Genomic DNA, 127929 nt, shown 5'->3' on the forward strand with positions numbered 1-127929 from the left:
AATGTTGTAATTACAAAAAATATATTTAACACAACTATTTCTAAGTTCTGTTAATCGCAGAGCTAAAATAAACTATGTTCATACAGCAAAGTTTTCCAAGAGATAGCATTCATTTTAATATTTGCAAAAAGACAATAATATAATATGTACTTATAACACACGTAGAATCCCAATTTCTTTCCTGAGTCTGGAATAGTCATAGCTGTGGCACCAATCATTTTGTTATTTTTCATTTTCTCAGCTTTTGTTCCCTTTCTTCTGTCCATACCCCAACCTTGAGGCTATTGGGGTTTAGAAAGTGATACAATGTTATGGGTAGAACAGAGAACTCTCCATTCAGGTCCTGCAGTTTCCTATTAATGCTCAGAATTCTTGCACCTCCTTTTCAGTCCTGGATGACTTCTGAGACTCCCCTGACCCCCTCTAGTTCAAGATACCACAAACTTTCAGAAAAAATATCTCACAAATATTTAACTCTTTTCTCTAGCATTTGCTCTTTTTTTTTTTCAAATACTGAAAGATTATTTTTAGGCTGAACATTCAGCCATTTCACAGAGGCTTCTTCTGCCACTTCTTGTCCTCCTGACTGCAGCAAGTCATCCACATCCTGCATTAACCCAATCCCTGGGTGTGGGGTAAATTCTTGTGATATTTTCTGCAAGGCTTGTCCCAATAAGGCTGGTGCTTCCGTGCATCCCTGCAGAAGGACCGTCCATGTCTTTTCCATTTTCCCTTCTACCTCTTGTTCCCACTCAAAGGCAAAATCCAGTTTACCATCCTGTGTGAGTGGGCATCCCCAGAAAGCATCTTTGCCATCAAGGACTGAATGGTGTCAGTGTGAGGAGGGCACCTGGTTGAAGATGGTGTAAGGATGTGAGAGCCCCTGGGTGCTGGGGCCCCCTTGGGCCCTGGGGTTCATCCCTCAGGGGCTGTAGAAACTCTGCCATGGCCTTTGCCTTCCCCTTGGCCTTTTCCTCCTCCCTTCTTGCATTCCCCTGCTCTGCCTTTGTGACCAAATGCTCCAGGGGCTTCTTCTGCCCCTCCTGCAGCCCCCTCAGTGCCTGGGGGTGCTCATCCTCTGACAGCTGCTGAGCTTTCTGCTAAATCATTCCTTTCTGCAGAGACCCAAAGAAAATGCTTAAAAGCTAATCTGGATGCTTGCACGTCCAATCGCCATTTCCCAGCTGTTCCTTTGTCCTGCTGCTCCTTGTGCTGTGGCTGCCGTGGCCAGCCCGTATCCCAGAGCCGGTGCCTGTCCTGCCGCAGTGTCCAAACGCGGCCCCCCCGGCGGGCAGGGCCGGCAGCTCCACGGGGCCGGGCAGCGGCCGGGGCGTCCCGCAGCCTCCTGGGGGCCGGGGGCCACTGCCGGGCCTGCAATTGCCGGGGGGTGCTGGGCTCAGGCAGCGCCCGGCGCTGAGCCCCGGCTGCCCCACAGCCCCGGCCCGGCCCCGCAGCTCCCCACAGGCCCCCAGCCCGTGCTCCCGGTGCCGCCCCTCTGCGCCCGCTCCTGCCGCTGCCCAGCACAGAGAAACCCCCTGCAATCCTGACCTCCTTGTGTGCCTGTCCTGGCAACCGGGGATACAAAGGATCGGCATCAGCTGGCAACTTGTGAGGATGAGAGCCTGCTGAAAAACATCCCCATCCTCAGTATTTTTGTCTTTCTCCTCTGTTCTATCATCCTGTTTCTTCCCACATAGATTCCTCCTTCCGCTTCTTGCCTGAACCATATTCCTGCTAACGATGTTTATGGCTTTGTCAAGTCTTCGTTTTAATTCTGGAAATTCATGAATTGAGCAGGACCTTGGCTGAGCAGCAGTCTGTGTGGTCAATTAATAACATTTTCTGACCCCGATGGCTTCTGCTGTCACTTCCTTATGTCCACGTCCCTGGCCCTGTGTCCAAGCGGATTCGCAGCATGTGTTTGTAGAGACCCTTTGCTGTTGTTCCTTGCATGGGGGTCCCCCGTTTTGGGGCCATCCCCCCTGGAGCAGGGTGTCCCGGCTTGGTGCAGCCCCGCCCCTCGGGCAGCGCTGAGCCAATGAGAGCGCGCGGCGGTGATGACGCAGCAGTGTCCAGGCAGAGCCGCAGCTCCCAGCGTTGCCCACCTGGAGCCACCTGCGCCCGGCCCGGGCCCCAGCGCCCCCCGGCAGGGGAATTTGGGGAGGTGGGAGGGGGGGGAGCGCCAAGGCCGGGCCCCCCCGCGCTGTGGTGGCGGCAGCGGCTGCAGTGGGGAGCAGAGTGCGGGCGGGAGCGGCCGAGAGCCCAGCGCTGCCCCAGCCCGAGCTGCCCCAGCTCCATCGCTGCCCCTGCGCTGGGATGCTGTGGGTTTGGGGGGAAGAGGGAGCCGGCAGTGGGTGCTCGGCCTGGGGGCAGCAGGAGAAGGGAAGGAGAAGCAGGGCTGAAAAACAAAAGGATCAAACGATGCACATGGGAGGAGAAGGTGGGATTGTGCAGGAGAAAGAGGAATAATGGGAGGAAGAGGAGTGTGAGGAAGAGTAGGGACACCAGAGGAGGAGCAGAAATGGGAAGCAGCACAATGTTCCACTCCTCCCTGTATCTGCAGCCTCTGCCCCAGCCCCGGGAGCCTTGCTCCCGCCACATGCAGCAGGTGACTGAAGAGGGGGATCCATGATTTTCACAGGGGTGAATCTTGGTGTTTGTGAGCTTTATTGGGCTAAATGTTGGTGCTTTGATTTTTTGCTGGGGCTGAATCTTTATATTTTGTAAGGGATTTGGGCTGAAACTTGCTTTTTGGGGAGATTTTGATCTGTGTCTTGATGTTTGGATAATTTTTGTGCTGAATCGTTGTGCTTTGGAGGTTCTTATAGACACAAGATGCCAAATGACCTCCTGAGTTGCACTTGGGAAGGAGGAACCCTCAGCCCAAGGTGCTCTCTTGTGTTTTCCTCCAAACCAGGATTTGTCATTCCCAAGGCATAGATGGATGGAGGAGGAGGAAAAGTCCCAGGGATCCCACAGGAAGCGGGGCTACAAATCCAGCGCAGGGAGCTGCGAGGAGGAAAGACCCTCCCTGAGCCGGGAAGGCAGCCAGAGATCCAGGCAGAGCTCAGAGCTGGTGGAGAAGCCTCCTGGAGGGGAGAAGCCCCACAAGTGCTTGGAATGTGGGAAGGGTTTCAGCTACAGGTTCCAGCTGATTCAGCACCAGATGATCCACACAGGGGAACGGCCCTACACCTGCTTGGAATGTGGGAGGAGCTTCGGGTGGATCTCTGCCCTGAGATGCCACCAGCGCATCCACACCGGGGAGAGGCCCTACGAGTGTCCCAAGTGTGGGAAGAGGTTTCACACCAGCTCCAATCTCCTCCTACATGAGCGGATTCACACAGAGGAGAGGCCCTTCCGCTGCCCCGACTGCGGGAAGGGATTCAGGCACAACTCCACCCTCACTGTCCACCGGCGCATCCACACTGGGGAGAGGCCCTACGAGTGTCCTGAGTGTGGGAAGAGCTTCTCCAGGAGCTCTCACTTGACCCAACACCAACGGAGTCACCAATAAGGGAAGCCCTGTGAGTGCCCCGAGTGTGGGAAGATCTTCGTGCTCTGCTCCAGCTCCATCCCCCGTTGGGCAGAGCCCTGGTGGTCCGTGGTCCTGATGATCCCCATTGTGTGAGGGGAAGTTGTTGGAGAGATTTCTCTCTCTTTTCCTTCTGTTGCTATGATTTGATTGGGAATAAATTCCCTCGCTGTGCCCACGCTGTGTCTGTGTTGCCCATTTTGCTCTTTGGTGTCTTTGCTTGTCCTGTCTTAATCTGATCCTGGAGCTCCTGGTTAAACTCTATCTTCCTTTGCAGCTGGAGGGGCAGGGTCAGAGTGGCTTTGGTGGGTGCCTGACATCGGGCCAGCATCACTCAGGCCATGGGCACCCCTGAGATCCCAGTGTGGTGATGCATTCCCCCACTCCTAGAGAAAGTGCCGACCCAAACTGAGGCCAGGATGAAACATGGTTATGACTGGAGCCCACTCTCTTGTGACCCTGTCAGCAGAAATCCAAAAGGAGACCTTTGAGCTCTCCTGGGCCACCGTGGGCTGTGACCAGCAGTCTCCCTCTGAGGGGCCTCTCAGAGCCAGCAAACCCTCGGCTTTGCTGTGCCTGGAGGATCGCTGAAACACGACGTGTCCTGGGCCCATACCCTCACTGCTCAAGGCCCATCCTTCGGCCAGTGGGAGATGCAAAAACATCTGAAAGGAGGATTTCACTGAGCTCTGAGGGGAATTGCCTGCACTGACTGTTCCTGTCTGTGTGTGTGCCCCTGCACATTTGCTATAGCAAATCTGGGAGAAATACAGCTTTCCTAGATGTGGAAGTACTGTGGATATCTAAGTTAGGCCTGTAAGCAAGGTTTAGTTATAGTTATGAACTTACTTTAATGCTGTAAGTGTTAAATGTTTTGCTAAATTTTTAAATGTAAGTCATAAGCTAAGTGTTGTTCTTCCATTAAATTACTAAGTACAACATGGAAGTTATAGCTATAAGTTAGGTTAAATGCTGTTAAGTGTTAGTGCTTTGTTGAATTGTTAATGTTAAGTTATAAGCTAAGTCAGGTATTAGTTCATTGTTGTACCTCTGTTGGATTGCTGGGGCTAAGGTATAAGTTAAGTGACAAATTAAGAGAGAAGTTAAAGTGCTGCTTAGTGTAGATTAGTTTTTAGGCTGTTCCTTTTAATCCTTCTGTTATGAATGGTTTTCTTTTTTTTTTTTTTTTTTTCCAATTAAACAAACAACAAAGATTAAAAGTAACAACAAATTTTTAATAGTAACAATTATAAATGAATACAATCAGAAGTATTAAAGGTGATTACAAAAATTATTGAAACTAAATACCATCCAAGTAAAGTATTACAATTGTATAATTTGGAATGGATAAAATTTGAGAGTAAGTGTTTTAGTATAATCGAGGTTCGTATAAAGCATAAGCAAAACCGACCGGGGGTACGGGGAGGGGCCTGCCCTTCCTCTCGTACCAAAGCATTTGGGCTAACAATCCCACTTATATACTATAGACTACAAAAGTTTCTAGGAAGCTCCTCCTAGTTTCTATTCCTAAGATCTACGTAACTATACTGCACGGCGCTTGCTCTACTAATGGGTTGGGGGTCTCTTATCCTTTTGAGGGTCTTATTTCCGGTGAAGGCCCATCATCACCTTCAGTGACCGAGGTGTGACCTGCAGGTAGCGCAGGCGCCCTGTGTGACTGAGCAGATGTTTTCCATAACATGACTTTGATTAAGTCCCATGCTTGTGATCATTCCATTTTTGACAGCTTCAAGGTTGAAGCTCTATTTCTAGATGCCGCTTATCAGACCTTCGTCCTTCGACTCTTCTTATCTGATTTTCTTCTAACCTCCTTCTTCGACTCCCAACATCTGGAAGATGTCTTTTATCCTGTCTCACCCATCTCCTCCCCTTTCACTCGGTAACAATGCTCTTCTATTGATCTAAATACAATTTTGTTAATATAGTTACAATTTAATTAGCACGAATCACATTTATCACAATTCCCCCATTTCTTTTTTTTTTAAATCATTTTGATTCGTGCTTTAGAAGGTTGTTACTTGGTATTGTCTATGTTCCTTCATACTAGCCTCCATTTTTTCTAACATTTTTCGTGCGGTTTCCAGCTTTTCACACTCCTTCTCAAATTTGATTAACATTTCTCATGCCAGGGTATTCTCTTTGCATTCAGTCACTACTTTTTCGACCTCTTTCCCTTGAGTGCGATTAGATTGCGCTTTCAGTACCATTAAGGAGTTTATTTTTCCTTTTGCTGTTAATTCTGGATCTATGGGCATGGCTGTAAGTTGCATTCCTTGAATTACTGAGTGTATTAGTTTGATTAGACATGGTATCATGCAAGGCAGAAACAATAGACCTAAAACAGAACACAATAGCATGAATCCTAATTTTTTCCACCACACACCCCCAAAAAGATTATCCCACCAGTCAGCTTTCAGGATAGAATTCCATTTTTGAACTGGCACATGTGCCACTCTTTTAATTTCGTCAGCAAGTCTGGTGATGGCTTCCCCGTGGTCATCTATTTCCACACAACACTCAGATTCATTAAACCTCCCACAAACTCCTCCTTCTTCTGCCAACAGATAGTCTAGGGCAATTCTGTTTTGATATACAAATGCTCGCATTTGTGAATGCTGTTTGGCCAACAACTTTAAAGCGTCTGCTGTGTGGTTTGAGACGACTTCTACTACGGCCTGGAGCCTTTATCAACCGGTTTAATAGGTAAATTGGAGTTCTATATCCCTAAGACCCATCCTGAGTCCAAGTAGCAGGTTCATAGTATGCTATAATTTTTTCTGCAGGCCATTCTTCATCTTTCCATTTTTGGTTTCCTCCTGCCATCGGAAAGTCGAGATTTAATTTTCTTTTTTTTTTCTTTCTAAGGTTTCATAAAGTGGTGTTCCTAGTATATTGCTCTTAGACCTTGGTATGACAAAGAAGGAGGGTCGTATAATCCCTAAGGTACAAGTTGTCTCCCATTTTCAGGGTAGTTCACTGTATGCTCGTTGCCCACAAATCCAATATATTCCATCAGGGGCTTTCCATCTTTCTTTTGTATTTTCTGGTTGTTCCCAATAAGATTTCAAGTCTTTTATGGATTGGTAGGGGTTAGCTCCAGAACTGTTATGCCAGCACAAATTAGTTTGATTATTCCACTCGCAATTCATTTCTTTTGCTATTCCCCAATATCCAGTAGGACTCTTGGGTCGCCAGGTCTTTGTGTTATTGTCTGAATTTACTACTAAAGTAGATAGGCAAGGAGTATATCCTACCACTTCAGTGTATTTTCTCCCTTCCCGAGTTATACAAACTGTTCCAATGACTTGATGACTCAGGACCCAGCCTTCAGGCCGTCTTAGGGTCTTAGAAATTTGTGTATGATTCCATTTTAAAAATTGTTCTGGAGCCAAACCCTCACCTCTCCATGGCCATCTTTCAGCCATCCTAAGTCCTCCACAAACAAAACATTTAGATAATCCTAATTCGGTGGCAATTTCTTGCATCAGATCTACAAACAAATTTTTGTTTGAAGTTGGCAAATCCCAGTCGCTATAGTGCTGTTTTAGTTGTTTATACAGCTCATCCAGTTCTTCTAATTCTTTCCTTTTGATTATTTCCCTATCCTTCATTGTTTCTTTTTGTTTTCCAATTAGTTTTTTCTTTGGCCCTTTTCCTTTTTCATCCTTTTCAAAACACAAAAAATGTTCGTATCTAGGACCGAGTTGATTATCATTAGGGTAAGGAGCTCGTCCCCTGAATCCCAAATTTTTTCTTACCCAATACAATTTTGAACTTTTTACACAAATTTCTAAGAAGCTGTTATGATCATAACAAGCTGCACTAATATATGGGTGTGCCACAAATACTGATTCCATCTTATTCTTGACCCACATGGATTGATTGCATTTGTCACAGGGATCAGGAAGGGTTCGTGTCTTTATTTCTGCTTCTTGAGTGGTTTGTCGTCTTGTAATTTGTTCCTGCATGGCCTGTTCTTTTCCATTCCATGCAGTCTTACGGTTCTGGCCAGCTGCTAGGGGTATTATTGTAAGCACCATGAAAAGAATCCTCAGGAATTTTAACTTTCTACCTGTCTCAAGGCCCCTTGGGTTGCAGCCAAGGGCCGAGATATCCATCTTCTCGGTAGCAAAGTTTTCATCCTGGGATTTCTTTTTCTTTGGTACCCTTGGCCTCATAAGGTTCGCACGATCTATTTTAACTTTTTCTGTTCCAAAGATGGCACAAAATATTTATAGTTCTGCAGCACTGCCTTATCTCTTTCCCTAGATTGATTAGCTAATAATTTTTTTTTTTTTTCTCCAATTTAGTAAAGCTCCGGAGATATGCCAACCACAACAAAATTACACTATTTCAATTAAATAATTCTTCTTTTTGGTTTTCTAAACCTTCTTTTCCACCAATAGATATACTCGCGATGCCAATTTGCTGGTGAGATGTATTTACTACGTGGCACATAGACTTCTTCTCCACAGCAATTGCCAGTTATGATACTCTGATTTATAATATTTTGGATTGCTTGTTCTTTAGCCTGCACAGAAGTTAATATGGCAAGGAGTAGTTGGTCCTGATTCTCTATTAGTTGAATTGCGGCATAAAAGGTCCCGTTTTCATGTCTTAATGGTTTCCCATAGAAGTCACTAATAAATCTTTCTGTTGTTAGCTGATCATGCATACGCCCTGAACAACTGAAACAAAGCAATTGTCTCTCTTTTTCTTTTGCCCTAGTTACTCTCCACCATGAATTAAAACAGCAAGTGCAAAGAATACAAATCCATGGGCGGCATTCTAAGCCATGAGTACGACATTGCCAATGTTCTAATTGTTTTTGGGCCTCCTCAATAATAGGTGTTACCAGTCTCTTTCTCTTGAGTGGTAGTTCTTCAAATAAATCAGTTAATGTTGACTGTTGGAGGCTTTTGGAGAAATTTTTCAATCCTCCTGGGCTGTTTTCATTGATCAACTAAGTGTCTGATTCTTTCTCATCAGCGCTGTTCTGCCTTCAGGTTCAATGAGGTTGCAGCAGGCAGGTAATTCAGGATGTCCAGACTTTGATAATGCACTTTTTAAAACAACTTTAAACTGGTATTTCAAACAGCAGTAAAATAATATTTTTTTTCACTGCACATACAAAAATCACATTCTCCCTTGGTCCCAAAGTACAGTGGTTCTATGTTAACTCTATATGGACTGTAGCTTTTGGCACCCAGTACTCTCCTTAGTTTCATTTGATTTATTACAATTTTTTTTCAGTAATTTGGGTTTTTTTTGTTTTTTTTTTAATAAAATTTTACAAAAATGGTCACAAAGTGCTCTCGTGCCCCAGTGAATCCCCCCATGTGAGCTGTCTGGGATCTGTTGGGCCAAAAGTCCTGGCACCGCTCTTTTACTATTGGGCAGAAAAATTCATCCTTTTTTCAGGGTTACCCCCAGCTTTTTCACAGCCTCTACTTCTGCCAAGGAAAAGCATGTTGCCCCACCCTGTGCTTTTGCTTCCTGAAAAGCCACACTCACACTGCCGTTTTTTCCTAGGGCTCCCCCCTGCTTTATTATCAGCTAAATTGTTTCTTTTTATTTTATGATGCTTGTATCTTTAAATAGTCTGTTCAGTTGGTGTTGAATATTGAATTCTGCAGCTTTAAGACTGATTCCAGGAGTGAAAGAGGAGAGAAAAAGTGCAGAATTAGTTATCAGAAACTACACTGACTCCCCCGCATTCCTGCTCACAGACCTAGTTGTCTGCAGTGGACAGCGGGAGAGAACTCTCTTTTGCTTTTTGGTTAGGTGTTTTTTTGTTGTTTTTTTTTTTTTTTCCTTAACCAATTAAAGTAAAAAATTCCCTGGAGTGTGTTTTTCTTCTTTTTTTTTCTTGAATTATTTAATTTTGCTCTGGACTGAAAACCCAAGAAAGCACTGGAAGCTCACACCGTAGCCCACCTAGCCTGGCCTGGGCCAAGGCATTTCCCAGCACTGAAGGAACTGATACCAGACTAAGTAAGTTAAGCTGCAACTTACAAAAAACCCTTCTTTTGAATCTGTCATCTTTTTGAAACAATAAGAAGTTTTGTTGTTTAATATTGTTCATTTTTATACTGAAAAGTGTTTTGCCTGTTAAATAAATAGTTATTTTTTCCACTTCTCTCTGAGGAAATATTTTTTTTCTTTAACTAATTAAAAAAAGATTACTTAAATTTGTTTCTCAGAAAAATTCTATTCAAAAGTTTCTTTCTAAATTTACCTTAAACTAAAACAAAGTCCTTGTGTCTACTAAAAATATGATTTCTTCATTTTGAGAATCTACTTTCAGCTTTATCAAGGGGTCTTCTGGTATTTTGGTTCATATTAAATAAATGAGCTCCTGACCCCCCCTTAGTTTTCTTGAATTAATATTTTTTTCCTGATAAATTCTTTGTGTTTGTGGCTGTTTGTATTTCTTGGATTGCTGTTATTAGAATCCTGGCTTTAATTTTCTTTTCCTCATCTCTCCGAACATACGCTTCTTGTGCTTCCTTTAACAACTCCTGAAGCTCTTATCCTGCTAATCTTCCAATTTTTCTAATTTTTTTTCCTGATGTCCCCCCCTAAGACTTAGCTACAAATTGTGTTTTCAAAAGGACCTGCCCTGCTGGTGTATCGGGGTCTATGCTTGAGTATAACTGCAAATCCTTTTCTTTTTAGTCTCTTTAACCATTCTGCCAGGCATTCATCTTTCTCTTGGTGCTCACTCAGACATTTCCCTATATTTTGTCCTCTGGGCATTGCTTCCTGAATACCTTGGATAATCATTTACCTGAAATCTCTCATATTTTGCCTATGTTCTACCTCCTGATTATTACAATTTGGATCTGCCATAGGCCATTTCTGATCTCTTTGGTTTGGCTTCTAATGATCTCTATTCTAAGCCTGTATTCCTGACTATCTAATCATTTCTCTCTTCCACTGTAAACAAGATTTCTAAAATAGACTGCAATTCCACTCAGGTGTAAATATTCAGTCCTAATAACTGATCTAGTTTTTTTGCTACCTCAATATGATCTTCTGGCATCCTGCCCATCTCTTTCTTAAATTTCTTAAAGTTCCTAGTATTCAGGGGAACACTCATGTAACCAATAGGTCCCTGTCCTGGGGCCAGATTTGCCATTGGAACCTCTCTAAGAGGGTATAATCTATCTTCCCTTCCTGCTTCCTCGCCCTCTTTGTCACTTTCTTCCTCTTGTTCCCTTCTGCCTCTAGTTCTGTGTGCTACTGGCTCGACTTGAATAAGGGGTGCATCGGGGACCAAGGGCTGGACAGGCTGGACAGGCTGGCCAGGCTGTCTGTATGGGGGTGGGAGGTGATTTAACGAGTCCCATGGCTTTAGCCAGTCCCTTCTTGCTGCCCGTCCTTTAGTTTGCAAAGGGTATAACGAATAACCTTCTTTTTCTTGCCTTTGAACTATAAATTTACCCCCCACACACTTTTTGGAAGCCACAAAGCAGCATATTCACTTTTTTTCCTAATTAAAACGTTGTTTTGAACTCATATATAGATTTAAAACCTGACAAATCTAATCTTCAAATGATTTAAACTCTGGCCAGTACAAATTATTTGCACAAATTTTTTCTTTTCTCCACTCAAACATACAGTACTGTATAATTTTCTGCTTACTTTTTCTCTTTGGGATTCCCTTGTACTTTAGTATTGTAACACTATCCTCAGGGGGCTGTCCTGAGGAATCTCGCTCCCCTTCTGGGAAACCCCCTCTCGGTTCCCAGGCACACCGGGTTCTCGTGAACTATTCTCATAATTCACAACCCCTGGGTCAGAGATTTTACTTTTCCTCTGACCCATCTCTGGCGGCAACATTTCCCTTGCTCTCTCTCATTTGTTCTGCGGTTCAACTCCTTCGCTTAATATACCAATCTCACTTCTTTTGCCAACCACTTGTTTCACACCTAATTCCTTCTTTTCCTTTTATTCTCTCCCCAACCTCTCTTTCTGACTATTTTCCACAATCCTTTCTTAATCACGTACCAAAACTTCCATCTATTATCCTCCCAACAGATAGTTGAACCTGACTCATTCACTCCCTTCTTACATCACTTCTCCGAGCATCAGCTCCCTTCTCAAAGACTTTTCCCGTGAGTTCTCGGGCTGGGACTTTCCCTCCCAGTCCCTCCCGGGGTATTCACTCGCTCTCCCCTTTCAGACATTCCTCACTCACACACAAGCACACAGCCGCCCCCTTTACCCAACCCCATGGTACTCACACAGCCCATTTTCGCACAGGGTTCTTGTGCACAAGACGTTTTACGGGCACCTTTCCCTTTCTGCCGGCGTTCCCACGGGAGGCTTCTTCTTCTGGCATGCCTCCTTGTAGCTAGCTTCTTTTGCTTATGCTTTATTTTAATTTGGAACTCCTTTTCCAAGAGAGCCTGGTCTAGCCTTGGGACCACCTTAACAATTGGTGGGGAGCTCCTTCCCAAAACTAGCCATTCTTCACTTGGACTGGAGTTCCTGGGTTTCGGCACCAAGTTGTTATGAATGATGTTCTATTTTTTCCAATTTATCAAGCAACAAGATTAAATTTAATAGTAAGTTTTTTATAGTAACAAAATGAATACAATCAAAGTATTGGAGATGACAATTAAAGTATTGGAGATGAAACAATCAAAGTGCATATATTTAAGAATATACAAAATTTGGCAGTAAGTAATTTAGTATAATTGAGGTTCGTATAAGCATAAGCAAAACCAACCGGGGAGGGGCCCCCCTCCGACTGGGGATACGGGGAGTGGCTCCCATTCCTCACGTATCAAAGCATCCAGGCTAACAATCCCACTTATATACTGTAGGCTACAGAAGTTTCTAGAAAGCTCCTCCTAGTTTCTATTCCTAAAAACTACGTAACTATACTGCACGGCGCATGCTCTACTAATGGGTTAGGGGGTCTCTCCTCCTTTTAAGGGTCTTATTTCCGATGAAGGCTCATCGTCTTCATCAGTGACCGAGGTGTGACCTGCAGGTAGCGCAGGCGCCCTGTGTGACTGAGCAGATGTTTTCCATACATGACTTTAATTAAGTCCCATGCTTGGAATCATTCCATTTTTGACAGCTTCAAGGTTGAAGCTGTATTTCTAGATGCCGCTTATCAGACCTCCGTCCTTCTACTATTCTTATCTGGCTTTCTTCTAACCTCCTTCTTCGACTCCCAACATCTGGGAGATGTCTTTTATCCTGTATCACCCATCTCCCCCTTCTCACTCTGTAACAATTGTCTTCTATTGATCTAAATACAATTTTGTTAATATAGTTACAACTTAATTAGCACGAATCACATTTATCACAATCCTGCTCTGAGTTTTTGGAGGTTTCTGCCAGAAATCTCTCCCCTCTCCCACTCATCCACAGGGGTTGTGGGACAGTTTTCCCTTTTTGGGGGAAATTAAAGACAAGCACAGACGCTCCTAATTAGGGGTAGCAGCAGTGAGGCTCCAGGGCTGCGCGCTGAGCCGGAGGCAGTGAACACGCAGGGCTGGGAAAGGCGTGCCGGGAGCTGCGGAGAACTTTGTTTGTGTTTCCAGGCCAATGGCGGCTCGGGCCCGGGCCCATTCCAGGGCTGTTCCTCATCTCCGCCTTTGCCCTCACACAGCCCGGGGGGCCGTGAGAGCGCGGGCCGAGGCTGGGCCGTGTGCAGAGCCCGGCCCTCGCTGCCATTGGCTGATTGTGGCAATGTCACTCCTGGTTGTCGCGCGCTGATTGGGCAGAGCAGCAAAGGCGCCATTGTGGCAGCGTCTGTGCGGGCCCGGCAGCGGCGGCAGCGGCCGGAGCCCGGGGAGGCGGCGGCGGAGCTCGGAGGCGGCCCCAGCGCAGGTGGGAGCCGCGCTCGGTTGTGCGGGGGCTCGGGGCTCGCTGCGGGCCGAGGGGGCGGCAGGGGGCTCTGGCGGGTTGGTTGTGCCGGTGCCGGCCCGTGTTGGCGCTGGGCTGAGGGCGCTGCGGGAGCGGCTGCCCGCGGTCTCCTTCCCGCTGGGGCCTCGGCAGGAGCCGGTGCCGGAGCAGCGCTGGCTCGTCCCGGTTGCTGTGGGTGGCACAGAGGTGTCTGCCCTGTGCCCGGGGCTGTGCGGGAAAATTCACATGGCCAGAGGTTTGTGTGCCCGCAGGAGACAGAGGAGTCCTGTAAAAGTGACTTTATTCCTGAACAAAGGGCGACGCCATGTGGCATTTGCCATGCGGTCTCTAAAGCGCCGCCTCCTTTTTATCCTCATTTTCCCGGCTGCATCTCCCTCTCCCATTCCCCTCTCGCTGAGGAACTTGGAAGGTTCAGACTTCCCGATCCGCCTACTGCATGTCCTCGTTAATATGCACCCACACTACGATATTAATCGTACTGCTTTCAATCCTTCCTTTTCTCATTTTCTCAAGAATAGCGCTTACAAACTTTTAATTTCCATTGACTCAATCTCTTTTCCTGCATCCTCTTTGGCGCAAGGTTTCGTGCATGGTAAAAAGCTGAGAGTTGCTGCAGCACGTCAGAGGAGGAGCAGCATTTGTTTAAGCCGTGGTCTGCCAGGGAACCACGAAAACTTGTCCCATTCCCATCCCTTCCCTGTTTGGACTGGTACATGAGCTACTTTCTTATTTCCTTTGTTATCTGTTTCACCACTTTTCGGTTATCATGTGTTCGCTAACAGCAATTTGAGTAATTAATTTTCCACAAAGTCCGGCTCCCTCTTTTAATAGATAATCTGATCCCATCCCATGGTGAAATGTCTCGTTCCTAATGTCAGTGGTTTGGTCGGCAGGAAGGTCAGGAGCTGGAGCTGTCGGGTTTGTTATTATTTTGAGGACACTTTTTAACCTAATTATGCGACTCAAATTATGGATGGATTCTCTATATCGTGATATGAATTCGTTAGGGTTTCCAAGGGCTGCTCCATGATATTGTAGGATTTGTTCTGGTGTCTCTTCATCTTTTTCCTATTTTTGGGTGCTCCCTCCAGCCGGGGAAGAATCAATTGACCACTTTTTTCTAATTAAATCATCAAATACTTGGATACCAAACTGATTTCTCTGGGCAAGAAAATACAGTTCTGATATACCCTATATAGCCTGGACAGTGGCAGCACATGTTGGAGTGAGGAGAGGGATGATTTTCCCCCCGCTTTTTTTCATGAAGTTTTCCCAACATTCTCCGTTTGCTTTTTCCTTTTGCAGCTTAACCAATTTCTGTTGCAGTCAGATATCCTCACTATGGGCTCTGCCTTTAGTTGTGCAAATTCCATCTGTGCAAGCAGGCAGAGCTTGGGGTGAGGGGCAGATGGAATCAGCCCAATTCCTCCCCCTGGCAAGAAGATCCTGGGGCATTGTCCACACTTTGCTTCAGGTAATTTGCATTTCTAAAGCTCCCCTCCCGGCTGCCAGGAACCGATTCTTCTCTTCCAGAGCTGCCGTTTGCTGATTCACATGTGCACCCCCACAACCTGCTTGTTTTGTTTTGTTTTGCTTTGCTTTTTTTCTAAACGATTTTGTATTAACTGGTTATGCATTAAAGTCTCACCATTAATACTTTTCTAGTTTTGCCAAATGCAACCTAAAGATGCGCATCCAAAAATCCATTCCGACATTCTGCCATCATTAAGAGCCTCCTGCAAATATGTACAAAAATATTCCAATGCAATCAAGTTTTTTCTGCTTTTCCTGGGAGTAAAAATTGTCACAACCCTGGCCCAATCCTAACTGATAATATAAATGTAGGATTATTATGAAATGTTTTTCTAATGGAGTAATCTTGTCAGTTAAACTGCAGGAAAAACAAAACTCTCCAATAATATCTTTAGTGTTAGAGAGTCAAGGTTTTACTTGATTCTAGTCGGGGTGTGCAACAGAAATCATTTCATCCACACATAGCCCGGATGTGCCAAGAAAATCATTCCATGACACGTGAGTTTTACTAGATTTTCATAAAGTTTTTACAGCCTGAACCCATAGAAATCCACTCGTCTTTTCCTCATTGCTTCAAAGTTGTGTGGTTCTTAGTATTTTGTTTCTTAGCAGGCCCGGATTTCTCCTCTTGTGATGTTAATTAGGTCCGAACTCCTGGATTTCCTTCTCAGCCTTTTCCAGACCAGGTGTCTCCATCTGTGCTCTATGCCGGGGGCAGTGTCTGGGGTGGGTGTTCTTTGATATTTGCTGATGTTTCGTTGAGGTTTTGTTGATGGGCATTCTCTTTGTGGGTATCTTTTGGGCTCTTCCCAGTCTGTTGACATGTTAAACTCATCCCTATTGACTGGTGTAACACCCCTTAAAAAGTTCTTTAAAATTTCTTTCCCCAGTGCAAAGGCAAAACAAGCCTGAGTTGAGAAATAACTTTTAAAAATTTAAACAAGGTATATTTTCCAACAGTGGAATCCCGGGCAGGCCAGTGTGTGAGTGTAACTGAGAGGCAGAGTGGAATTCTGCCATTGTCTTCCCCAGCAGCTGTGGGAGTGCAGGCACTCTTTTGGTTATCAAAACTTTATTTTGATGCAAGACTTGACCAACAGGAGATCCTCCTTCCAGCAGTTTTTGGGCCTCAGGTCCCATTAAAGCTGTGGCTGCACAATTCTGCAGACAATGAGGCCACTCTGGCCACTGGGTTAAATATTTTAGCATGAGAATTCCTTTGGCATGGCCCTGTTTAGCATTCTCATACAATTCAAATTCTTTTTCCCTTTGTGGTAGGGCCAGGGCAGGAGGCTCAGTTAATCTGCTTTTTAACACTTGAAAACTCTGCTTTCCTCCTGGTGTCCATCCCTCCAGTTTCTTGACTGGCAAGATAGGAATGTCTTAGGAAGAAATCCCTGGCTCCAAAAGCCCTGCCTTTAGCAGGGACTCAATAAGAGGCTCTAAGCCCTTCCTTCCCTCCCTTGGAATAGGGTATTGCTTTCAGACTCCACTTGTCCTGGTTACTTCAAAGAGCTTTGGAGAGGCTCCATATCTAATTTCCCTATTTTCCTGGAGCTGCCCACACTTCTGGTTTCACTTCAGCATAGGCCTAGCCAGACATTTGACACAAAGGCAAAACAGAACTGGCCTCTGTATCACCTTTTACAATATCAATTTGCATTCCCAATTTAGCCATCAATCCCTTCCCAGCAAATTACAATCACAATTAGGAGGAAATAAAAATTCCTAAATTACAAACCCATCCCCCACAGCTGCTAACAGCGGTTGAATAAAACACACCAGCTCACCTTTCCCATTTATCCCCTGAGTAATTTTTGGCGATTTGTCGCCTTAAATCTAAGATTGGGAGTGGATGGAGAGGTCTCTGTGTCCATCAGGAAAGGCCTCCTCTCGATCCAGATCCACCCTGAATGTTCTCAAGGGCCCCAATGCTCTGTGTCCCTGGTGTAATGGGAGCTGTGACACCCCTGACAATGTATGTCCATCAAGGGCTGCACTTGCTCCTCCTGAGGGTGCTCCTGTATCTGCTTCCAGTGTCCTTCTGCCCTGCACATGGAACCCGGATTCCTTCCCAGGGACTGTTTGGGTTGGCTCTCCCCTGCCGAGGAGGGCAATGCCTCTGCCAGGTCCTTGTGGCCGACCCCGTCCCCTGGGTGCTGGGGCCCCCTTGGGCCCTGGGGTTTATCCCTCAGGGGCTGTAGAAACTCTGCCATGGCCTTTGCCTTCCCCTTGGCCTTTTCCTCCTCCCTTCTTGCATTCCCCTGCTGTGCCTTTGTGACCAAGTGCTCCAGGGGCTTCTTCTGCCCCTCCTGCAGCCCCCTCAGAGCCTGGGGGTGCTCATCCTCTGACAGCTGCTGAGCTTTCTGCTAAATCATTCCTTTCTGCAGTGACCCAAGGAAAATGCTTAAAAGCTCATCTGGATGCTTGCACGTCCAATGCCCATTTCCCAGCTGTTCCTTCGTGCTGCTCCTTGTGCTGTGGCTGCCGTGGCCAGCCCGTATCCCAGAGCCGGTGCCTGTCCTGCCGCAGTGTCCAAACGCGGCCCCCCCGGCGGGCAGGGCCGGCAGCTCCACGGGGCCGGGCAGCGGCCGGGGCGTCCCGCAGCCTCCTGGGGGCCGGGGGCCACTGCCGGGCCTGCAATTGCCGGGGGGTGCTGGGCTCAGGCAGCGCCCGGCGCTGAGCCCCGGCTGCCCCACAGCCCCGGCCCGGCCCCGCAGCTCCCCACAGGCCCCCAGCCCGTGCTCCCGGTGCCGCCCCTCTGCGCCCGCTCCTGCCGCTGCCCAGCACAGAGAAACCCCCTGCAATCCTGACCTCCTTGTGTGCCTGTCCTGGCAACCGGGGATGGAAAGGATCTGCATCAGCTGGCAACTTCTGAGGATAAGAGCCTGCTGGAAAACATCCCCATCCTCAGTATTTTTCTCTTCGTCGTCTTTGTCATCATCCTTTTTCTTCCCACATAGATTCCTGCTGCTTCTTCTTTCCTGAACCATATTCCTGCACACTGCCCTTCACCCAGTCTCTTCCCAGCACACCAACACCATCCATCCTTTGCTGTCTAAATCCCTTCTGGACTTCCCTTATTGCCCCCCTGGGTGTCCATGTCCTTGATTACCTCTGGGGGAATGTGCAAACTCCCTCAACATGCTCCCAAGGAACCCTTCAGAGATATTGTGGGATCGTCATCTCTTTTGCCAGGATCCCTTCCTGGCTTTCCATTTGTCCCCGAAGATCCCACTGTAGTCACTGCTGAGATTTTCAGTGCTCTCTGGCTGCCGACTCTTCCCAGCCCCCCTGATCTGTCACTCGTCTGTCTCTTGGTCACTCTCGGGTACCCAATCCATGCCCGGTGCCGCAGCCACCCAAGGGAGCCGATCACCCAAACTGGGTGAGGCACCTTCAGCTCCACTCACTGTCCCCGCCCTGGATGGGGGAAGGAATTCGGGCCGAGCCCCAAGGTGTGTGGAAAAATTCGCATCACCAGAGGATTCTGTGCACAAAGAAGACAGAGGACTCCTGTAAAAGTAATTTCATTCACAAATAAAGGAAGAGGCCGTGGGCCATTTCCCATGGGGTCTCTGCAATTGTTAGTAGACACAGCATCCTTTTCATCCTAATTTTCCCAGCTGCATCTCCCTCTCCCTTTTCCCATTGGCTGAAGTACTTGAGAGGTACCGACATGCCAATGCACCTGCTGAATTTCCGCCCCCCCCCCCCCCCCGTTAATATTCATCCACTTTTGTATAGCTAACGATATTCATTGCTCTGTTAAGTCCTTCTTCTTTTTCTGGGAGTTCATGAATTGAGCAGGACCTTGGCTGAGCAGCAGTCTGTGTGGTCAATTAATAACATTTTCTGACCCTGATGGCTTCCGCTGCCACTTCCTTATGTCCCCGTCCCCGGCCCTGTGTCCAAGCGGATTCGCAGCATGTGTTTGTAGAGACCCTTTGCTGTTGTTCCTTGCATGGGGGTCCCCCGTTTTGGGGCCATCCCCCCTGGAGCAGGGTGTCCCGGCTTGGTGCAGCCCCGCCCCTCGGGCAGCGCTGAGCCAATGAGAGCGCGCGGCGGTGATGACGCAGCAGTGTCCAGGCAGAGCCGCAGCTCCCAGCGTTGCCCACCTGGAGCCACCTGCGCCCGGCCCGGGCCCCAGCGCCCCCCGGCAGGGGAATTTGGGGAGGTGGGAGGGGGGGAGCGCCAAGGCCGGGCCCTCCCGCGCTGTGGTGGCGTTTTGGAGGTTTTTCCAGGCACAAGATGCCCAGTGACTTCTTGAGATGAACCTGGGCAAGGAGAAACCCCCAGCCTAAGGCCCTCTTCTCTTTTGTTTTCCTCCAAACCAGGATTTGTCATTCCCAAGTCGTGGATGGATGGAGGAGGAGGACAAGTCCCAGGGATCCCACAGGAAGAGGGGCTGCAAACCCAGCCCAGGGAGCTGCGAGGAGGAAAGACCCTCCCTGAGCCGGGAAGGCGGCCGGAGATCCAGGGAGAGCTCAGAGCTGATGGAGAAGCCTCGTGGAGGGGAGAAGCCCCACAAGTGCTTGGAATGTGGGAAGGGTTTCAGCTACAGGTCCCATCTGACCCAGCACCAGAGGATCCACACTGGGGAAAAGCCCTACAAGTGTGGGGAATGTGGGAAGGGTTTCAACTACAGTTCCAGCCTGATGCATCACCAGGTGGTCCACACAGGGGAACGGCCCTACACCTGCTTGGAATGTGGGAAGAGCTTTCAGTGCAGCACCAACCTGAGATACCACCAGCGCATCCACACTGGGGAGAGGCCCTACGAGTGTCCCAAGTGTGGGAAGAGGTTTCAGAGAAGCTCCGATTGCCTCAAACATGAGCGGATTCACACAGAAGAGAGGCCCTTCCGCTGCCCCGACTGCGGGAAGGGATTCAAACGCAACTCCCATCTCACTGTCCACCGGCGCATCCACACTGGGGAGAGGCCCCACGAGTGTCCTGAGTGTGGGAAGAGCTTCTCCAGGAGCTCTCACTTGACCCGACACCAACAGAGGCGCCACTAAGGGAAGCCCTGTGAGTGCCCCGAGTGTGGGAAGAGCTTCGTGCTCTGCTCCAGCTCCATCCCCCATGGGAGGATCGGTGTTGGATGATCCCCAGTGACCCCCGTTGGGCAGAGCCCTGGTGATCCGTGGTCCCGGTGATCCGTGTTGGGTGGAGGGAAGGGGTTGGAGAGATTTCTTTCCCTTCTCCTCGTGTTGCTGTGATTTGGTTGATAATAAATTCCCTCGCTGTGCCCAGGCTGGCTCTGTTGTTCCCGTGCCGGTGCTCGGGGCGGGATCTCTCCTGTTCCTTCTCTCAACTCCCGGGCCTCTCCTCAGCCAATCAGAGAATGCGATGAAGAAGATTCAGCCAATCAGAGAGAGCAGCTGTGATGACTCACCGGTTGCCGGGCAGACCCGCAGCACCCAGTGTTCCCCACCTGGACCCCACCCTCCCCCCCAGCCACGATCCCCCCGCGGGGTTCCCCCAAGTCCTTTCCCAGTCCCTCCCCCCAGTAAACGGAACTGGGTCTAATTGGGAAGCTTTATTGGGGAGGGGGGACATGACCCCTGGGACCCCCCCCCACCTTCTTGTACAGGTAGAAGCCGAGCCCCAGCTCCAGGAAGACGAAGCCCAACACGGAGCCTCCGATCCCCATCAGCACCTTGCTGCAGGCGGCGTCTGGCAGCATCTCTGGGGATCCACAGGGGTCAGGACCCTCCAGACCTTCCGCAGCCCCTCTAAGCACCTTCCTAGTCAACTCCTGCCCACCCAGGACACCCTGTAACCTCCTCCCAATCTCTTCCCAGCCTCCTCAGGACCCACCAAAGCCCCTCTATTTCCACTCAGGATCCCATAACTCCCTCCTAGTTAACCTCCCCACTGCTCCAGGATCCCCAAACCCTCTCCCATTCCTTTCCAGGACCTGTCAGAACTCACCAAGGCCTTCCCAGTCTCTTCCCATCACAACCAACCTCATTCCAACCCTTGCTTTCCAATCCCTGATCTTGTTCCAGCCCCTCCAGGCTCACTCAGATCCTTCCCAGTTCCCCCCAGCTGATCCCAGTGTGTCCCCACTGTCTCCTAATGTCCCCTAGTTTGTCCATCTCACTGGGGCCTTCGAGCTCCCAGCCCAGCCCCAGCTGCCTGCTCTGCTCCGTGATGGATTTCTACGCTGCCAAGATCCAGGTGAGGTTTTTTCCAGGGCCAGCAGGAGCTCTCGGGCCACGTGGTGGCCACCGACCTCAGATGGCCTAGACCTGCTCCCCAACAGCCCAGACTGCTCAAGTTATATCATTACGGTAGTTATAGAATTATTTACATTATAAAATTACAATTGGGATTAGTTATAACTGGAAGGCCTCCAGGCCAGCTGTTAGCTACTACAGGTTTAGTGCTGGCCAAATCTTCCACTAGAATTATTTACTCATTTCCTGCTGTGAGATAAGATTAGGAGGAAGACAAAGCAGGCTCCAGTCTTAAAGGGTATAAAGAAAGGACTGTACTAACAGAACTAAAAGAATTATAAGAATCAGAATAAAACCTTCACAACACTTCTCCTCCCCCCCATACCTTCTTTTCTTTCCCACTGACAATGTGCAGGAACAATTCAGCCAGTTTACCATCTCTAAAATAGTCTTTTTCCAGTTCACTTAGGGAGAGGAGTCTCTCTTGTCATGCTATGGAGACTTCTCCACAAGAGACAATTCTCTCGTGGCTTCAAAGTCACAGTGCATCAGCTGCCCAGGAGAATGGAAATCTCATGACGGTGTAAAAGTTCCTCCCCTCGACCTACAGCTTTCCCCACAATTGTTTTTGAGGGCTCAATCTTTGGCTAATAGGGTACACTTTTAAGGATGAACTGTTCAGAAGCAAAAGTTCTCTTCATCTGTCTCTGAGATCATCTTCATCTCTGGGAACAGAGGTTCTCTTCTTCTTCCCTGGGGTAAAGGGTCTTCATCACTCTCATCTCTCTCTGTTCAAGCTACTTCAATATCTGCTTGTTCAGCATGGATGCTTTTGCTCATGTCTGCAATTTGAACACTTCATCCTCCACGTGCTTTTCAACAAGTTACAGGGAAATGGAGTCTGACATATCAACTTTATCTTTCCCATAGACTTACAAGAGGATTTCAGCCCAAGAGTGGGGCATCTCCTCAATCCCTCCCATCTAGGACCTGAATTCTACTTCTCTAACCTTGGGGTCCACATGTTGTTCCTCTACGTGTCTTCACTCTGTCCTGTTCTCTCACTCGAGAGAGAATTGAAGGTCTGCAAGTCTCATCTGTACAGTGAAAGAGATAATATCTTGTTCCAAGGCCTGCAGATAATCATATGATCCCTGCTAGGTGGTGGCCAGAGCTGTTTACAGTGGAGAATTCTGAGGGGCTGTGCCAGGATTTTTAAGGGGCCCAGCCAGGACAGTGTGGCTGCTCTGGCTGCACAGCTTTTTCAGTGGTTTAACAGGTTGTCAGTTCTCAAAACTAATCACTGATTAGATTTTGTCAGACATGGAGGAAGCTCTTAGCAGCTTCTGTCAAAAAAAATCATTTCTGCGGTGACTTCTTCCCTCCTCACAAAATGTCAAATGTGCAAAACCAGCACAGAGGGACCCCCTTTCTGTTGTGAGGTCTCATGTTGTCACCCTTGGCTCCATGAGGCCCTGTAAAGTCAAAATGGATCCTTCATTCCAGGAGACCCCAAAATGTCACGATGATCTGTGGACACCATAAGGCCCTGAGGCATCACAATGGCCCCTTGGTTCCAAAAATCCCTGCAGAACCATAGGGGCCTCTGGATTCCACAAGACTCCAAAGTGTCACAGAGTCCCCAAATCCTGAAAGTGTCACAATGGATTCTTGGATTCAAGAGACTCCACAGTGTCACAGTGTCCCCTCAGTTCCATGAAGTCGCAGAGAACGACAAGGCCTTGTGGGATCACAATGGATCCTTGGTTCCATGAGGCCCCACAGAATCACAGGGGCCTCTGGATTCCACAAGACACTGGAGTGTCACAGTGTCCACACAGTTCCATGTGTCTCCTGAGTGTCACAATGGCTCGAGGGTTCCATGTGTCCCCTCAATGTCCCAATGTCCACACGGTTCCATGTGTCCCTTAAGTGTCACAGTGGCCTCAGGGATCCATAAGTCCCCTCAATGTCACAATTGCCTCATTGTCCCATGTGTCTCCTCAGTGGCACAATGGTCCCACACTTCCAAAAGGCCCTGAGGTATCACAATATCTCACAGTTCCATGTGTACCCTGTATATCATAATGGCCCCATGGTTCCATGTCTCCCCTCAGCGTCACAAGGGCCCCACAGTTCCATGTGTCCCCTCAAAGTTACAATATCCCCAAAGTTCCACGTGTCCCATTAGTGTCACAATGGCCCAGGGTTCCATGTATCCACTCAGTATCACCATGGTCCCACGGTTCAAAGAGACCCTGCCATGTCACAATGGCCCAATGGTTCCATGTGTCCCTTCCTGTCACAATGGCCTCAGGGTTCCATTTGTTTTCTCAGTATGACACTGGCCTCAGGATTCCATGTTCCCCCTCAGTGACACAATGGTCCCAGGCTTTCATGTGTCCACCAGTGTCACAATGGCCCCACAGATCTGGGAGGTGCTGCAGTTTCTCAATGGCCCCACGGTTCCATGTGTCCCCTCAGTGTCATCATGGTCCAACAGTTCCAAGAGCCCCTCCTGTATCACAATGGTCAAATGGTTGTATGTGTCCCCTCATGTCACAATGGCCTCAGGGTTCCATGTTTCCCCTCAGTGACACAATGGCCCCAGGCTTTCATGTGTCCCCTCAGTGTCACAATATCCGCACGGTTTCATGTGTCCCCTGAGTGTCAAATTGGCCCCAGGGTTCCATGTGTGCCCTCAATGTCACAATAGCCCCACGGTTCCATGTGTCTCCTAAGTGTCCCAATGGCCCCACAGTTCCAAGAGTCTCTGCAGTGTCACAATGGCCCCACGGTTCCAGGAGGCCCTGAGGTGTCGCAGTGACCCCACGGTTCCATATGTCCCCTCTGTGTCACAATGGCCCCAGAGTTCCCTGTGTCCCCCCAATGTCACAATGTCCCTACAGTTCCATGTATCTCCTCAATGTCACAATGGCCCCAGGGTTCCATGAATCCCCTCAGAATTACAGTGTCCCCACAGTTCCATGTGTCCTCTCAGTGTCACCATGGTCCCATGGCTCCAAGAGACCCTGCCATGTCACAATGGCCCAACGGTTCCATGTTTCCCCTCATGTCACAATGGCCTCAGGTTTTCATGTGTCAAAATGGCATCATGGTTCCATGTTTCCCCTCAGTGTCACAATGGCCCCAGGCTTTCATGTGTACCCACAGTGACACAATATCCGCACAGTTCCACGTGTCCCCTCAGTGTTGCAATGGCCCCACTCTTCCAGGAGGCTCTGCAGTGGCACAATGGCCCCAGTGTTCCATGTGTCCCCTCAGTGAGACAATGGCCTCAGGGTTCCATATGTCCCCTCAATGTCACAATAGCCCCAAAGTGTCATGTGTGCCCTCAGTGACACAATGGCCCCACAGTTCCACCTGTCCCCTCATTGTCACAGACGAGCAGCACTGGAGTGGGAGCAGCACCACTGGAGGGGTTGCAGCTGCACTGGAACAGGAGCAGTGGCTGTGGAACAACAGGGGAGAAGCTGTGGAACACAAGTCTTGTGAGGAGCAGCTGAGGGAGCTGGGAATGTTTATCCTGGGGAAGAGGAGGCTCAGGGGAGACCTCATCACTCTCTACAACTCCCTGACAGGAGGGTGCAGCCTGGTGGGGGTCAGGCTCTTCTCTTAGGGAACAGGGACAGGACAAGAGGAAACAGCCTTAACTGCACCAAAGGAAGGTTTATCCTGAACATTTGAAAAAATTTATTCACAGAAAAGGTGATTGGGCATTGGAATGGGCTGCCCAGGGAAGTGATGGAGTCACTTGTAATTGGGTAACTGCACCACCTAATTGGTGGTTTGTCTTCATTTTCTTTTGTTTTTAGTCAAAGTCAGGATTAAAACCACGAAGGAGTTGAATTTCCTCGAGTTTGGGTTTGGTCGTTTAAAAAAATCTTATCTAAAGTACAGAGAGTTCGGCAACACTTCTCGCTAACAGCTAAAAGTGAGCAAAATGGAGGCGAGTTGAGCTAGGTACAAGGTCTTCCAAAGCTAAACAGTTCAATTAAGAACTAAAACCTATATTATTTATACTTTTGACTCAATAACCAACCTCCTCTGACCCAGAGTGCAGCACTAACTGTCCAGCCAGAAACGACTACCTGAAACCATGAAGAAGAAGGAAGAAGACAGAAAGGAGACGACACCCCAAATCCTCCATCTTGTCTCATATCTATTACTATATTATAAAACCTTCACATTCCAAACCCTTCACCATGTGAAATCACACACTTCTATTCCAATTGCACACCTGTGACCTTAACTCCATCACTCAAATTTGGAAGCCTTCTCCAAGGCCTCCAGTCAAAAGCAGGGTTCTCCTGGGGTCAGTGCCAGAAAGCACAGAAAGTCCAAAACTCCCAGGTTTCTGTGACCAACAGATCTGGAACATTCCTGACCCCATGGAAGCTCCCGGAGCAGTTCCTGACCCCATGGAAGGACCTGGAGCAGGTCCGTACCCCATGGAAGGATCTGGAACATTCCTGATCCCATGGAAGCTCCTGAAACAGTTCTTGACCCCATGGAAGGTCTTGGAGCATTTGCTGACCCCATGGGAGCTCCAAGAACCTTCCTTACCCCATGGAAGCTCCCAGAGCAGCTCCTGACCCCATGGAAGCTCCCGGAGCAGTTCCTGACCCCATGGGATTTCCTGGAATGCTTCCTGACCCCATGGAAGCTCCTGGAACATTCCTGACCCCATGGAAGCTCCTGGAACATTCCTGACCCCATGGGATTTCCTGGAATGCTTCCTGACCCCATGGAAGCTCCTGGAACATTCCTGACCCCACGGAATCTCCCAGAGCCATTCCTGCAGTTCCTGACCCCATGCCAAGGGAATCTCTCCCCGGGGAGCTGTGGCACAAATGAACCCAAGCCTGGACCCCTCACTCTGCTCAGGGTTTATTGATCATTGCAGGGACATTCCCGGGGTTCCCAGGGCTCGGGGCTCCTCCAGGGATGGGATCTCCTCGTGCCGCTGGAGGGGGCAGCACTCGGGGTCACCATCGGCTCCATCCTAAAAGCCAGAGGCCAAAGCGTGACCCCCCCGTGCCCCCGGGGACAGCAGAGGGGCCTTGTCCCCTCCCCTCCCCGGCAGGAGCAGGGAATTGGGGCCTGGCTCACCTGGAACAGGACTCGGCTCCTCGGATCCAGGTGAGCCCCAGATCTCCTCCCCCCGGGATGCCCCAAACCCTCCCCGAGCCCCTCCCGGCCCCCCAGAGCCCCCCAGGCACAAAGACAGCCCTGGGGACATCTCTGGCCATTGTCCCCTGCACACGGAGCAGGGACAGCCCCCTCGGTGTCCCTCTGCTGGCCCCGGGCTCTGCCCACCCCAGGGGGCTGCAGGGTCCCCCCAAAGCCCCCCAGGAGCCTTTGGGGGGCTGCAGACCCCCTGAGATTGCTCACCACAGCATCCCGAGGGGCAGCCACCACGGGCTGGGGACAAAGGTGGGGTTAGGGCGGTGCTGGGGGACACTGGGAGGCACTGGGGCACCCTGGGGTGACCCCAAGGGCCGTGGACGTGCCAGGGGAGGGTCTGGGCCCCACAGAGCTCCGGGTCCTCACCTCAGACCTCTTCACTGGAAAGGCTCTCACTGTTCCCTGCAGAGAGCCCAAGGGACGTCATTGGGGTGTCACCTGAGCCAGTGACGTGTCCCCAATGACAGTGAGCTGTCCCCAAACCCAGCGAGGTGTCCCCAGTCCCAGTGAGGTGGCCCCAGTCCCAGCGAGGTGTCCCCAGTCCCAGTGAGGTGGCCCCAATCCCAGTGAGGTGTTCCCAGTCCCATTGAAGTGTTCCCAGCGCCAGTGAGGTGTCCCCAATCCCAGTGAGGTGTTCCCAGTCCCAGCGAGGTGTCCCCAATCCCAGTGAGGTGTTCCCAGTCCCATTGAGGTGTTGCCAGTGCCAGTGAGGTGTCCCCACCCCAGTGACCTGTTCCCAGAACCCAGTGAGATGTCCCCAGTCCCAGTCAGGGATGGGAGGGTCGGGGTGAAGGGGGGCCCACAGTGATGGTGAAATGGGGGAATTGGGAACCCCATGGGATTGGGACAGAGGCTGGGCTGGGGCTGGAGGTGTTGGGGGGTGGGGGAGAAGGAGGAGGACGAGGAAGAAGAAAGAAGAAGGAATTTAAATGGGAGGGACACAGCCTGAAACATGGGGTGGGGGAGTGGCAGGAGAAAATGGGACAGGGGACAAAACCTGAGGGATTTGGGCGGGGCATTGGGAGAGAAGGGATGAGAAAGTGATTTGGGGACATCCCATACGTGGGAATGGGAAAGGCCAAGGGGGAAAGAGGGTGGGAAATGGACGGGGAATGAGGCACTGTGGGGTTACTGGGGTAACTGGGATGACGGGGATTGCAATGGTTCCCTCTCTGGGAACAACTGGGGTGCACTGGGGTGGGTGGGAATAAAATGGGGTGCCTCTCAGGGAAGCACTGGGATTTACTGGGGAGCACTGGGGGGCAATGGAGGGAGACCTGAGGGAGGAGGTCTGGGCCCAGAATTCCCAGTACTCACCTTGCTCCTCCTGGCTGTGGCTTCCCCCTGCGGAGAGACAGGGACACATCAGCGGGGTGTGCCCAGCCCCAGTAAGGGATGGTGTGCACAAACTGGTTCCCCGTTCCCACAGTGAGGTGTCCCCAGTCCCAGTGCTGTGTCCCCAGAACCCATTGAAGTGTCCTCAATCACAGTCAGGTGTCCCCAGAACTCAGTGAGGTGTCCTCAGTGCCCGTGAGGTGTCTCCAGTCTCAGTCAGGTGTCCCCAGTCCCAATGCGGTGTCTGCAATTCCAGTGACCTGTTCCCAGAACCCAGTGAGATGTCCCCAGTCCCAGTCAGGGATGGGAGGGTTGGGGGGAAATGGGGCCCTCAGTGATGGTGAAATGGGGGAACTGGGGACCCCACGGGATTGGGACAGGGGTGGGGAAAGGCCAGAGGTGTTGGGGGGTGTGGGGGGAAGGAGGAGGACGAGGAAGAAGAAAGAAGAAGGAATTCCAATGAGAGGGACACGGAGCCTCAAGCATGGGGTGGGGGGGTGGCAGGAGAAAGTGGGACAGGGACAAAACCTGAGGGATTTGGGCGGGGCTTTGGGAGCGAGAGGACAAGAAGGGGATTTGGGGACATCCCATACGTGGGAATGGGAAAGGGCAAGGGGGAAAGAGGGTGGGAAATGGACGGGGAATGAGACACTGTGGGGTTACTGGGGTAACTGGGATAACGGGGATTGCAATGGGGCCCTCTTTGGGTTCTACTGGGGTGCACTGGGATTGCAATGGTTCCCTCTCTGAGAACAACTGGGGTGCACTGGGGTGGGTGGGAATACAATGGGGTGCCTCTCAGGGAAGCACTGGGATTTACTGGGGAGCACTGGGGTGCAATGGAGGGAGCCCTGAGGGAGGAGGTCTGGGCCCAGAATTCCCAGTACTCACCTTGCTCTTCCTGGCTGTGGCTTCCCCCTGTGGAGAGACAGGGACACATCAGTGGGGTGTGCCCAGCCCCAGTAAGGGATGGTGTGCACAAACTGGTTCCCAGTTCCCACAGTGAAGTGTCCTCAATCCCAGTGAGGTGTCCCCAGTGCCAGTGAGGTGTCCCCTGTCCCAGTCAGGGATGGGAGGGTTGGGGTGAAATGGGGCTCTCAGTGATGGTGAAAAGGGGGAATTGGGGACCCCACGGGATTGGAACAAGAGTGGGGAAAGGCTGGAGGTGGGGGTGGGGGGAAGGAGGAGGAAGAAGAAAGAAGAAGGAATTCCAATGAGAGGGACATGGAGCCTCAAGCATGGGGTGGGGGGGGTGGCAGGAGAAAATGGGACAGGAGCAAAACCTGAGGGATTTGGGCTTGGCTTTGGGAGTGAGGGGATGAGAAGGGGATTTGGGGATATCCCATACATGGGAATTGGAAAGGGCAAGGGGGAAAGAGGGTGGGAAATGGACGGGGAATGAGGCACTGCGGGGTTACTGGGGTATCTGGGATAACTCGGATTGCAGTGGGGACCTCTCTGGGAACAACTGGGGTGCACTGGGGTGGGTGGGAATACAATTGGGTGCCTCTCAGGGAAGCACTGGGATTTACTGGGGAGCACTGGGGTGCAATGGTGGGAACCCTGAAGGAGGAGGTCTGGGCCCAGAATTCCCAGTACTCACCTTGCTCTTCCTGGCTGTGGCTTCCCCCTGTGGAGAGACAGGGACACATCAGTGGGGTGTGCCCAGCCCCAGTAAGGGATGGTGTGCACAAACTGGTTCCCAGTTCCCACACTGAGGTGTCCCCAGAACCCAGTGAGATGTCCCCAATCCCAGTGAGGTGTCCCCACCCCAGTAAGGATTAGGGTGCACAAACTGGTTCCCAGTTTCCCCAGTGAGTGCCCTTCCATTTCCAGAACTCACCACGATGATGGAACCACCCCCTGTGTCCACGTCCCGGGGGGCCGTGACAAGGGGAGCTCAGGACTGGGCCTTATGGGGCAGGAGGGAGACAAGGGGGTCCCCAAATCCCCCAGCCCACCGCTGCCCCCGAACCAAGGAGGAAAATCCCAGAGATCCAAACCCAAAGGATCTCCTGCTCACCAAGAGGAGGGAATCCTGCCCCGGAGCCGGGGTCGTGCTGACAAATCAAACTCCGTCCGACATACAGAGAGCATCGTCTGCCAGGCCAAGCGTCTGCCCGGGGGCACAGCAGGATGGAGAAGAGCAGGGCCACGCTGAGCACAGCCACCTTCATCTTCCTCTCGCACTGGGCAGCGCTGGCTGAGGCTGCAGCAGGGCAGGAGCACCTTTATCCCTGCCGGGACTCCTCCCTGCGCCCTCCCTGACAGCCCCCAGGCCAAAGCCCGGCTTGGCACAGCCCCCAGCCCTGGCCACAAGCCCAGCCCTGGCACAGAGTCCATCCCGCCTGTGGCACGGATCCAGCCCCGCTCCCCGCATCCCTGCAGCTTCCTGCACGGGGCAGCTGCCCCTGGAGGGGACCGGGCACCCGGGGGGCCGAGGGGGGCAGGCAGGGATCCAAAGGCAGCTGGGGACCCTGTGGGGACACCCCCACTCCAACACAATCCATCCTCCAACAGCCCCCAGCCCCACACCCCCCATCTCCCGGGACCCCTCCCCTCCCAGAGCGTTCCTTGCAGGACACCCCGGAGCTGAGCCCAGCCCCAAACCTGGAGTGTCAGAGCAGGATTGTCCCTGTTCCCACTGCAGCCCCTGGGCTCATTGGGGCTGCACTGACCCCTCTTCCTGGGGCAGCAGCACCCCGGGATCAGGGAGAAGGGGCAGGGGGAGCACAGCGGGGTCAGGGGCCATGGCAGCAGCTGGGGGACCGGGATCTCCAGTCCCTGCAGGTGCCCTGGGGAGCACTGGGCAATGGTGGCACTGGGACACCGGGGCTGGCCTTGTGGCAGTGCTGGGCTGGTGGCAGTGCCCGGCTCCAGCCCATTCCTGTCCCTGCAGCCCCAGACTGCTCCAGGCCCCCAGGGGAAGATCCCCGGGCAGAGCCCCTGGCACAGCCACGGCCACCGTGTCCTGCTGGATCAGCCCAACCCCGCTGTGCTGAGCTGGCCCAGCCATCGGCTCCCAGGGGCTCTGTGCCCAGCAGGGCTGTGGCTCCAGACCGGGCTGGCACTGGGACACAGCTCCCGCAGCTCCCCTGGCCCCAGGGATGGCCCTGCCCTGTCCTGCCCTGCTCCCAGCGCTGGCCCTGAGCTGGGGCTGACCTTCCCAGCCCAGGGTCCTGCACTGCTGTCCCAGCTCAGAGGCCCCTGTCAGGGTCACCCCGAGGACACAGATCAGTGACAGTCCCTGCCAGGGCTGCCACGAGCTGCCAGTGCCTCCATTCTCCACTGACATTCCGTGGCATTTCCAGGACATGTTCCCTCCTCACGGGACACTGACCTCACAGAAGGGACCTGTTGTGGCACAGGTCAGAAAATCCTTCAGGCACCTGACTTGACTGTTTGTGTTGGATTTTCCTGCAGAGCCAGCAGTGACCTGGAAGATTTTCCTTTTGCCTCTTGGTGCTTTGTGCCTCCTTTGTTGGAGAACTGAGGAGCATTGATCCTGGAGGGGCCCAGGGACATTTCCAGCCCCTGGACACCTAAGGGGCCATTCCAGATGTTCCCAGCTGTGGGTTCATGAACTCTGCACCTACTTGTTCCTGTTTCCGAATCAGCAGCTCACTAGAACATGGAAAATTCCCAAATTCCCAGTTTGGTGTATGATGGAGAGATGGGTTAGAGAAATGATCAGGGGGGTCTGAGGTTTAGTTGATCTGTCCTCGAGTGGTTCCTTCCTCTCCCTGGGCAGGACTGTGAGCAACCTTGGAAATTTCTGATTTTTCTGTCATCCTGTCCTTGGGATTTCTTCCACAGTCAGGTTCCAAATCAGTTTCTGGCCTGCCCATTCTCCCCAGGCTGGGACCACAGGGAGGTGTTGTGGTGGTCACAGGGGATAAAAGAAGAGCCTGTTCTCCCCATATTTACATCTCCCTTCCAAATTTCCCAGAGCCCTCCACTTGCCAGACTCCCTCAGTAGCTGTGGTGTGGGGGAGAGGCGGGGACACAGGACAGGAACAGGGGGTCTCAGTGCTGTTGTACTGGTTTGGCTGGGATAACTGGCTGGTGAGCAGTTGCTGGCCATAGCAATGCCTTTCCAGGTCTCCCCATCAGTTTCCCAGCTGTGCCATGCTCCTGTCCCTGCTGGAATCCTGACAGGTGGGTTTGGGCTGCAGTCACTGTGCTCTGTGGGGGCTTTCTGGGTAGTGCTGTAAAATCCTGGCCTTGATCTTTGTCAGGCATTGGAGCTCTGTGCTGGGCCATCCCTCTGCTTTGGGGATGGAGACAATTCCCAATTTCACTTTTTTTGCCTTTTGTCCTCCAAGATGTTTTCAGCAGAGGACACACAAGAATAGCACCTGCCCCACCTGTGCCTCTGTCATAGGTGTGCTCTCCCTGATTCCAACAATTCCTCAGTGTCCTGAACATCCTTGTGAAGCTACAATCCTCCTGGTGGTGCTTCCCAAGAAGAGTTTCCCAGGTTTTCCTAAGGCTCACCGACTCTTTAGGGAGACCCCCAGGGATTTGCCCCGTCCCAAAGCAGTGCAGTCGTGGCTGACAAGGTGGGCAAACACAGGCAGGTCCCTCTGAAGGTTGTCACCTCCAACAGTCTGAGACTTCAACCTGAGCGAGTTCAGGAGGGAGGGAGTGTCCTGAGGTTCAAACCAAGGGAAGGAACCCCAGCACCAACTCTGTGTGACACAGCTGGGCCCATCCTGCCCCTGCTCCACATCCAGGGAGGGGAACAGGGCAGCCCTGGATCTCCAGACACACAAACACCAGACCATGGCCCTTGGCTGCACTGGCTGCCCTTGGAGCCAGGAAGGATCCATGGAAACAGAGGCTGACTTGGGAGAGATGCAAAAAGATTTCAGCCACTCTCTGGGAGAGCAAACCATCAGCTGGTTACTCCAATGCCAGATACCGGGGCCAAGAGTTAGGAATTCGAGGGGATTCCTTGCTGGGGATATGGGCATTGACAGTGGGGTTGGGAATGGGGCAGCAGTCCTCAGCCTCCAGAAGCAGCTCCTGCTCACTGGGAAGGACAGGAATCTCTTTGAGCAAGATCTTGTGAGCCCCTGATGAGGGAGGTACCCAGGATCTGAGGGAATCACCTGTGGGGGAGGCAATTTACAGGAACCTGGAGAACAAGCAGCCATCCCAACACCTGGATGGAATCCTGTACGTGCTGTCCATGCAGAGAGAGTTTGTGCAAAGTGCACTGACTGATGGTGTTCACCAAGAGCGTGGGGACAATGAGCTGGACAGGCCACCCAGCTCCAGGAACTGGGCATGTCCAGCTGTGGAGAAAATGACCCAACATTTATTCCAGCTTTTAAGGAAGGATGTTTTTCCTGCTCCTACTGTCTCAGCTATGAAGAATTTCTGCTCAAGGGAGTGGTGCTGGTGCCACAGCCCGTGGGTCACCCCATGGTTCTGTCTGTGGATCAGGGGGTTGGACACAAGGAAGTGAGATGGGGAACCTCCCTGGAGACTGGAAGCTCGAGTAGAGAACTTGGAATGGGAAAAAAGCCAAAAAGCATTTCTCCAGGACAATCCCAGAATCCTAGGATCACTGTGGCTGGAAGAGCCCTCCAAGACCACCAAAGCCACCCTGTGACCAATCCCCACCAGAGCCCTGAGTGCCACTTGCAGGCTTTCCTTGGACACCTCTGGGATGGGGACTCCATCACCTCCCCTGGCAGCCCCTTTCAAGGCCTGACCACCCTTTCCATGAAGGAATTCCTCCTGATGTCCAGCTGGCACAGCTGCAGGCTGTTTCCTCCCACCCTGTCCCTGTTCCCTGGGAGCAGAGCCCGACCCTCACCTGGCAGTCCCCTCCTGTCAGGGAGTTGTGCAGAGTGAGAAGGTTCCCTCTGAGCCTCCTTTTCTCCAGGCTGAGCCCCCCCGGCTCCATCAGACACTTCTGGTGCTCCAGCACCTTCCACAGCTCCGTTCCCTCCCCTGGACACGCTCCAGCCCCTCAATGTCTCTGTGGCCATGAGGAGCCAGCCCTGGACCCAGCCCTCAAGGGTCCCCAGCAGTGCCAGCACAGGGATTGTCACTGCCCTGGTCCTGCTGCTGCCCCATGGCTGGGACAGCGCAGGTGCCCTTTGCCTCTGCCCACCTGGGCACACCTGTGCTCATGTTCACACACTGCCACCAGCACTCCCAGGACCTTTTCCAGTTTTCCAGCCTGTCTGCCCCAGCCTGGAGCATTCCATGGGGTTGTTGCGACCCCAGTGTGGGACCCCACACTTGGCCTTACTGACCCTCACACTTTTGGCCTCAGCCCATCGATCCAGCCTGCCCAGATCCTTCTGCAGAGCCTTCCTGCCCAGCAGCAGATCCACAGTGCCACACAGCTTGGTGTTTTCCATGAATTTGGTACTGGTAGACACAGTCAGCCCTGAGCCCTGAAGTGCTGATCTGGAAAAAGGAGCCCATCAATCCAATGCTGGGGTCATCTGGAATGGCCCCTTAGGTGTCCAGGGGCTGGAAATTCATCTCCTGAGCAGCTTCACCTCCATTGTGCCCCTCCAGGATCAACGCTCCTCAGTTCTCCAACAAAGGAGGCACAAAGCAGCAACAGGCAAAAGGAAAATCTTCCAGGTCACTGCTGGCTCTGCAGGAAAATCCAATGCAAACAGTCAAGTCAGGTGCCTGAAGGATTTTCTGACCTGTGCCACAACAGGTCCCTTCTGTGAGGTCAGTGTCCCGTGAGGAGGGAACATGTCCTGGAAATGTCACGGAATGTCAGTGGAGAATGGAGGCACTGGCAGCTCGTGGCAGCCCTGGCAGGGACTGTCACTGATCTGTGTCCTCGGGGTGACCCTGACAGGGGCCTCTGAGCTGGGACAGCAGCGCAGGACCCTGGGCTGGGAAGGTCAGCCCCAGCTCAGGGCCAGCGCTGGGAGCAGGGCAGGACAGGGCAGGGCCATCCCTGGGGCCAGGGGAGCTGCGGGAGCTGTGTCCCAGTGCCAGCCCGGTCTGGAGCCACAGCCCTGCTGGGCACAGAGCCCCTGGGAGCCGATGGCTGGGCCAGCTCAGCACAGCGGGCTTGGGCTGATCCAGCAGGACACGGTGGCCGTGGCTGTGCCAGGGGCTCTGCCCGGGGATCTTCCCCTGGGGGCCTGGAGCAGTCTGGGGCTGCAGGGACAGGAATGGGCTGGAGCCGGGCACTGCCACCACCCCAGCACTGCCACAAGGCCAGCCCCGGTGTCCCAGTGCCACCATTGCCCGGTGCTCCCCAGGGCACCTGCAGGGACTGGAGATCCCGGTCCCCCAGCTGCTGCCATGGCCCCTGATCCCGCTGTGCTCCCCCCTGCCCCTTCTCCCTGATCCCGGGGTGCTGCTGCCCCAGGAAGAGGGGTCAGTGCAGCCCAATGAGCCCAGGGGCTGCAGTGGGAACAGGGACAATCCTGCTCTGACACTCCAGGTTTGGGGCTGGGCTTAGCTCCGGGGTGTCCTGCAAGGAACGCTCTGGGAGGGGAGGGGTCCCGGGAGATGGGGGGTGTGGGGCTGGGGGCTGTTGGAGGATGGATTGTGTTGGAGTGGGGGTGTCCCCACAGGGTCCCCAGCTGCCTTTGGATCCCTGCCTGCCCCCCTCGGCCCCCCGGGTGCCCGGTCCCCTCCAGGGGCAGCTGCCCCGTGCAGGAAGCTGCAGGGATGCGGGGAGCGGGGCTGGATCCGTGCCACAGGCGGGATGGACTCTGTGCCAGGGTTGGGCTTGTGGCCAGGGCTGGGGGCTGTGCCAAGCCGGGCTTTGGCCTGGGGGCTGTCAGGGAGGGCGCAGGGAGGAGTCCCGGCAGGGATAAAGGTGCTCCTGCCCTGCTGCAGCCTCAGCCAGCGCTGCCCAGTGCGAGAGGAAGATGAAGGTGGCTGTGCTCAGCGTGGCCCTGCTCTTCTCCATCCTGCTGTGCCTGCCGGCACAGAGCGAGGTGAGGCTCCAAAGGCACGGGCTGGGCTCAGGTCTGAGGGCTCTTCCCAATGCAGGGGCTCCGCCGGGCTCCCCGGCCCCGGGCCGTGCCGCTTTCTCCTCGCCACCATTGCCTCTGTCCTTCCCCTTGCCGCAATTCAACTCCCGCTGCCAGAGCCCGGCTTCCCCACGGATGCTCGGACCCGGCTCCTCCCTGCGAGGGCCCCAGAGCTTTCCTGTGCTGCTATCCCCAAATCCCGTCCTTTTGGGCCTCCCCATCCCATCCCATCCCATCCCATCCCATCCCATCCCATCCCATCCCATCCCATCCCATCCCATCCCATCCCATCCCATCCCATCCTCTTGATCCCCTCGGGCATCTCCCCAGCATCTCCTCTGTTGCCCACACAAGAACAAAGGCCAGTCCCAAACTAGGCTGAAGTGGGACCAAGAGGTCCAAACTCATTTAAGTACAGACTAGGCTGAACTCGGCCAAACTGGGATGAACTGTTCCAGTCCCAAACCAGGCTGAGCTGGCACAAACTGGGAAATGCCTCCCCCTCTGCCCCTGGTCCCCTCAAGCCCCCAGATGATTCCCAGGGTCTTCTTTCCAGTCTTTGCCCTCAGTTCATTGCCTTTCACCCTGCAGTGATGTTCCCAAATCCCCCGGCACCCCCTGCTCAGAGCAGAGGACAGCCATGGGTGGGAGGTGGGGGGCTGGGGACTCCTGTGTCCCCCCAGCCCCTCAAGGGCCAATCCTGACCAACCTTTGCTCTCTTTGCCCAGGCCACCTTTGATGGCAGTGGTGGAGCTATATGTGCTGGGGTAAGTCCTGGAGCTGGGTTCACCAGTGTGGGAACTGGGGGGAAGTTTGGTCACCCCCAATCTTTACTAGGACTGGGGACACCCCAGTGACATCTCATGCTCTCTCCACAGCGAGTTGGTGGCATTGCTGTTGGCGATGTGAGTATCCTGAATTTTTCTGCTGAACCAGAGCCTCCCCTCTCATGGCCATGACCCTCCAGGCCATCCCAGTGCACCCCAGTGCGTGCCTGTACATCCCAGAGCTTCCCAAGGCTGCCCCTTCCCCAGGGTCCCCATTGTATTCCCACCCATCTCAGTGCACCCCAGTCACCCCAAAGATCCCCATGCCCAGTCCACTTCCTCTCCTCTTTCCCTCCACTCCCTTCCCTTTCTCATTCTCCATGACAGTATCCCCAAATCCCCCTCCTGGACTCCCAAAGCCCCTCCCAAACCCAACAGTTTTGGTCCTCTGCCCCTGCTTTCCCCTGTCCCCACCCACCTCCCACTTCAGCCCCCATGTCCCCCCACTGGAATTCCTGCCTCCCCACCTGCATTCCCCCATTCCCATCCCTTCAACACCCCAGCCCCATCCCCTGGGTCCCCAAACTCCCCCCAGTTCAGTGTCTTTGGGGCCCTCACATCCCACTCCATCCCCTCCTCCTTGGAGGGCCCAAGTTCCCCTCGCTCTCCTCGTCTCCATCCCCACCGTGGTCCCTGCAGGAACAGGGATCAGGTGAAACTGCCTGGAGTGGGACTGGGGGAGCAGAAGGGATTTTCCCCCTCAGACTGGGGACAGCCACGGGGCGTGGGGACACCTGTGACCCGCTGAGTCCCACAGGGGCCATTCCAGACTAAACCTTTGCTCTCCATCTGCAGACAGTCATAGGAGGAGCTGCAGGTGGATGCATTGTGGTAAGTCCTGGAATTGGGGCACCAGTGTGGGAACTGGGGCCCAGTTGGGTCCCCCCGTGCCTTGCTGGGACTGGGGACACCCCAGTGACCAGTGACATCTCCCCATCTCTCTGCAGAAGAAGAATGGCGTCCAACGAGTGAAGAGGTCTGAGGTGGGTACCCGCAGTTCTGCTGTGCCCAGAGCTTCCCCTGTCCTGGTCATCACCCCCAGTGCACCCCAGCACACCCCACTGTGCCCCAGTACACCCCAGCCTACCCCAGTATCTCCCAACCAGCCCCAGTATCCCCCAGTGTGGCTCTAACCCCCCCTTTCTCCCCAGCCCCTCGTGGCTGAGCAGGTGGAGCTTCTGCGGGAGTGATGCCCGGCTGCCCCTCTGGATGCCCTGGTGAGAAATCTTGGGGGTTCTCCAGCCCCACAAAAGATCCTCGGGGACCAGGGCAGATCCCTGAGCCCTGTGGGGTGGGCAGAGCTTGGGAAAGTCAGAGGGACATGGAGGAGGCCGTCCCTGATCCATGTGCTGGGGTTAGGTGGACAGAGCTGTCCCCAAGGCTTTCCTTGCACTGGGGGGCTCTGGGGACACCCAGTGTCCCTGTGGAGCTGCAAGGGCTCTGGGAGGTTTTGGGATATTCCAGGGTGAGAGGCTCTGGGAGCCCCATGGATGTCAGGAGCCAAGTCCAGTCCCAGGTGTATCCGGGGCTCCAAATCCCTTCTCCTGCTGCAGGTCCCTGCAAAGAGAGGGGTGGGAACAAGGTTCCTCTCGTGTCCCAGTGGACACGGGTGTCACGACTTGGGTCTTTGCCTTTCAGGTCTGGAACTGGTGATGACACCCAGGGCCTGTCCCCCTCCAGCAGCATGAAGAGATGATCACCTCTGGATAATCCCCCTGATCCCCTGGGAGCCCTGGGAATGTCCCTGGAATAATCAATAAACCCCTTCAGCAAAACAACTCTGTGTATGCACGTGTGCCTGTTCTCATGTCTCTGTCTGTGTTCCCCTGTCCATGTGTGTCTTCCCACATCCATGTGTGTTCCATGTCTATGTGTATCCATGTGTGCTCCGTGTCCCTGTGTGTTCCCACATCCCTGAGTGTTCCTGTGTCTCTGTGTGTTCGTATCTCCATGTGTGTTCCCATGTCCGTGTTCCGTGTCCCTGTGTGTTCTGTGGCCCTTGCTCAACCCTGCGAGTCTCCAGTCCCTCCCCCACCATGACCAGAGTGACTCCAGGGGCTCCCAGGGGTCTCTCTCTCCCCTCCCACCACTGTGTGCCCTGGGCAGGGCAAGCTGGGACACCCTGGAATGTCCCCCTGGAGCTGGGAGGGACGAGGGGCACCCAGAGCAGCCTCTGGAGCCCCCAGGGTTTGGGGCACAGAGGGAAACAGGTTCTGCCCAGGGCTCTGGGAGCCCCATCCCCAGGGAGCACAGGTTGGGCTCGGGGCAGGAGAGGATCATGGCCAGGAGCCTGGAGCCCTGGCTCCTCTGCTCCGTCTGGGAGTGACAGAGCTTCCCTGGCCAAGGATCAGCACTCGTGACTTCATGGCTGTTGGCAGTGAGGGGGTTAAGGTCACTTGAAGAATCTTGGGCTGTTCAGATCCCATCCTTGAGGTGCCTCTGCCCAAATTCAGGGGCAAATGGGACCAAAGTCAATAGTCTGGAATTTACTGAACAATAGAATGCCAGGGAGAGAAAGGAGGAAGGGCAGGAAGAGAGGGAGAAGGGAGGGTGAGAGATCAATCAGAAGGTCAGCACCACCCATGGATCCAGCAGTGTCCTGTTGGTCCTTCTTCCCCTGGAGCTTCTGGGTGGTGGGGGGTCCTGAGGTAATTCTGAACTTCTCCCTGTTTATCCATTTTAGCAAACTCAGGAATCAGTGCTCATGGGCTACACCCCTCTCTAATGCCATTGGTTTAACGATTCCCTGGCCTTGGGTGCTGATTATTCCAGGCTCAGGCTGACTCTTCTGTTCAGCTGGAGGTTTCTGGGCTTGGTGGTGGCCATGGATCAGTGGTCACCATCTGCCCCTCTGGAATTCCCTTTGACCCAGTCACAGCTGATTCCAGCACCAGTGCTGGGTTGGATTTCCTTGTCCACCACCAGGGTCCATTCTGATCCCCCAGCTTTGTTTACCTCCCCCAAGGTCCAAGATGGTCTGAGGACAATTGTCCCACCTTGATCTTACCTTAGGGTGCTCCATTCTGTGCTTGTCTCTTGGCAAAATCCCCCTGTGGGGACAATGTTTGGGATGGGCAACTGCTGCTCCTTAGTCCCAACACCAGTGGAGCCTCCCCAGCCCCCAGGAGTCCTGCCTGGGTGTCCCCAAGGTGTCCCCTAAGTGTTCCAGCCCAGTGACCCCCTGGTGACCCCCTCCAGCCCCACTTCATGCAGCTCCCAGAGCACAGCGAGGTCTTTGAGGCTCTGGACTGTGACATCTTTGAGGCTCCAGAGCCGATGGCGCTGCCAGTGCTGGTCCCCATCGAGATGTGAAATGCCCTCAATAAGGAGCAGGGGTGGCCTTCATCATCACCATCATCTTCATCACCACAACCACCCACATCATCAGCCTTATCCTCTGCAACATCATCATCTTCATCTTCATCACCCACACCGCCATCATCATCTTCCAATACCATCAACCTCCATCATCATCACCACAACACCAACAGCACCATCTTCATCATCACCTTCATCTTCATCACCCACACCCTTGACACCATCACCCTGACACTGCTCACACCATGTCCCCACAGCCCCCTGTCCCAGCATTCCCAATCCCCCTGTTCCCATGGGCCCATGTCCCACCTGAACCCTGCCCTCTGCTCATGGGTCACCTCCATGGTCACCTTCACGGTCCAAGGTCACCTCCAGCTCTTCCCTGTCCCCACTCTCTCACTTCCTGTGTCCCTTCGACCATCTCCAGGTGCTCTTGACCATCTCCATGCCCCCACTACCATCTCCCTGTCCCCTCCTCATGTCCCACCACCACATCCTGTTCACCTTGAACATCTCCATATCCCCCCTCATGTCCTCCCCATGTCCCCACCACCTCTCCACATTTCACTGCCCATTTCTGCATCTCAAATTCTGTCTTCCTGTCTCCTCCACCTCCTCCCTGTCCCCTCCACATGTGCCACCACCATGTCCAGGTCACCTCCACGATCTCCAGGTCTCCTTGACCATCTCCTCCTGGCTACCATCCCCATCCCCATGACCCCACCACCATGTCCATGTCCTCTCCAGGTCCCCAACTCCATGTCTGGGTCCTCTCTTGTCCCTGCCCCCACTGTCATCTCCATGTCCCCTCTGCTGTCCCCTCCACCATGGCTCAGCCACCCAAATCTCTTCCCTGTCTCCCCCTCGCAATGTCCCTCTGTTCCCCTCTTCTCCCATCTCCATCTTCTGTCCTCAGCCCAACCTTGTCCAACCCCTCAGCCCCAGCCCCGCCCAGAGGAACACCCCTGGTACTGTCACCACACCCCTGGCACTGTCACCACACCCCTAGCACTGTCACCACACCCCTGGCACTGCCACCCCACACCCCTGACATTGTCACCATCACACCCCTGGCACTGTCATCACACCCCTGGCACTGTCACCACCCCCTCTCCCCCCCACGCCTTGTTTTCCCTTTCACATCCCAGTGTTCCTATCACAGCTACTGCGGGAACACCCCTGTCACTGTCACCTCCTGTCACCCCCATGTGTCCATCACCCTCGATGTCTCTGTAACCCCTCCACGTGACACTGATGGGATGTGGCAGGGTCTGAATTAGGCGGGACAGGTTGGGGCAATCACCTGATGTCATCTGGTGTCACCCCAAGTGTCCCCCCCGTCCGTGGGGCGCCACCCAAGTGTCCCCAATGCCCTCGCCACGCTCATTTGCTGTCAATAAAGGGAATTTCCCCTCCCCCATCCCAAACCGCCTGCGGGTTTTTTGGGGGGTGGGGACCCCCAGGGCAGCCAATCACAGCCCAGGGTCGGGCATTGGGGCGAGGCGGGCCACGCCCCCCCAGGTAAGAACCCCCGAGCCCCAATTCGGGCTTCAGTCGCCTCCAACCCTGGACAGGTCAGTGGGGCGCCCCTCCCCCACCTGGGAGTCTCGGGAAGGGGAGGGGGGAGGGGTGGGTGATGTGGCCACTCCGGACCGGACTTTGGACGCCCCTGAGCTGGGGGGAAGGGGCAGGAGGGGGGAGAGGGACCCACATTTTGGGTGCCCATGGAGGGGCGGGACCCACATTTGATCTCCTTCCTGGACTCCCAGATCCATCCCAGGACCCCAATAACTCCCAACATACCCCCTGCACCCAAAAATATTTTCCAAAATCCCCTTAGGACCCCAATATCCCCTCCAAGACCCTCCTAGGACCCTCAACCTCCCCCCAGGAGCCGCCCAAAATCCCCTTCCCAGGACGCAATAACCTCCCGACAAGCCCTTCCCAGCACCCCAATATCTCTTCAAGGACCCTCCTGGGACCCTCAACCCCTGCAGCAACCCCTCAAAATTCCCCAAATCCTGCAAAGACCAACCCAAATTTCCCCCTCAACGCCTCAAAACCCCTCCAAACCCCCTCAACGCCCAAATATCTCCCTGAAAATCCTTCCTGCATCCCAATACCCTCTCACGGACCTTCTTAGGACGCCAACAACCCATCCCCAAGACCCCAAATCCTTCCCCACGACCCCAAATCCCTCTCCATGACCCCAAATCCCTCCCCAAGATCCTAAATCCCTCCCCACGACCCCAAATCCCAGTCCCGCAGCCCCCAAGCAGCGCCTCTGTCTCTCTGCCCAGGCTCCCCCGGACCATGTCCCGCTCGCCCCCGGCCCGCTCGCCGCCCCCCGCCCGGGGCTGGGCCCCCCCGCCCCCCCCGCACCGCCTGCGCTCCCTGGCGCGCTCCTGGCTGGACGAGGACGCGCCCTGGCCGGACGCGGCGGTGGCGACCGTGGGGGACAGCGCGACCCGAGCGCAGCTGCTCAGCAAGGCCGGGGGGCACTCGGGGGGTGTCCTGGCCGGGGCCCCCTTGGCCGAGGCCGTTTTCGGGGTGTCGGGGTGCCGGGTCACCTGGAGGGTGCCCGAGGGGGCGGCGCTGCCCCCCGGGCGGGTGTTGGTGGCCGAGGTGGAGGGTCCGGCCGCGGGGGTGCTGGCAGCGGAGAGGGTCGCCCTCAATATTTTGGGGCGCTGCAGCGGGGTGGCCTCGATGGCCGCGAGGGCTGTGGGGGTGGCCCGGGCCCAGGGCTGGGCGGGGGTCGTGGGGGGCACCCGAAAAACCACGCCCGGGTTCCGCTTGGCGGAGAAATACGCGCTGGGGGTGGGGGGCGCTGACCCCCACCGGGCAGGTTTGGGGGGACTCCTCCTCCTCAAGGACAATCACCGAGCGCTGGCGGCGGCAGCGGGGGGGCTCGAGCAGGTGGGGACGCCAAACTTTGTGGGGACAATTGGGGGGGCTTGAATTGGGGGCTTCTGGGTGTGGGGGGACTCCAGAATTTGGGCGGTAATGGCGGCAGGATCCCTGGATTTTGGGGAAACCCGGAGACTGGAGGAGCAGCACCCCAGTTTGGGGGGGAAAATTGGAGGGGGACCCTTGAATTGGTGGGTTCTGGGTGGTCGGTGTGACAACCCCAATTCTGGGGGTGTGGGGAATGTGAGGTCTGGAGATAATGGGGGGTTTGGTGGAGGGGGCTCGACTTTGGGGGGAGTGATAGCTTGGGGTACCCCGAATTTCGAGGGTGGTGGGGAAGCACCAATATTTAAAGGGGGTACCAATTTTGGGACAGACTCTTGGACTGGGGTATTGTGGGTGTGGACTAATGTGGGAGGACCCCTGAATTGGGGGGGGGATGGGTGCGGGGGTCCCAATTTGGGTGGGAAACTGGGGGGTCAAAACCTGGGGGAAGATCATGCTTTGAGTAACTCTAAATTTTGGTGTTTGTAGTTGGGAGAAGGCCAACTTTGGTGGCAGCAGACAACCTTGAATTGGGGAACTCTGGGGGAGAGGACCCAAATTTGGGGATCAATGTGGGGGGGAGGGCAGTGGGGGGGGGGCAATTTTAAGCGAATGACTGTGGGGGAGCCCCCATTTTACCCTGCCCCACACTGGGGCGTCCCTCTGGGGTTCTCCCTGACCCCCCTCTTCCCCAGATGATTTTGGGGGTGCGCCGGGCCGGGGGCTTCACCCGCCGGTTGGGGGTCGAGTGCTCGAGTGCGGACGAGGCGCTGGCGGCTGCTGGGGCTGGGGCTGACATCGTCCTGCTGGACAACCTGAGCCCCCAGGTGAGCCCCCAAATCGGAGGGGGCCAATAGAGGTGGGACCCCAAGTGTGGGCTGGACCCCAAAAATGGGGGTTTGGATTCCAAAAATGGGGATAAACCCCACAAATGGGCACAGATCTCCCAAAAAAAGGTGGGTAATGCCATAGGTTTGACCTCTGCCCCCACCAGGTGAGCTTCCAAAATCTGGCAAGGGCCCCCAAGAATGGGAGGACCCTCCAGGTGTGAGCCTGGACCCCAAAAAATGGGGGTCAAGACCTTTTAAAAAGAGAGGCAGACCAGTGAAATGAGTTGAACCCAAAAAAGTGGGGATTAACCACATAGATCCTGGCTCTGTTATCCCCAGCTGAGCCCCCAAAATCGAGGGGAGTGGCAAAAATGGGGGACATCCCGGGGTGAGGCTACACCAGTAAAATGGGAATCTGCTGTAAATGTGGGGTAGTCCCAAAGATACGAGGGGGAATCCCAATTTCGGGGGAGTCAGAGGGTTGGATAATCCCAGTTTGTGAGGTTTTGGGTGAAGGGACCCTTGACTTGGGGAGTTTAGGTGGGGGGATTGTAATTTGGGGGTCAGGGGTGGGCAAATGCCTGGATTGGAGGCGTTGGATAGGAGGCCACAATTCTGGGGGGTTCTGGGTGGGGGGACAGCTATTTGGATTGGAGAGCCCAAATTTGGGGTTGTTCTGGAGGTCAGTGGTGGGTGGTACCCCCAGTTGGGCAGATGTTGGGTGGGAATCTATTTTTATTGAGTTTTTATTGGGTTTAATCAGGATAACCCTTGATTTGGAGGGGTTGGGGGTGGACACCCCAGTTTTGGAGCTCAGTGGGTGGAGTAATCCCTGAATTGGGGGTTTCCTGTGGGGGAGGCCCAAATTGGGCAGATTTGGGGCAATTTGGGGGGGGATTCTGCACTATGTAGCATCCAGTATACATCCATATGTCCAGTGTACCCCCAAATTTTGGGGAGGGGGTGCTCCCTGCTAACAGGGTGTCCCCCCAGGAGCTGCACTCGGCTGCGGCGCAGGTCAAGGCTGCACATCCCGGAGTGACGGTGGAGGCCAGCGGGGGCATCGTTTTGGGGACCCTCCCCCAGTTTTTGGGGCCCCACATCGACGTGGTGTCCATGGGGTGTCTGACCCACAGTGCCCCCGCCCTGGACTTTGTGCTGCGGGTGCTGGAACCCTAAAATCCATCCCCCTGACCCTGAAAACCCTGCCTAGGACCCCAAAAATCCATCCTAGGACCCTAAAAACCTACTCTGGAACCCCAAAACCCAACCTGAGATGCCCAAATCCATCCTGGGGAGGGTGAAACTCACTGTGAAACTCCAAAATCCACCCTGGGAATCCTCAAACCCCAAAGGCCTTCCACTAAGGGGTCTGTGAAAACTGGCGCTGGGACCCACAAAATCTATCTTGGAACTGCCTAAATCAACTCTGGGACCCCAAAGTTCCACCCTGAGACCCTCCAGAACCCACTCTGGGACCTCCAAATCCCCCCTGAGACCCCACAAAGCCCACCCTGAGGATCCCAAATCTCCATCCTGGGCTACTCCCACTCACCTCCCCCCTCTAAGGTGGACCCAAAATTCCACTCTGAGGTCTCCCCATCCCCCTTTAATCTTTGTACCCCCAAATAAACCCCTACCTCACCTCCCCCACTTGTCCCCCCAGTTTTCTCAGGGGTCCAAACTCCAGGTGGGGGGAGGGTCCAGACCCACTTTGCGGATTCCAGACCCCAGTTTGAGAGGCCCAGGTCCCAGGGTGGAGAGCTGAGACCTCAGTGTGAGGATCCCAGATCACGCTGGAGGGCTGCAGATCCCAGTTTGGGGGTACCAGATCTCAGTTTAAGACTCCCAGACCCAGTTTAAAGAACCCAGATTACAGTTTGAGGGTCCCTGACCCCAGTTTAGGAGTCCAGGACCTGAACCCCCCATCTGAGGGACCCAAACCCCAGTTTAGGGGTATCAGATCTCATTGTGAGGGTCCCAGACCCACCAGCAGCACACCTGGCAGCACCATAACACTGGGAATTAGGATCAGAGGAGAAGTCCTGCTGTAAATCACAAAATCAGGGTCTAATTCCTGGCCTGATCCCACCCACCCCATCACACCTGTGTGCTCACCTGCCCGCAGGTACCTTTGGGATGTCTTAAAAGAAATTTGAAAAGCAATTACTTAAAACTTAAAAAAACTAACTTTATTTACAAAACTATAGTTGGCTTGCCAGCCATAATCCTTAGGAGAAAGTGATCTCCAGGCTCAAGGACGCCTGTGTGACCCTTCAGACTTAAAGTGCTGCCCCAGTCTGGGGCTGGGGTTGGATCCAGCCACACCCAGAGCCTTCTCTGAGAAGAACCCTGGGAAGTCAAGGAGTCCTTTCTGCACCTTGTGAATCAGCAGGAGGGTGTCCCTGATCAGTCGAGCCTGAATGTCCCACTCTGGGCACAACAGGCCCCCAGCTCAGCAGTGCCAGCACCACAGAGCTCGCAGGGACTGTCCCGGTGTCTGCTGCTCCTTCGGCTCCTCAGGATCGAGCTGCTCTGAGCTGCCAGACAACGCGTGAGTTCACACCCATCTTTCTGCAAGGCCTGAAGTTCTGTGACCAAAACAGAGCCGAGATGAGTTCCCGTGTTTGTAGAGACCCCCCACTCTCCCAGCCCTCACTCCCCACTCCCCACTGAAATCCAGAGCAGGCAGCTCCTCGCTCTGGTCCTGGGGATGTCACACGATGGTCCCTGGGCACAGAGCTCTGTCAGCCCCTGCTGTTCCCCAGCACGATCCCAAACAAACAGGGACCACCAGCAGCCTGGATGTGGCACTGGGCAGGGGCTGGGGGGGACAGGGGCTGCCCAAAGAGGGACCCCGGGCTGGGGCTCATGAACCTGATGGTCCAGTCTTGCACACATTGCTGAGGGTCCCTCAGGTACTGCAGGCTCTGATGAAGGTGCTGCTCAGCCCTGCTGCTGTCCTTTTCCATCTGGAGCGACCAGAAAGATGTGGGTATTGTCACACATCTTCCAGGTGGCTGGAGCAGCCCCTCCTGGCAGCAGCCCCATTACCAAGAGCCCTCCTCCCTCCCACTGGGTGCAGGAAGGGGAGATGGGACTGGAGGAGAGCCCCTGGGGCTCTGTTCTTGAGCCAGGAACAAGGATGCAGCTCCAGGCTGTGGGGTCTCTTCCCCAGGCCCAGCTGCAGAGCCCACGGCCCAGCACAGTCCCTGGGGCACATCCTCACCAAGCAGTCAGCCATCCTCCAGGTCTGCCCTGTCTTTACCACGTGCTTCAGCTCCTTCCACTTGAGGAGCTCTGCGATAGCAAGGACGGCATTCCTGGAGGCCTGTGGAACAGCAGGAACTGGGAGATGGCTCCAGGGCCTGGGAAAGTTGACCTGGGGTAACTCTGCCTTTAGGGAGCTGCCAAAACATCTGGGAATGGCCCCCAGGTACAGGGATTGAGGCCCAAATGCCTGCTCTCCAACACCTTTGGGGACACACCTGTCCACACCTCGGTGTCCTGGCCTGGTGCTGAGCCCTGCTGGAGTGGGCAGGGCAGGTGCTGGCAATGCCAACTTGGCTCTGCAGGGACCCTTCCCTGGGCTGTGCTTGGGGAATGCTGCCCAAGGCCTGGAGCCCCAGGGGGGCTCAGCCACCCCTCTCCGTGTCAGTGCTCAGCCTTGGCAGCAGTGCCTGGCCCACCCTGGGGGCCTCGTCATTCATGGGGAGGATGAGCAGGGCCAGGACACTGCACGCAGTTCTTCATCCACTTCTTCCCCTTCCCCAGCCCTGCCCTCAGCAGCCTCTGAAGGAGCGCATGCAGCGCTCCCACACCCAGCTTTCCTCCTGGAAGGAACGAGGAAAGGGGAGCTTCAGGAGCAGCAGCTCCCTGCCCATAGTGATGTGAAAAACGAGGTTCACTTTCCTGGTAAATTTTACAAGGTTTAATAAAAAAGTAAACAAATAAGAGATTAAGACAATAAAGCAAAGAGTTAATGTGGCTGGGTGCTGGGCATTCAGCCAAGGCCACACACTCAGAAAACACTTCCTTAAATGCATCAACGTGTTGTACATTCATAGACCTTCTTGCATTATTCAAAATCACCCCCCCAACCTGTAAACCAACTTTTTTTTGTAGCCATCCTGTCCTACTCCCCATCAATAAATTCCTTCCCTGTAGTTCTGGTTATCTTCATCCAGACAGGATAATCTAATGTCTTGGTTTAATTTTAATTTTTGAATTTCCCAGCAAACGCACCAAATAATGTTATAGTTTTGAGTTGCCAATTTAAATATACTCATTTTCTGTTGTGAGACAGAACGAGGAGCAAAAGAGCAAGTCAGGCCTAAAACTTAAAAGGGTATAAAAATCTTCATGAACTACACGAAGAAAGAGAAAGAAAAGCAAATTCAGAATAAGATCTTCAGACCACTCTTTCCTCCTGTTTGGTGTTGAATTGTTCCCGTTTCTCTCTGAGGAATTTTTCCCATTGTTCTGCTAAGTATTTGTGGCTACACCTTAGTAGCAACAGTTTTCTCTTGCAGGGGGGTGGGGAGATGGGGGGAGACCAAGAAGGAAAAGGTGGGAGAGGGGTCTGGGGGGGGGACTCTTGGTCTCTCACTTCACCCATGGAGTGAGAGGAGGACGCCCCGTGCTCGGATCTGGCATCTCCCCTGCCATCCCAGCACTGAGATCCACGCTCCCTGCCTTTGGACATCGCTCTGCTGCTCTCCCACCTCACCCTGCTACCTCCGGACACTCTGCTGAGCACCACGACCGACACCGTGAGGGGGGAGTCACTCCCCCATCCCTCTCACCCCTGGGCCGCTGCCGCCATCACTCCAGCCCCTCTTCAACTGCGCGGGACCTGCCCTGCCCCCAGCACCGGTAACTGAGCACAGGGAGAGAGGGCTTTGGCCAAAGGGACTGGAACTGAGTTACACTGTTCCATTCTGTTGTCAGTTTTTATAGCTGTTGTTTCTGCTATTTTGCCTTGTTAGATCTCAGTAAAGAACTGTTATTCCTATCCCCATATCTTCTGCCTGACAGGCTCTGATTTGAAACTAAAATAATTAGAAGGGAGGGGTTGCACTCTGCATCTCAGGAAAGGGGTTCTTGCCTTTCCTTAGAAAATACCTGTCTTTCAAACCAAGACAAGGTGACACTGGCCTGATGCCAGGCACTCACCAGAACCACTCTGACCCTACCCCTCGAGCTGCAAGGGAAGAGAAAGTTTAACCAGTAGCTCCAGGATCAGATTAAGACAGGACGAGCAAACACACCAAACAGCAAAACGGATGTCACAGACACAGACTGGGCTCAGCAAGGGAATTTATTACCAATCAAATCATAGCAATAGAAGGAAAAGAGACAGAAATCTCTCAAACCCCTTCCCCATCACCCAACGGGGATAACCAGGAACACAGATCACCAGGGCTCTGCCCAACGGGGGTCACTGGGGATCATCCAACACCGATCCTCCCATGGGGGATGGACCTGGAGCAGAGCACGAAGCTCTTCCCACACTCAGGGCACTCACAGGGCTTCCCTCAGTGGTGACTCCGTTGGTGTTGGGTCAAGTGAGAGCTCTGTGAGAAGCTCTTCCCACACTCAGGACACTCGTAGGGCCTCTCCCCAGTGTGGATGCGCCCGTGCCTGATGAGGGTGGAGTTGTGCTTGAATCCCTTCCCGCAGTCGGGGCAGCGGAAGGGCCTCTCCTCTGTGTGAATCCGCTCATGTAGGAGGAGATTGGAGCTGGTCTGAAACCTCTTCCCACACTTGGGACACTCGTAGGGCCTCTCCCCAGTGTGGATGCGCTGGTGTTTTCTAACGTCAGAGCTCCATCCAAAGCTCTTCCCACATTCCAAGCAGGTGTAGGGCCGTTCCCCTGTGTGGATCACCTGGTGCTGGATCAGGTTGGAGCTGTAGTTGAAACACTTCCCACATTCCCCACACTCATAGGGCTTTTCCCCAGTGTGGATCCTCTGGTGCCGGGTCAGCTGGGACCTGTAGTTGAAACCCTTCCCACATTCCAAGCACTTGTGGGGCTTCTCCCCTCCAGGAGGCTTCTCCACCAGCTCTGAGCTCTGCCTGGATCTCCGGCCGCCTTCCCGGCTCAGGGAGGGTCTTTCCTCCTCGCAGCTCCCTGGGCTGGGTTTGCAGCCCCTCCTCGCGAGAGATCTCCGGGGCTTTTCTGCCTCCTCCATCCCCGCACACCTGGGGAATGAAAATTCCTGATTTAGGGGGAAATAAGAAGAAGACAACTCCATAAACTGGGTGTTCCTCCTTGCCCAAGTTCATCTCTGGAAGTCAATGAGCATCATGTGTCTGTAATAACCTCCCAAACACCAAGATTCCCACCCAAAATCCTCCAAACTTTAAGACACGGATCAAAAACACCCCAAATATATAGATTCAGCCAAAATCCCCTCCAAAATTGTGCTAGTTTGAAAGCAAAACCAGTGAGAGACTCCAAGTCATAAATACAATTTGATAGGAAAAAAGATAAGAGAAAAATAATACATGAAATAGTACAAAAGAAAACAACTGACAGAATCAGAATACAACCTGACACCCCGCTAGTTTTGATGGTGGTAGCAGTCCAGATGAAGTGGTCTTGTTGTAGTAGTGATGCTGTAGAAAGGTCTGGTAGCTCTTGTCCTCTGGAAACCAGTGGGTAAGGGCTGTCTTGGTGTTCCCAATCTCAGATTTTACCTAGGTAGGAAAGGCTTGGCTCCTCCCCCTGGCTGGAGCATCTCCCAATGGGATGATGGAATTTTATCAGTCATGCAGTGGCACTCAATGGCCCATTAACAGAAGATATCTTCCTGGAGGAAGGATGGGTTGTGGAAAAGATAAAGAACACTGCCCCACCTGGTTTTAACAGATGGCCCATTAGCAGAGGATATCTCCCACACAGAGATAAGGATCATTGCTCCACCTGTTTTTTTCCACCACTCTTTGTTCTTTTGTTTCTTCCTGGGACCTCTGACTGGTTACTTCATGTTTGCTGCTGATTTCTTCTTCCTTTCGAAGATGAAAATGGTAAAAGTGTCTTTGACCTGCCTTGCTGGATATTGTGAAGAGGAACAGTCATCTACTGCAAGTGGAAGTGTCCCAGGTGGAGCAGAGTTCTGTGAGTGCTGTATCAAACCAGACCTCGTCAGACCTGCCAGAACAACTGGTCCATGCTGCCCTTCACTGCTCTGCCTGTTCCCCACTGTTTCATGCCAGAGTAATTTAACTGCTGTTAATTGGGTGTGTGTTTCACTCGAGCCAGTCCAGCAGAACCAGCAGAAAGCAGCCCCAGAATGAATGGGGCTCTGCAGAGGAGCCCCAGACTATTCATCAGCCTGCCCGCAGAACTGGCTCCAACTCTGAACCCTTGTGACCACACTCTGAAGAAGACACACTTCTGATATTTCTGAGGCACTTATGACTGAGGCACTGCACGTGCTTGTGCAGGTGAGAATCCCCAAGTTCTTTCTGTCAGGAAAATTAATCCACAAACACCAGAGGTTTATGTCCAAAAAGGAGACAGAGGAGTCCTTTTTGCTTTATTCAAATAAAGGGAGAGGCCATGGGACTCCCTTGGGATCTCTCAAATTTTTGGAGGACGCAGCCTCCTTTTTATCCTATTTTCCCGGCCGCATTTCCCTCTCTCTTTCCCCATTGGCTTAGGTACTTGAGAGGCACAGACTTCCCAGTACGCCTGATACCTGAAATTCCCCTCTAATGTATAACCCTCCCTTTTAATTTTTAATTCTTATAGAATTCATAGTTTTCCCCCCGTTGCTTCTTTCATCTTTCAATATCCAATTTCATTTATCAGCAGCCCTACAGTTTGTTTGTAAAGGCAAATATCTCTTTCCATTCATCAATCAGTGGAATCCATCCCATTGTTTCTTTTATCTCTCAGTGCTAGCCTTATCTACAGGCAGATCCAGAGTTCATTTTTAAAGACAAATTCAACATTCCTCTCAGCCAGAGGAGAATCTAGCACAAAATATTCTCCCTGTGTACTGCACGACAAGAAATATTCAGGGGAAAATACTGTGGCAGCTGAGGCTTGTGGAACTCCCAGAATACTGAGCCTGCAGAGGCGGCAAACAGCCCTGGCAGTGCCTGAGGGGACTTCTCCTCACAGACTCCTCTCAAAGTGTGTCACTTCAGCAGGGGAAGGCTTTCAAACCTTTGCCTTTCCTTCCTCCTGTGCTGAAATTTAAGGCTCCTCCTGAGAAAATAATGAGCTACAAATAGTTCTCCATTCCTCAACAAAGCTACTCAGGTGCTCAACCGAAGAAAGAGCAAAACTGAAGGTGGTCAGAAATTTCCCATCAAGGCCTATTTGCAGAGAAACCCCATCATATGGGAGCAAATATTTATTATCATCAGTTCACCCAAAAGAAACCCAACCCTATATTAAGCAGCGTTTTAAACGAACTTGAATTCTTTTTCCTCACATATCAGCTGGACTGGTTTGCTCCTTTTTTGTCCTAGAGAGAATATTAGAACGATTTGCTCTTGACAGGACTTCTTGGGTGGCCCCCAGCCCTGGCTCCTCACCACGCCTTGCCTGGGCTGTTAACGCAGCCTGTCAGCACCGCCTGACTTTGGCAGCCTGTTCAGACCTTGGGAACGGCTGGTGCCACGGTCCCCTCTGGTGCCACGGTCCCCTCTGGCTCCTGGCGTGTCCCTGCTGCTGGAGGAGCCCTGCTTGTGCTGCTGCCTGCGTTCAACAACGCCGGTCCTGCTCCCCAGGCAAAAAGAGAGACCAAAATTACTGCTTTGGGCAGCTCGTTTGAATGAGTTGAACACTTACTCATCTCTAACACAGACCTCTTAACATCCACACACCAACACCAGGAAGTCACCTCATCTACAGAGGTCAGGAGCCTGAGCGAACAGAAGGTCGACATTCAAGCACATCGAGTTTTTTAATTAGTGGAAGCACTCACACGTTCACAAGCCTTACTTGTCAAACTGGATTGTGAGATGCTATCATCTTGCTTGTGTCAGAGAGAAAGCAGGGACAAATTAGCTAAGGAATAAACCCACACTTGGGGCTCGGGCTTGGCAGACAAAGGGAGCAGGACGGCACCTGCCCGCTTTGCCCGAGTCCCTGCTCCTGCCGGACAAAGGCGGACGCGGCTCCGTGCGGGGCGAGCCGGGCGCTCCGTGCCGGGGCCGGGGCCGAGCGCTCGGGCGGGCGGCGCTCAGGATGCTCGGGCAGCGCCGCGGGCCGGGCGGGCGCGATGGAGCCGCCTGAGGGCTGGGACCCCTCCGGGCGGCCGGCCCGGCGCACGCAGTGGCTGCTCAGCGCCCTCGCCCACCGCTACGGGCTGGAGCGCGGCGTGGAGAACGAGATGGTCGTGCTGGCCAGGGGCCCGGAGCAGTCCCTGCAGGAGATCTTCCAGCAGCGGGACTGCGCCGGGCCGGGCCGCATCCCCGGCGAGGAGTCCCGCACGCTGTGCCGGGCGCTGGGGCCGGAGGAGGCGGCGGAGCCCGAGGAGTGCGCGGGGCTGTGGGACGGGCTCTGGGCCGAGCTCACCTTCCGCCAGCTCCACGCGCGGCTCTGCGGCCACTTCAGCACCCGCGCGGGGCCGCGGCTGCTGCGAGCACATCGAGAGCCACATCCGCCCGCGCAGCCCCCGCCGAGCCCGAGCGGCGGCCGCCGGGGCCCTGCTCCCGAGAGCGCTGCGAGGAGATGGTGGCGCTGGAGCGGGCCGAGGAGCGCATGGCCGAGCTGCAGCAGGAGAAGGGCAGCCTGCGGCAGCTGCTGGAGGACGTGCGGGCCGCCCTGCAGAGCAGCGATGCGCGGTGCCCGGCGCTGCGGCTGAGTCCGGGCCGGCTTCTGCACCGCGCTCCCGGCGGCGCCTCGGGTGGCCCCGAGCGCTTCAGGAGAGATGCTGCTCTCGCAAAGTCAGTGTTTAGAACCCCTCCACCTCCGCACTGAGACCGAAGTTGCTCGTTCATCCTCGGCATTAACTTTCCAGCAAAGTTTAGTTACAAGGGAGGCTTTTAGGAGAAATGTATGGCACCGGTGTGTCATTAAATATGTTTGTGATGAGCACTGTTCAAAGTGTAGGGGAGTTCAGCTTAACAAACCCACGTGTACAATGCTGCTGCTGCTTCTCCTGCACGTGCAGCCAGGATGTGCTGATAGCAGATGCTGGGTATGCACTGCTGCAGGGTTTTACCTGAAGTATGAAAGAACTTAGGGACTCTTACCTGCACAAGCACGTGCAGTGCCTCAGTCATAAGTGCCTCAGAAATATCAGAAGTGTGTCTTCTTCAGAGTGTGGTCACAAGGGTTCAGAGTTGGAGCCAGTTCTGCGGGCAAGCTGATGAATAGTCTGGGGCTCCTCTGCAGAGCCCCATTCATTCTGGGGCTGCTTTCTGCTGGTTCTGCTGGACTGGCTCGAGTGAAACACACACCCAATTAACAGCAGTTAAATTACTCTGGCATGAAACAGTGGGGAACAGGCAGAGCAGTGAAGGGCAGCATGGACCAGTTGTTCTGGCAGGTCTGACGAGGTCTGGTTTGATACAGCACTCACAGAACTCTGCTCCACCTGTGACACTTCCACTTGCAGTAGATGACTGTTCCTCTTCACAATATCCAGCAAGGCAGGTCAAAGACACTTTTACCATTTTCATCTTCAAAAGGAAGAAGAAATCAGCAGCAAACATGAAGTAACCAGTCAGAAGTCCTGGGAAGAAACAAAAGAACAAAGAGTGGTGGAAAAAATCAGGTGGAGCAGTGATCCTTATCTCTGTGGGAGATATCCTCTGCTAATGGGCCATCTGTTAAAACCAGGTGGGGCAGTGTTCTTTATCTTTTCCACAACCCATCCTTCCTCCAGGAAGATATCTTCTGTTAATGGGCCATTGAGTGCCACTGCATGACTGATAAAATTCCATCATCCCACTGGGAGATGCTCCAGCCAGGGGGAGGAGCCAAGCCTTTCCTACCTAGATAAAATCTGAGATTTGGAACACCAAGGCAGCCCTTAGCCACTGGTTTCTAGAGGACAAGAGCTACCAGACCTTTCTACAGCATCACTACTACAACAAGACCACTTCATCGGGACTGCTACCATCACCCTAACTAGCGGGGAGTCAGGTTGTATTCTGATTCTGTCAGTTGTTTTCTTTTGTACTATTGCATGGATTTTTTTTCTATTATATTTTTCTTATGAAATTCTATTTCTGACTTGGAGTCTTTCACTGGTTTTGCTTTCAAACCAGCATAATTTTGGAGGGGATTTTGGCTGAAGCTTGATATTTGGGGAGTTTTTGATCCCTGTCTTAAAGTTTGGGGGATTTTGGTTGGGAATCTTGTTGTTTGGGAGGTTATTAGAGACACAAGATGCTCAATGACTTCCAGAGATGGACTTGGGCAAGGAGGAACACCCAGTTTATGGAGTTGTCTTCTTCTTATTTCCCCCTAAACCAGGAATTTTCATTCCCCAGGTGTGCAGGGATGGAGGAGGCAGAAAAGCCCCGGAGATCTCTCGCGAGGAGGGGCTGCAAACCCAGCCCAGGGAGCTGCGAGGAGGAAAGACCCTCCCTGAGCCGGGAAGGCAGCCGGAGATCCAGGCAGAGCTCAGAGCTGGTGGAGAAGCCTCCTGGAGGGGAGAAGCCCCACGAGTGCTTGGAATGTGGGAAGGGTTTCAGCTACAGGTCCAAACTGATCCTACACCAGAGGATCCACACTGGGGAAAAGCCCTACGAGTGTGGGGAATGTGGGAAGGGCTTCAGCAACAGCTCCAGCCTGATCCGGCACCAGGTGATCCACACTGGGGAACGGCCCTACACCTGCTTGCAATGTGGGAAGAACTTCGCATGGACCTCTGACCTGAGAAAACACCAGCGCATCCACACAGGGGAGAGGCCCTACAAATGTCCCAAGTGTGGGAAGAGGTTTCAGACCAGCTCCAATCTCCTCCTACATGAGCGGATTCACACAGAGGAGAGGCCCTTCCGCTGCCCCGACTGCCGGAAGAGATTCAACCGCAACGACAACCTCATCAGGCACCGGCGCATCCACACTAGGGAGAGGCCCTACGAGTGTCCTGAGTGTGGGAAGAGCTTCTCACAGAGCTCTAACTTGATCCAACACCAACGGAGTCACCACTAAGGGAAGCCCTGTGAGTGCCCCGAGTGTGGGAAGAGCTTCGTGCTCTGCTCCAGCTCCATCCCCCATGGGAGGATCGGTGTTGGATGATCCCCAGTGACCCCCATTGGGCAGAGCCCTGGTGATCCGTGATCCTGGTTATCCCCGTTGCGTGGGGGGAATTGGTTGGAGAGATTTCTCTCCCTTCTCCTTGTCCCTCTGTGATTTGGTTGGTAATAAATTCCCTCGCTGTGCCCAGGCTGGCTCTGTTGTTCCCGTGCCGGTGCTCGGGCCGGGATCTCTCCTGTTCCTTCTCTCACTCCCGCGCCTCCCCTCAGCCAATCAGAGAATGCGATGGAGAAGATTCAGCCAATCAGAGAGGGCAGCTGTGATGACTCACCGGTTGCCGGGCAGACCCGCAGCACCCAGTGTTCCCCACCTGGACCCCACCCTCCCCGCCCAGTCACGATCCCCCCGCGGGGTCCCCCCAAGTCCTTTCCCAGTCCCGCCCCACAATAAACGGGACTGGGTCTAACTGAGAAGCTTTACTGGGAGCAGCCAGGCGGGGTCAGAGTGACAGCGGGGCTGGGGAGGACACACGACCCTCCCCCAATATCAGTGTGGGGACAAAGCAGGGTGTCCTGGCTGGGCTCGAGGCAATGGGCAGGGTCTGCCGCCACTGCTGGGTCAGGAGTTCTGTGGGTGGAGAAAAGGGGGATGTCACAGGACTGGGAGCCTCAGGGGGAGCACATGCGCGCTGGTGGAGGGAGCACACGACTCCCTAGGACCCCTCCCTCTTGCACAAGTAGAATCCGAGCCCCAGTGCTAGGAAGATTGAAGCCCAGCTCGAAGCCCCCAATTCCCATCAGCACCTTGCTCTGGACGGTGTCTGGCAACATCTCTGGGGGATCACAAGGGTCAGGACCCTCCCAAAACCTGTCACAGATACTCCAAATCCCTCTAAGTACCCTCCCAATTTCCTCCAGCCTACCCAGGACCCCTTAAAATCTCCTCCCAGCCTCTTCCCAGCCTCCCCAGCTCCCACCAAAGCCCCTCTTGTCCCTCTCCGGATCCCGTAACTCCCCTCTCAGTTTCCCCCCACTAGCACAGGACTCCCAACCCTCTCACAGTCACTTCCAAGCCCCACCAGGACACACCAAGACGCGTCTCAGTTTCTCTCCAGCACAACCAACCTCATTCCAACCCCTGCTTTTCCCTCCCTGATCTTCTTCCATCCCCTCCAGGCTCACTCAAATCCCTTCCAGTTACACCCAGTACCCCCAAACTCCCTCCCAGTGCCCAGAAGGACACCCGGAACCCCATCCCACCCTCCCCAACATCCTTCAGACTCCTTCTTAGCCATTCTAGACCCCCGAGCCTTACTCCCAGTTTAAGACAGACTATCTCAAACTCCCTCACAGTTACTCCCAGCACACCTCAATTCACCCACCAGCCCCCCAGTACTTCCCCCACTACCCCCTGCTGTGGGGTCCGGGCCGTGCCCCAGTGCCGGCTCAGGGGGTGCTCCAGGCTGACGTGCTCCACCTGGAGCTGGAGCTGACCCCGTGCCAGGGGGGTTTCCAGCAGCACCGGGAGCTGGTACAAATCCAGTCCCCGTTGAGGAACAGGTCGGTGGCCATCACGTGTCCCGAGGGCTCCTGCTGGCCCTGGAACCAGCTCAGCTGGATGTCGGCAGGGTAGAAATCCATCACGGAGCAGAACAGGCAGCCGGGGCCGGGCTGGGAGCTCGAGGGCCACAGTGAGATGGATACACTGGGGGTCACTGGGAGAGAGTGAGGACACTTTGGGATCAGCGGCGGGGAGATGGGAGAGGACTGGTGTGGCACTGAGAGGGACTGGGAGTGAAGCTGGAGAGAATGGGGAAACATCGAGAGAGAGTGGAACGGATTGGGGCAATGGGTGATAGGGTGGTGGTCTGGAACTGGACTGAAAAAGGACTTGGAAAGGACAGGGAATGGACTTGGAATGGAATGGCTGTGGACTGAGAGGAATTTGGAGGGACTCTAGTGACACTGGGAGGGACTATGAGGATATTGGCAGGGCCTGGGGAGGCACTAGGAGAGACTGGGATGGACTGGAAGAGCCACCATCTCACCATTTCCCGCCCCTCCCGCTCACCCGAGAGCTCCGCGCCCCCAGCCCGGGGGGCTCCCAGTGGCACCAGTAGGGCCCCAGCTGCCCCACACGCCCCATGGCCAGCGCCGGGCAGGGTCTGACACCTCCCCCCTGTTGGAACCCTGGAAACTGAGGGGTTTGGGCTTTCTCTGCTGACAGGCATTGACCTCCAGGAAAACACTGCTTTTGACCTGAGGATGTGAAGAAGCTTTCCAGAATTGTGATAGAACTGGGATCACTGGTGTGTAGTTTGAATAGAAGTGTGTAATGACCCATGGTGGAAAATTTAGAATTTGCGGGTTTAGATTATATTAATATATATAAAACAAGATGGAGGTTTTAGGGTGGAGTTTTCTTTCTTTTTCACCTTCTTCACAGGTCTTGGTGGTACTTTTGTAATTGGATAGAAAATTCCACATTGCAGGTCACAGGTGATTGGTTGTTGGGTTAAAAGTAAAAAGAATTCAGCTGTCGGTTCTTAATTGGACAGATTGGCCCTTAAAAGGCCTTGTAGAGAGAGAGAGAGAGAGAGAGAGATACGTGTCCATTTTTGGCCTGTTAGCTAGAAGTGCTGTAGAACTCACTGTAATATAGATAAGAATTAATAAATATCTGAGTCCAAACACAAAATTCCGTCTGTCGAGCATTTAATCCCGACTCTGGAAGAACACAAAAGAAGATAAAACGCGATACCCCCCTCCCCAAATTCTCCTGGCGGGGGGCGCTGGGGGCGGGGCGCGGGTGGAGTCCAGGTGAGGAGCTCTGGGCGCTCTGGGACTGCCTGAGGAGTCATCAGCGCCGCGCGCTCTGATTGGCTCAACTATTTTGGTGCCTTCTCTGATTGGCTGAGGAGAGGCCCGGGAGTTGAGGGGAGGACCGGGAGAGATCCTGCCCCAGGCTAGCGGTGGAAGAACATCCAATTAACAAGGCATGCAGATCATTTCCCAGCGGTGCCCACACTCCTGTAGGAACTAAATGCACCGAGGATCTCACGAGGGTCACCAACTCTCTGGCGGCCAAATCCAGCCCTGCGCTCCCTGCGGGTGCGGGCACTCTGGGAAGGGCTCAGCTGCGGGTCAGATGGCCGGAGAGTGGCTTGGTGGTCACCTCGTGTGTGAGGCAGTGATGGGCTGGGGAGATGCGTGGACACTGCACATAATCACTTCCAAGCAAAAATCATTCCAGGAAGGAGTAACAGCTTCTGACAGAGACCAAGTGTTGCCACCAGGTGCTCCTGCCAACAGCCGCCTGCAGAAAGGAGCACACACACCAATGCACGCGGGCTTTGGGTGTCCTCTGGCAGAGAAGTCCCCAGGGGACACAGGTCTCTGTGGCAGGAGCAGGCACCAGCATTGGCAGGCCTTGGGGGCGGCAGGTCTCCTTTGGCAGGGACTCTACCACACCTGCTGATTTCACTGCTCCCAGGACTCAGAGCAGCATTCGTGCCCTGGGCCATACGTCCCGTGTCTGTGTCACACTCCTGTGTGTGTGACGGCCACCCAGCACCGGGTCTTGTCCCAGAGAGGCCCTGGCAGCTGCTCTGGAAGGCCCCGATGCCCTTCCTGCTGCAGCTGCATCGGCAACCGTGGGGGCTCCTTCTGCTGCCCTGAGCAGGCAGAGCAGAGGAGCATCTGCTTGTTGTTTGAGCCATTCCTAAAATTCCTGTTGGGCTGTCCTCGAACCTTGGGGGAACGTCTTCCTTGCAAGCTGGGCCACTTTGGGGGGGGGGGGGGGGTGTCCCCAGGGCACGTGGAGGTGTGTCCTAGGGCTCTTTGTGACACAGTGCACCGTGGTCACCGTGCAATAGGAAAGGGACAGAGCGTACAAGGGTGACCCTTTGTGACACGTCGTGACATAGGTGCTGGCGGTGACACGGCCACACCACAGTGCTCGGTGCACTCGTCGGGACAGGACGGAGAGAGCGGTGCTGTGAGGAGCCCCCACACAGCCAGCTTGTTCCTTACTGACCCGGAGCTTTTCCAAAGCGTTTCCTCTGCAGGTGACCTCGAGGACAGACTGCAGGACACGGTGTCCTGTAGCCTTCCCAAGGCTTCTCTGTTGCAGGTGCCCACAAAGCACAACTGCAGCACTTGCTCATCTGGAGCTTTTCCAAGACATCTCTCCTGCAAGCAGTCCCAACTCCAAACAGTGACATGGAGCAGACACCACCCAGAGTGCCCAAGCTGGCCTGGGTGAAGGAGGAGGAGGAGGCTGCAGCTCCCTCAGCACAGCAGCCTGAAGAGCTGGAGCAGATCCAGCTGCTGCAGGAGGGTGAGTAGCAGAGCTGGGCCACAGGGGCTGGTGCCTGCAGCCAGCTTAGCCCCATCCCATCCCATCCCATCCCATCCCATCCCATCCCATCCCATCCCATCCCATCCCATCCCATCCCATCCCATCCCATCCCATCCCATCCAACATGGCCATGGATCGGACAGCAGAGGAGCTGGGGCTGAACCCCCAGGCAGCCACACCCCATCCCTGGAGCATCCCAGGGCTGTCCCTGCCTGGGAATGCAGGGCTGGCCTGTGTTCTCCGGCCTCTCCCACAGCCCCTCAGCCCGGGCTGCGCTCGCTCTTTGCCAGGTGCCGCCATGGACTCGATACAAGAGCAGGACCCTGCCCGTGGCCGCTTCCGCAGAACAGCGCAGGTACTGCAGCCATCCCCACCTGGGCTGGGCCTGCTGTCACTGCTCAGCCCAGCACCGTGCTTGGAGCACTCCATGGATTCTCAATCTCTTCCTGCCCTTCTCCTGCAGATGATCTATGAATTCATCATGTGCATTTGGTGGGAAGAGACCACCGGTGTGGGCACTGGGCTCTTGGCAAACTTTCCCCTCTTCACTGCTGAGACCGGGGCAGCCATGCTGGATTTGCTTGTGGAGAAGGGTGTCTCCAATCCAAAGCAAGTAAGCAGCCTGTGGCCAGGATTTGTGTGGTGCCTCAAGCCAGCTCTGCTGGGTTACTTCAGTCTTTGAGGCCCAGACCAATAGGGTGGGAAGGGCAGCACTTCTCAGGGGAAGCTGGGGAACCTGCTGCTCGGGCAGGTGTCCAAGTCTCCCCGGGCCTTCTGCAGGTGCCAGCCATGGTGAGGTACATCCACAAGTGGCTCACGGCCAATGAGTCTGCTGGGCACAGGCTGGACAAGGCCCTTCTGGAGCTGACCAGGGAATACCCCTGCGATGTGCTGATGACTCTCTTGCGCTGGGCCCCATCGGGTGACAGGTACGGCAGCCCCACCTGCCTTGAGGGTTTAGGGTTCCCCGGCCCGTTACCCTGTAGAGCCTGTCCCTGGTGACTGCCAGACAGGGGGACAGTTCCAGGAGCCTCTGGCTCCTCCGTTTGCCAGTGCTGCCATGTCAGCCCCTGAGCGTGCTGCCACGCTCCCTCCCTGCCCCTCAAGATGCCTGCACCCCCGTGGGCTGGCTGGGTGCTGCCAGCGAGGGCCGGTGGGCAGAGGCAGGGCTGACGGCCAGCGCGGGCCCCTGCAGCAGCCCAGGCCACAGTGCTGTGGCCCAGACCCCCCTGACACAGAGCTCTGACCCCACAGAGCTGCTACGGCCATGTGGGGAGTGATCATGTCCTCCACTGGGACTGCGGAGCCGGCGCTGCAGATACTCCTCAATGTGCTGAACGCCTGGCCAGTGGACAGTGTGTACACCTCCGATGGGGACAGCACAGGAGTCTTTGCCCTGGCTGTGAGTTCCTGCAACTGACCTTGGCTTGCCCCTAGGCCACCTCTCCAGCAGCTAGCTCTCTGTCCTCCCCCCAGCTGCATCTCTCTGCCTCAGGCACTGCGCTGAAACCTGCCTTAGGGGCAAGGTTCAGGGGCACCAGGCTGGGTGACCCCGAGGTGTCTCCCCCGGCCTCTCCCTGGCATGCTCGGGCCCTGCCACACGGATGTCTTGGCACTGAGTGTTGTCTCTGGGTGGTTCATTTTTTGCAGGCAACCGTGACACTGTGGAGTGTCTTCAACCTGACCTGGTGCCCACCTATAGTGTTGGAGTATTTTCCCCGTCTCTTTCTGTGTCTGCTCTTCCAAGTTTACATCAGCGCACTGGATACGCCAGAGGAGGTTGATACCTTCTGGAAGGGGTGCCAGGAGCAACTGGGCCTTGCCACCAACCCCCAAAGGTGCTCCATCCCAGTCCTCCCAGTCTCCCCATCCCTTCCAAGGCAGGAGCCAGGGCTGCCAGCATGACCTGGGCTTTGCTCTGCACACAGGTTTGCGGTGCAGACCCTGAAGGTCCTGCTCTGCCGAGTGCACTGTGAGCGTGTTGTGGTAGCCATGGAAGGCAAGGCTGGCTGGGACACACTGCTCTGTACTGACACCCACCACTATGCAGTGGGACTCCTGGCCAGGTGAGACCCCCTTCTCCCTGCTGCCCTCGGCACTTGTGCCCAGGGTGCCCCACACAGTTCCCATGGGCAGGGGTGAGAGGGCTTTGTCACAAAGAGACGGACGAGCAGACTGGAAAAGGCTGGCACAGGAGGGTGCCCGGGAACAGCCGCCTCCCAAAGCGCCCACGGGGGGCTTGGGAAAAGACCAGAGCTCCGTGGGTCACTCCTGGGAGAGCTTTGCCCTCTCGGCTCAGGGGCAATGATGCCTTTTCCCCCCCACCAGGGAGATGCGCTGTGTCTCCATGATCTGGTGTTGCAGCTTCATCTCCTGCCTCTTGGAGCTCCTCAGCCAAGACATTTCAGACTGGCAGCTGCCCGCCATGGCATTCCTTGTGGAGGTGAGCCCCATGGGCAGCACAGCTGAGCTGCCTCCCACCTCTCTGCCCTCTCACAGCCGCAGCTGCCTGGGACAGTGCCCGTGCCCTGTGCTGCTGCCTTGGCTCAGCCCTGTGCAGTTCTGAGCTCCTGCCAGCTGGGCACCCCGGTCACTGCTTTGTGCCTTTCAGGTCCTGGACCTCCTGGACATCAAAGAATGGGGTGACAGCCTCCTGGAGATCATGGCAAGGCGCCTGCAGAGCACGTCCAGGGAGATGCGTCGCCTGGTGCTCAGAGGCCTCGTGCAGCTCAGCAAGGACCCCTCGATGGTGAGAAGACAGCAGCGGCTGAAGCTGTGCTGGCAGCGTGGGGCTGGGGAAAGCAGCCCCTTGGGCTTGGCTGGCCTTTGGGAGCTGTGGCAGCTGCTCCCAGCTCTCCTGCGTTGCTGTTCAGCTGCCCGAGTGCTTCAGGACAGGCCTTCGGCCCCTGGGCTCCACGGCAGCAGCAGCGTGGGCTTGCCCTGCCTTGTCTTCCATGCAGAGCATTAGAGTGTACAGCCTGACAGAAAGCCTTGTGGACCTGTTGCGGGATGCAGATGAAGACATCGTTGAGATGACCGTCGCGGTGCTCAGCTTTCTGCTCCCACACAGACACCTCGCAATACCCAGCCCCATCGCCCTGCGGCTGGCTGGCGCGCTCTGGCCACTGCTGGACAACGTAAGGCTCTGTGCCCCCAGCCACGGCCACTGGGTGCTGTCCCCAAGTGTGGGGCCCCATGGATTTTTGGGCCTGTGCACAGAGGGGTCTGGAGCAGCTGATGAGGAGGGCTTTTGCTTCCTTTCCAACAGGACAACCGCCATGTGCAGCTGCTCTCCATTCGCCTCTTCCAAGAGGTGATGAGGCTGGTAGCAGCCAAGGGTAAAAAGCCCCTCAAGATGCTTGTGAGCAAGAGCCTGCTGCCACTCTTCTTCAACTGCCACGATGAGAACATGCGTGTGGCAGAGGTGAGCACTCCTGGGCGCTGCTGTCCTCCTGGCAGGGGGCTCAGCTGTCTCCCTGCACCCGGGCACCTCATGGGCTCCAGCCTCCTCCTGGCCTTGGCACAGGGAGGCAGGTCCTGTGCCCTGGGCTGCGGTGCCATCTCTGGGTCTCTGCTGCTCTGCAGGCCTCTTGTGAAACGCTGCTTTCTGCACTAAGCTTCCTGAAGAGGAGAGATCTTGAGCAGCTGCTGATGGCGGATCAGATGTGGAGGTTTGGCGAGTGCTTGGTAAGAACGCTGCTCCCTTCCCTGGGCTGCCCACGCGGGCTCTTCTCCAGGCTCCTCTGGCCCCAGGGCCGCAGCTGATGGAGCCCCGAGCTCCATCAAGCCCGCGCCTTGCCGGGCCCTCTGCCCCGCTCAGGGCTGTGCGGGCAGGCCAGGCCGGGGCCAAGGGACAGAGCCCGCGCCAACCCTTCCCTCCGTGCCCTGCCGCTCTCTCCAGCTGGCACAGGACAGGAGCCGAGCGGCCGAGCTGCTGCGCCAGGCGCTGCCGTACCTGCGGAGCCCACAGGAGCCCCTCCGAGAGGCGGCCGTCAGGTTTCTTGGTGAGCCACAAGCCCGGCTCCCTCCCCGCCCCGCCGCAGCTCGGCCCCAGCCCCGCCTGCTGCCCCGGCAGCGCCATCCGGGCCGGGGCTCTGGAGCCCCGCCTGCCCTCGGCGCCGCTGCCGCCCTCTCGCAGCCGTGTCCTTGGGCGTCAGGATGCGGCGAGGGCCGGGCCTGAGCCCTGCAGGGGAAGGCGCTGCTGTGGCCGCAGGGCTGGCAGCGCCGCTGCGGGGCAGCTGTGCGGCTGGGGCCGTGACAGGCTCTGTGTTGGCAGGGATGGCCGGGCGGTTCCTGAGAGAGCAGCAGCGAGAGTTGCAGCTCATGTGCAGGGGTGAGTGAGGCCAGCGGGCTGTCAGCGGGGGCTGAGACCTTCCAGGGGCCTGCGGGAGGGACATTCGTGGCCAGCGCCTTCCAGCTGATCCTTGCTGTCTCCTGCCTCCTCCAGGCTATGGCAAGGGCAGCCGTGTGGGAGGGATGGGGCAGGAGGGTCTCCCCAGGTCCCTGCAGATGCAGGCTCTGACTGTGGCTCTGTTCTTCTCTCTTCCAGCCCTTCAGGACATGACAGATGACACCAGCCCTGCCATCTCATGCCTGGCTCTTCAGACTCTGTACATCAACAGAGTTGTACAGAGCATTCCCTCCTCCCGACTCCAGCAGATGCGAGATGGATTCCGCTGCCTCTGGAAGTCACGGCCTTCCCTGTGTCGCAGGGGCTGGTTGTCCTGTGTGAGCACTGTGGAGAACTGATCCGGGAGGCTGCATCTGCTGGGGCCACCTGAGCCTGCAGGGAACACCTCTGCTCTGCAAGGACGTTCTTTCACCCCACTGTAGGATTAGTAAATTGCTGTTGTCATACACAGAGGTCCAGGAGCTTTCTTTTGGTGCCCAGAGTCTTCAGGCCAATGGGGAAGAGGGCAAAAAGGGTGCTTGTGCTCGGCAAGTTGGTCAAGCGTGCGGAGTGGAAGGGAAAGTGGCCAAAAGGCCCTTGGCCTTTGGTGGTTCTGTGGAAGCCTTAAGGCTTCTGACAGAGCGGGCGGGCAGAGGCCGGAGCTGCGGCGGGGATCCCTGAGAGACCGGTCCCTGGAGATGGCCAGCACCCCTCTGCCAGCCTGGAAGCGCCATCTGTGTCCTGCCCGTGTGTTGCTGGCTGGATTGCTGAGGGCTCTGAGGTGCCTCTTGATGCGGCTCCTCTGGAGCTCCTTCAGCAGCCAGGCAGGCCTGGGGGAGGCCTGGAGGGCACGGGACAGTGGGAGGCCATGAAGGGCTGCGGTGCTGCCAAGGCCTGCCCGGAGAAGGCAGTGGGAAGGCGTGAGGGGGATGCGTGTGGCGCTGGGTGGCGGGAGGCTGTGATGGGCCAGGAGGACTTGTGTGGATGGGTTGGTGGGAAGCCCTGAGGAACTGGGTGGCAGAGGCCATAAGCAGCCCCCAGACAGCCACCTTCTTCCTGCCAGCCGGCTGCTCTGGCGCTTCCCCGACGCGTCTCTGGTGCCTGTGGCAGAAGCCCTCGAGGCCTGGCCTCAGCAGGACGGTGGGGACAGCCCCGAGGTGCCCAGGCTGCTTTGGCCAGGGACAAGGAGGGACAAGGACCCCAAGCAGGCCCTGCTGGAGCACGGCCACTGGCTGCTGCAGGCGAGGAGCAGTGGGAAGTGGCAGCGCTGGCGATCAGCCCGGGTCCCCAGAGCTGTCCAGGCCACTGTGCTGTGTGGCCAAGATTCCCTTGACACTGAGCTCGGGACCCACAGAGCTGCTGCCACCATGGCAAGAACGATGTCTCCTGGGGCTGGGCTGTGAAGCTGCTGCTGTCAACGTGGCTCTGGACACCAGAGAAAAATGACCAGAGTGTGCACAGGAACAGCAGCACCCAGAAGGCTTGTACCTCCTCAAGAAGACATCCACACCAGACAGGATGCCAAAAGAGGGGATGCTATGGGCACAATTTTTCGTGGCTTGGCAAAGGGTGTAAGGGAAAGTGGTCACCATGGTTTTCTCTTGACTTGCCAGAATCACAGCAACGCTTGGCAGCTTCAGCTGCAGCCTGTCCCCCTGACTGACCTCAGCGGCTCTGCTCGAGGGCACACTCGCCTTCCAGAGTCGGCTGTTGCAAGGCAGCAGCGTTGGTGCCATTGTTAGAGACTCTGATGGGACACGAGCCCTTAGCTGCAGCTGCTGACACTCTCCTCCATTGTTATAGTTTTGACTTGCCAATTTAAATATACTCATTTTTCGGTTGTGAGACAGAACCAGGAGCATAAGAGCAAGGCAGGACTAAAACTTAAAAAGGGTATAAAAAACTTTATTATCTACACAAAAAAGAGAAAGAAAAGCAAATTCAGAAGAAGATCTTCAGACCACTCCTTCCTTCCGTCTCCCAACCTTCATAACAACAAAACAAAGATAGAAAAAACTACTTCAGTCAGTTCCCAACTTAAATAGTCCTTTTCAGTTCATGTTGGAGAGAGAAGTTTCCTCTTGTCAGGCCATAGGGACTTCACCACAAGAAGGGAGAAAAAAAAAGTCCTCTCGTGGCTTCACTTCCATGATTTGCATCTGCCCAGGAAAAAACTTGCAAAGTCGTGAAGTTCCTCCCATTTTCACAGCTTTCCCAAAGCTGTGCTTATGGGCCATACTCATGGGGTATTTACTTTTAAGAATTAACTGTTCCAAACCAAACATTTTCTTCATCTCTCTTTCTCTCTGTTCATGCTCCATCTCCAGAAAAAGAGATCCCCTTTTCTCCTCGGGGCGAAGGATTCTCAACACAGATGCTTTTTGATTAACAATCTACCAAATGGAACATCTCCAACCTCCCCGTGTCTTTCTCCATGGTTTATAGGAATATTCAGTACATCAGTTCATACCTACAATCTTACAAAAGGATTTTCAGCCATCTTCACAGCATCTCCTCATTCTCCTTCCATCTAAAGAATCTTAGCTCTTGCTTCACTGACTTTGGAGCATCTCCCTTTTCCCTTCTCATATTCAAAGGAAAGCCGGAGGTCTGCAAAATCTTACCTGAGCACTAAAGAGTTAAAGTTTCCCACAGAAGTCACGGCGCTGGGTGTGGGGGCGGCTGAGATGTTAATCAGCTTTTCTGGAGCTTGCTGCAGCCCCGCACTGCCCATGGCCACCCCTGCTTCCAGACAGGGCCCGGCTGCCTCCCCCAGGCCGTGCGGGGGCTGGGCGGGCTCGGCCCCTCCAAAGCTGCTCCGAGCCAGCAGCAGGAGCCGGGCCCCCCCAGAGCCGCGGGCTCGTAGGGGAGGAAGCCGGGCTAAGGTCTCATCAATGAGCCTTTCCTCCCCCCGGCCATCGGGTTCCCTGGTTTGCAAACGGGGCCCAGCGGCCTCCCGAGCTCCCCCCACATGGGAGGGAGCCCGGGCTGGGCCGTTGTTACCTGCTCAGCCACCGGAAATAAATGAGAGTTTTTTCCTGGGTTACCGCCTTCAAAATGTGTGCTCACCGAGCGAACTAACTTTCTGCAATTGGTTGTTCAGGCTGTCAATAACCAAACCAGCCTCCAATTGGTCCCATCAACTCCCAGAGGGAGTTCTCACAGAGAATTTCTCTCTTGAGTTTCTTCTCCCCAGGTGTAACTAGCACAGAAGTGGATATTAGGGAAGATCCTGCTGCTTTCCACCAGTTTTAGAGGGTCATAAACGCTTTGGGGGATTTCCCGGTTAGTTTATGGGCAGATGTGACCCCTTTTTTGGGAGAATCCTGATGCTTTCCGCCAATTTTGGGGGTTCTAAACGCCTTGTGGTGGACTCACTTCCGTGGGTTCTGGTGCCGCCCGCCCACGCTTCCAACTGGTCCGGACTGGTGCTCCCAGTGCCGCGTGGGGCGGGGCCGCGGGGACCCCCCCAGGGCACAGCGCGGCTGCTTTGGGGCTGGCGGCACCGCCCGGCGCTGGGCATGGGGCGTGTCGGGGGAGCTGGGGCCCTACTGGTGCTACTGGTGCTGCTGGGAGCTCACCTGTCTGGGGGCCAGCGGGACTCAGGTGAACGTGTGTGCTCCCCCCGGGGACCCCCAGCCCGGTGTCACTCTGCCCCCGAACGGCTGCTCCCAGTATTCCCAATAAAGCTTCCCAGTTTGCCTGGTCCTGTTTATTAGGAGCCAGTGGGAAGGACTTGGAGGGACCCCGCAGGGGGAGCCATGATTGGGGGGGGGGGGGGGTCGCAGAACTGGCCCCAGCATGGATCAGGAATGGGGACCCCCAGGAATGGTCGTGTCCCCCTCTTCTCACCCTGCTCTAGGGGGCCTTGGGAAGATCCTGAACCCCAACACGGCACCGCCCCAACCCCAAAGGTGCCAGGACCCCAATAAACAAACAGGGGAATTAGGGGAGGGGGTGCATGGGGGGGCTGCCCAGGCTGGCCCAAGAGCCCAGCGCTGCCCCAGCCCGACCTGCCCTGGCTCCATCCCAGCTCCTACCACAGGATGTGATGGTGTTGGGAAAACCGGGGGATGAAGGGTGGGTGCTGGGCCCAGGGAGAGCAGGAAAAGGGATGGAGGCAGAGGAGGGCTGAGGAAGGACTGGGAGAAGGACTGGAGAGGAGGCAGGACTAGAAAGGAGGTGGTGTGGGACATCTCTCAGTGCAATTTGGTGGTCCCAGGGCCCTGACCAATTCTTTAGGGGTACCAGCCGCCTCTTTTCCCATGCTCTTCCAGCCCTTTTCCACTGTCCCCCAGTCAACCACCCCTGACCTCATGCTTCTTTTTGAAAGAGGTTTCCAGGTCCCTGCTGCTCACTCTCGGGGTCCTATCCCTCTTTTCCTCAATACGGGCAGCTCCTCAAAGATTCTTTCTAGTGGAATCCCAGTTTTGGGATTTTTGGTGCGCAGTTCTGGAAGGGGACAGTTCTGTCTGGCTTTCCCCTCCCGGTTGTGGCCTCTCACCTGCCCCTGACAACCTGGGGGTGCTGGGATTTCCCTGCTGGGGACAAGGACGTTCATTCCCTTCCAGGAGCCCAATGCCCGGCTGGGGCTCCAGGGCAGGGGGTCCTTGAGCAGCTGCCCCAGAACCTCCGCCAGGGTCTCCCAGCGCAGCCGGAGCCGCTCGGCCTGGGGTCCCCAAAGGCCTCAGCGAGCCCCAAGTCCCTGCCAGGAACCCTCAACTCCCTCCAAGCCAGCATCCCCCACAGCCCCTGCAAGTTCCCCCCATGGCACCGGCCGTGGCCGTGTCCCCACATGTCACTGGCCATGTCCCACCATGTCCTCACCCATGGCTGTGTCCCCACCATGTTTCCATCCCTGTCACTGTCCCCCACATCTCCATCCATGCCCGTGTCCCCCCATGTCCCCAGGAACGGCCACATCACCGTCCATGTCCATGTGTCCCCATGTCACTCTCCATGTCTGTGTCCCACTCTGTCAATGTCCCCCCATGTCCCCACCCATGTCTCAGTTCAGTGTCTTTATTTTTAGCCAGTGTTGGATGTTTTAAAGGGATGAAGAGAAATGAAAAGCAAATCAAGGCCAAAATAAAAGAATTTCTGTGTCTGTGTGAGCTGAGGATCCACGTGCTTGAGAGGGAGAGAAGAACATTTTTGGAGGAGTTTCCACCCCACTGTCTCCAAAATCTTGGTCTTTGTCCCAGTCCATCACCATTTGGCTGCAGAAGACACCCTTGGGTAATAGGAAATCAAAATCCTGGAATCACTGAGGTTTGATGTAGTGGTTTTGGTTTATTCATTTGAAACTTTTTTTGTTGTGAGAGAGGATTAAGAAGTAGACGAAAAACAGGTTTAACATTAAATGGTATAAAGAGAAAATTTATTACTAGAAACTATAAGAAATATAAACTTAGAATAAAACTTGAGACAACTTTTTTTTCTTCCACACAGTTTTTTTTTTTAATACTGAAAACATACAAAAGCTATTCAGGTAGTTTACCATCTTTAAAATAGTTTTTTACTAATTTAATTCAAAGAGGAAACTTTTTTTCAGTCTATGGAGGTTTCTTCATAACAAACAGTTTTCTTGTTGTTTGGATGTTACAGTGATTAAGGTAATGGAAATCTGATTACTATCTAAAAACCCTTTTTTCAGACTAACAGTTTTTCTCACAACTTTTATTACGGACTATATTAATTTATGACGCAGTCTTTAAGGATTATAACAGATTAAACAAAAACTTACTTTATTTTTGAGAACAGAGGGTTTTTTTTCTTTTTTTTTTTTTCTGTGGAACACCAGGGAGATTTTCATTATTTAAACTTAGGAGATTACAGCAATTTTAACGTGTTTAGTTTAATATTACAGCCTTTGATTATATTTACAGTTAGAATAGTCATATTCAGTTCGTAATATTTTTATGTGTTATAGAGGAAACAAGAGGTTTTTCGCCATATCATAAAAAAAGAGAAATTATAGTTCTTTGGGATTTGACATTTCTTTTTGTTTGATTTTGATGTTTTTATATTGTTTCTGTGTGGTTTTTGTTTGTTTTTTTTTAAGGAGAGACAGAATAAAGCATCTGTGAAGCTTCATTCTGGGCATTGAAAGAGTTAATACTTTGCCCAGGGGGCAGCAGAGGTTTTTGTGGTTTTTCCCAGGTGGGGCAGTCAGAGTTATTTATAATAAAGAGTCTTTCAAGGCCACGCTGGGGGCTGGGTGAGGACTGTAGGGTTTAGTCAGAGGAGCCGTGATGAGTTTCTGGTTTCATGGCTGTTCTCCGGCGCCCGCTGCACTCAATTCCAGCCACGGGCCGGGGGTTCTTCCTCCACCCTGCCCAGCAGGGCACCACCAGAAGATAGGATTGAACACAGAAGATTTTCTGAATGGCAACAAATCCACTCTCCCCAAGGAATTGCCAAGGTTGGTTTGCATCCTGATGGACGTTCCTGTCCCTGCATTCATCCAGGTGCTCACAGGGAGACAGGAAGATGTGGAGCCCCCCCAGCCAGGTGTCTTCCCAACACGGATCACCAGGATCACGGATCACCAGGGCTCTGCCCAACGGGGGTCACTGGGGATCATCCAACACCGATCCTCCCATGGGGGATGGAGCTGGAGCAGAGCAAGAAGCTCTTCCCACACTCGGGGCACTCACAGGGCTTCCCTTAGTGGTGCCTACGTTGGTGTTGGGTCAAGTGAGAGCTCTGTGAGAAGCTCTTCCCACATTCAGGACACTCGTAGGGCCTCTCCCCAGTGTGGATGCGCCGGTGGACAATGAGGTTGGAGTTGTGCTTGAATCCCTTCCCGCAGTCGGGGCAGCGGAAGGGCCTCTCCTCTGTGTGAATCCGCTCATGTTTGAGGCAATCGGAGCTGCTCTGAAACCTCTTCCCACACTTGGGACACTCGTAGGGCCTCTCCCCAGTGTGGATGCGCTGGTGTTTCTTCAGGTCAGAGCTCCAGCCAAAGCTCTTCCCACATTGCAAGCAGGTGTAGGGCCGTTCCCCTGTGTGGATCACCTGGTGCTGCATCAGACTTGAAATAGTCCTGAAGCTCTTCCTGCATTTCCCACACTCGTAGGGCTTCTCCCCTGTGTGGATCTTCTGGTGCTGCATCAGACCAGAGATCATGCTGAAGCTCTTCCCACATTCCCCACACTCATAGGGCTTTTCCCCAGTGTGGATCCTCTGGTGTTCGATCAGCCTGCACCTGTAGCTGAAACCCTTCCCACATTCCAAGCACTTGTGGGGCTTCTCCCCTCCATGAGGCTTCTCCATCAGCTCTGAGCTCTCCCTGGACCTCCGGCCGCCTTCCCGGCTCAGGGAGGGTCTTTCCTCCTCGCAGCTCCCCAGGCTGGATTTGCAGCCCCTCTTCCTGTGGGATCCCTGGGACTTGTCCTCCTCCTCCATCCATCCAGGACTTGGGAATGACAAATCCTGGTTTGGAGGAAAACACAAGAGAGCACCATGGGCTGAGGGTTTCTCCTGCCAAAGTGCAACTCAGGAGGTCATTGGGCATCTTGTGTCTATAAGAACCTCCAAAACACAATAATTCAGCACAAAAATTATCCAAACATCAAGACACAGATCAAAATCTCCCCAAAAAGCAAGTTTCAGCCCAAATCCCTTCCAAAATATAAAGATTCAGGCCCAGCAAAAATCAAAGCACCAACATTTATCCCAATAACGCTCACAAACACCAAGATTCACCCCTGTGAAAATCATGGATCCCCCTCTTCAGTCACCTGCTGCACGTGGTGGGAGCAAGGCTCCTGGGGCTGGGGTAGAGGCTGCAGATACAGGGAGGAGTGGAACATTGTGCTGCTTCCCATTTCTACTCCTCCTCTGGTGTCCCTACTCTTCCGCACATTCCTCTTCCTCCCATTACTCATCTTTCTCCTGCACAATCCCACCTGCTACTCCCATATGCATCATTTGACCATTTTGTTCTCCAACCCTGCTTCTCCTTCCCTTCTCCTGCTGCCCCCAGGCCCAGCACCCACTGCCGGCTCCCTCTTCCCCCCAAACCCACAGCATCCCAGCGCAGGGGCAGCGATGGAGCTGGGGCAGCTCGGGCTGGGGCAGCGCTGGGCTCTCGGCCGCTCCCGCCCGCACTCGCTCCCCACTGCAGCCGCTGCCGCCACCACAGCGCGGGGGGGCCCGGCCTTGGCGCTCCCCCCCTCCCACCTCCCCAAATTCCCCTGCCGGGGGGCGCTGGGGCCAGGAGACAGACGAGTGACAGATCAGGGGGGCTGGGAAGAGTCGGCAGCCAGAGAGCACTGAAAATCTCAGCAGGGACTACAGTGGCATCTTCGGGGACTGAACATGGCAGGGCACCCATGGAGGGTAGAAAGGGAAAGCCAGGAAGGGCACCCGGGAAAAGGGCTGATGATCCCAAAATATCTCTGAAGGGTCCCTTGGGAGCATCTTGAGGGAGTTTTCACATTCTCCCAAAGGTAATCAAGGACAGGGACACTCAGGGGGGCAATCAGGGAAGTCCAGAAGGGATTTAGACAACAGGGGGATGGATGGTGTTGGTGTGCTGGGAAGGGATTGTGTGAAGGGGAGTGTGCAGGAATATGGTTCAGGCAAGAAGAAGCAGGAGCAATCTATGTGGGAAGAAAAAGGGTGATGGAAAAGAGGAGGAAGAGAAAAATACTGAGGATGGGGATGCTTGTCAGCGGGCTCTTATCCTGAGAAGTTGCCAGCTGCTGCAGATCCTTTGTATCCCCGGCTGCCAGGACAGGCACACAAGGAGGTCAGGATTGCAGGGGGTTTCTCTGTGCTGGGCAGCGGCAGGAGCGGGCGCAGAGGGGCGGCACCGGGAGCACGGGCTGGGGGCCTGTGGGGAGCTGCGGGGCCGGGCCGGGGCTGTGGGGCAGCCGGGGCTCAGCGCCGGGCGCTGCCTGAGCCCAGCACCCCCCGGCAATTGCAGGCCCGGCAGTGGCCCCCGGCCCCCAGGAGGCTGCGGGACGCCCCGGCCGCTGCCCGGCCCCGTGGAGCTGCCGGCCCTGCCCGCGGGGGGGCCGCGTTTGGACACTGCGGCAGGACAGGCACCGGCTCTGGGATACGGGCTGGCCACGGCAGCCACAGCACAAGGAGCAGCAGGACAAAGGAACAGCTGGGAAATGGGCATTGGACGTGCAAGCATCCAGATTAGCTTTTAAGCATTTTCTTTGGGTCACTGCAGAAAGGAATGATTTAGCAGAAAGCTCAGCAGCTGTCAGAGGATGAGCACCCCCAGGCACTGAGGGGGCTGCAGGAGGGGCAGAAGAAGCCCCTGGAGCACTTGGTCACAAAGGCACAGCAGGGGAATGCAAGAAGGGATGAGGAAAAGGCCAAGGGGAAGGCAAAGGCCATGACAGAGTTTCTACAGCCCCTGAGGGATGAACCCCAGGGCCCAAGGGGGCCCCAGCACCCAGGGGCTCTCACATCCTTACACCATCTTCAACCAGGTGCCCTCCTCACACTGACACCATTCAGTCCTTGATGGCAAAGATGCTTTCTGGGGATGCCCACTTACACAGGATGGTAAACTGGATTTTGCCCTTGAGTGGGAACAAGAGGTAGAAGGGAAAATGGAAAAGACATGGACGGTCCTTCTGCAGGGATGCACGGAAGCACCAGCCTTATTGGGACAAGCCTTGCAGAAAATGTCACAAGAATTTAGCCCACCCCCAGGGATTGGGTTAATGCAGGATGTGGATGACTTGCTGCAATCAGGAGGACAAGAAGTGGCAGAAGAAGCCTCTGTGAAATGGCTGAATGTTCAGGCTAAAAAGCATTTTTGAGTATTTGGAAAAAAAAAAAAGCACAAATGCTGGAGAAAAAGGTAAAATATTTGAGACATATTTTGACTGAAGATTTGTGGTGTATTGACCCAGAGAGGGTCTGGAGAAGCTCAGAAGTCAAACAGGACTGAAAAGGGAGTGCAAGAATTCTGAGCATTAATAGGAAATTTGAGGACCTGGATTGAGGATTCTCTGTTCTACCCATAATATTTATTACTTACTAAACCCCAAAAACCTCAAGGCTGTGGTATGGACAGAAGAAAAGGAAAAAAAGCCTGAGAAAATTAAAAAGAATAAAATGATTGGTGCACCAGCTATGGCTCTTCCATACTCAGAAATCTGAATCCAAAGTGCATTATAAGTACATATTATATTATTGTCTGTTTGAAAATATTAAAATGAATGCTCTATGTTGGAAAACTTTGCTGCATGAACACAGTTTCTTTTAGCTTTGCTATTAACAGAACTTATAAATAATAGTGATAAATATATTTTTTTGGACTACAAAATTTTGATGTAAAAAGGTTTTCTTCATGTTACTAACTCAGAGAATGGTAAAAAAGATAATCAGGAAATTCTTCACATTCTTGGACTCTGGGACAGCAGAACCCCAGGGAGGGAAAAAATAATGATTTACAGGTTGGGGAGAATGATTCTGAATAATGCATGAAGGTCTATGAATATGCAACATGTTGCTGCATTTAGGAAGTGTTTTCTGAGTCAGTGTGTGCCCTTGGCTGAAGGCCAAGCATCCGGCCATTATAACCTTTGGCCAGAGCCAGGGCAGATATTCAATTCTCTCCCTTGGAATTGATCTTTGCAATTCCTTACCCTGGGAATTCTCCACCTAGTGCGGGCTGGAGATAAGGGATGGATATTTCAAGCAGTCTGTGGTCTCTTGTGAAATCTCTGCCACAGGAAGCTGGGCTGGCACAGAGCCTGCCTTGGCACTTTGCTGTTCACAGCATCCACCCAGGACTCTGCCTCTCAATTACACTCACACACTGGGCTGCCTGCGATTCCATTGTTGCAAAATACACCAACTCTAAATTTATTTAATATTCCATTTTACTAGTCAGGTTCGGTTTGCCTTTGTCTTAGGAAAGAAATTTTAAAAGGTATTTTTTATGGACTGTCAGACCACTCAACAGAGATGAGTTTAACATCTCAACAGACTGGGAATAGCCCAAAAGATATCCACAAAGATAATAAACATCAAGGAACATCAATGAAACATCAGCAACCATCAAGGAACACCCAGACACTGCCCCTGGCCGAGATGGAGACACCTGGTCTGGAAAAGACTGAGAAGGAAATCCAGGAATGTGGATCTAATTAACATCACAAGAGGAGAAATCTGAGTGCAATAGGAAACCAAACACTAAGAACTACACAACCTGGAAGCAATGAACACTAAACCAATGGATTTCAATGGGTTCAGTCTGTAAAACGTTAAGGAAAAATCCCGTAAAATTCACATCTCATGGAATGATTTTCTCTGCACACCCGGGCTATGTGTGGATGAAATTATTTCTGTTGCTCATCCTGACCAGAATCAAGTAATGCTTTGACTCTCTAACACTAAAGACATTATTGAAGAGTTTTTGTTTTTCCTGCAGTTTCAGTGACAAGATTACACCATTAGAAAATTTTTTCATATTAATCCTACTTTTATTTTATCAGTTAGGTTTGGACCAGGGGTGTGACAAGCAATTTTTACTCCTAGGAGAAGATGCAGAAAAGACTTGCTTGCACTGGAATATTTTTCTATATATTTGTGGCTGACTCTTAATGATGGCAGAATTTCGGAATGGGTTTTTCAATGCTCACCTTTAAGTTGCATTTGCAAACTTAGAAGAGTATTAATCGTAAGGCTTTAACACATAAATAGTTAATACAAAATCGTTAAAATAAAAAAAAAAGAAAAATAAAGCAGATTGTGAGGGTGGACGTGTGAATCACCTAAAGGCTGCTCTGGAAGAAAATCCTAGTTCCAGGCAGCCAGGAGAGGAGTTTTAGAAATGCAAATTAACATTGCTCTGGAAAAGTGTGGACAATGCCCAAGGGCCTTCTTGCCAGGGGGAGGAATTTCCCTGAGTCCATCTGCCCCTCACCCCCAGCTCTGCCTGCTTGCACAGATGGAATTTGCACAACTAAAGGCAGAGCCCATAGTGAGGATATCTGACTGCAACAGAAATTGGTTAAGCTGCAAAGGGAAACAGCAAACGGAGAATATTGAGCAAATTTCATGAAAAAAAAAGTGTGTGTGCGGGGATCATCCCTCTCCCCAAAGCACTGAGGTGTTTTTGCTAGTCCAGAGAAATGAGTTGGGAATCCAAACATTTTGTAATTTCATAAGATAAAAGTGGTCAATTGATGCAGCCGTGGCAGGAGGAGCACCCCAAAAAGGGAAAAAGATGAACGGCCACCAGAACAAATGCTACAACACCATGGACCAGCCCCTGGGATCCCTAACGAATTCATATCAGGACACAGAAAACCCATCCATAATTTGAGTGGCAGAATTAGGTTAAAAAGTATCCTTGAAATAATAACCAAGCAGACAGCTCCAGCTCCTGACCTTCCTGCTGACCAAGCCGCTGAAATGAGGAACGAGACATTTCACCATGGGATGGAATCAGATTATCTATTTACAGAAGAAGGAGGAGTTTGTGGAAAATTAAATGACGCAAACGGCTGTTTGCAAACAAATGATAACCGAAAAGTGGTGAAACAGATAGCAAAGGAAATATGAAAATATCTCGTATTCCGGAGAAATAATGGGAATGGGACACGTTTCCGTGGTTCCCTGGCAGACCATGGCTTAAACGAATGCTGCTGCTCCTCTGACGTGCTGCAGCAACTCTCAGCTTTTTACCATGCACGACACCTTGCGCCAAAGAGGATGCGGGAAAAGAAATTGAGTCAATGGAAATTAAAAGTTAGTAAAGGCAATTCTTGAGAATATGAGAAAAGGAAGGATTGAAAGCAGTAAGATTAATATCGTAGTAGGGGTGCATATTAACGAGGACATGCAGTAGGCGGATCGGGAAGTCTGAACCTTCCAAGTACCTCAGCCAGTGGGGAATGAGAGAGGGAGATGCAGACGGGAAAATGAGGATAAAAACGAGGCTGCGCTTTAGAGACCGCATGGCAAATGCCGCATGGCCTCTCTCTTTGTTCATCAATAAAGTCACTTTTACAGGACTCCTCTGTCTCCTTTGGGCACACAAACCTCTGGCCACGGGAATTTTCCCGCACAGCCCCGGGCACAGGGCAGACACCTCTGTGCCACCCACAGCAACCGGGACGAGCCAGCGCTGCTCCGGCACCGGCTCCTGCCGAGGCCCCAGCGGGAAGGAGACCGCGGGCAGCCGCTCCCGCAGCGCCCTCAGCCCAGCGCCAACACGGGCCGGCACCGGCACAACCAACCCGCCAGAGCCCCCTGCCGCCCCCTCGGCCCGCAGCGAGCCCCGAGCCCCCGCACAACCGAGCGCGGCTCCCACCTGCGCTGGGGCCGCCTCCGAGCTCCGCCGCCGCCTGTGGCTGAGGAATTCGATGGGATGTGTTGCCTTAACCTTTCTGACCACTCCCAGCCCATCTATGCCAGCACTCAAGCCCTGAAAGAAGGTGGGAATAAACTTCGGGTAGATAATGGGTACGACTGGCTGAACTGGCTCTTAGGGCACTGGGGACTCACTGGCTGGGTCAGGAATTTAGTTAAAATAGGTTTGTATGTATTAGGCATCATATTATGCATTGTAGTAGTTATTCCTTGTATTTTACAGTGTGTTAAGAATTTAATAGACAAATCGCTGAAGAGTGTATTTTTAGTTAAAAGAAACGGGGGAGGTGTGGATATGGGTAATGCAAATGAGACTGATAGTACTGCAGATTTAATCAGCAAATGCAGCCTGACAACGAGGATGCCTGGCAAGAGCAAACAGAGACCTGACTGCAAGAGGACTGGATCAAGTCTGGGTTATGCGAAATAAGATTTTACTGAGTCCAAATGTAAAGTTTGTCTGTGTGAGAGTTTGTCTATGTAAGGTTTGTCTATGTGATTGCAGGAAAATATTACCAGCCTTCCTGTAAATGGTATATAAGCACATGTAGTGCTCAGTAAAAATTGGATTTTGATCACCATTCAGTGTCCCCGTCTCTCTCTCATGGTCGATAGTTCAAGTACTCCCAGTGGGGTCCTGGAAAGAGAATGGTGGCACATCTACTGCCTGCTACCCCCCTCTAGGCAATATTCAACTGTTTAGTTCACAGACTCATCTTCCAGCACTCTTAGTGGGGTCAGCAGAGCCACTTCCCACTGGTGGGGGCAAAGAGCACCCTCTGTGCCTTTGTGGTGGGAGCAGACAGTGTTGTCTCAAAGGAAAGGTCAGAGAGAGACCAAGCTGGACCTCTGCCTCCTGTCCCTCACCCCACAAGGGAAGAAGGGCACAAAACTGAGCACTTTTAAATTTTTTTTTCTGTCCTGTCATTTCCAGGAGCTTGACGAGCTCGAAGGAGAGGATTAGAAGGATTTCTTGAGGATCACTGCCAGTGCACAGCACACATGGCATCCCTCACCCCTTACATCATCCTGGGATGGAGGGGTAGGAACCAACAACAGCCCTACCCCACTGCTCCAGAAGCCAAAACCCCCATGCAAGCATTTAGTTATGGCCTTCTTAGAGAACCACATTGAGAGGAATGTTGAATTTTTTCTTTACAAATGAGCTGTGGATCTGCTTGTAGATAAGGCTAGCACTGAGAGATAAAAGAAACAATGGGATGGATTCCACTGATTGATGAATGGAAAAAGATATTTGCCTTTACAAACAAACTGTAGGGCTGCTGATAAATGAAATTGGATATTGAAAGATGAAAGAAGCAACGGGGGAGAAAACTATGAATTCTGTAAGAATTAAAAATGAAAAGGGAGGGTTATACATTAGAGGGGAATTTCAGGTATCAGGCGTTCCGGGAAGTCTGTGCCTCTCAAGTACCTCAGCCAATGGGGAAAGAGAGAGGGAAATGCGGCCGGGAAAATAGGATAAAAAGGAGGCTGCGTCCTCCAAAAATTGGAGAGATCCCAGGGGAATGTCCCATGGCCTCTCCCTTTATTCCAATAAAGTCTCCTTTTTGGACATAAAACTCTGGTGTTTGAGGATTAATTTTCCTGACAGAAAGCACTTTGGGATTCTTACCTGCACAAGCACGTGCAGTGCCTCAGTCATAAGTGCCTCAGAAATATCAGAAGTGTGTCTTCTTCAGAGTGTGGTCACAAGGGTTCAGAGTTGGAGCCAGTTCTGCGGGCAGGCTGATGAATAGTCTGGGGCTCCTCTGCAGAGCCCCATTCATTCTGGGGCTGCTTTCTGCTGGTTCTGCTGCACTGGCTCGAGTGAAACACACACCCAATTAACAGCAGTTAAATTACTCTGGCATGAAACAGTGGGGAACAGGCAGAGCAGTGAAGGGCAGCATGGACCAGTTGTTCTGGCAGGTCTGACGAGGTCTGGTTTGATACAGCACTCACAGAACTCTGCTCCACCTGTGACACTTCCACTTGCAGTAGATGACTGTTCCTCTTCACAATATCCAGCAAGGCAGGTCAAAGACACTTTTACCATTTTCATCTTCAAAAGGGAGAGGAAATCAGCAGCAAACATGAAGTAACCAGTCAGAGGTCCAGGGAAGAAACAAAAGAACAAAGAGTGGTGGAAAAAAACAGGTGGAGCAGTGATCCTTATCTCTGTGGGAGAGATCCTCTGCTAATGGGCCATCTGTTAAAACCAGGTGGGGCAGTGTTCTTTATCTTTTCCACAACCCATCCTTCCTCCAGGAAGATATCTTCTGTTCATGGGCCATTGAGTGCCACTGCATGACTGATAAAATTCCATCATTCCATTGGGAGATGCTCCAGCCAGGGGGAGGAGCCAATCCTTTCCTACCTAGATAAAATCTGAGATTTGGAACACCAAGACAGCCCTTACCCACTGGTTTCCAGAGGACAAGAACTACCAGACCTTTCTACAGCATCACTACTACAACAAGACCACTTCATTGGGACTGCTACCACCACCCTAACTAGCGGGGTGTCAGGTTGTATTCTGATTCTGTCAGTTGTTTTCTTTTGTACTATTGCATGGATTTTTTTTCTCTTATCATTTTTCCTATCAAATTGTATTTCTGACTTGGAGTCTCTCACTGGTTTTACTTTTAAACCTGCAAAATTTTGGAGGGGATTTTGGCTGAAGCTTTTTATTTAGGGAGATTTGATCCGTGTCTTAAAGTTGGGAGGATTTTGGGTGGGAATCTTGGTGTTTGGGAGGTTATTACAGACACAAGATGCTCAATGACTTCCAGAGATGAACTTGGGCAAGGAGGAACACCCAGTTTATGGAGCTCTCTTCTTGTTATTTCCCCCTAAACCAGGATTTTTCATTCCCCAGGTGTGCGTGGATGGAGGAGGCAGAAAAGCCCCAGAGATCTCTCAGGAGGAGGGGCTGCAAACCCAGCCCAGGGAGCTGCGAGGAGGAAAGACCCTCCCTGAGCCAGGAAGGCGGCCGGAGATCCAGGCAGATCTCAGAGCTGGTGGAGAAGCGTCCTGGAGGGGAGAAGCCCCACAAGTGCTTGGAATGTGGGAAGAGTTTCAGCTACAGGTCCCAGCTGATCCGGCACCAGATGATCCACACTGGGGAGAAGCCCTATGAGTGTGGGAAATGTGGGAAGAGTTTCAGGACCATTTTTCATCTGATGCAACACCAGGTGATCCACACAGGGGACCGGCCCTACACCTGCTTGGAATGTGGGAAGAGCTTTGGGCACAGTTCTCACCTGAGAAGGCACCAGCGCATCCACACTGGGGAGAGGCCCTACGAGTGTCCCAAGTGTGGGAAGAGGTTTCAGACCAGCTCCCATGTCCTTTTACATGAGCGGATTCACACAGAGGAGAGGCCCTTCCGCTGCCCCGACTGCGGGAAGGGATTCAATCGCAACGACATCCTCACTGTCCACCGGCGCATCCACACTGGGGAGAGGCCCTACGAGTGTCCTGAGTGTGGGAAGAGCTTCTCCAAGAGCTCTCACTTGACCCGACACCAACGGAGGCTCCACTAATGGAAGCCCTGTGAGTGTCCCGAGTGTGGGAAGAGCTTCGTGCTCTGCTCCAGCTCCATCCCCCATGGGAGGATTGGTGTTGGATGGTCCCCAGTGACCCCCGTTGGGCAGAGCCCTGGTGATCCATGGTCCTGGTGATCCCTGTTGGGAAGTCATCTGGCTGGGGGGACTCTGCATGATCCTGTCTCCCTGTGGGCACCTGGATGAATGTAGGAGCAGGAACGTCTATCAGGGCTCAAACTGACATTGGGAATTCCTTGAGGAGAGCAGATTTGTTGACTTTGATCCCCAGAAAATCTTCTGTGTTTAATCCTATCTCCTGCTGGCATCCAGGAATGCTGAACAATCTTGGAGATCTTTTCCAACCTCACTGATTCCAGGATTTTCATTTCCTATTGCCCAAGGTTGTCTTCCGCAGCCAAATGGTGATGGACTGAGGCAAAAAATCAAGATTTTGGAGACAGTGGGGTGGAAAGTCCTCCAAAAAATATTTTTCCCTCCCACTCAAGCACATAGGTCCTCAGCTCACACAGACAAGGAAATCCTTTTCTTTTAGCCTCGATTTGCTTTACATTTCTCTTCATCCTTTTAAAACAAGTAACACAGTTGAAAATAAAGACACTGAACTGAGACATGGGTGTGGATACGGAGGGACAAAGACATGGTGGGGCACAGACATGGAGAGTTGAATCATGGCTTTAAAGAGTTAAGATTTTTGCTAAGGGTAGAAGGAGCTTCCATGAACAAGATGTGAGTTAGGTAGGTAATTACTTGATGCTTAGGCAGGAGCTAATTGGTATAATTATCTGCTTTTATGAACTTAGGTATAGAAGAACATAAAATAATAAACCGTTAATCATGAAGCACGAGGCCTTGGATCGTGCCAGAGGTTCACTGAGACCTGATGAAGACTCTCCTGACTTCATCCATCGAGACCACTGACCCATTTCGAGACCACCGACCCAATTCAAGAGAAGAACTGCGCACACGTGAAGGACGAATGGGCTCATTTTAATATGGGATGGGGATGGGAGGTGCTGGGGTTATGCACATGTATTGTATGTAAGATCTTGGGCAATAAATAGAGGGCAAAGAACCTTGTTCGGGGCGGTCACGCCTTTGGGAGGTGACTCCCGTGCCGGTGAATAAACACACCACTTTGTAACTTTAATTAGTTACAGCGCCTTTGTCCGTGATTATTCCGGTTTTTAAGGATTCAGGGGGACAAACTGCGGTCACGTGGGGACACTGCAGGGACATCGTAGTGACCCAAAACAGGACAGGCAACCGCAGGGTGGCCCTGATGTCCCCAAGGCAAGGACACCACGGTGTCCCCAATGTCCCCAGTGTCCCTCAGGGTGACAGTGCCACCCCCGTGGTCCCACCCTGTCCCTACCCCTGCCCTGTCGCCGCGTCCTGGGCCGCCTCCAGCTTTCGCATCACCTCCTTGTGTCCCTCCACCGATGTCCCCAAGGCCACCACAATGTCCCCGATGGCCTGGGCAGCTCTGGGGAACCCCTGTTGCCATGTCCCACATGTGTCACCACCATGTCCCGGTTAACAGCATCCACCAAGTACCCCTGGTGCCATGTCACCGTGTCCAGCCACCCCTGGACATTGCGGTGACCTTGCTGGTGGCCGTAGTGGCCTCGGCGCTGGCCTTGGCAGTCACCACCCACTGGGCACAGTCACGCAGGCGCTGGGCCATGGCCCAGCGCTCATGGGCGGTGGTGGCCAGGTGTCACCACGATGTCACTGAGGCCTGCAGGATCACCTGGCAGGACACGGCCACCGTGCCCAGGGCCAGAAGCAGGTGACTGTCCTCGGCCACCCCCAGGGCAGAGCGCGCCGAGTCCAGGGACACTGCGGGGACATGGGGACACTGCACAGGTGGCACCGGGGACACAGCAGCAGGGCAACCAGCACAGTGGCACTTGAGCAGTGGCACCAGGGACACCCCAGAGCCACCAGCCCAGTGTCCCTAGTTCCATCCCAGTGCCGCCAGTTCTATCCCACTGTCACCAGCCCAGTGTCACCAACCCAGTGCTACCAAGCCACTTCCATCCCAGTGTCCCCAGTCCTGTCTCAGTGTCACCAGCCCAGTGCTCCCGCTTTCTTCCCAGTGGTCCCAGTGCCAGCCCAGTGTCACTGCCCCATTGCCACCATACCAATATCACCATCCCAGTGCTCCCAGTTCCCTCCCAGTGTCTCCAGTCCCATCCCAATGTCCCCCATCCTGTCCCAGAGTCCCTGTCCCAGTGCTCCTAGTTGTCCCAGTGCCACCAGTTGTGTCCCAGTGTCACCATCCCAGTGCTCCCAGTTCAATCCCAGTGTCCCCAGTTCCTTCCCAGTGCCACCACCCCATTGTCCCCATACCAAAGTCACCATCTCAATGTCTCCAAACCAGTTCCCTCCCAGTGCTCCCAGTGCCAGCCCAGTGTCCCCCATCCTGTTCCAGTGTTTTTGTCTCTGTGCTCCCAGTTGTGTCCCAGTGCCACTGCTCCATTGTCACAATACCAGTGTCACCAACCCAGTGCCACCAGTTCTGTCACCACCCAAGTGCCACCAGCCTGGTGTCACTAACCCAGTTCCAGCCCAGTGTCCCCAGTCCTATCGCAGTGCCACCAGTCCTGTCCCAGTACCACATCCCCAGTGTCCCCATACCAATGTCATCACCAGCCCAGTGTCCCCAGTGCTATCCCAGTGTCCCCCATCCTGACCCAGTGTTCTTGTCCCAGTCCTCCCAGTTGTGTCTCCGTGCCAGCCCAGTGCCACCCTGTCATTGACCCATACCAGTGTCACCAGCCCAGTGCCACCAGTCCTGTCCTAGTGCCACTAGCCCAGTGCTCCCAGTGCCAGCTCAGTGTCACCATCCCAGTGCCACCAGTTCTGTCCCAGTATCATCAATCCAGTGTCACTGGTCCTGTCCCAGTGCCCCCAGTGCCATCCCGGTGTCACCACCCCAGTGTCACCTGTCCCTTCCTAATGTCCCCATCCCAACGTCCCCTCCCAGTGTTCCCAGTTTCATCCCAGTGTCCCCAGTACCATCCCAGCGTCACCAGTGCCACCCATGGCACCACCCCAGTGTCCCCGTTCCCTCTGCCCCTTCGAGCCATTTCGTCCCTGGACCCTTCGAGAAGGAATAAACTCCGCCTTGGATCACCACACGTGGCTCCCGTCCCTCTCTCCACCGTCGGCAGAAGCGGGGCTCACACAAGAGAGCCGAAATCCCTCTCGTCCCGAGAGCGGGAACGTGCCTGTAACCCCCAGGCCGTCTTTCTAAAGACGCTTCTCTGGAAGGTCTCGGCACCAGCGCTCGCCCCGCGCCCACCGGCTCCTTCCTGCCGGTGCCGCCGCGATAACCGGAGCCCAAAGACCGGGACCTCCGCGAAAGAGTTCCTGGAGAAGCGTCTCCTGCAGCACCAACGGCAGGACACAAGCCGCTTTTCGGGACGGCCAGCTCCCCGAGCACAGCTCTCCGCGTTCTACTGGAAGCCGTCTGAGGGGTGACTGGGACCTTCTGTGGAACATCTCTGGAGACCAATCGCCGGCCCAACGACCTCCCCAGCAGCTTTTCTGTTGACCCAGTGGGCTTTGCTTAGCCCGAAGAAAAGAGTGAGTTAAGAAATAGCGGGGTCTTCTTCCTTTAGTTTTTTCTTTTACTGCTGGGTGGGAGATAGGAGCTTTGAGGATGGGCAATTTGATCAGTAGTGCTAAGTTCAGCCCTCCTCAAAAGGACATTTATTACCAAGTTGTGAACACTCTTAAGTTATCAAAAGCGGAACTTAAAAGGTTTTTCTTTGTGTGATAATTGATAAAAGATTCGTGTTAAACACAAAAGCATTGGGGTTTGTATAAACCAGAATACTAAGCTCTGAAGTGAAGAATGGACAATAGATAAAGGAAATTATATGATAAAATAATTCTGTTTAAAATCACCTTGTTATGTTATATTATGTTGTATTATGTTACATTATATTATGTTATATTAATTTATGTTTTCCAAATAAGTTGTATTGGCTACCAGCTTGCAAAATCAGACTTCCCCGTAGGCCTTCCTGCCTTTGTCTAATCAATGCTGCTTATCTCAAGGACCAAACTTCCAGAACTTCTCTGGTGGATATCTACAAGGACCAGATGGCTATCTGTGACTGATTATCACCCAGAGGCTTTGTGAATTTGTGTAAGGATGTTTATTCAACCACCACTGCTTATAACAACAAAAAACCAAAAATTATTGATTACAACGAGAACCCACAGTATAAGAAGAGGCTGCAAACCAAGGTTCAGTGGAGCGTGGAGTGGGCGGTGACCCCTCACGTTCCCCAGCGCTGCTTGCTCTTTCTATATCAAATAAAGCAATCTAAATTTTGCTGAATATCGAGACTTTTGTCTCTCATTTATAACAATTTGGTGCCGAAACCCGGGACGTCCTTGGAGCCCTGAGAGGCACTGCGATTTCGGGGAGGCGCCCCACTGCTGTGGCCCCGGTTCGTCAGTGATTCTCGGGACCCATCGACGTCCCGCACCATAGAGACTGAGCAAGGAAAATCTCCCCGGAAGACCGCGGCAAAATCACCTGTAATTCTCGTGCACGAAGAGCCAGACAGGAGCATCGGACTGTGAGTATCTGTGTGGTTTGGTGGGGATGACTGTGTGCTTGCCTGAATGAGACGTGGCCTTTGCTGCGAAGCGAGAGTGGAGTCCTTCTATCCGCGTTTCCAGCATCCCGCGAGGGACCTGGCCGGTGACCGGACGAAGCGAGTGAGCACAAAGGGAGAGACTGCTTTTCTTGTCCTAGCCCAGGTAGAGGCTGGGTCCTTCCCATCCTAGCCCAGGAAAAGGCAGGACCCGCGAAGGGGGGGGAGGGGGAGGAAAAGAAAAGCAGATGGCAACACACCAGTCACGGAGGGAGAAGGGAAAAGCTGCTTTTCCCATCCCAGCCCAGGTAGAGGCGGGTTCCAGTCCATCCTGACCCAAGGAGAGGCAGGGGTTTGGGCGGAACACATCGGGGAGTACAAACACCTCAAGACAGTCCCTTGAGGTAAAAATGGGACAAAGAAAGAGTAAAATTCTGAGTCCCAGGGACCCACGAAGAGGTTCCAGTTCATTTAGTCCACAAGGAGACTGGGAAAATAAAGACAAGACAAGTAGGTTGCCAGAAATACCACCAGGCAGCCCTTTGGGAGTAATATTAAAATGTTGGGACACAGGGGCGGTATACAGAGGAAAAAGTAAAGAAAAATTGATTCAATATTGCATGGTGGAACGGACCAAAGAAATAATCCATAAAGATAACCTATACTGGCCCATGTTCGGATCATTTGAGGGTTGGATTTGTCGAGCATTAAACACATATGTGGCTCATAAAGAACCATTTAACAGAGAGGAATGTGAGTATGCTGCCCTGTGAGCAAAACAGTCCAAGCCATCCTTGATATATACTTTAAAAGAAAAAGAGAATGAGGATAAAAAAAAGGTTACCTGGGAGCCCCTCGATAATCTCCCACCTCCGTATAATACAGAAAATACAGGAGACCCCCCCACGCACCCACTTCTCCTCCTGGTACTCCCATAGCTCTGAGAACTCGCTCCAGTCAAAGAAATACCAGGAGAGATGGTATCACCAGAGAGGAGGGAGATAACGACACAAAGGCTCGCCTTTACCCCCTGAGGGAAGTGCCATTAGCAGGACAACAGGCTGGATTAATTGGATTTATAAGTGTTCCCTTGAACACAGGGGAAGTGAGGAACTTTAAAAAAGAAATGGGAAAACTCCTAGAAGATCCTATAGGGGTATCAGAGAGACTAGATCAATTCCTCGGACCAAGTATGTATACTTGGATGGAATTACAATCTATATTAAGTATCCTATTCACCACGGAAGAACGGGAAATGATCAGACAGGCTGGAATGAGGGTATGGGACCGGGAGCATCAGATTGGACCTAGGGGAGACCAGAAATGGCCATTAAATAATCCTAACTGGGATAATCAGAATGATGTCCATCGCCAGAATATGATGGACTTAAGATGGATACTCGTTAAATGTACCTGAGAATCAGTTCCTAAAGGACAAAATATTAAAAACGCCTTTAGTGAACAAGAAAAAAAGGACGAATCCCCGACAGACTGGTTGGAGCGGCTGAGGAAAGATCTCCAAATGTACTCCGGGATAGACCCTGACACACAAGTGGGTCAGGCACTCCTCAAAACCCAATTTGTTGCTCGATCATGGGGAAATATTAGAAAGAAATTAGAAAAGTTAGACGATTGGCAAGATCGGGGGTTACAAGAATTGCTAAGAGAAGCAAAAAGCAAAAGCTAAAATCTTTATAGCTGCAGTTCGTGAAACACAGAAAGAAACCCAGCAGAAAGGGGGAGGGAAACCACGAAAACCCCCACCGAAACAAGGAAATGAAGCAGGAAATAATTCACCAAGGCGAACCTGCTTTTACTGTAACAAGAAAGGTCATATAAAGAAAAATTGTAAAGAATGGATACAGGTTGGAAAAAAAAAAAAATCCAGGGAGACGAATAGGGGTGTCAGGGGCTGTATGTACTGGGGACCATACCATCCAAAGAGCCCTTGATAAAATTAAGGATTGGTCCCCAGGGAGAGGAGGTGGAATTTCAGTAGATACAGGAGCCGAAAAATCCACAATTAAACACCTACCAAAAGGGTGTAAATCTAGTAGAGAAACAGCACTCGTGGTTGGAGCAAAAAGTGAACCATTTCAGGTCCCTATTATTAAAAATGTGCAAACTGAGACCCAGAACAAAATTGAATTAAAAGATCTGCTGTTACTGCCAGAGGCAGAAAATAATTTATTGGGGAGGGATTTCATAATAGCATTGGATTTGAAAATTGAAGTATCCCAAGGGCAACTTAAAATTTTTGCTTTAACTCAAAAGGATGAGGAGGAAATATGTCCTGAGGTGTGGTACACCCCTGGAGAAATAGGGAAGTTAAAAATGAAACCTATCAAAGTGCAAATCACTGATCCCGATTTACCTATCCGAGTTCATCAATATCCAATATCACTGGAAGGGAGACGGGGCCTTAAGCCTCTCATAGAAAACCTTTTGCAACAGGGGGCTTTGGAACCATGTATGTCCCCACATAATCCTCCTATTCTGCCTGTCAGAAAGACAGACGGGAATCACAGATTGGTACAGGATTTGAGAGCTATAAATCAGCGAACTGGTACCAAATTTCCCACAGTAGCAAACCCTTACACTCTCTTAAAAGAGTTGTCCCCTGACTACACTTGGTATAGTGTGATAGATCTAAAAGATGCCCATTAGAGGAAAGTAGTAGAGATTGCCTTTGAATGAAAAAATCCTAATAAAGGCAGGAAACAACAACTACATTGGACAGTATTGCCTCAGGGCTTTACAGAATCTCCCAATCTCTTTGGACAAGCCCTAGAAGAATTAATGCAATCTTTTAAGTCACCAGAAGGGCTGTGATTGTAGCCCGTTCATCAAAAAAAAAAAAAAAAAAAGGGAGTCCATATTGTACTGAGTTGTGGTGGTGTCATTCCTATGGTGGGTATCCCCCATTTGCATTATGTGTTCAATGTAGAAAAAATAAATGTAAGGAAACTGTTAAGGTACTTACTACCCTATCAGCACTCAGCAGTCTCAGTTTTGTGTCCTTGTGGGGTGAGGGGCAGGAGGCAGAGGTCCAGCTTGGTCTCTCTCTGACCTTTCCTTTGAGACAACACTGTCTGCTCCCACCACAAAGGCACAGAGGGTGCTCTTTGTCCCCACCAGTGGGAAGTGGCTCTGCTGAGCCCACTAAGAGTGCTGGAAGATGAGTCTGTGAACGAAACAGTTGAATATTGCCTAGAGGGGGGTAGCAGGCAGTAGATGTGCCACCATTCTCTTTCCAGGACCCCACTGGGAGTACTTGAACTATCGACGATGAGAGAGAGACGGGGACGCTGAATGGTGATCAAAATCCAATTTTTACTGAGCACTACATGTGCTTATATACCATTTACAGGAAGGCTGGTAATATTTTCCTGCAATCACATAGACAAACCTTACATAGACAAACTCTCACACAGACAAACTTTACATTTGGACTCAGTAAAATCTTATTTCGCATAACCCAGACTTGATCCAGTCCTCTTGCAGTCAGGTCTCTGTTTGCTCTTGCCAGGCATCCTCGTTGTCAGGCTGCATTTGCTGATTAAATCTGCAGTACTATCAGTCTCATTTGCATTACCCATATCCACACCTCCCCCGTTTCTTTTAACTAAAAATACACTCTTCAGCGATTTGTCAATTAAATTCTTAACACACTGTAAAATACAAGGAATAACTACTACAATGCATAATATGATGCCTAATACATACAAACCTATTTTAACTAAATTCCTAACCCAGCCAGTGAGTCCCCAGTGCCCTAAGAGCCAGTTCAGCCAGTCGTACCCATGATCTACCCGAAGTTTATTCACACCTTCTTTGAGGGCTTGAATGCTGGCATAGATGGGCTGGGAGTGGTCAGAAAGGTTAAGGCAACACATCCCATCGAATTCCTCAGGCACAGGCGGCGGCGGAGCTCGGAGGCGGCCCCAGCGCAGGTGGGAGCCGCGCTCGGTTGTGCGGGGGCTCGGGGCTCGCTGCGGGCCTCGGGGGCGGCAGGGGGCTCTGGCGGGTTGGTTGTGCCGGTGCCGGCCCGTGTTGGCGCTGGGCTGAGGGCGCTGCGGGAGCGGCTGCCCGCGGTCTCCTTCCCGCTGGGGCCTCGGCAGGAGCCGGTGCCGGAGCAGCGCTGGCTCGTCCCGGTTGCTGTGGGTGGCACAGAGGTGTCTGCCCTGTGCCCGGGGCTGTGCGGGAAAATTCCCGTGGCCAGAGGTTTGTGTGCCCGCAGGAGACAGAGGAGTCCTGTAAAAGTGACTTTATTGATGAACAAAGAGAGAGGCCATGCGGCATTTGCCATGCGGTCTCTAAAACGCAGCCTCCTTTTTTATCCTCATTTTCCCGACTGCATCTCCCTCTCCCTTTCCCCTCTGGCTGAGATACTTGGAAGGTTCAGACTTCCCGATCCCCCTACTGCATGTCCCTCTTAATATGCACCCCTACTACGGTATTAATCTTACTGCTTTCAATCCCTCCTTCTCTCATTTTCTCAAGAATTGCCTTTACTAACTTTTAATTTCCATTGACTCAATTCCTTTTCCTGTGTCCTCTTTGGCGCAAGGTGTCGTGCATGGTAAAAAGCTGAGAGTTGCTGCAGCACATCAGAGGAGGAGCAGCATTCGTTTAAGCCTGCCAGAGAACCACGGAAACGTCTCCCATTCCCATCCTTTCTCCGGAATACGAGATATTTTCTTATTTCCTTTGCTATCTGTTTAACCACTTTTCGGTTATCATCTGTTTGCAAACAGCCGTTTGCGTCATTTAATTTTCCACAAACTCCTCCTTCTTCTGTAAGTAGATAATCTGATTCCATCCCATGGTGAAATGTCTCGTTCCTCATTTCAGTGGCTTGGTCAGCAGGAAGGTCAGGAGCTGGAGCTGTCTGCTTGGTTATTATTTCAGGGATACTTTTTAACCTAATTATGCCACTCAAATTATGGATGGGTTTTCTGTGTCCTGATATGAATTCGTTAGGGATCCCAGGGGCTGGTCCCTGGTGTTGTAGGATTTGTTCTGGTGGCCGTTCATCTTTTTCCCTTTTTTGGGTGCTCCCTCCTGCCACGGCTGCATCAATTGACCACTTTTATCTTATGAAATGATAAAATGTTTGGATTCTCAAGTGATTTCTCTGGACTAGCAAAAACACCTCAGTGCTCTGGGGAGAGGGATGATCCCCCCCCCACACACTTTTTTTCATGAAATTTGCTCAATATTCTCCGTTTGCTGTTTCCCTTTGCAGCTTAACCAGTTTCTGTTGCAGTCAGATATCCTCACTATGGGCTCTGCCTTTAGTTGTGCAAATTCCATCTGTGCAAGCAGGCAGAGCTGGGGGTGAGGGACAGATGGACTCAGGGAAATTCCTCCCCCTGGCAAGAAGGCCCTTGGGCATTGTCCACACTTCTCCAGAGCAATGTTAATTTGCATTTCTAAAACTCCTCTCCTGGCTGCCTGGAACTAGGATTTTCTTCCAGAGCAGACTTTAGGTGATTCATACGTCCACCCTCACAATCTGCTTTATTTTTCTTTTTTTTTTATTTTAACGATTTTTTATTAACTATTTATGTGTTAAAGCCTTACGATTAATACTCTTCTAAGTTTGCAAAATGCAACTTAAAGGTGAGCATTGAAAAACCCATTCCGAAATTCTGCCATCATTAAGAGTCAGCCACAAATATAGAGAAAAATATTCCAGTGCAAGCAAGTCTTTTCTACCTCTTCTCCTAGGAGTAAAAATTGCTTGTCACACCCCTGGTCTGAATCTAAATGATAAAATAAAAGTTGGATTAATATGAAAAAATTTTCTAATGGTGTAATCTTGTCACTGAAACTGCAGGAAAAACAAAAACTCTTCAGCAATATCTTAATGTCAGAGAGTCAAGGCATTACTTGATCCTGGTCAGGATGAGCAACAGAAATAATTTCATCCACGCATAGCCCTGAGAAAATCATTCCATGAGATGTGAATTTTACTAGATTTTTCCTAAACGTTTTACTGTCCGAACCCTATGAAATAGTGTTTATTGCTTCCAGGTTGTGTAGTTCTTAGTATTTGGTTTCCTATTGCACACGGATTTCTCCTCTTTTGATGTTAATTAGATCCACATTCCTGGATTTCCTTCTCAGTCTTTTCCAGACCAGGTGTCTCCATCTATGCCGGGGCAGTGTCTGGGGTGGGTGTTCCTTGATGTTTGCTGATGTTTCCTTGATGTTTTGTTGAATGTTGTTATCTTTGTGGGAATCTTTTGGGCTATTCCCAGTCTGTTGAGATGTTAAACTCATCTCTGTTGAGTGGTCTAACATTCCTTAGAAAAAAACTTTTAAAATTTCTTTCCCGGGACAAGGGCAAACCGAGCCTGACTAGACAAATGGAAGGTTAAAAAAACCTTTTAAAATTTGGTATATTTTCCAACAGTGGAATCGCAGGCAGCCCCGTGTGTGAGTGTAATTGAGAGACAGAGTCCTGGGTGGATGCTGTGAACAGCAAAGTGCCAAGGCAGGCTCTGTGCCAGCCCAGCTTCCTGTGGCAGAGATTTCACAAGAGACAGGATTCTGGCCACAGACTGCTTGAAATATACATCCCTTATCTCCAGCCCGCACTAGGTGGAGAATTCCCAGGGTAAGGAATTGCAAAGATCAATTCCAAGGGAGAGAATTGAATATCTGCCCTGGCTCTGGCCAAAGGTTATAATGGCCGGATGCTTGGCCTTCAGCCAAGGGCACACACTGACTCAGAAAACACTTCCTAAATGCAGCAACATGTTGCATATTCATAGACCTTCATGCATTATTCAGAATCATTCCCCTCCAACCTGTAAATCATTATTTTTTCCTTTCCTGGGGTTTTAGTGTCCCATAATCCAGGAATGTGAAGAATTTCCTGATTATCTTTTTTACCATTCTCTGAGTTAGTTACATGAAAAAAAGCTTTTTTTGGACTACAACATCAAAATGTTGTAGTCCAAAAAAATATATTTATCACTACTAAGTTCTTTTAATCGCAGTAATAAAAGAAACTATGTTCATGCAGCAATGTTTTCCAACATATAACACTCATTTTAATACTTGCTAAACGCCAATAATATAATATGTACTTATAACACACGTAGGATTCAGATTTCTTTCCTGAGTCTTGAAGAGCCATAGGTGGGGCACCAATCATTTTGTTATTTTTCATTTTCTCAGATTTTATTCCTTTTCTTATGTCCATACCAGAACATTGAGGTGATTGGGGTTTAAAAAGTGATACAATGTTATGGGTAGAACAGAGAATCCTCAATCCAGGTCCTGCAAATTCCTATTAATGCTCAGAATTCTTGTGCCTCCTTTTCAGTCCTGTTTGACTTCTGACATTCCCCAGACCCTCTCTAGGTCAAGACACCACCAAACTTCAGTCAAAATATGTCCCAAATTTTCTCTGGCATTTGCTCTTTTTTTTCAAATACTCAAATATTATTTCTAGAGGCTTCTTTTCTTCCTGATTGGAGCAAGTAGTCCACATCCTGCATTAACCCAATCCCTGCGGGTGGGGTAAATTCTTGTGATATTTTCTGCAAGGCTTGCCCCAATAAGGCTGGTGCTTCCGTGCATCCCTGCAGAAGGACCGTCCATGTCTTTTCCATTTTCCCTTCTACCTCTTGTTCCCACTCAAAGGCAAAATCCAGTTTACCATCCTGTGTCAGTGGGCATCCCCAGAAAGCATCTTTGCCATCAAGGACTGAATGGTGTCAGTGTGAGGAGGGCACCTGGTTGAAGATGGTGTAAGGATGTGAGAGCCCCTGGGTGCTGGGGCCCCCTTGGGCCCTGGGGTTCATCCCTCAGGGGCTGTAGAAACTCTGCCATGGCCTTTGCCTTCCCCTTGGCCTTTTCCTCATCCCTTCTTGCATTCCCCTGCTGTGCCTTTGTGACCAACTGCTCCAGGGGCTTCTTCTGCCCCTCCTGCAGCCCCCTCAGTGCCTGGGGGTGCTCATCCTCTGACAGCTGCTGAGCTTTCTGCTAAATCATTCCTTTCTGCACTGACCCAAGGAAAATGCTTAAAAGCTGATCTCGATCCTTGCACGTCCAGTCCCCATTTCCCAGCTGTTCCTTCGTGCTGCTCCTTGTGCTGTGGCTGCCGTGGCCAGCCCGTATCCCAGAGCCGGTGCCTGTCCTGCCGCAGTGTCCAAACGCGGCCCCCCCGGCGGGCAGGGCCGGCAGCTCCACGGGGCCGGGCAGCGGCCGGGGCGTCCCGCAGCCTCCTGGGGGCCGGGGGCCACTGCCGGGCCTGCAATTGCCGGGGGGTGCTGGGCTCAGGCAGCGCCCGGCGCTGAGCCCCGGCTGCCCCACAGCCCCGGCCCGGCCCCGCAGCTCCCCACAGGCCCCCAGCCCGTGCTCCCGGTGCCGCCCCTCTGCGCCCGCTCCTGCCGCTGCCCAGCACAGAGAAACCCCCTGTAATCCTGACCTCCTTGTGTGCCTGTCCTGGCAACCGGGGATACAAAGGATCTGCAGCAGCTGGCAACTTCTGAGGATAAGAGCCTGCTGAAAAACATCCCCATCCTCAGTATGTTTCTCTTCCTCCTCTTTACCATCCTTCATTTTTTTCCCACATACATTGCTCCTGCTTCTTCTCTCCTGAACCATATTCCTGCACACTCCCCTTGAACCAGTCCCTTCTCAGCACACCAACACCATCCATCCCCTGTTGTCCAAATCCCTTCCGGACTTCCCTTATTGCCCCCCTTGGCGTCCATGTCCTTGATTACCTCTGGGAGAATGTGCAAACTCCCTCCACATGCTCCCAAGGGACCCTTCAGAGATATTTTGGGATCATCATCCCTTTGGCCAGGAGCCCTTCCTGGCTTTTCCTTTGTACCCTCCATGGGTGCCCTGCCATGTTTAGTCCCCGAAGATGCCACTGTAGTCCCTGATGAGATTTTCAGTGCTCTCTGGCTGCCGACTCTTCCCAGCCCCCCGATCTGTCACTCGTCTGTCTCCTGGTCACTCTCGGGTACCCAATCCATGCCCGGTGCCGCCGCCACCCAAGGGAGCCGATCACCCAAACTGAGTGAGGCACCTTCAGCTCCACTCACTGCCCCTCACCCCGGACGGGGGAAGGAATTCTGGCCGAGCCCCAAGGTGTGAGGAAGAATTCACATCAGCAGAGGTTTCTGTGCACAAAGAAGACAGAGGAGTCTTGTAAAAGTAATTTAATTCATAAAAAAAGGAAGAGGCCACTGGCCTTTTCCCTTGGGGTCTCTGCAATTGTTGGAGGACACAGCCTCCTTTTCATCCTTATTTTCCCGGCCACATCTCCCTCTCCGTTTTCCAACTGGGTGAAGTACTTGAGAGGTACTGACTTCCCATTTCTCCCACTGCATTCCTCCCATAATATGCACCCCAGTTTTGTATAGCTAACGATATTCATGGCTCTGTTAAGTCTTTCTTCTTTTTCTGGGAGTTCATGAATTGAGCAGGAGCTTGGCTGAGCAGCAGTCTGTGTGGTCAATTAATAACATTTTCTGACCCTGATGGCTTCTGCTGTCCCTTCCTTATGTCCACATCCCCGGCCCTGTGTCCAAGCGGATTAGCAGCCTGTGTTTGTAGAGACCCTTTGCTGTTGTTCCTTGCATGGGGGTCCCCCGTTTTGGGGCCATCCCCCCTGGAGCAGGGTGTCCCGGCTTGGTGCAGCCCCGCCCCTCGGGCAGCGCTGAGCCAATGAGAGCGCGCGGCGGTGATGACGCAGCAGTGTCCAGGCAGAGCCGCAGCTCCCAGCGTTGCCCACCTGGAGCCACCTGCGCCCGGCCCGGGCCCCAGCGCCCCCCGGCAGGGGAATTTGGGGAGGTGGGAGGGGGGGAGCGCCAAGGCCGGGCCCCCCCGCGCTGTGGTGGCGGCAGCGGCTGCAGTGGGGAGCGAGTGCGGGCGGGAGCGGCCGAGAGCCCAGCGCTGCCCCAGCCCGAGCTGCCCCAGCTCCATCGCTGCCCCTGCGCTGGGATGCTGTGGGTTTGGGGGGAAGAGGGAGCCGGCAGTGGGTGCTGGGCCTGGGGGCAGCAGGAGAAGGGAAGGAGAAGCAGGGTTGAAGAAGAAAAGGATCAAACGATGTATGTGGGAGGAGCAGGTGGGATTGTGCAGGAGAAAGAGGAATAATGGGAGGAAGAGGATTGTGTGGAAGAGCAGGGACACCAGAGGAGGATTCGTAGGAACAGTAAACACCACAAGGTTCCACCCCTCCCTGTATCTGCAGCCTCTCCCCCAGTCCCATGAGCGTTGACCCCCCCCCATGCAGCATTGGGGTTCCACAGTTTTTAGAGGGGTGAATATTGGTGTTTCTGAGCTTTAGCTGGGTAAATTTTGGTGCTTTGGTTTTTTTCAGGGGCTGAACCTTAGTATTTTGGACAGAGTTTTGTCTACATCTTGCTATTTGGGGGGGTTTTGATCTGTGTCATGATGTTTGTAGCATTTTTAGGCTGTATCTTGGTATTTTGGAGATTCTTACAGACACAAGATGCCCAATGTCTTCCTGAGTTGCACTTGGGGATCGAGGAGCGCCCCGCCCAAGACTCTATCCTCTTGTTTTTTCCCCAAACCAGGATTTTTCATTCCTAAGGCGTCAGTAGATGGAGGCAGAAAAACCCCAGAGATCTCTCTCAAGGAGGGGCTGCAAACCCAGCCCAGGGAGCTGTGAGGATGAAAGACCCTCCCTGAGCCGGGAAGGCGGCCGGAGATCCAGGCAGAGCTCAGAGCTGGTGGAGAAGCCTCCTGGAGGGGAGAAGCCCCACAAGTGCTTGGAATGTGGGAAGGGTTTCAGGTGGAGCTCCCACCTGATCCGGCACCAGATGATCCACAATGGGGAAAAGCCCTACGAGTGTGGGAAATGTGGGAAGGGATTCAGGACGATTTTTGATCTGATGCGGCACCAGGTGGTCCACACAGGGGAACGGCCCTACACCTGCTTGGAATGTGGGAAGAGCTTTGGGTGGATGTCCTACCTGAAGAAACACCGACGCATCCACACTGGGGAGAGGCCCTACGAGTGTCCCAAGTGTGGGAAGAGGTTTCACACCAGCTCCAGTCTCCTCAAACATGAGCGGATTCACACAGAGGAGAGGCCCTTCCGCTGCCCCGACTGCGGGAAGGGATTCAACCGCAACGACAACCTCGCTGTCCACCGGCGCATCCACACTGGGGAGAGGCCCTACGAGTGTCCTGAGTGTGGGAAGAGCTTCTCACAGAGCTCTCACTTGACCCAACACCAACGGAGTCACCACTAAGGGAAGCCCTGTGAGTGTCCCGAGTGTGGGAAGAGCTTCGTGCTCTGCTCCAGCTCCATCCCCCATGGGAGGATCGGTGTTGGATGATCCCCAGTGACCCCCGTTGGGCAGAGCCCTGGTGATCCGTGTTGGGTGGGGGGAAGGGGTTGGAGAGATTTTCCTGCTCTGGGAGCGGACAGGGAATGGAATGGCTGGGGGCTGAGGGGAAATGGGAGATACTCTGGTGACACAGGGAGGAACTGTGAGGACAGCAGGAGACACTGGGATGAACTGGAAGAGCCACTGGAGTCACTTGGGGTGAGGGGCAGGAGGCCCCGGGGATGGGCACAAGAAGGGCTGACGTGTCTCGGGTGATTCCCATGCAGGTTTTGAGGGGCTCCAGGGTCATTCCCAGGGCAGGGCCCGAGGGGACACGCTCTGCCCCACGCTCACCTCTGCGCTCCACGAGGAACGGGCTGGACAACTCGTAGTTGTGCCGGCAGTGCCTGTCCACCGCAGCCCGTCTGTACTCCATCCATTGCGGGTCGCTGTTCCAGTGCCTGGCAGCCTTGTCCCCAAAGGAGGTGTCCCCACGTGCAGCCCCACCTCGCTGCCAAAATGCAGGAACTGCTCCCGGCTGGAGATGTTCCTCTCCACGAACCTCAGCCGGTCGGTGCCGTGAATGAAGTGACACTCGGACTGAACCATCTCCTGGAACAGCGCTGTGCGTGCAGGACACAGGTCTGGGGTAGCCCCCCAGCAGCCCCATAGAAGCCCACAGTAGCCAAGAGCTCCGGGGCAACCCCAACTCCGCACCCCCAGTGCCCCACGGCCGGCATGGGATCCTTCTTCCCACAGTCACAGTTCCTCTTTTCCGCTCTCCTCTGTATTTTCCTCCCCATTTCCCAACATTCCCCAGTTACCAGCCCTCCCCAACATCCGTTTGGGGGTTCCACCTCCCCATTTCCCTTTCTCTCCCCACCGTTCACACCATCCCACCACTTCCCTTCCCGCCCCTCCCACTCACCCGAGAGCTCCACGCCCCCAGCCCGGGGGGCTCCCAGTGGCACCAGTAGGGCCCCAGCTGCCCCACACGCCCCATGGCCAGCGCCGGGCAGGGTCTGACACCTCCCCCCTGCTGGAACCCTGGAAACTGAGGGGTTTGGGCTTTCTCTGCTGACAGGGATTGAACCCCAGGAAAACACTGCTTTTTACCAGAGGCCATGAAGAAGCTTTCCAGAATTGTGTGATAGAACTGGGATCACTGGTGTGTAGTTTGAATAGAAGTGTGTAATGTCCCATGGTGGAAAATTTAGGGCTTGGGGTTTTAGAATATATTAATATATATGTATATAAAGCAAGACAGAGATTTCAGGGTGGTGGATTCTTTCTTCTTCACCTTCTTCACGGGTCTAGGTGGTACTTTTGTAATTGGATAGATAATTCCCCATTTCAGGTCACAGCTGATTGGTTGTTGGGTTAATAGTAAAAAGAATTTAGGTGTCCGTTCTTAATTGGACAGATTGGCCCTTAAAAGGCCTTGTAGAGAGAGAGAGAGATATGTGTCCATTTTTAGCCTGTTAGCTAGAAGTGCTGTAGAACTCACTGTAATATAGATAAGAATTAATAAATATCTGAGTCCAAACACGAAATTCCGTCTCTCGAGCATTTAATCCTGACTCTGGAAGAATAAAAAAGAAGATAATACACGATACCCCCCCTCCCCAAATTCTCCTAGCAAGAGGCACTGGGGGCGGGGCGCGGGTGGAGTCCAGGTGAGGAGCTCTGGGCGCTCTGGGACTGCCTGAGGAGTCATCAACGCCGCGCGCTCTGATTGGCTCAATTATTTTGGTGCCTTCTCTGATTGGCTGAGGAGAGGCCCGGGAGTTGAGAGGAGGACCGGGAGAGATCCTGCCCCAGGCTAGCGGTGGAAGAACATCCAATTAACAAGGCATGCAGATCATTTCCCAGCGGTGCCCACACTCCTGTAGGAACTAAATGCACCGAGGATCTCACGAGGGTCACCAACTCTCTGGCGGCCAAATCCAGCCCTGCGCTCCCTGCGGGTGCGGGCACTCTGGGAAGGGCTCAGCTGCGGGTCAGATGGCCGGAGAGTGGCTTGGTGGTCACCTCGTGTGTGAGGCAGTGATGGGCTGGGGAGATGCGTGGACAACACATGATCAGAGAGCTGACTGGGTAAAGGGACACGGGAACAGCGACACCGCAGTGACAGGCAGCCAATGCGGGCTTGTTTCAGTAAAGTTTGGGTTAAGTTTCTGTTGGGGGTTGGTTTTTTTTTCGTTTTTTTCCCTCGCCTCGCTCTCTGGAATTTTTTCCCATTGACATGCTAAGATGGCTAGTGTTAGGGGGAGACTCCCTGAGCCTTTTTGGAGTTTCTCTCGTGGGCAGGGGGGATAGGGGGGGAAGAGGGAGAACACCAGGATATGAGGGGCAGGTAAAGGAGAGGTGTGTGCAGCTCCTCGCTCTCTCGCTCGTTTGGCTCGGAGAAGGATGGCCACTGGAAAACCTCGCCCTGCCATCCCAACGCCGGGAGCTGCCTTTCCTCGGCTGTGGGACCCTGCACCCTCCTGCTTGGACACCCTGCCCCCTCCACACAACCTATTGGAGCACTGGGACTGACACTGCCTCCAAGGATCCATGAGCAGAGTCTTTCCTCCACCCTTCCCACCCAGGACACATCCGCCATCACCCCCAGCACTCCTGCAGCCACACGGGATCACCGCATCTGCCCCTGCCCACCAGGAGCCGGCTGGCACTGACTGCCAAACTGGGACGGTAACTGCAGCAGAGGGGAAAGGTGTCCACAACCAGAAAAACTATTACTGGGTTCCCGTCTTCTATTTGTTGTTAATTACTTAGTTGTTGTTGTTTTGTTTGCCTTGTTATATATATGTATATATACTAGTAAAGAACTGTTATTCCTATCCCCATATGTTTCCCTGAAATCACCATAATTCCAAAAGTATACTAATTCAGAGGGAGGGATTTATTAGCTCAATTTCAAGGGAAGGCCCTGCTTTTCTCCAGCACACACCTGTCCTTTTTCAAACCAGGACAAATTTTTGGCACCCAACATGGCCCCTTTCCCTATGGGAGTGGCTTTTAATGAATGTGAGAGAGAGGTTTGTCCACAGAGAGAGAATGCAGGAGCACCATCATAGAATGTGCTGGAAGACCCTTAAGGAAGGGATCCAAGAGCTGAGAGAAGTGGCAGTGCTGGAGGTGCTCTTTGGGAGGGATGGACAGCATGACAATGACCCTGACGAGGTCAGGTGCACAGGGCAGATGTTGTGGAATCTGACAGACCTGGGGCCATCTCAATACACCACCTTTATTGCAATGGTTAGTGCTGACAGCAGCCGAGAAACAGTGGGTTCTGTCACCAACAAACTTAGAAATTAGGAGAATATGATCAATGGCCGATGCAGGCTCATGTCTGTGCTGTGATTAAGGAACACAAAGAGAAGTTTAAAGAGGAGATGAGGGAAGAGATGAGGAAGATCAGTGCAGCACCAGTGCGAGTCACAGGCCCCAAAGTCAGAGCCCAATGTCCCCCAGCTAGGGAGAGGGTACACACCACGAGCTGACCTGTGTTTCTTTCAGCATGGCCATGGGGAAGACATGAGAAGGTGGGATGGGAAACTCACTTCTGTCCTGGCAGCACGGGTGCATCAGCTCAGGGGGGGGAAACACAGACTGAGGGAGCTCTGATAAAGTGAAGGTAGCCTCAGCCTCCCATGACTGAGGTGTTGGGTATTACAGAAGGGAGGATGATCTGTCAGATCCCCTTGAAGGAACCTCCAGCATGTATCCCCAGGAAAGAAATAATAACCAGGGCTAGAGGGGCCCTGCTTCTAACCAGAGAGAGGGACGGGAAAACCGGGTCTTTTGGATGGTGTGGATCCAATGTCCTGGCACATTAGAGCCACAGAAATATAGAATGTTAGTTGATCCTGGTGCACAGTGTACCCTAATGCCATTGGGACATGTGGGGACAGATCCCATTTCCATTGCTGCGGTGATTGCAGGAATTGACTCTGCTGGAGGCTGAGGTGAGCCTGACTGGGAAGGAGTGGCAGAAACATCCAATTATGGCCGGCCACTTCCCTGGTGGGCGTTGCCCATGGTGTCTCTGCTGCAGCTCTTGCAGCTGTGTCCAGTCCATGGCTCTGGGCCCCTTCCCTTTCTTCTCTGGAAAATCACATTCCTGTATCTCCATCTGCTTCTTCTTTTTGTAAGAATCTTCTATTTACAAGGGTCCCCAGCAGGTTCTTCTATTTACAAGGTCTGGACCTCCACAGCTCTCGACTGCTGGCAGCTCTTCCCAGTCACCTTCCCCCACTGGGGTTCCAACTCCACCACTATCCCCACAGCCGGGCTATTGCCTATCACATCGGGGTCACCACTCATTGCAGTTGAGACAGAGCAAAGACAAAAAACTCCGTGTTCGTGCAACAAAAACCAACTTTTATTGAGGGCTGTTCTCCCTATATAGCCTTTGAAGTCTGCACGGTTAGCTCTGCTTGGCTAAATTAGTTGCCACCTGGCTAACTGGCCAGTGGCTGCCCATGTCCCGGATGGCCTAGACCTGCTCCCCAACAGCCCAGACTGCTCAAGTTATATCATTACGGTAGTTATATTATTATTTACATTATAAAATTACAGTCGGGATTAGTTATAACTGGAAGGCCTCCAGGCCAGCTGTTGGCTACTACAGGTTTAGTGCTGGCCAAATCTTCCACTAGAATTATTTACTCATTTCCTGCTGTGAGATAGGATTAGGAGGAAGGCAAAGGTGGCTCAAGCTTTAAAGGGTATAAAGAAAGAACTTTATTAACAGAACTAAAAGAATTACAAGAATCAGAATAAAACCTTCAGAACACTTCTCCTCCCTCCACACCCTCTTTTCTTTACACTGACAACCTGCAGGAACAATTCAGCCAGTTTACCATCTCTAAAATAGTCTTTATCCAGTTCACTTAGGGAGAGGAGTCTCTCTTGTCATGCTATGGAGACTTCTCCACAAGAGACAATTCTCTCATGGCTTCAAAGTCACAGTGAATCAGCTGCCCAGGAGAATGGAAATCTCATCACTGTGTAAAAAAGTCCCTCCACTTGGCCTACAGCTTTCCCCACAATTGTTTTTGAGGGCTCAATCTTTGGCTAATGGGGTACACTTTTAACGATGAACTGTTCAGAAGCAAAGGTTCTCTTCATCTGTCTCTGAGATCATCTCTGGGAACAGAGTTTCTCTTCTTCTTCCCTGGGGTAAAGGGTCTTCATCACTCTCATCTCTCTCTGTTCAAGCTACTTCAATATCTGCTCGTTCAGCATGGATGCTTTTGCTCATGTCTACAATTTGAACACTTCATCCTCCACGTGCTTTTCAAAAAGTTACAGGGAAAGAGTATGACATACCAACTTTATCTTTCCCATAGACTTACAAGAGGATTTCAGCCCAAGAGTCAGGCATCTCCTCAATCCCTCCCATCTGGGACCTGAATTCTACTTCTCTAACCTTGGGGTCCACATGTTGTTCCTCTACGTGTCTTCACTCTGGCCTGTTCTCTCACTCGAGAGAGAATTGAAGGTCTGCAAGTCTCATCTGTACAGTGAAAGAGATAATATCTTGTTCCAAGGCCTGCAGATAATCATATGATCCCTGCTGGTGGTGGCCAGAGCTGTTTATAGTGGAGAATTCTGGGGAGCTGTGCCAGAATTTTCAACGGGCCCAGCCAGAACAGTGTGGCCACTCTGGCTGCACAGCTTTTTCAGTGGTTTAACAGGTTGTCAGTTCTCAAAACTAATCACTGATTAGATTTTGTCAGACATAGAGGAAGCTCTTAGCAGCTCCTGTCCAAAAAAAAAAATTATTTCTGGGGGTGGCATCTTCCCTCCTCCCCAAATGTCAAATGTGCAAAACCAGCACAGAGGGTCCCCCCTTTCTGTTGTGGGGTCTCATGTTGTCACTCTTGGCTCCATGAGGCCCTGTAAAGTCAAAATGGATCCTTCATTCCAGGAGACCCCAAAATGTCACAATGATCTCTGGACACCATAAGGCCCTGAGGCATCACAATGGCCCCTTGGTTCCAAAAATCCCCGCAGAACCATAGGGGCCTCTGGATTCCATGAGACCCCACAGTGTCACAGAATCCCTTTCATTCCCTGAAGTCCCAAAATGTCACAAAGGATTCTTGGTCCCATGAGGTCTTGCAGAACTATAAGGGCCTCTGGATTCCATGAGACCCCAAAGTGTCACAGAGTCACTTTCTTTCCCCAAATCTCGAAAGTGTCACATTGGATTCTTGGATTCAAGAGACTCCACAGTGTCACAGTGTCCCCTCAGTTCCATGAAGTCGCAGAGAACGACAAGGTCTTGTGGGATCACAATGGATCCTTGGTTCCATGAGGCCCCACAGAATCACAGGGGCCTCTGGATTCCACAAGATACTGGAGTGTCACCATGGCCCCACGGTTCCATGGGACCCCTGAGTGTCACAATGGCCCCACAGTCCCACGTGTCCCCTCAATGTCACAATGTCTACACGGTTCCAGGAGGCCCTGCAGTGTCACAATTGCTCCATTGTTCCATGTGTCCCCTCAGTGGCACAATAGTGCCAGCTGCCATGTGACCTCTCAGTGTCACAATGGTCCCACAGTTCCAAGCGGCCCTGAGGTGTCACAATGTCTCACCCTTCCATGTGTACCCTGAATGTCACAATGGTCCCATGGTTCCATGTGTCTCCTCAGCATCACAATGTCCGCAGTTCCATGTGTCCACTCAGTGTCACAATGGACCCACAATTCCATTTGTCCCCTCAAAGTTACAATATCCCCAAAGTTCCACGTGTCCCATTAGTGTTACAATGGCCCAGGGTTCCATGTGTCCCTTCAGTATCACCATGTTCCCATGGTTCCAAGAGACCCTGCAATGTCACAATGGCCCAATGGTTCCATGTGTCCCTTCCTGTCACAATGGCCTCAGGGTTCCATTTGTTTCCTCAGCATGACAGTGGCCTCAGGATTCCATGTTTCTCCTCAGTGACACAATGGCCCCAGGCTTTCATGTGCCCACCAGTGTCACAATGGCCCCACAGATCTGGGAGGTCCTGCAGTTTCTCAATGGCCCCACGGTTCCATGTGTCCCTTCAGTGTCACCATGGTCCCACAGGTCCAAGAGCCCCTGCCATGTCACAATTGCCTGACAGTTCCGTGTGTCCCCTCATGTCACAATGGCCTCAGGTTTCCATGTGTCACAATGGCATCATGGTTCCATGTGTCCCCTCAGTGTCACAATGCCCCACGCTTCCAGGAGGCTCTGCAGTGGCACAGTGGCCCCAGTGCTCCATGTCCCCTCATGTCACAATGGCATCAGGGTTCCATATGTCCCCTCAATGTCACAATGGCCCCAAAGTGTCATGTGTGTCCTCAGTGTCACAAGGGACCCAGAGCTCCATGTGTCCCCTTAGTGTAATAATGGCCCTGTAATTCCCAGAGGCCCTGCAGTGTCACAATGGCCCCAGGGTTCCATCTGTCCCCTCAATGTCACAGTTGCCCCACAGTACTATGTCTCTGCTCAGTGTCACAATGTCCTCACATTGTCACAGACGAGCAGCACTGGAGTGGGAGCAGCACCACTGGAGGGGTTGCAGCTGCACTGGAACAGGAGCAGTGGCTGTGGAACAACAGGGGAGAAGCTGTGGAACACAAGTCCTGTGAGGAGCAGCTGAGGGAGCTGGGAATGTTTATCCTGGGGAAGAGGAGGCTCAGGGGAGACCTCATCACTCTCTACAACTCCCTGACAGGAGGGTGGGGGTCGGGCTCTTCTCTTAGGGAACAGGGACAGGACAAGAGGACACAGCCTTAACTGCACCAAAGGAAGGTCCTCCCGTGTCCCCACCCATGTCTCAGTTCAGTGAATTTATTTTTACCCCAGTGTTGGATGTTTTAAAGGGATGAAGAGAAATGAAAAGCAAATCAAGGCCAAAAGAAAAGGATTTCCATGTCTGTGCAAGCTGAGGATACATGTGCTTGGGTGGAAGAACATTTTTTGGAGGTGTTTCCACCCCACTGTCTCCAAAATCTTGGTCTTTCCCCGGTCCATCAGCATTTGGCTGCAGAAGACAACCCTGGGCAATAGGAAATCAAAATCCTGGAATCATAGAGGTTGGATGTAGCAGTTTTGGTTTATTAATTTGAAACTTTTTTGTTGTGAGAGAGGATTAGGAAGTAGACAAAAACGGGTTTAACTTTAAATGGTATAAAGAGGAATTTTATTACTATAAAGTATAAGAAACAGAATAAAACTTTGGAATTTTTTTTTCTATCACACGCTTGCTTTTTTTTTTTTAATACTGAAAATGTATAAAAAGAACTCAGTTTAACATCTTTAAAATAGCTTTTTACTAATTTAGTTGAAAGAGGAGACTTTTTTCAGTCTACAGAGACTTCTTCACAATAAACAGTTACAGTGATTAGCCTCCCAGAAGAATGGAAATCTGATTACTATCTAAAAACCCTTTATTCAGACTCTGGTGCCACGGTCTGCTCTGGCTCCTGGCGTGTCCCTGCTGCTGGAGGAGCCCTGCTCGTGCTGCTGCCTGCATTCAACAACACCGGTCCTGCTCCCCAGCCAAAAAGAGACACCAAAATCACTGCTTTGGGCAGCTCGTTTGAACGAGTTGAACACTTGCTCATCTCTAACACAGACCTCTTAACATCCATACACCAACACCAGGAAGTCACCTCATCTACAGAGGTCAGGAGCCTGAGCGAACAGAAGATCGGCATTCAAGCACATTGGGTTTTTAATTTAGTGGAAGCGCTCACTCGTTCATCAGCCTTACTTGTCAAACTGGATTGTGCGATGCTATTGTCATGCTTGTGTTAGAGAGAAACCAGAGGGAAATTAGCTAAGAAATAAGAACCACACTTGGGGCTCGGGCTTGGCAGACAAAGGGAGCAGGGCGGCACCTGCCCGCTTTGCCCGAGTCCCTGCTCCTGCCGGACAAAGGCGGACGCGGCTCCGTGCGGGGCGAGCCGGGCGCTCCGTGCCGGGGCCGGGGCCGAGCGCTCGGGAGGGCGGCGCTCAGGATGCTCGGGCAGCGCCGCGGGCCGGGCGGGCGCGATGGAGCCGCCTGAGGGCTGGGACCCCTCCGGGCGGCCGGCCCGGCGCACGCAGTGGCTGCTCAGCGCCCTCGCCCACCGCTACGGGCTGGAGCGCGGCGTGGAGAACGAGATGGTCGTGCTGGCCAGGGGCCCGGAGCAGTCCCTGCACGAGATCTTCCAGCAGCGGGACTGCGCCGGGCCGGGCCGCATCCCCGGCGAGGAGTCCCGCACGCTGTGCCGGGCGCTGGGGGCGGAGGAGGCGGCGGAGCCCGAGGAGTGCGCGGGGCTGTGGGACGGGCTCTGGGCCGAGCTCACCTTCCGCCAGCTCCACGCGCGGCTCCGCGGCCACTTCAGCACCCGCGCGGGGCCGTGGCTGCCGCTGGGCCGGGAGGGCGAGCACATCGAGAGCCACATCCGCCCGCGCAGCCCCCGCCGAGCCCGAGCGGCGGCCGCCGGGGCCCTGCTCCCGAGAGCGCTGCGAGGAGATGGTGGCGCTGGAGCGGGCCGAGGAGCGCATGGCCGAGCTGCAGCAGGAGAAGGGCAGCCTGCGGCAGCTGCTGGAGGACGTGCGGGCCGCCCTGCAGAGCAGCGATGCGCGGTGCCCGGCGCTGCGGCTGAGTCCGGGCCGCCTTCTGCACCGCGCTCCCGGCGGCGGCTCGGGTGGCCCCGAGCGCTTCAGGAGAGATGCTGCTCTCGGAAAGTCAGTGTTTAGAACCCCTCCACCTCCGCACTGAGACCGAAGTTGCTCGTTCATCCTCGGCATTAACTTTCCAGCAAAGTTTAGTTACAAGGGAGGCTTTTAGGAGAAATGTATGGCATCGGTGTGCCATTAAATATATTTGTGATGAGCACTGTTCAAAGTGTAGGGGAGTTCAGCTTAACAAACCCACGTGTACAATGCTGCTGCTGCTTCTCCTGCATGTGCAGCCAGGATGTGCTGATAGCAGATGCTGGGTATTCACTGCTGCAGGGTTTTTCCTGAAGTAAGAAAGAACTTTGGGATTCTTACCTGCACAAGCACATGCAGTGCCTCAGTCATAAGTGCCTCAGAAATATCAGAAGTCTGTCTTCTTCAGAGTTGGAGCCAGTTCTGCGGGCAGGCTGATGAATAGTCTGGGGCTCCTCTGCAGAGCCCCATTCATTCTGGGGCTGCTTTCTGCTGGTTCTGCTGGACTGGCTCGAGTGAAACACACACCCAATTAACAGCAGTTAAATTACTCTGGCATGAAACAGTGGGGAACAGGCAGAGCAGTGAAGGGCAGCATGGACCAGTTGTTCTGGCAAGTCTGACGAGGTCTGCTTTGATACAGCACTCACAGAACTCTGCTCCACCTGTGACACTTCCACTTGCAGTAGATGACTCTTCCTCTTCACAATATCCAGCAAGGCAGGTCAAAGACACTTTTACCATTTTCATCTTCAAAAGGGAGAAGAAATCAGCAGCAAACATTAAGTAACTAGTCAGAGGTCCTGTGAAGAAACAAAAGAACAAAGAGTGGTGGATAAAAACAGATGGAGCACTGATCCTTATCTCTGTGGGAGATATCCTCTGCTAATGGGCCATCTGTTAAAACCAGCTGGGGCAGTGTTCTTTATCTTTTCCACATCCCATCCTTCCTCCAGGAAGATATCTTCTGTTAATGGGCCATTGAGTGCCACTGCATGACTGATAAAATTCCATCATCCCACTGGGAGATGCTCCAGCCAGGGGGAGGAGCCAAGCCTTTCCTACCTAGATAAAATCTGAGCTTTGGAACACCAAGGCAGCCCTTCCCCACCGGTTTCCAGAGGACAAGAGCTACCAGACCTTTCTACAGCATCACTACTACAACAAGACCACTTCATTGGGACTGCTACCACCACCCTAACTAGCGGGGTGTCAGGTTGTATTCTGATTCTGTCAGTTGTTTTCTTTTGTACTATTGCATGAATTTATCTCTTTTCCTATAAAACTGTATTTCTGACTTGGAGTCTTTCACTGGTTTTGCTTTCAAATCAGCACAATTTTGGGGGGGATTTTGGCTGAATCTTGATATTTGGGGAGGTTTTGATCTGTGTGTTAAAGTTTGGAGGATTTTGGGTGGGAATCTTGGTGTTTGGGAGGTTATTACAGACATAAGATCCTCAATGACTTCCAGAGATGAACTTGGGCAAGGAGGAACACCCAGTTTATGGAGCTCTCTTCTTGTTATTTCCCCCTAAACCAGGAATTTTCATTCCTCAGGTGTGCGGGGATGGAGGAGGCAGAAAAGCCCCGGAGATCTCTCTTGAGGAGGGGCTGCAAACCCAGCGCAGGGAGCTGCGAGGAGGAAAGACCCTCCCTGAGCCAGGAAGGCGGCCGGAGATCCAGGCAGAGCTCAGAGCTGGTGGAGAAGCCTCGTGGAGGGGAGAAGCCCCACAAGTGCTTGGAATGTGGGAAGGGTTTCAGCTACATCTCTGAGCTGATCCGACACCAGAGGGTCCATACTGGGGAGAAGCCCTATGAGTGTGGAAAATGCAGGAAAAACTTCAGGACTATTTCTGATCTGATGAAGCACCAGGTGATCCACACAGGGGAACGGCCCTACACCTGCTCGGAATGTGGGAAGAGCTTTGGGTGGAGCTCCAACCTGAGAAAACACCAGCGCATCCACACCGGGGAGAGGCCCTACGAGTGTCCCAAGTGTGGGAAGAGGTTTCAGACCAGCTCCAATCTCCTCGTCCATGAGCGGATTCACACAGAGGAGAGGCCCTTCCGCTGCCCCGACTGCGGGAAGGGATTCAAGCAAAACTCCACCCTCATCAGGCACCGGCGCATCCACACTGGGGAGAGGCCCTACGAGTGTCCTGAGTGTGGGAAGAGCTTCTCACAGAGCTCTCACTTGACCAAACACCAACGGAGTCTCCACTAAGGGAATCCCTGTGAATGCCCAAAGTGTGGGAAGAGCTTCGTGCTCTGCTCCAGCTCCATCCTCCATGGGAGGATTTGTGTTGGATGATTCCCAGTGACCCCCATTTGGTGAGGGGGAAGGGGTTTGAGAGATTTCTTTCCCTTCTTCTTGTCCTGCCGTGATTTGCTTGGTAATAAATTTCCTCTCTGTGCCCAGGCTGGGTCTGTGATGCACATTTTGCTGTTTGGTATGGGATGCTTCCCCTTTTTACACCATCCCAGGAACTCTGGGTTAAACTTTCTCCTCACTGTTGCAGCTGGAGAGGCAGGGTCAGTGGCTTTGGTGGGTGCCTGGCATCGGGCCAGCATCACTCAGGCCATGGGCACCCCTGAGATCCCAGTGTGGTGATGCATTCCCCCACTCCTAGAGAACGTGCCAACCCAAACTGAGGCTAGGATGAAACATGGTTATGACTGGAGCCCACTCTCTTGTGACCCTGTCAGCAGAAATCCAAAAGGAGACTTTGAGCTCTCCTGGGCCACCGTGGGCTGTGACCAGCAGTCTCCCTCTGAGGGGCCTCTCAGAACCAGCAAACCCTCGGCTTTGCTGTGCCTGGAGGATCACTGAAACACGACGTGTCCTGGGCCCATACCCTCACTGCTCAAGGCCCCATCCTTCGGCCAGTGGGAGATGCAAAAACATCTGAAGGGAGGATTTCACTGAGCTCTGGGGGGAATTGCTTGCACTGACTGTTCCTGTCTGTGTGTGTGCCCCTGCACATATGCTATAGCACATCTGTGAGAAATACAGCTTTCCTAGATGTGGAAGTACCTTGGATATCTAAGTTAGGCCTGTAAGCAAGGTTCAGTTATAGTTATGAACATACTTAAATGCTGTTAGATGCTAAGTGTTTTGATAAGTTCTTAAATGTAAGTCATAAGTGTTGTTATTGTATTAAGTTGCTAAGTACAACTTGGAGTTACAGCTGTAAGTTAGGTTAAATGCTGTTAAGTGTTATTGCTCTGTGGAATTGTTAATGTTAAGTTCTAAGTTAAGTTAGGTATAAGTTTGGTGTTGTTCGTCTGTTGATTTGCTAGGCCTAAGGTATAAGTTAAGTTACAAATTAAGGTAGAAGTTCAAATGTTTTTAGGCCGTGTTCCTTTTAATCCCTGCATGCGCCTAAACACAGCACACACCCATCCACACTCCCCTAGAGAGTTCCCAGTTAATTTCTGTTCTGATTGCATGGATTTTATTTGGTGTTGTTCTTGTCTTGTTGTGCCTCACCTGTCCTGCAGGCAGTAGAGTGAGTCTTGCCAACAAACTTATTGTACTTTGTCGCTCAGTATTAAATCTGACTTTTGTTCATGCCCTTGTCACCGATTTTTAAGCGATCTCAAACGCTCTCATTCATGACAGCACCACAATGTCCCGCATCACCGAGGGCCCTGACACACGCCCGTGTCACAAAGGGCCACCCCCGGCACCCAAGAGCAGAGGGACAGCCTGGAAGCGGCCCGGAGCAGCCCCGGCCCCGTGGCCTTGTAGCCCCTGGCGTGGCCAGAGCCCTGGGAGGCTTTGGGGTCCCCACGTTGGTGTCCCAGGGGTTCCCCGTCTCCAGGCTCATCCCTTCTCCAGGCTCCCCTCACTCCCGGCTCTCGGGGTCCCCCCTCTCCAGGCCCCCATTTCAGGCTCCGGCACTCCCGGGGCTCTCCCCTTTTCGCTTTCCCCCCCTCAAGGCTGCTCCCCTCGCCCTGCCAGTCCCGGGCGATCGCCACGTGGCTCCGGGGTCCTCCATCCCCCACCCACCGCCGGGGCTCTGTCTGCAGCCCCCACCCAGACATCCCCAAAAAAACCACCCGGGGACCCCGCAGGATCCCCCAAAAGGGGATTTTGGGACAGATTTGGAGCCCTGCAAGATGCAAACATCACTCCGCCCGCCGCCTCCCGAAATACACAAACAGGGAGACCCAAAGATACATCGGGTGAGCTCCAAATATCCCTCCCCCTCTCAAAAAAACCCTGCCAGGACCGCCCAAGATATTGGGGGCGAGGTCCCTCTCCCCGGCCACCTACACAATACGGGGGGGCCGATACTGCGGGCGCGAAGGGGCTGCACATCCAGAGAGCGATGGACGCACGGGCTGCCGCCTCTCGCTGCTCCTCCTCCTCTTCTTGCTCCTCCTCTACCCCTCCTCTTCCTCCTGCTCCTCCTCCCTCTCCTGCTCCTTCTCCTCCATCCCTCGGCTGCCGGCGAGGAGCTCTCTCGGGTGAGCGCGAAGGGAACGGGACCGGTGGGAAGGGGGTGGGAGAGGGGGTATAAAGGGAGATGGGACAGCGGGAAGAGGGTTCCCAGGGAGGGTGTCCAGGTTAAGCCCAGGACCCCCAATCCCCTCCGTGTCCTGCCAGCCCCTCCCGGCGCTGTGGGGTCCGGGGCGTGCCCCAGTGCCGGCTCAGGGGGTGCTCCAGGCTGACGTGCTCCACCTGGAGCTGGAGCTGACCCCGTGCCGGGGGGGTTTCCAGCAGCACCAGGAGCTGGTAGAAATCCAGTCCCCACTGGGGACCAGGTCGGTGGCCACCACGTGTCCCGAGAGCTCCTGCTGGTCCTGGAACCAGCTCAGCTGGATGTGGGCAGGGTAGAAATCCATGAGGGAGCAGAGCAGGCAGCCGGGGCCGGGCTGGGAGCTCGAGGGAAGCAGCGAGATGGACACACTGGGATGGGCAGGGGGCCCCTCCAGTGCGGATCTGCCCCCCCATCCAAGCCGCAGATAATCGCTCCAGGGATCGAGTGCTAAGGGACAGGGAACCACCTTTCTTCCATCCCAACTCCACCTTTCCCTCCCCTCTCCCCCCCTTTCTCATCATTCCCCAAATCTACTGACCCCTCACGACTCAATGTGGGTTTCCCAGCCCCCTCCCCCAATCTTTGGGCGTCCCACCTCCCTCTTTTCCCCAATTCTTTGGTCCTTTCCCAATCATCACTCCAACATCAAACCCCCTAACCCGTGCTTGCTTTTGGGGGTTCCAGGCCTCTCCTGCTCAATCTCGGGTTCCCAACCCCCTCTTTCACTCCTTTTGGACAGCTCCTGGCAGCTTTTTTCTGGGAGGAATCCCTGATTTTCAGTATTTTTGGGGTGTAGTTTCAAAGCGGACAGCTCCAGGTCCCTCCTGCTACCTCTGGGGATCCAACCCCCTTTTCCCCAATTCAAGCACCTCTCGAAAGCCCATCAGGTGACTCACATATTCTCTCCTTCCTCTCTCCCCTCCCCCCTCCCGCTGATTTTATTTTTCGGTCTCTTTTTAAAACAAGATTCTATTAAATATTACAGGGCTTCTTGTTTTGCCAAATGCAGCCTAAAGGAAAACAGTGAACATTACAAATTCCATACCAAAATTTTGCCATCACTAACAGCCACTCATAAACATACACAAAAAATCCCCAAAGGAATAAAGATTTTTTCTGCTTATTCCCCTAAGACTAAAATGTGGTTCCCACACCCTTGGCCCAATCTTAACTGAAAATATAAAAGTAGGATTATTAAGAAAAAACATTCTAATGGTGTAATCTTGTCACCAAAACTGAGGGAGGACCCAAAACTCTTCAACACCATTTCTACTGTTAGAGAATCAAGGTATTACTTGATTCTGGCCAGGATGTGCAACAGAAATAATTTCAGCCATACATAGCCCGGGTGTGCAGAGAAAATCATTCCATGATACGTGAGTTTTACTAGATTTTCCCTTAACTTTTTACAGTCCAAAACCTATAGAAATCCATTGGTTTCATGTTCATTGCTTCCTAGTTGTGCACTTCTAAGTATTTAATTTCCTATCGGGCCCGGATTTCTTCCCCTCTATATTAATTAGGTCCGCACTCCTGGATTTCCTTCTCAGCCTTTTGCAGACCAGGCATCTCCAACTATGCCAGGGGCAGTGTCTGGGGTGGGTGTTCCTTGATGTTTGCTGATGGGCCTTAATGGTCGTTATCTTTGTGAGTATCTTTTGGGCTATTCCCAGTCTGTTGAGATGTTAAACTCATCTCTGTTGACTGGAGGAAATTTCCTTAGAAATATCCTTAAAATTCGTTTCCCCAAAGCAAAGGCACATGAAGCCTCAGTAGAAAAATAGATTTTTAAAATTACACTCGGTATATTTTCCGACCATGGAATCCCCGGCAGCCCAGTGTGTGAGTGTAACTGAGGGGCAGAGTGGAATTGTGCCGTTGTCTTCCCCAGCAGCTGTGGCAGTGCAGGCACAGAAAGCAGCGAAGCTCCAGCAGTGGCAGCAAGGATTGGCCCCAGTGTGTGGAGATGCCAAAGGAGGGTGCCCAGGCAGAGGATTTCAGCAGAGGATCTGTGGGCAGGCCCAGGGGCTTGGCCCGATGTGGAGCCCTGGCTGCTGCTGCGTTGCCTTCAGTGCAGGGTCAGTGGTGCCCTCCCATGCTGCTCCTGCAGCCGGGAATTCCAAATTCCTTTGGCATGGCCCTATGTAACATCCACATCCCATTCCAATTTCTCTTCTGACTCGGGTAGAGCCATGGCTGTGGCGTCAATCACTTAGTTTTTTCATTTTCTCAAGTTTTGTTCTTTTTCTTATGTCCATACCATAATACTAGGGCTGTCTGGGGTTAAAAAGTCGTACAATATTCGGGCTGGAACAGAGAATCCTCAATGCAGGTTCTGCAAATCCCTGTTAATCCTCAAAATTGTCCCAGCTGCTTTTTAGTGCTGGGTAATATTGCTTCTGAGATTCCCTGGTCCCTCCCTGGGTTAATACACCACAAACCTTGAGTCAAAATATGTCTGAAATATTTTACTTTTTTCTCCACCATTTGCGCTGTTTTTTCAAATAATCAAAAATATTTTTTAGCCTGAACATTCAGCCATTTCACAGAGGCTTCTTCTGCCGCTTCTTGTCCTCCTGATTGCAGCAAGTCATCCCCATCCTGCATTAACCCAATCCCTGGGGGTGGAGTAAATTCTTGTGATATTTTCTGCAAGGCTTGCCCCAATAAGGCTGGTGCTTCCGTGCATCCCTGCTGAAGGACCGTCCATGTCTTTTCCATTTTCCCTTCTACCTCTTGTTCCCACTCCAAGGCAAAATCCAGTTTACCATCCTGTGTGAGTGGGCATCCCCAGAAAGCATCTTTGCCATCAAGGACTGAATGGTGTCAGTGTGAGGAGGGCACCTGGTTGAAGATGGTGTAAGGATGTGAGAGCCCCTGGGTGCTGGAGCCCCCTTGGGCCCTGGGGTTCATCCCTCAGGGGCTGTAGAAACTCTGCCATGGCCTTTGCCTTCCCCTTGGCCTTTTCCTCCTCCCTTCTTGCATTCCCCTGCTGTGCCTTTGTGACCAAGTGCTCCAGGGGCTTCTTCTGCCCCTCCTGCAGCCCCCTCAGTGCCTGGGGGTGCTCATCCTCTGACAGCTGCTGAGCTTTCTGCTAAATCATTCCTTTCTGCACTGACCCAAGGAAAATGCTTAAAAGCTAATCTGGATGCTTGCACGTCCAATGCCCATTTCCCAGCTGTTCCTTCGTGCTGCTGCTCCTTGTGCTGTGGCTGCCGTGGCCAGCCCGTATCCCAGAGCCGGTGCCTGTCCTGCCGCAGTGTCCAAACGCGGCCCCCCCGGCGGGCAGGGCCGGCAGCTCCACGGGGCCGGGCAGCGGCCGGGGCGTCCCGCAGCCTCCTGGGGGCCGGGGGCCACTGCCGGGCCTGCAATTGCCGGGGGGTGCTGGGCTCAGGCAGCGCCCGGCGCTGAGCCCCGGCTGCCCCACAGCCCCGGCCCGGCCCCGCAGCTCCCCACAGGCCCCCAGCCCGTGCTCCCGGTGCCGCCCCTCTGCGCCCGCTCCTGCCGCTGCCCAGCACAGAGAAACCCCCTGCAATCCTGACCTCCTTGTGTGCCTGTCCTGGCAACCGGGGATACAAAGGATCTGCATCAGCTGGCAACTTCTGAGGATGAGAGCCTGCTGAAAAACATCCCCATCCTCAGTATTTTTCTCTTCCTCCTCTTTTCCATCATTATTTTTCTTCCTACATAGATTGCTCCTGCTGCATCTTGCCTGAACCATATTCCTGCACACTCCCCTTCACCCAATCCCTTCCCTGCACACCAACAGCATCCACCCCCGTGTTGTACCAATCCCTTCTGGACTTCCCTTATTGCCCCCCTGGGTGTCCATGTCCTTGATTACCTCTGGTAGAATGTGCAAACTCCCTCCACATGCTCCCAAGGGACCCTTCAGAGATATTTTGGGATCATCATCCCTTTGGCCAGGAGCCCTTCCTGGCTTTTCCTTTGTACCCTCCATGGGTGCCCTGCCATGTTTAGTCCCCGAAGATGCCACTGCAGTCCCTGCTGAGATTTTCAGTGCTCTCTGGCTGCCGACTCTTCCCAGGCACTTGATCTGTCACTCGTCTGTCTCCTGGTCACTCTCGGGTACCCAATCCATGCCCGTTGCTGCCGCCACCCAGGGGAGCCGATCACCAAAACTGGGTGAGGCACCTTCAGCTCCACTGACTTCCCCCGCCCTGGATGGGGGAAGGAATTCCGTCCGAGTCCCAAGAAGTGTGGAAAAATTCACATCACCAGAGGTTTCTGTCTACTAGGAAGACAGAGGAGTCCTGTAAAAGTAATTTCATTTAGAAAGAAAGGGAGAGGCCATGGGCCATTTCCCATGGCGTCTGCGATTCTTAGAGAACACAGCCTCCTCTTCATCCTAACTTTCCCTTCCTCATATTCCTCTCCATTTCCCCTTTGGCTGAAGTACTTGAGAGGTACAGACTTCCCAATGCACCTACTACATCCCTCCCTTAATATGCACGCCACTTTTGTGTAGCTAACGATGGCCAGGGCTCTTTTAAGTCTTTGTTCTTCTCTGGGAGTTCATGAATTGAGCAGGCCTTTGGCTGAGCAGCAGTCTGTGTGGTCAATTAATAACATTTTCTGACCCTGATGGCTTCTGCTGTCACTTCCTTATGTCCCCGTCCCTGGCCCTGTGTCCAAGCGGATTCGCAGCATGTGTTTGTAGAGACCCTTTGCTGTTGTTCCTTGCATGGGGGTCCCCCGTTTTGGGGCCATCCCCCCTGGAGCAGGGTGTCCCGGCTTGGTGCAGCCCCGCCCCTCGGGCAGCGCTGAGCCAATGAGAGCGCGCGGCGGTGATGACGCAGCAGCGTCCAGGCAGAGCCGCAGCTCCCAGCGTTGCCCACCTGGAGCCACCTGCGCCCGGCCCGGGCCCCAGCGCCCCCCTGGATGGGAATTTGGGGAGGTGGGAGGGGGGGAGCGCCAAGGCCGGGCCCCCCCGCGCTGTGGTGGCGGCAGCGGCTGCAGTGGGGAGCGAGTGCGGGCGGGAGCGGCCGAGAGCCCAGCGCTGCCCCAGCCCGAGCTGCCCCAGCTCCATCGCTGCCCCTGCGCTGGGATGCTGTGGGTTTGGGGGGAAGAGGGAGCCGGCAGTGGGTGCTGGGCCTGGGGGCAGCAGGAGAAGGGAAGGAGATGCAGGGTTGAAGAACAACATGATCAAATGATGCATGTGGGAGGAGGAGGTGGGATTGTGCAGGAGAAGGAGGAATAGTAGGAGGAAGAGGAGTGTGAGGGGCAGTAGGGACACAGGATGAGGACGAGGAGTAGCAGAAACAGGAAACATCACAAGGTTCCACCCCTCCCTGTATCTGCAGGCCCTCCCAGCCCCAGGAGTGTTACACCTCCTGACGTGCCACAGGTGATGAGGGAGAAGGATCCATGATTTGCACAGGGGTAAATCTTGGTGTTTCTGAGCTTTATTGGGTTAAATGTTGGGGCTGAGGTTTTTCTGTGGGTGCTGAATCTTCATATTTTTTTCCTCGATTACAATGTAAAATGTGCTCAAAAGTATGTATTCTATCACCATCTGTTGAAGCCAGCTGGGGTAGGGATCCTTATCTCCGAGGGAGATATCCTCTGTCAAAGGGCCATATGCTAGAAAGCAGGTGGGGGAGTGTTCTTTATCTTTCCTTCCATCCATCCTTCCTGCAGGAAGATATCAGATATCTTCTGTTAATGGGCCATTGAGTTCAATACATAACTGATAAAATTACATCATCCCATTTTGAGATTGTGCACCCAGGGGGAGTAGCCAAACATTTTGTACCTAGATTCAAACTGAGATTTGGAACACCAAATCATCCCTTACCCACTGGTTTCCAGAGGACAAGAGCTACCAGACCTTTCTACAGCATCACTACTACAACAAGACCACTTCATCTGGACTGCTACCACCACCCTAACTAGCGGGGCGTAAGGTTGTATTCTGACTCTGTCAGTTGTTTTCTTTTGTATTGCATGTATTATATTTTTTTCTCTTGTTTTTTTCTATAAAATTCTATTTCTGACTTGGAGTCTCTCACAGGTTTTGCTTTCAAACCAGCCCAATTTTCGAGGGGATTTTGACTGAATCTTGGTGTTTGGGAGGTTATTACAGACACAAGATGCTCAATGACTTCCACAGATGAACTTGGGCAAGGAGGAACTCTCAGTTTATGGAGCTCTCTTGTTTTTTCCCAAACCAGGATTTTTCATTCCCACGGCGTGAGGAGATGGAGGAGGCAGAAAAGCCCCGGAGATCCCATAGGAGGAGGGGCTGCAAACCAAGCACAGGGTGCTGCAAGGAGGAAAGACCCTCCCTGAGCCGGGAAGGCGGCCGGAGATCCAGGCAGAGCTCAGAGCTGGTGGAGAAGCCTCATGGAGGGGAGAAGCCCCACAAGTGTTTGGAATGTGGGAAGGGTTTCAGCTACCACTCCAGCATGATCCGGCACCAGCAGATCCACACTGGAGAGAAGCCCTATGAGTGTAGGGAATGTGGGAAGGGATTCAGAGTCAGCTTCCATCTCATCCGGCACCAGCTGATCCACACTGGGGAAAAGCCCTATGAGTGCGGAGAATGTGGGAAGAGCTTCAGCAACAGCTCCAACCTGATCCGGCACAAGATGATCCATACTGGGGAAAAGCCCTACGAGTGTGGGGAATGTGGGAAGAGCTTCAGCTACAGCTCCAATCTGATCCGGCACCAGGTGATCCACACTGGGGAAAAGCCCTACGAGTGTGGGAAATGTGGTAAGGGTTTCAGCAACAGTTCCTACCTGTTGCAGCATCAGTTGAGCCATACAGGGGACAGGCCCTACACATGCTTGGAATGTAGAAAGAGCTTTGCGTGGATGTCCAGCTTAAAAAAACACGAGCATATCCACACCGGGGAGAGGTCCTACGAGTGTCCCAAGTGTGGGAAGAGGTTTCAGACCAGCTCCAATCTCCTCATGCATGAGCGGATTCACACAGAGGAGAGGCCCTTCCGCTGCCCCGACTGCGGGAAAGGCTTCAATCTCAACTCCACCCTCACTGTCCACCGGCGCATCCACACTGGGGAGAGGCCCTACGAGTGTCCTGAGTGTGGGAAGAGCTTCTCAAAGAGCTCAACCTTGAACCGACACCAACGGAGTCACCACTAATGGAAGCCCTGTGAGTGTCCCAAGTGTGGGAAGAGCTTCGTGCTCTGCTCCAGCTCCATCCCCCATGGGAGGATCGGTGTTGGATGATCCCCAGTGACCCCCGTTGGGCAGAGCCCTGGTGATCCGTGGTCCTGGTTATCCTCGTTGGGTCGGGGGAAGGGGTTGGAGAGATTTCTCTCCCTTCTTATTCTCCTGTGATTTGGTTGGTAATAAATTCCCTCGCTGTGCCCAGGCTCAGTCTGTTGTTCCCCTTCAGGTGCTCAGGGTGGGATCTCTCCTGTTCATTCTCTCAACTCCTGGGCCTTTCCTCAGCCAATCAAATAATGTAATTTAGATTCAGCCAATCAGAGAGAGCAGCTCTGTTGACACAGCAGTGTCCAGGCAGATCCACAGCACCCAGTGTTCCCCACCTGGACCCCACCCAGTCACTAACCCCCTGTGGCACTTACACAGGTCCTTCTCCAGTCCCTCCACACAATAAACGTGACTGGGTCGAACTGGTAAGCTTTATTGGGAACACTGGGAGCAGCTGGGGAGGGGCAGAGTGGCAGCAGGGCTGGGGGTAACACATGATCCCCCTAAAATTAGTGTGGGGACAAAGCAGGGGTCCTGCCCAAGCCTGATACCACGGGGCCGGGCTGCAGCTGCTGCCAGCTCAGCAGCTCTGTGGGAACAGAAAAGGAGGTGACACCCGAGTGGGGGCCCCACGGGGAGCACACACACTCCAGGAGAGGTGGCACATGACCCCCCAGGACCCCTGGTCTTAGGCTACAATACAGGATGGGACAAAAAGTATGTATTCTATCACCATCTGTTGAAATCAGCTGGGGCAGTGATCCTTATCTCTGTGGGAGATATCCTCTGCTAATGGGCCATCTGTTAAAATCAGGTGCAGCAGTCATCTTTATCTTTTCCACAGCCCATCCTGCCTCCAGGAAGATATCTTCTGTTAATGGGCTATTGAGTTATACTGTATGACTGATAAAATTACATCATCCCTTCTGTTCCCAATGAATGAATGATAAAATTCCATCATCGCATTGGGAGATGCTCCAGCCAGGGGGAGGAGCCAAGCCTTTCCTAGCTAGATAAAAACTGAGATTTGAAACACCAAGGCAGTCTTTCTCCACTGGATCGCAGTGGAAAATTGGATCTTTCAACATCAATACTGGACCTTCAGAGGAGAACTGCACGTTTCTACAGGAGCACTGCTTCAACTGAACCATATCTGTCATCCAGGAGGACTGCAGCCACCATTCAATCAGACTGCTGCCAGCACCCTGACTGACACGGTGTCAGGTGTATTCTGACTGTCAGTGGGTTATTTTTAGGTTTTTACTCTCTGATACTGTATTTCTATTTTAATTTTCCTAGTAAAGAACTGTTATGTCTATTCCCATATCTTTGCCAGAGAGCCTCTTAATTTCAAAATTATAATAATTTGGAGGGTGGGAGTTTACATTCTCCATTTTAAAAAGAGGCTTCTGCCTTTCTTGGCAGACACCTTCTTTCAAACCAAGATAGATTTTGGTGCCCAACGTGGGGTCTGAGGGCACTGGGAGAAAGAAGGAATAACAGCTCCTGGGTAACCTGTTTTTTTGTGTGCTGGATATAGAAACCTCATTGGGTGGCACCATGTGGTCTAGCTTACTGTGGTTCAGGTGGCACATGGTCGTGGCTGTATTCCTCCCATTTGCAGGCCCTATAACTAAAGCTACTGTGGCTGTTATCCAGTTTGCTTTATGGGTTAATAAGGTGAGAAATTAATGGATTTTTAACTTCTTTGGAAGGCGGGTACATGGATTCAGGACTATCACACTCTAAATGTGTTATTTGGATTACTTTAACAATGGTACCTACTGTGAGGGAATGACACCAGGGAAGACTTTTCTCCCAACCCTTTACCCAGTTTTTTGGGTCTACCCCACCATTTTCTGAAGGGATAAAATGTCCTCTAAATGCTAATGATATCATACAGTGGCTGGTGTTGCTGATATGCCTGTTCTATTTAGCAGTCAGAGATAAGGGAATATTGGCTTGGATAACCACTCTGGTACCTACCCCAGGAAATAGAGATGCTGCTGCAGAGACTGACCCTGCCCTACAGCCTGCCTCAGAAAGGAACCACCCAGACTGGGTGGGCGTTACAGTGAAGGAGATGTGTGAGATGCTGAAGGAGTACCTTTCCCCAGCTGGTGAGAAACCCTCCCCCTGCCTTAGAGGGAGAGTCTGATGGTGCAGCAGTGGAACCCACAGACATTACATCTGTCCAGGTTCCAGCTGAACTGCAAGGGCAATCACAGCCAGCAATAGTCAGCCCTGTGGAAACAAAGAAGTCTAAGATGAAAACAAAGCACCTTGATAATAAGAAAGGAGGGCCCTCACAACCAGCAGGGGAGCCAGAGGCTGAGATCATCACCGAGTCACTGTCATATGAAAGTCTCTCTAGTCTGTGAAAAGACATTGTATGATGGGGCAGCGAGGCTTTTACAACCTGGTTACTTTGGGTCTGGGACCTTACGGGTACAGGCGTCCAACTGGATGGTCCTGAGGCAAGGAATTTGGGACCCATGACCCAGGACTCAGGTGTGGACCAGGTATTTGTAAGGGAGCCAGGGCCCTTTTCCCTCTGGAAGTGGCTTTTAATGAGTGTGAGAAAGAGGTCTGTCCACAGAGAGAGAATGCAGGAGCACCACCATAGAATGTGCTGGAAGACCCTTGAGGAAGGGATCCAAGAGCTGAGAGAAGTGGCAGTGCTGGAGGTGCTCTTTGGGAGGGATGGACAGCATGACAATGACCCTGACAAGGTCAGGTGCACAGGGCAGATGTTGTGGAATCTGGCGAACCTGGGGCCATCTCAATACACCTTTATTGCAACAATTAATGCTGATAACAACCAAGAAACAGTGGGTTCTGTTGCCAACAAGCAACAAACAAGCTTAGAAATTTTGAGAGTATGATCAATGGCCCGATGCAGGCTCATGTCTCTGCTGTAATTGTGAGCCTCCAAGAGGAGAAGAGGGAGATGAGGGAGGAGGGGAGGAGGAACAGTTCCCAAGCAGCACCAGTGCGAGTCACAGACCTGTCATGATCCGCTATTAATGCAGAGCGGGGGTCGTGATGGTTCTTTTGATCTCAAAGGTGCAAACAGGCAAAATGCAGGGGACAAAATCAGTTTATTCAACAACAGAAAATCAGTTTAATCAACAACAGCAATGCATTTCATCAAATGCCAACAATTCAGTTACGGTAAAGGGGAGAGGTATAGGAAACAAAGTATAGGGAAAGGGGAAGGAAAGGAAGGGATGGGAGAATAGCTACCAACAGACGAGACGGGCGTCCTCACGGGTCATCCGATAGACGAGTCTTCATCCGTGGGGAGATCTCAGGGGTCTTCTCCAGGGGGTCTTCATCAGTGGAGAGATCTCAAAGGGTTCTTTCCAGAGGGTCGCTCTTTTATAGTCCTTCTCCAAAGCGAGTGGCCTCTGGCCAAGAGGTGGGAAGTTTTATGGACCATTGTGTGGTGCTGCAGGAGACAGGTACGGACAAGCAGTCCTCAGTTGATGCAACACAGTCTCTGGTTGGTGCCACGACAGCACAGTCCAGTGAACACAATACACCAGCACACAGTCACGAGCATCCACCTGGCCCGGCCAGTAAACCATTGTCCAGAGTCAGCCTGGGTGGGGTCCTCGAGGTCTCCTTGCGACGGTCGGGAGGCAAAATCGAGGGGAACTTCGGACCGACCCTTACACCACCCCGTGACTCACGATTGTCGTCAAGAGTGCCCTTTTGTAGAGTTGTAGTGAAGTCTTCAGTTGTGGTGTCTTCAGGACTCGTCCGAGTTGGTAGCATATCCCGGAAAACAGAGACAGGAAAGTAGGAAAAAGATAAGGGACAGGATAAGGAAAAGGAGAAAATTCGGAAAACAAAACATTAATTATGTTCAATTTTGTTGATTGCTAACGACTTCAAACAATTTGTTCAATTCTTTAAATTTTTTTCAATTTTGATTAGAAATAAATCAATTTTTAAAGCAAGTTTTTGATTAAACAATTCTAATTGAAATTAGAAGATAAAAAAGAAAAAAAAGAAAATATTCATTTTTTATTTTATTTGAAACCTTGTGTCAATAACCCTGGGGATGTCAACAGTAGCCGATCTGGGTACATCTGTCACAAATGCCAATTGTGTTAATCGTTTCGTTATTCTCCAAGTCATGATGTATAGAATTGCTGACAAAACAAAACCAATTAAAACTAAAATCAAGAGAACAATGGTGGGATGACACAATTTGCTCAGGACACCTGTAGCAGTAGGTGACCACCCAAATAGAGTATCCCACCACCTGTGTTCAGCATCTGTCTTTACTCTTTCTAAAACACAATGTATTTTTTCCACATTGTGATGAACAGCTATTAGAGTTTTCTGTCCGTTTTTCTTGATCTTCTCCAAAATTTCGATCAGATCTTGGTGGAGCAACAATTGCTTCACCAGAGAGAGGTTCATTCCAATTGGAGTGGGCAATAGATGGTGGATCAGTGTGTAATCTGACTGCAAAAGATGGTGAGAAGTAACTGGGGCTACATAGGAAAAATCACATCCTGAAATCCTAGTAAAGTTGCAGACACAAAAGTTTGAATGATTTTTAGTATTCAGTACCAAATTTTCTATAAAAACACTATCATAAGCAGTTCTAAAGCATGCACATCCATTGCCTATATATACTAATACAGTTTCAGGAATCTCATTTGGATGGATTTCAAAGTTACAAACATTCTGTTCTGTGTCCAAGCAGATATCTTGAGCTCTGATTGCATTACTTTCACAGATAAACCCTTGTTGTTCCCGGACAATGCAAGTTTCCAAATTGACAGTTTGCCACCTCCCACCAATTTGATGGGCCCATTCCCTATGCTCGAAAGGATAGAGAATGGCTCCATCATGGTTCAACCCTAATGCAATGATGGGGAATATTGAATGCACTGAAGCATTACGAATTGTCAGTACAAAGGCTGTGGCAATGCTTGTGCTGGGATCATAGGTAAAATTTACTAAGTTCCACCAGGACTGGAATTCTTTTTCAAAATCAGTGGCACTGTCCCAGACTATTTTTTGGATTTCAGTGGGAAAAGTGCCTTCCTCACCTTCTCTTATAATTAAAGCAGCAACTGACTGCATCCACAACTGGGCCTGGATACAACTGAGAGCCAAAGAGATGTTATTTTGAGTAGCACCAAGTGCATCGATTATCAATTTGTGGTCATTTACGTTTACCTTTTCCCAACTTGGTAATATGTTTGATAACACCATTGTTGGGTCCCCAAAGCTGTTAAGGCTGTTTGCAGGGGCCGTTGTAATTTGGTTACATCTCCAGCTGTGGTAGCCAATTTATTCATTAGTACTTCCGAATCGATGCTATTCAAAATTCCCAATCCTGTTCCCACAACACCGGTTATGTCTCTTGCCATTCGTTTTTTAGCAGGATTTCGTTTCCGCAGCCAGGTTGTCCATCCCTCAAAAGAAGTCTGTAGAAAGGGTGAACAAACTGGTTGGACTTCTGAGACATTATTTTGCCTCAATAATTTGATTTGTTTGAGAGACCATGCCGGATTAAACAATATTTGTTGTTGGCCAGTTTTTCTAATTACATAAGGTCCAAATTGAAAAATCGTAGGGCTTAGCACAACCGGTGGTTGGGTAGTAGGTGTTACAACATTAACATCAAGTTCTCCCCAGTATTTTGTATCAATTTTTCCACACATGATTTTATAGGAAAATTGTACAGCAGTTAGGTTTAGCCAACAGTCTTGATTTTGGGTTTTGCAATATAAAGTCCGGCCATGAGATCCTATGCCATAACTGTATGCAGGTTCAGTGAGGGATCCAGTTGCTAATTTACAAGTTATTGCGACATCATCACCTTGTGTCACCATGAAAGGAGGAAAAACCTTGGTTTGTCATCCAACACTAAGGGGGGTGCTTCTTCATGTCCCTCGGTGTTCTTCTGTGAAAAGTAAACACAAACAGAGTCTGCCTCCAGGAGGCAGGAGATTAAAATGATGGAACTATCCAGTGTGTAGCGTGGACTGGAATTCTGTTAACTTCCCAATCATTTTGCTGCTGAAAAGGGGGCCACTCTGTACCTCCTTTAAACACAGCATAGGAGTCAGTGTAGATGTAAACAAGAGAGATATTCTGTATCTCAAGTTGGAAAACACTCCAAACAACTGTCAGCTCACCGGTCTGAGAGCTGCCTTCTCCCTCAGTAATAATTTGTTCACCAGCAGAAGTGGGGAGGGCTACTGCCCTGTATTTCCCCACCTTTCCCTCTCGTTTGGCAGAAGCATCAGTGAACCAAGAATTTGCTGATTGTTCAGGGGAGAAAGGAGTGGCTACTTTACTTACCAAGGCAGGTTTGTCATGGCTATTTGCCAAGCTCTCAGTTTCTTGTATTGCCAGATTTTTTACAGCTCTTTCTATCACTAAGAAGATGTTACGGTAATGTTTTATCTGGGCATACCACTTCCCAACTGAGGATCTCTGGGCCACCCCGTCATGGGGAGGGGTCTCAATAGTGACTGTGATGTGTTTTCTCCAGAACACTAATAATTCTAGAGCCTGTTGGATATCTTTCCTGGATTCAGGCAATTTAATTTGATCCAGAGAGGTTAGAGTATCAGGTGGAATACATGTCATACTTCCTTTCCACCAAATTCCCAAAAACTTCACCTCCTGAGAAGGTTTTTGAATTTTCTCTGAGGAAATTTGCAAATCAGGGTTTTCCAAATGAGAGATTATTTTTTGTTTGGTATCCCCCACTACTTTTATTTCATCCCCTCCCACCAGAATATCATCAATGTATTGATAGACAGCTGTATTGTCAGGTTTGGGTATCTTTTCTAATTCCTGGGCTAAAGTGTGGTGGGCCGAAGTGGGGGAATGTTCAGACCCTTGGGAAAGCCCAGTGCAGGTGAACTGCTTTGGCTCAACTCCCAGAGCCTGTGCAGGAGATTGATTTGGTGCATTGTTCAGAACTTGTGGAGAAGTTTGCTCTGGTACACTGCCCAGAACCTGTGGAGAAGGTTGCTCAGGAGGTGCATCACTGATATAATCATATTCTATTTTAATCACAGGTTTCAAGTTGGGGCAGCAGTGTTCCCCACAATTTTTCATCAAAATTGGGTCTTTTGGAGAGTACATTGGATTAATGTGAATAGCTTCCTTCTCCTGTGTTCCTTTTGGTGAATCAGCACGCTTTGAATTTTCATCCCATTCTTCTCTTAAGGCAGCTTTTAACAAATTATTTTCATCTCGCAACAAATGGTTCTCATTCCTTTCTTGATCTAATTGTTTTTGCAAAATTTGAACAAGATTTTGTAGAGAGTCTATAATTGTTCTTTCCTCATTTCTGTGCTCAGAGCGAGTTTCTATAGCTGCCGTAAGACAAGCTCCTAAAACCAAGCAGAGTATGGTTTTATCTTTGCCCAGTTTGAACTTTGACTCATGTTGCAGAGAATATATTCTATCAATCACATTCTCCAGATTAAACCAATTATTGTTCGCCCATTCCTCCCCACCTTGGGACGGTCTGGCGCTATACTTAGCTAATAGAGCATAAAATGCAGCTTTATCTGTTACAGTGGAATTCTCAGTCATTTTGTGAAGGGATAAGTAAAAACCACAACAGGGAGGTCTATTGCTTAAGTTACCACACACATCGAAACAGCTTCGCTGTGTGCCCCCCTTCGCTTCCCTGTGTGGGTGAAGAGACCAAACTACTTGGGAGGTACTCCTTAGTTACCAAAACACCAGGTTGTCTCTTCACTGCACCAAGTAGTCAAACATCATAAAACAACAACAACAACAACAGTGTCCCACCTTTTGCACCAGTAAATCTTTTGTGAAATTCTGACGACAGAACCCTCAAGCGAGTCTGGGGATGCTCCACACCAAGGTGTCTGCAGTCTGTGGGAAATCAGAAAAACCCCCCTTGCTTTCTAGACAGGCTCACCCATCCAAGGTGGCCAGCTAGGTGCGGCTGGAGTAAGTCTTCCTTCCCCTGATACAGACTACAGACAACCTTGCATCCCTTCTGTCTGCCAGAAAATCCTGTCCGTGACGCCAATTTAATGTCACGATCCGCTATTAATGCAGAGCGGGGGTCGTGATGGTTCTTTTGATCTCAAAGGTGCAAACAGGCAAAATGCAGGGGACAAAATCAGTTTATTCAACAGCAGAAAATCAGTTTATTCAACAACAGCAATGCATTTCATCAAATGCCAACAATTCAGTTACGGTAAAGGGGAGAGGTATAGGATAGGGAAAGGGGAAGGAAAGGAAGGGATGGGAGAATAGCTACCAACAGACGAGACGGGCGTCCTCACGGGTCATCCGATAGACGAGTCCTCGTCCGTGGGGAGATCTCAGGGGTCTTCATCAGTGGAGAGATCTCAAAGGGTCCTTTCCAGAGGGTCGCTCTTTTATAGTCCTTCTCCAAAGCGAGTGGCTTCTGGCCAAAAGGTGGGAAGATTTATGGACCATTGTGTGGTGCTGCAGGAGACAGGTACGGACAAGCAGTCCTCAGTTGGTACAACACAACCTCTGGTTGGTGCCACAACAGCACGGTCCAGTGAACACAATACACCAGCACACAGTCATGAACATCCACCTGGCCCGGCCAGTAAACCATTGTCCAGAGTCAGCCTGGGTGGGGGTCCTCGAGGTCTCCTTGCGACGGTCGGGAGGCAAAATCGAGGGGAACTTCGGACCGACCCTTACAGTGTCCTGGGCCCATACCCTCACTGCTCAAGGCCCCATCCTTCGGCCAGTGGGAGATGCAAAAACATCTGAAGGGAGGATTTCACTGAGCTCTGGGGGGAATTTTTCCCAGGTACCTTGCTTGTACTGAGTGTAATGTCTGTATGTGTGCCCCTGCACATATGCTATAGCAAATCTGTGAGAAATACAGCTTTCCTAGATGTGGAAGTACCTTGGATATCTAAGGCCTGTATGCAAGGTTTAGTTATAGTTATGAACTTACTTAAATACTTCTATTATTCTATTGCTAGATTGTTAAATGTAAGTCATAAGCTAAGTGGTGTTTTTGTATTAAGTTGCTAAGTACAACTTGGAAGTTATAGCTATAA

At 52.5% G+C, this 127929-nt stretch overlaps 1 protein-coding gene across 1 annotated transcript; it reads left to right on the forward strand.

The window, feature by feature from the left end:
- Positions 1–29620: 29620 nt before the first annotated feature.
- LOC148218186 (uncharacterized) lies at positions 29621–119524 on the forward strand. Its single transcript, XM_088157921.1, is given in 7 exon segments — positions 29621–29836; positions 80876–81427; positions 96831–97317; positions 100356–100364; positions 108822–109316; positions 117999–118858; positions 119369–119524. Coding segments are annotated over 7 exon segments (2775 nt in total).
- Positions 119525–127929: the final 8405 nt, after the last annotated feature.

This window comes from Sturnus vulgaris, unplaced genomic scaffold (genome assembly GCF_052056855.1).
Source record: "Sturnus vulgaris isolate bStuVul1 unplaced genomic scaffold, bStuVul1.hap1 Scaffold_194, whole genome shotgun sequence".
Classification (NCBI taxonomy): Eukaryota; Metazoa; Chordata; class Aves; order Passeriformes; family Sturnidae; genus Sturnus; species Sturnus vulgaris.